The sequence below is a fragment of the Choloepus didactylus genome, chromosome 14 (genome assembly GCF_015220235.1).
Source record: "Choloepus didactylus isolate mChoDid1 chromosome 14, mChoDid1.pri, whole genome shotgun sequence".
NCBI lineage: Eukaryota > Metazoa > Chordata > Mammalia > Pilosa > Megalonychidae > Choloepus > Choloepus didactylus.
Window position 1 is genome coordinate 88,673,710 of NC_051320.1, and position 141,742 is coordinate 88,815,451.

The window sequence follows — 141,742 nt, forward strand, 5'->3', positions numbered from 1 at the left end:
GGCTCAGGTCCTTATCCCCTCTGCTACTCCAGCAAGAGGCACCTCAGCCCCTGTGGGCAGGTCGGAGGACAGGGCAGGGGTTAGAGAACCTCGGGCAGCATCACGTCACCATGGAGTTTTGGCTCTGAAAGGGGCACCATCCTGAGCCATCTCCATATACTTTGGCTAACGCTGCACCTGAAACACCTTCTCTGTCTCACTCCTCCTACAGTTATTAAATCCATTGGTTCTTTCCTTCCAACATTCAAAACTCACCTGTTGGCAGCCACGTGTGGAAGAAAACAGCCGAGGAATCAGGTGTCTGGATTAAATCCTGGTTCTGTTGCTTACTAGCTCTGTGACTTTGGGCACGTTACGAAAGCTCTGTGTGCCTGTCACTCCTCTTTTATAAAACAGGATGATGATGAAGATGATGAAGATGAGGATGACAATGACAACAACGATGACGATTCTACATTACAGGCAGGCCTGCCTCGTACCGCCGTGCCCGCTGCTCCCCGCTCACAGCTCTGGCAGAGCACAGTAATGGCCCAGGACGAGCCCTGCCCCTGGATGTGATGAACCGAATTCATCCCTGCGAGACAGTTGGTGTAGTGCCTGGCACACATTCAGAGCCTGCTAATGGTGGCTGTTATTATATTTATTACAGACTCTGCTAAGTGCTGGGCAATGTGCTAAGCACCGAGGACACAAAGCAGAAGGTCCCTGTGTGCCCTGTGAGCGGGAGGTAAGAGGGGGCAGGGAACCATGTCACTGCAGCCCCGTGTACCCCAGGCTTATTGGGGCACTGTCACTAGCCTCGGGGCACAGAGGACAGAGGGACGGGTTCTGGTTGGGGAGTGAACTGTCCTGCATATTAGCAGTGAGGAGGGGCTGGCCTTAGAATCCAGGGAAGGGCAGTAGAGGTGGGGAACAGCTGGGACACAGGCATAGAGGAGAGTGGGCACGTGAGTGGGGGGCAGTGAGATGGGGACAGTGAGGACCTGGTAGAGGGAGAGATGGAAGTAGGGGGTGATGCAGGATGCGGAAGGCTGGGGGAGTTGGCAGGAAGCCAGTGTTGTGGGTCTCACTAGGAACACTGACTCATCTTCAGTGGCAGGAAAGGATTTCTAGTCGGGAGGTGGCTTGGGCAGAGCTGATTTCAGAGTGCTCATGGGGGCCGGGAGGCAGGGAGGCAGGATGGAAGGAATGTCCCTTCTTCATGTAGCTCCCCTTTGCCCTGCCTTCCTCCCCCCACCCCTCCCTTGGCCATCACCTGCTTCTTCTCCAGCCCTCTGCCTGCAAACAGCACCCCAATATGCAGGAAGCTGCATTCTGGTGCTTCCCAGCCCAGCTTGACCCCCTCAAAATGGATCTGCTCTCAAAATGGGTTTGATCTCCACCTTCCTTGCCTTCTAGGGGAGGAGTGATTTACACGGAGCCCTCCTGGGCTCCTGCCAGGATCAGTTTTGCATTTGAAAGGAGCCCTTCAAAGCCTAAGGAGTGACATGACTGTGGGGCCTTGGATAAGTCACTTCCTGTCCTTCATGGTGGAGCTGGTGGCCTGTGCTCCTTGGCTCCATGTGAGGTTTGTAAGAAGCAAACATGGCTGTGGACTTGAAAGTAAGAGGGAAGAGTTAGAATGTGGACTATTCCTTGGGGACTCTCGAATCCTAGTGGAAGGGTTTCCCTGTTCCAGGTCAAGGCCCCCTCCCCACCCCAGGCCAGGGCACTGTGCGAGGTTCCACTGACCTGAGCCTTGGGCCTTGGGGGGACCCCTCCACCCCACTGTCAGCCATCAGCTCTGAGAATCGAGAGGATCAGAGCAGGACAGGCCGTCCCGGGTCATGTCACCCAAACCGCTTATTTTATACGGAGAATGGGGTCAGAGGCGGGACTGGCTGGTGTGTGACTTTCCCAAAAGTCATGAACGCTACAGGGTGAGCGCTCTGCTCGCCTCATCTCTAGTCTGCCCTTCACATCCAGCTGCGACTCTCCCCACCATCCACCCACCTCCCCATGCAATGGTTTTCTTTTTGTTGTTGTTCATTGTTTTTTCACTCAGCATTATGTATTTTTTTTAATTCAGTTTTATTGATATATAGTCACATACCAGACTATCATCCATGGTGTCCAATCAACTGTTCACGGTACCATCACATAGTTGTGCATTCGTCACCCCAATCTATTTTTGAATGTTTTCCTTCTACCAGAAAAAGTGAAAAAAAAGGATTAAAAAAAAAAGTAAAAAAGTACACCCAAATCATCCCCCCCACCCTATTTTTCATTTAGTTTTGGTTCCCATTTTTCTACTCATCCATCCATACACTTGATAAAGGGAGTGCGATCCACAGGGTTTTCACAGTCACACTGTCACCCCTTGTAAGCTACATTGTTGTACAATCATCTTCAAGAGTCAAGACTACTGGGTTTTAGTTTGATAGTTTCAGTATTTATTTCTAGCTATTTCACTGTACTAAAACCTAAAAAGTGCTATCTATATAGTGCATAAGAATGTCCACCAGAGTGACCCCTCGATTCCATTTGAAATCTCTCAGCCACTGAAACTTAATTTTGTTTCATTTCACATCCCCCTTTTGGTCAAGAAGATGTTCTCAATCCCACAATGCCAGGTCCAGATTCATCCCCGGGAGTCATATCCTGCGTTACCAGGGAGATTTACACCCCTGGAAGTCAGGTCCCACATAGGGGGGAGGGCAGCGAGATCACCCACCAAGGTGACTTAGCCAGAGAGAGAGAGAGAGGCCCACATCTGAGCAACAAAGAGGCACTCAGGGGGAGACTAAGGCACAATCATAAGCAGGTTTAACCTCTCCTTTGCAGTAATGAGCTTCATAAGGACAAGCCCCGAGATAAAGGGCTTGCCCATGCAATGTTTTAAAAGTGATTAGTAATTCCCTTTTCCATCAACCAATGTCTGTGGCGCACCCATGGCTGCAGGTGCTGAGGGAGTCACTGGGACACAAAGATGAGGCACACACATTTCTGAGAACATGTTCCCCATCGAACGAGGTAGACAGAAAGACAAAGACACAAGTCTGATCCCATGAGCAGGACTCTCTGAGGGTGGCTTGTGCTGGGGGAGGCCGGAAGCCTGGCAGACAATGGGAATGGGGTGCAAGGAAAGAATAGGTGGCCTGTCCTCCATCCCTGGCTGGAGAGGGCAGTGGTGACTGTCCATGGGCCAGAGGCTGCTCCCGTCCCGGGCGAGCTTGTGCCAAGGCAGGAGAGCAATGTGCTCAGCCCGGCTGGGGGCAGGTGCTTGGGGCCGGAGAGGCCTCTTCCACCACTCCTGGGACCTGATTTTGCAGGGGGTCTTCACCGTGGGGGGACCTTGAGCAGAGGCAGACCCTGATCTGCTTTGCTTCCTCTAACGCTGCTCCCGCCCTCCGCTTTGCCCACGTGCATCAGGACAAGACTTCCGCTGTGCACGCCATCAGGACCCCGAGGCTGCGGGTGCATTTTCCACCTTTATTCGGGAAGTTCAGCTGGCACAGGGAAGGCATATTTATGTACCAGGAAATCCAGTTTCCAGGACGTGCAATGTGACCACAGCTTTATTTTTGGAACAATTCTACAGGCTCCGATTTCCTCAGAAACACGAATGAAAGCCCTGCAGAAAATGGGGGGTGCAGCGCTTCTCTCTCGCTGTCCCTGCCTCCCAGAGGCTGGGCCCCTGCAGCGTGTCACTTCAGGAAGCATCCGGGCCTGGGGCTGGACGGCTGCCCCCAGGATCAGCCCGGGGACGTGGGACTCCCCAGGCTCTGGCCGTGGGGAATGAGAATGGGGACACTTGGCCCCTAGAGTCTCCCCCAGGGCAGGACAGTTAGGGGATCGGGGACTAATCTTTCTCCTGCTGCTAATACCCAGGGAAACCTTGAGCAAGTCTTTTAAGGGCCCTGGTCCTTGGTCTCCACACACATTCACTGCTCACTGCCCAGGGTTCACTGTCTCACATGAGCAAATGCACAAGAAAGGATTTACTTTTAATACTAGTTAGAAATAATTTCAGAGAATTATTTCATACTTTGCAAGATACTATTATTTTTTTGTTTGTAGGTTATATTTCCCAGTAAGGGAATGACTGAGAGTGTGAAACTGTGACCCATGATATTTGTTCTCTAACTACTTGTTGAACTGCACTTGGAAAGTTATCACTTCTCTGCATATATGTTATATTTTACAATTAAAGAAAGAAATAATTCAGGAGAAAAATGTTATGTGTTAGTAGCTTTAGTATTGACTCTTTTCTCTTATTTTTTTTTTTTTTTTTGGATACTAGCTATGTTCTAGAAACTACACTAAGAGCTTTATCTGTTTTCTTATTTATTCTCAAAGGATTTTAATTCTCACATTACAGATGAGGAAACAGAGGAGCAGAGAGGCTTTTGCATGTGTTTTCCTGCCTACCTGGGACATTTGTCTCTGACATCCTCATTTGGCCAACTCCGCCTGACCTTCTTACCACGCCAGAGACCCTCATTTCCCCCCATCTCCCCCCATTCCAACCCCCCCCCCCCAATGCCCCCACCTTGGCTTCTGGCTTGTAGAGCAGAAGGAGGCATCTTCCTCTGGGAACCCGGGGCGTCCCACCCCTCCCCTGCCAGGCCTGCCACCCTCCTCCCCACCAGCCCTCCCACTCGCTGACTGCCCCTCTATCCCTGGAATGGGGTTCTCACTCCAGTTCGTGAGCCCACAGCTGTCTCACGGGACACTCAATAAGGCACAACCCCTGAATCACAGTTCTTACTGCCAATAATTGGGACATTTTAATGTGGAAAATGATGGTTACAAAACAAGACAATGAAATAAAAATGGAAAAATAGATTCCCGTCTGTGGTTGCAACTCTGTAAAAATATACCCACGTACATGAGGAAGGGAAGGTGGGGGTGAACCACTTTTGTCTCCCTTGTCCCTCTCTCCTTCCCTCCCTCCCCCCTCCCCTCTCTCTCAATCTCTCTTAGCCTCCTCCCGAATGCCTCTTTGTTTCTCAGATGTGGCCCTCTCTCTCTAGCTAAGCCAAACCGAGAAAGTGAAACGACTTTATAGTTCAGTAAGACTCTAGTCAGAACTTCCGGAGAATTTAGACTCCTTTGGGGTGGCTGTGTGGTGAACAGTGGAGCACTCCGAGCTCGGATGATGGAGCTGATCGCCCTCAAAGCCATTCCATGCCCACTGCTGACGCTGAGGACCCTGAGCCGAGGATGCAGAAAAGATAAGACCAAACCAAGACTTTGTCCCGCGAAAGCACCAGAACCTGCCCTGGAGCTGAGGCCTGCCCATCATAAATCTATTCAGTCCAAAGCCATTCAAGCCAACTCCTCACACGTGGATCAGGCCCAGGCCAGACACCCCGCCAGTAGAGGAGTGCAGGGGTGGTCCCAGCGTGGGAGGAGCTCCCTGATCTAACTCACATCCGGATCAGCCCCTCCGGGAGCCAGACACTCCATCCCAATTTGTCTCACTCACTGGGTGGTCTGGAGCCAGGCAATTCACCTGCCAGAGCCCAAGCTTTCCCCAAGTTCCTTGCTGGGTGACGTGTAAATGAGATCCAGGATGTGAACGACTTGGTAAAATATGCATGCTGTTGCAGTATTCACTAAACTTCCAGAACAAGTTTTTCCTTAGTGATGGTACCTAAGGTTTCCCCCTCCTGCCCTAGTCTCCATCCTTCGGTGACTCCCCATTTTCTATGCAATAAGGCCCACTTTCCCTAAAACATCCTGAGAGACCTGGCTCCTGCACCCCTGTTCACCTGCCCCCAATCTCTTGCCTCCCAGACACCCGATTTCCAGGGGACTGAACCCCATCCCTCTCATACCTCTGGGACTTTGCATCTGCTCTTCCCCTGCCTGGCACTCTGTCCCCCTCTTCCTTGCAAGGCTTACCACCCTTATCCTCCCTGTATCAGATTAATTGCCTCTGTCTCCAAGAAGTCCTCTTTGACCTCCCTAGGCAGGCTCAGGCCCATTGTTCATGGAACTCTGCTCTTCCTCAGCCACAGTGCGCGTCCCGCTGTCTTCTGTTCTCTAGGAGAATGTGAGGTTACATCAGAGCACAGTGCAGTGTCCTTCCAGCTGCTGGCACAGCTCTTTGGCCTCCATAAACTGGAGCGTGATGAATAAATGGGGCTCTTAGGCTCGCTTGGGGCATCTGCACCCTCAAGTGAGGGCAAAATCAACAGTCATAAATTCCAGAAGTTGGCAGCCAAGACTGACATGTTAACACCCATGGAGGCAGCTGGTAGTTATGGGATCTGATTCCCCTTCCGGCTGACAGCCCTCTGAAACTCCTGGCCCCCTCCTCAGGCCGAGGAACACTGGTCTTGCCAGTCTGTTCATGAGAGGCCTGAGTGGCATGCCTGGAGCCGGCCTCCTCCTCCCCCACTGGAGCTCCTCTCCCAACAGCCCTTCAGACAACAGAAGGCCTGGGCTGAGATCCTCCTGGGAGCCCTCCCCAGGGTGTGCCCTGGTCTGGCTACATCCCACAGAGGTCCTACAACCAAGCTCTCTGCCTAAGTACATGCAGGACAGCAGGGCAGAGTGAGGGGCCTCTCACCAGCCAGCTCCAAGGCTGGGGCCTGCGGTCTTGGATATCAAGGAAAGACAGTGCTCCTCAGCTAGGCCAGATGCTCCCCTGCATTTCCCAGCCTCCCTTGCAGTGTGTTTGGTCAATGGGGCTAGTTCTGATCACTAGACTGAATGGAAGTGAAAGGTATCGATGTCAAGTGGATGCAGGTAAAAGCCCATGAGCCATCTCCATCCCTCCCTCCCCTACACAACCACCTTCAAGGCCACCTGTTGAAGTTGACCTTGACTGTGTTACAAGATGAAAGCAGCCAGGGAGCCTCAGCCAGCAAATGGAAGATGGCCCAAGAAGAGGAACTGCCAAACCCATCTGACTGACACAACAAGGAGTAAAACTTTGGTTGTTTTAAGCTGGTGGGATTTGGGGGTTTATTTGTTACTGAGCATTAGCCTCTCCCAACCTGACCAATACAGAGTCAGATCTGGTCTTGAGTCTGGGCTGATCACTTATTAACTGTATGACTGCAGGCCAGTAACTTATTGTCCCTGAGCCTCAGATCCTTCATGTGGACTGTAACATCTTCTTCAGGGGGCCATTGTGAGAAGTAATGAGAAAATGCTGGTTAAATGCCCGGCATGCAGAAAGGACTCAGAGAATGGTACCTGCCATCTTTGTTTGAAGGGGCTGTGTCATTTGAAACCCATTTTACGGATGAGAAACCAAGGTTCACAGAGGTCAGGATTTCCCACAGGTTACACAACTAACAAGTCACAGGTCAGCCAGATGGGAGTGGGGAAGCCGGCTCAATCTCCTGGGTCCAGGAGTGTGGTGTGAGCCAGGCCTCCATGCAAAGTTTTCAGCCAGTCCACACATGCTTGTCATTTTGACTTTTTCCCACTGGACCCAGACCTGTCCTCTGGGCTGAATGGCAGAAATAAGTCATTCTCCTGTTGCTGTAAAGGAGAGGCTAGGCCTGCCTATAATTGTGCCTAAGAGCCTCCCCCCAAATGCTTCTTTGTTGCTCAGATGTGGCCCTCTCTCTCTAGCTAAGCCAACTTGACAGGTGAAATCACTGCCCTCCCCTCTATGTGGGATCTGACACCCAGGGGAGTGCATCTCCCTGGCAATGTGGAATAAGACTCCCAGGGAGGAATCTACACCTGGCATTGTGGGATGGAGAACATCTTCTTGACCAAAAGGGGGATGTGAAAGGAAATGAAATAAGTTTCAGTGGCTGAGAGATTCCAAAAGGAGCCAAGAGGTCACTCTGGTGGGCACTCTTATGCACAATATAGATAACAACCCTTTTTAGGTTCTAATGAATTGGAATAGCTAGCAGTAAATACCTGAAACTATCAAACTACAACCCAGAACCCTTGAATTTTGAAGACGATTGTATGAAACTGTAGCTTTTGAGGGGTGACGATGTGGTTGGGAAAGCCATGTGGACCACACTCCCCTTTGTCCAGTGCATGGATGGGTGAGTAGAAAAACGGGGGCAAGAAAAAAAAAAAGCATCGTGTTCTCTTTTTTACTTTAATTGTTCTTTTTCACTTTAATTTTCATTATTATTTTTGTGCGTGTGGTAATGAAAATGTTCAAAAATTAATTTTGATGATGAATGCACAACTATATAATGGTACTATGAACAATGGAATGTATGCTTTGTATGTCTGCATGGTATGTGAATATATCTCAATAAAAATGAATTAAAAAAATCAATCTCCTTATCTGGAGGGGGTTGGACATGGTGACATAAAGGGCCAAGGTCCTTTAAGGTCTGACATTATACACAGGTGTGTGCCTTTACTCAGGTGCTTTCAACCCCCTGCTGGGTCTGCGTTGAAGGGGCTGATGGTGGACGGCGGCGCCCTCTGGTGGCCGAGCCTCGCAGTGCAGGCAGTCTTGTCCAGCCCTGGGCCAGGGGTCAGCATGGATGCAGCACCCCACATGGTCAACACAGGACAGAGAGCCTGGAGCAAAGCTGAAGGTCCCCGTCGCCTCTGGGGGGAATGGGCACGTATCGTCATTAGCCAGGGCTCACGGAGCCTGCCCCTAGCTTTCCACCTCCCGGCCACACCCCTTCTTCGTGGGCAAGTTACCCAACCTCTTCCCGTCTCCCCCAGAGGGAGAGGGAACGGCGTCTCTCGGTGGGTGCTGCAGGACCAGATGAGGGGAAGGAAGGGAGAGCACCGAGCCCACGAGAGTGGCCCGGGAAGGGAAGTGGGGTCATCATCAGTGAGCCCCACTTCCCATGGGGTGCTGCCACTGTCGGGCTGCCCGCCCCCCTGGATTGTGACCTGCTGATGGCAGAAAGCAGGGTTCCCTCCTCTCCGGCCCCCGGCCCCTGGAGGCCCTCTGTACTTTCAAAGCACACATACACCTAAGGGAGGCCCGTCGGAATTCCTTATTCCTTTTCAGTACAGGAGGCTCTGGGAGGCTTACGAAAAGGAAGAACTTGTCCAGCAGTCTACAAAGCCACACCAATGGCAGGCCACCGTCTGGAGCAAAGTGTCACGAAAGCCAGTCCAAATGTCCTAGAACGTCCAGGGAAGGAGCTCTCCGAAGTCTCAAGTCCCCAGGGGCAGTTGGACCTGCCTATCCAGGGGTCTGGACAGTCACGTTTCCACGGCAACAGGTCAAACACCAACACCCCTTTCAGAGGGCTCTAAACAGCACAATCAGAACTGGAAACACCACTACCCCTTATTTCCAGGGTCTTCTGTGGGCCAGGGGCCTGGAAAGAGGCGAGCTTGCTTACCTGGACGTGTGGACCATTCCCCGAGGAGCCTGGGACAAGCAGCTCTGTCCCCTGCCACCATCTCCCTCTGAGCCTGCTCTTGTCCAGCTCCAAGCTGCAGTGTCGGCCATGGGCACTTGGGTTCTCATTGCCCCACACCCATGTTTCTGGATTTTATGCCCCTAAAACACCCTTCTTTGCTGCTACTGCCATTTTCTGCCAGATCCTGGATCTAACTCACCTCCTACTGCTCTCCGTCACCTGGAATCCTGGAAACCACTCATTCAGATGCCACATGACCACAGCCTTCCAGCCTCTCAGCTCACAACCTCCCTCAGCTCCAGGAGAAAATGAAGCTAAAAGATGGCAACCCCCTCAATGTCGTGACACCAAAGCCACCAGCTGCTGGGTACCTGCCCTGGCCTCCCACCATCCTCCTGTAATGGAGACAGGGGTCTCTCCAGCCCCTTGCCTCTCTTGGGGACCCTGTCCATCTGTCACTACTTTTCTCTCCTGTATCCTCTCTCCTATCCTCTACTGCCTCCTTCTTTGCAACATTTAAGACTGCTCCAACCTCTTCCATTAAAAGGTTTCTCCTTTAAGCCCTGCCCCCTCCAGCTCTAGCCCTCTCTCTCCTTCTCCTGGGTGCCCTCCTGGAATACCCCCTCTCTCTTTACATTCTGGTTTCCGATGACTCCAATTCTGGTCCGGCCTAGTTCCCCAACATCCTATGCCACCCCCGCCCCAGCCTGCTCTTGCCACAGCCCTGAGTGACTGCCCTCCGCTCGGGGATGGTGACACCAAGAGGCCTCGTTTCCCCTTGAAATGGTCTCCCATGGCCTCAAAGTCCCCACCTGCCCCATGGACCCGCGAGCTCTCTGGCTGCTCGCTCACCATATCCTGGCCTGGTTCTCCTCCTTGTCACTCCCGTCCCCTCCCAGCAGCTCCCCATCCCCACCTAGGACTTCAGTTATCCCTGGCCCAGGAAGCCCAATCTCTGTCTCTGAGTGGCTCGTGTTTAGGAGCTCCATCCCCTTTCCCCTACGGGCTCTGAGCTGAGCGATGGATTCGGGAGCCAGGTCGTTGGAGTCGAAACGGTAACTGTTCTTTGGGTCAAGGTGGATTGGAAAGTGCTGCTCAGAAGAGCAGCAAAATCTCCACTGACCTCTTCCTCATCTCACCAAGCTGACCTCTTGTCCCCTATTACCAGCTAGAAAGGCGAGCCAGTGGCGGCACCCAGGAGAGGGATGGAAGGTTACCTTCCTCCACTCAGCCCCTCCACCACCGGGTCTGAGCTGCCCGCATAAGCTCACTAACTGGTCCCTTACATCCATCTATCGAGGTAGATATTAGAGTGACTTCCAGATTGCAGGGGAGGAAACCGAAGCCCCCAGGGGCCTGAGGTCACGTAGGTTCGATCGGTGGCAGAGGGATGGGGGTCCAGGGGTCAGTCAATCCTGGGACCATTTCAGGTGCCCACAAAATACTACAGTTGGGGAGGGGCTAAGATGTGAGGGGCAGTGACCCAGAGAAGCAGCTAGCCTGGGACTCGCAAGTTCTCTGAGGACCTGATATTTCAGCTGCAGACTACCAGGAGAGCTTCAGCTTCTGGAGCCGGAAGATGCTTCACCCGGGTCCTGGGGCTCCAGGTGTGGACAGGTCCAGGGATGGGTGTTAGAGAAGGGGAATGACAGGGACAGATAAGCAGACACTTGTCCTCATTCCCACAGCTGGACATGGAGGTAGGGGCGTTTGAACCCTACCCCCAGGGTGATGGTGAGACGGGTAGAGAGGAAGCAGATGGAGCAGACACAGCAGCCAGCCCTTCCCCGCTGGGCAGAGGAATCCACGCATCTGTTGGGGCCTTGCGTGCCCAAGTCCCCTACAGCCTAGGGGTCCTGGACCTCACACGGCCCCCTGCCACTTGGTAAGGGGCACACCTCTGAACAGGTGAACATAACCCTTGTCATTTTGTGATGTGACCATTAGTGATTCGTGGTGTCCACAAGTCAACTGCCAAAGGCATTCAGAGGAGAGCCGGGGAGGACCCCACCTGGACTGGTTCCAAGGGCTCGGGGACCCACCGCCATCTTTGTTAGGGGCAGCATAGCGGGGTAGGATGGACACCTCTCAGGGGTGTCCATTCACGCGCACTGGGCAATGGGAGGCTGGGCGTGCATCCGATCACTACAGAAAATCAACCACCACAGAAGACAAAGAAAGATGAGGAGGCATGTGAGGAAAACATGGCAACGACTGCTGCACCTGGGGATGGGCACGTGGGTCACTACACTCTCCTTTCATCCTTCTGCAGGTCTTAAAATCCTTATAGAGTAAAAAGTAGAACGCTCTTATTCATTGTTGAGAAATGACACACACTTTGGAGCAGGCTGGGGGGTAGAGAGGGTGGTATACCCAGGAGGACGCCCCCAAGGGTTCCTGGCTTTCTCAGGGTGCCCAAGACCAGATCCCAGGAGGGCCTGTTTAATGGGAGGGATGGGAGTTGGGTAGAAGCAGGGTGGGCTCTGCCTCCTGGCTCCCATCTCCGGGCAGGAGCCTGGAGCATCTTGAAGAAATGCCTTCAGGCCCTCAGGACTCCCCAGGGATGGCCCCGGCTGGTTTCTCTCTCTTCTGGGGCTCCGGGCTGCGACCGGGTGTGGACGCGCAGGGGCAGGTGGCAGCTCCTGGCACCTCCCAACCAAGTCCCCAGTGGCCTGTGCTGTGTCTCCCCTTTGTGGCCAACTGTCCACACGGCAGCTTTACCTTAAGTTCACCAGAGGCGAGTTTGAGCCTGGGGAGGAGGAGCCAGGTCCGATGGAGTGGAGGGGTGGGGGAGCGGGTTAACAGATGCTATAGAGCTCTGGGAGGGAGAGACCACAGAGATATGACGGGAGAAGGAGGAAAGGGGGTTTCACAGCCAAAGCAGCAGCTCGGACAAAATGCAGGGGCAAGAAGGCCCCGGAGCAATGGGGTCAGACAGAGGCAAGGAGAGATGCTGAGAGGGAGGGCGGGTGATGAGGCAGGTGGATGGGGCCTCGCTGAAGCAACTTGCTGGCTGCTCCTTCCCCCCTCATGTTCTGCATGTCCTACTAGCTGGCACTAGTTATGCTTTCTCTGTGCCAGGCTCTTTTCTAAGCCCTTTGCATGTGGACTTTCATCTCATCCTCAAGGGGTGTCTACAGACAGGTGACTGCATCATCCCAGCTTCATGCATAAGAGGGCTCAGAGAGGTTGAGTGACTTGCTCAAACTCACACAGCTTTATTAGGAGGAAACCAGCCAGCCTGGCTCCAGGGCATTTGTGCTGAGCTCTGCACCACCAACCCGCTTCTCATGTGAAATTGGGGGGTGTTGTCCTGGCTGAGGGCAAGCAGAAGCAGAGACAGGAAGCCCCAGAGCAGGAGGGGAAGGCCTGGGTGTGAATCTACCTCTGCCCTCACTGCCTTCAGGCTCTCTGCACTCATTTCTGCATTTGGAAGCCCAGAGACCAGACCATTCACTGGTCCTGCAGGGCTGTTGTGAGAATTCAAGATCATGGTCAGGAGGTGTTTTGCCAAATGTGAAGTGCTACCCAAATTGGAAGGTATTATTGTTATTCACACTCATTTTACATTACAGAGCCCCCAAACTGGGATTTCTGGATCTATTTTTTAAAATCCCAAATGGGAGCTTTGTGTCAACTTTGGACCCTATCCGAGTCCATCCATGGGTATGCCCACCTGTTGGGAGTGGGGGTACAGACGGGGTGGCTTTAGCCAGGACAGAGGCTATTTCATTCAATGAATGCCCCCATCAGCTGGCATGTATTCTGCCTCCTGAGATGCTTTCCATTCTCACGGCCCATTTGACAGGTGAGGTTCAGAGAGGTTGGGGGGCTTGCCGCCAGCACACAGCAGGGAGAGGCGGAGCTGTGTTGGAGAGTGCCAAGGCTAGCTGGGTCTCAGGAACGGAGCAGCTGGCAGGGGCGGGCAGCAACCCCAGGGGGCTGTCTGGAGGTGAAATACACACTGTTTTCGGGCTGACAACTCCTCAATGGAGGGGCAGAGCCAAGGAAAGCTCCCCAAAGTAGAATGCACAACGCCCTTGCAGAAAACCGACAAACACACCAAAACGATAAAATAGCTTTTTTTTTATTCACTTTGATCTCGATCATTGGAAATGTTTAACAATAAATAAAACAGATCAGGGGCCGAGGGTAGACTCTTGCTTACTCCATTCAAAATCCATCTAGAGTAAGGCTCAGCTGCAAAACACATAGGGAGCTGGGCAGGGGGCAGGGGCCAGAATGCATATCTTAAAACACCAACAAAACAAGACCACAAAAGAGAAAAAGTGCTCAAGAAACTTTGGCTTTGAGAGTGAATTCAGTGAAGTGCTAAAGTGACTGGGCAGGAAGGAGGGGAAGGACCCAGACTCATGCTCACAGGGCTGGGGGGTTCCTGACACAAGTTAAAGCCCACATCACAGCTCAGGACCTTCGCAAGTGGACAACCAGTGCAATTCTGCACCGTGGAAAGAGCTGAGCAAGGTGCTTGGTTTCAACACAACTATGAAACCGTCTGATTGGCTGGAGGGGAAAACAGGAGGCTTTAACACAAGCTGGGAAAGTCAGTGCTCTTTTAGTACAAAAAAAAGCTGGTAATGCCCTGATACTGATAAAACCGTGAGACGCTGCTCTGCCTCTCTCTGCTTTTTCCTCCTTACAGCCCCTCTTCTTGGCACAGAGGTGTCACGTCACACCCTAGGGACAGAAGAGCAGGTATTTTCAAGACAAACGAGGAAGGTTGACTCTCTCTCAAAACTTGTTAGCCCAGCCCACAAGGGAGGATTCTCGGGGGCAACCAGCCTATGGCCACATCTGCTGCAGACCAGACGGCCACAGCAGATGCTCTGCCCCTCTGAGAGCCTGAGGGGGACAAGGACAGTTGTGGTTCCTGATGGCAGCTGGCTGGAGTCCAGCTGTTGAGGGCTAGACAGTGGCCACTCAGAGGCTGGGCGTCCCCGAAGGGAGCGGTTTAGATCATAACTGAATGAGGGAGAGCACGTTATTTGCTGTTTCCCATTTTTCTTTGGGTCTGGGCTGCCTTGAAGAGAACTGTCAAGGCAAACACCGCACAGGCCGTGAAGCTCGGTCACACAGCAGAGATGGGGTTCCATCAGAGCCTCCGAGTCACAAACCATCCAGGGCTGAACTGCCCTCTCCACCTTCTTTCCTGGTGTCCATGTCTAACATCCTGATGCCTTCTACCCTGCCTCTCCTGCTAGGCCCAGCTGGGTAAGGTTTGCCAGACGATGCCCGACAAAGCCAGAGTCCAGAAGGCATCAATTTAAGAATGTGCTTCTCTGCCCCAGATCCCTTGGGGTGGTGGTGGGGGGGGGGGTGGGAAGGGGGAAGGCTATGACTCTGCTCTCCTTTCTCCCCTAACAAGTGGGTGAGGACAGAAGACGGGGAAGCAGAGGTTCCCAGGGGGCTGCAGGGTCTCCAGCTCTGGGAAGTCGGCCTCCTGGCCCACCAGGGGGACGCCGATGTCCGGGATGTTGCCGAGATCCCTCGGATCACCCTCGTCAGGACCTGCCTGGCTCCAGCCACTGTTTGCTGCAGGCCAGGACCCCTCTGTCCTTGCCCAGGGCCTGGGGCTGGTGTGCAGGGATCTCTCTGCCTGCAGAATGGACAGGGGGCCCCAGGTGAGCATCCTGCCCCTGCCCCCACTCTGAGTGTGTTGGACACGCAAGGGCCTCCATGGCAAGTGGGACTCATTTTCCTGCCAACAGTACCCCAACTCCCCTCTGGAAAGCAGTGCTGCCCAATCCTTAGCCACACTCACCCAGGGATGGGTCCCCTTTGGCTTAAGCCATAAAGGTTAGCTGTTATCTGGAAAAGTGTCCACTGATAAGCCGAGACACAAAGAGATGTTTGCTGGGGCTATGGGGAAGAGAAACTCATCTCCTAGGGATGGTGTGGTGTGGGAAGGTGGAAACAAGAGCTCCCTGAGGGCCACAGTGGGTGGTCTGAGGGTGAAGCTTGGTGGTGGACAGCAGGACCAGTCCAATATCTGGGTTCTGGTGACATTTTTGGCAATTTTGGAAGGAATCTTATTGGGAAAGCCCATCCCTGGGCACTTTGAACACAGGGCCAGTCGCATCCTATTCTTCCTCCAAATTGTTTGAATCTGGCACAACTGGCTCACTTCTGCAAGTCACTGCCTTTCTTTGGGTCTGGGTTTTCGCATCTGTGAAAGGGGAGAGCTTGTTTCAGTGGGCCGGGAGGTCCCGCAGCTTTAATATTCTAGCGGGGGGGGGGGGGCTGGCTGGAGCCCTGGCAGCCATCCCAGGTCACGTCAAGCTCAGACTGGGACATGTCTTCACTTTGGGGAACCTCTTCTCACTCAGTAAGACCCAAATAAGTAGATTGCTCACTCTGAACCCCTCATCCCTAAATAAACTCGGCTCTTGGGAGAAGAGGAAGCATTCAGGAATCAACACTTGCTCTCTGTATCAGCGTCCATTTATCTCAAGGCTCATCCTTTCCACCAACCACAAAAGGTCTGCCAGTACTTCACATCAAGAACTGCTCTGAGCGCTAGCCTTACCAGATATATTTGGAATAGTGACCTCACAGCCATTTAGGAGCCTTAATTATCAAGTCCTTAACTTTTAGAAGATTTTAAAGCTGGAAATTTTTTCTTTTTTTTTTTTTTTTTGGCTTGCTTTGCTTATAAAACACTCTCTGGATCCTGAAACTCTTTAAGAATAAAACCTATGGACCCACTCCCCAGAAAAATGCTCACATGCAGACTCAGAAACACACACACGTACACACCAGCTTGGCAGACAATTTCTGGGTCTCTTGTGAACGACCCAAAGCCATCAGAGGCCCCTGATAATGGCCCCCCAGTGCTCCTAACTCCTCCATCCCAGTTTGCAGAGGAAGACACGGAGATGGTGAGAGTGTACTTGCCTGAGAGCTCGGGTGACCCAGTGCCCGTGGGCTCCAGGCCAGGCCCTCGGTGTTCCACCGGGAGCCTGTGCAGCTCCCCAAGCAGCACCAGCCTCCTAGGAAGATGCTTCATGGGAAAAGTGGTTTCTCTGATTGAACTTCAATAACTAGAGTAGAAAATCACTGGCCTCCTAGCCCTGGGCTCTCCACCTCACCACCCAGCCCCAAGGGGGCTTTGCAGAGCTTTGGAGATTCCTAGCCTGAGACTGAATCCAAGCCCACGGTGAGAAAGACGGAAAGTGGGGCTGGAAGGGAGGGAGGTTGAGAGCATCCCACATACCTGCCCACCCAATGACACAGGATTCCTCCCACTAGGGAGCCCCCAAATTGTAGGGAGCCCCCAAATTGTAGGGAGCTCCCAAGCCCGGGGATTCATGGGAACCTTCCTTCAAGCTCCTCCAACCCCTAGCTGCCTGGTGAAAAAATAGCAAGCCTAATTACAACACCAGGGCAGGAACAGAGCCAGCATGCACAAAATGTCAGCTGAATTTAAAAAAAATCAATAAATAATCAGGAAGGCTGAGAAGGAAGGAAGAGAGCAGCGGGGCAATGAGAAGATGAGGTATGACATCCCCTGCTCTGCCTGTCACCTTCTCTTGGACCGCCTGCACTGGCCCCAGGACCCCTCCAGAGTGCAGGCTCGCGGGGAAAGTGCTGGACGCTGAGCCTTCCACGCGGTCGTGGAAGGTTACAGGCACCAAAGCCAATAGTCTTTAAAAGTAAGAGTGGGTTTTCCATGGCTGAAGCTCTCTGCATGGCATCGAGTGTCATCAGAGATTTGTCCCAACTCAGGCGCTGGCTCAGGAAACCTGGAAAGTTCTCCTCTCCCAAGTCAGTGTTCTGGGCTCCTTGCAGCCAAGGTGGGCGTTTCTTTCCCCGATACAAAGGCAAGGCACGTGGAAGTAGTCAGACCTGCTCTCAGCCATAATTATAATGACAAAGATTGATTAATCAAGGGGACCTCTGTTTGCAGAGAAGACATCTCCAGCAGTCGGAAACGCCTTGCAAAGCCTCTCCTGGCCATGATGAATGACAGCTGGGGAAGGAAGGGAAGGCAGGGCAGTAACAGCAAGGCAGAGGCCAGGCTATGCTTCTGGAAGGGAAGGCAACAGTTGGCCCTTCCTGCCCTGTGCCTACGTGGTCCCAACCTGGCTCTGTGCTTGAGGTAATCCTCACCCGGAAACATCCCAGCAAGAATCAGAGCTAGAGCCAGCCCCGGACCCCTCCGTGGGGGAAGGCCTCTCTTTCCGTCTTCACTGGAATAGCGTCCTTTGCTTCAGGAACATGGGAGTCTTCAGCGTTTGCCATCCCCACTCCCGGAAGCCAAAACAACTTGAGAGCTTTGAGACCGGGCCTCTCGCAGTGTCTCCCCATCTTCCCCAGATCTGGAACAGAAGGAGGGAGAAACTCCCCCGACCCAAGAGTGATTCGGAGGCTTGCTCTGCAGAGCTGGGTGACCTGGGGTGCAAGTGGCTGGGAGGGGCGCCAGGTACACCCCTGAGGCTGGCTCTCGGAGCTTCCGGGGCGGAAGGCTCTGGCGAGCTGCTGAGGCTGGAAACAGGGGAGCCGACGGAGGTGTGGGTCCTTGACCCCTGCCAGCGTCATCTCCCCTTGAAGATGCGGATCTTGTTGATGGAGGCCAAGGTGGCTGTCACGTTGGACTCAAAGTCTCCATCGTGCACCCCGGTCTTGCGAAAAGCCCCTGCCGATGGGTTGTTCTCCCAGTAGTGGTGCCAGTTCCCTTTGCTGTCTGCTCCAAACCCGTACAGGTCCACCTGGGGGGCAGAGCAAGGGTGAGAGCCAGGCAGAGGGGCTACAGGCAGAGCCACTAAGAAAGGGGACCCCAGGCACCCCACAATCTGAGGCTACTGTGAATACCATTCTCCAGGAACTACAGAAACACATCGTTAGATTCCTGGGCCTCCCAGGGGCTGGGGGAAGCCAAGAGAAGTTTAAGTGAAGCTCAAGTCCAAGCTCAGAGGACACAATGTGACACTACTGAGTGGGTGGTCCTGGGGGGTGGGTTTCAATTCCCGGGCAAGCACGGCCTCTTTCAAGGCTGGAGGAGGCAAGGGAGGGGGCAGAGGGGAGGGGAGTCGGGAGCAGGGCTTTGGAGCTAAGTTGGAGGCCTCAAGTCCCAGCTCTGCCGCTCACAGGTGAACCCTGGGCACATCAGATCACTTCTTGGAGCCTCACTTTTCTCATCTGGAAAATGGGCCAAGAATAAGGACCACCACCAGGGCTCAGAGTAGGTGCCGATTCTTTGCTTCCCTTGGGCTGATATACACCTGGAGCAGGGCATTCACTGGCCCCGTACACACGTGACACACATGGACACTTACTCTGTGTCAACACTTGTCTAAGATTCTAGCACAGAAGGTGGCCAGGCAGACCTGTCTCAGGACGCCCGGGTGGGTGGGTGTGAGGGAAACTGGGGACACAGGGGTCAGGTCTCAACCCCTGGAGCTCAGAATCTGACGTGTGCCCCAAGACGCTCCTGGTCTTAATCACACCCACTGAAAGCAGGACCTTTTGGGGATGTTACTTCCAGTTAATGTGGGGCCCAACTGAATCAGGGGCCTCACTCCCTAGCACTGAGGCCTTCTAAGAGGACCCGAAGTCACAAGGGCCAGACAGCAGAGGACCTCGCCGTGTGACGGGAGGCAGCGTTACGAGCAAGGGTGGCCGGCAGCCACACCCGCGGGCTCCAGACCCAGGAGAAAGCCACCCTGGCTGGTAGTTTGATTTGGGACTTCTTAGCCTCAAAACTGTGAGCCAGTAACTTCCTGTTGTTGAAGCCTCTGTGTGGAGTTGGTCCTAACAGTCTGGCAAACTAAGACAGTGGGACGGGGGCTCACTCCGGGGCCCCCACAGAGGAGGGAGGAACCACGACCTGGCAGCCGAGAGAAAGCTCCTCCGGGAGGTGACACCAAGCTGGGCCTTGGAAAACGAGTATTAGATGAGCAGGAAGGGGGCCCAGGGGCTTCCAGGCAGAGGCGATGCTCTCCAGGCTGCAGGTGGGGGGCACACTGGGGGCCGAGGAAGCTTCCGGGCAAGTGCGGTGATTTTGGGGAGTGCTGGCCTGGCCTTGGGCCCACCCCCAGGCAGGGACATTAGGGCTGGGCAGGCGGGAAGGGACAGGAGTCACATTTCTAACCCCACGGGCTGCGTGACTAGCAGTTCGAGTGGGGAGATGAGAGCACATGTGCAGCGTGGCCCAGATTTCCGGCTAGCTGGGGCGAGGGAGGTGGTGACAGGACAACTGAGGCAGAGGCTGCGGGGCCTGTCTTGCACCTGCCTCGACTCCTCTCTGGGTTTCCAACCCTGAGCCAGGTGGCTGGGATGAGGGTGAGCTGTATGTGATAAGAGGTGTTCTCCAAGTGCCCTGTCTGAACCCAGGGCCAGTGAGGAAGGCAGAGGCCTGTCCCTCATCTGCCACTCTGCCCAGGGTTACAGCCAGCTTCCCACATCACCTAGGGGAACTGGGCACAGAGCCGACACAAGGGGAAGCCATGTGGGAAACACACTTCCGCAAGGTCACTGGTTTCCAACCTTAGTGCAGAGCAGAACCCCCTGAGAACATTTAAAAGCCCTGATGCCCGATTCTCACCCCTGAAATGCTGGTGACATTGGGCTGGCATGTGGCTTGGGCACTGGGGTTTTGAAAAGCTCTGCAGATGATTCTAAGGTGCAACCAAGGCCGAGCACCGCTGCCCTGGACCCTCCCAGTTAGAATCAGCCTCTGTGCTGCCCCTCACGTGAGCTGCTGGCCGTCGGCCCAGCTCTGTCTTGGGAGGTCGAGTGCTGAGTGGGGACTCGTTGGCAGCTTGTCCCATTTCCTGTGGGGCATTTTGTTACTCCTTCCAACACCCTGAGGAGGAAGCACTGGAAACCCCACTGTAGAGCAATGGGAGCTGAGCTTCCTGAAGGGGAGTGCCTGCCCCAGACCCACCCCTGGAGCTGGCAGTGAGACCCAGAGGCTCTGTGCTGTTGGGAACGCGGCTGGCACGGGGGCTGGTGCATACCTCATCACAGATGTGCAGCGAGAAGATGACCGAGAGGATACCCGTGGATGGGTACCGCCCGTGGCCCTGCAGCCAGCTGTCAAAGACGTACTTGATGAATGCTGGGTGGTAGATCAGGATCTGCAGGTGGGGGGTGGGGGGTGGACACAGCCATTAGTGAGAGCTGGTCACCGATGACACTGAGCACGGGGCACAACAGTGTGCAAAACTGACAGACGCCCCTGTGCTCTTGGTGCTTCCATGCTCATGGGAAAAGATGGGCAATACCCTAAATCACTAAGCTACGGAAAATGCTAGAAGGCGAAACGAGCTACAGAGAGAAAAAAGCAGAGAAGGATTCTAAGCGCTGGGGGTGAGGGTTGCAGAGAAGCCTGGCCCAGAAGGTAGCAGCATTTGAATAAAACCCAGGAGGGCAGGGAAGCGGGCTCCAGGGAGCAGCAAGAGGCAGGGACGTGGGCCACCTGTCACACTCAGAACCTCCACTGGCTAAGTGGCCTGTATCACCTCCAACCTTTAAGACGACCCAAGATGCTACAGATGAGGAAACCAAGGCACAAAGAGGCCAAGTGACATGTTCAGTGTGGCTGAGCCAGGGGGTGCTTTTTGTCCCTCCCCTCCTCTCCTTTGCAATCACCACTCCTCCCATGGGTGCCCCTAGTTTCAGGTCCCCAAGGTTCTGTTCCTGCCCGCCTGACAGGAGCCCTCCAAGCCCTTCCTGCAAGTTCCCCGCAGCACCCAGAACTGGGGCCTGCCCCCAGAGCAGGAGAGAAGGAACAGATGCATAGAGACCCCTGCCCCCCGTCACCTCGGGCTATCTGTTCACACAGCCTCCCCCCATGGAAGACCCTGACTCCCTCATGGCCCCCCCAGCCCCCTTCACATCAGATGTGGCCCCCTCACTCCCCTCTGGGGCGGGGTGCATGGTGGTCCCCAAAAGACACCCCTAAGGCCTAACCCCCTGCACCTGAGAATGGCGCCTTATTGGGAAAAAGGGTCTCTGCAGACATAACTCAGGGAAGGGTCTCAGGATGGGCTTGTTCTGGGTAACAGGAGGGCCCTAAGCTAATGCTCAGTGTCCTTCTAAGAGGAAGACGTGGCGGCAGAGGAGCCACGTGAAGACGGAGGCAGGGACTGTGGCAAAGCTGCCACGAGCCACGAGCCACGAATACCGGGGCCCTCAGGGCGGGAAGGGCCGGGAGGGTCCCCCAGAGCCCAAGGAGGGAGGGTGGCCCTGTGACACCTTCATTCCAGCCTGCTGGCCTCCAGAACTGGGAGGGAACAGGTGTCTGCTGTTTGAAGCCCCCAGGTTTGGGGTAATAGGTCATGGCAGCCCTGGGAGACCAAGGCAGCCTGCGGTCCCGCCCAGGGCTCCTGGTTCAGCGTGAGGATCTGCACCTGGGACCAGCCCCCAGGTGCTGTCGCTGGTCATGGAGAACCTTCTCCCGGTGCCTGACGTCTGTCCAGCGGGGAAGCTAAGTAGGGCAGGGAGGGGCAGCTGCGGCCACCAGCCTGGGGGCCTGAGGGCTCCTCAGCCAGACACTGGTGGAGAGCGGAGGGGGCGGCCTCTGTCATCACAGGGACTTGAGCTCTGAGGAGGGGCCTGAGCCACGACTCACCTTATTCTTTTTCACTTTGATCCTCGCGGGGACGGGCACGTAGGTGCTGCAAGGAGGAAGAGCATGGGTTAGCGAGGGTTGGAGGCCGGGGCTGCCTGGGCATGCAGCTATGGCGGTGCAGCTCTGGGCTGGAGAGGGAGAACGGGTGACAGCCCCCCACCAGCCACAGTCCTCTCTCAGGAAGGCCACCCCCTGCCCCAGCCCACGCGGCCGCAGCACGGACACCAGAGGGCGACCTTGGCCAGCTCGAGAAGATTCTGCTGTCTCACCTGCTCTCCCCTTCCCGGAAAGGTGACTGAGGGCTTTGCTCCCTGCCCTTCCCAGGGGCTGCAGGAGCAGAGGGGAGACCCCTTTAAGGGGCCAGCGTGCCCATGGGGGCCTTGGCAGGGGACGGCCCCCAGCTGTCCTTTCTCATCTGTGAGGTTTTATGTCCCTGGTATAAAGGTGATAAAGGTGTAAACGCCGGGCCCCTGGCCTCAAGGTGGACCCGCCAGGAAACTCGCGCTCCAGAGCTGCCCGCGGGGTCCAGGGGAAGCCCGGCTCCCCCACCCTAGCCTGCCTCCCTCCTCCTCCCGAGAGCACAGGCCAGGACCGCCTGCACCGAATCCCTGTCTAGGACACCGGACCTCAGACGAGGAGGCTCAGAAACCTGGACACCAAAGCCACTTTTCCTCAGAAAGAGCAGAGAGAAGCAGGGCCTGGGGCACTGGACCCGGCTGGGGGCCCCAGCTCTGAGTGGGGTCTGGCCTGGGCAAGTCACTTGGCAAAACCTCCACCTCCTCCTCGGGATAAGGATGAGGACCCTGCAGGGCTGGGAGAGGATTAATGAGGCAACACGGAGCCTGGAACAAAAGGGAGGCTCTGAAAGTGCACGTGCCCTTCGCTTTCAAGGAAGCCAACCACGACGTCAGCCGCCCCCGATGGGCCCAGCACTGCCCAGCCTCTGGGGGGGAGCAGGGGCCCCTGCGCTCCCCTCTACCCAGGGCCGCTTTGCAGCTTGAAAAGCAGCCCCCAACCCCAGGAGGGCTTTAGAAATAAGGACAGGGCCTGAGTACTTTCCAGTGGGGTCCCCCTCCCAAAGAGTTTCCAGGATTTCAGGGAAAGCAGATCTTAGGGTCCATTCCCACTCAAACGAGGAGGGAGGCTAAAGCTTGCAACCCGTTAAAAGTGATGCATGCGTCTGTCCGCCAATGTTCCCAGCAGCCCAGGCGGCATCGTCCAGCCACATGATGGAACGTGGGTCAGCCACGGAAAGGGCTGCGGTTCTGACCCATGCTACACGTGGACAAACCTTCAAAACCTTATGCTGAGTGGAACCAGCCAGACACAAAAGGACACATCGCACGTGATTCCATTTGTATGAAAGAAGCCTGGGGCTGAGGGGCGGGGAAAGAGGGAGTCACTGTTTGATGGGTGAAGAGTTTCTTCTTTGGGTGGTGAGAGTAGTGGAAGGTGGTGATGGAAGGACTGAGTTGAAACCCCCAGGGAAGGCAGCCGGCAGGTGGGGCGCACGCCTGCTGGGAAGGAGGCTGGGGGAGCGGAGGCATCATTCAGGGCGATGGATCAGCATGAGCTGCTGGGAACGGCATGTTGAGGAGACAGGAGGCACCCCTCCCGTGGCGTGGGGAGCGCAGACGGCTGGGGGCCCTTACTGGGAGATGGTGCCCTTGGTGGTGGCGCTGATCACCCACTGCAGGTCGGTGGTCTTGAAGGGGACCAGAACCATGCTGACGTTCTCCCCGAGCTCCCTGAAGCTCTCGGGGTACACGAGGTGGTGGGTGGTCTTGCTTCCCACGTCGGCCTCAAACCCCGTGGTGGGGGCCCTGTTCATTCTGGGAGGAGAAGGGAGAGAGACACGTGTCACCTTGCATGGGCACTGCCCTTGGGGTCAGTCCCCAGCCCCGTGAGCCTGCAGTGTGACCTTGGGCAGGTCGTTCTCCTGTCCCAGCCTCGTTTTCCTCATCTATAAAATGGAGCCAATCAAGACACTTTTCCCACCTTCATAAAATGATCTCATGTGAGCCCCAACGGTGCCACCAGGTACTAATCACCTGCCATGTGCAAGTGACTGACATGGCCGGGTAAGCACACCGTTGAGGCTGGGTGGCAGCTGTAGCCAGAAGGTACTCATAATCCTATTTTATGATCGAGGGAACCGGGGCTCAAAGAGGCTGTCCAAGGCCACAGAGCTCCAAGTCTTGGACTCCGAACCTGACCCCTTTCCCCCTCACCATGGACAGGTCCCCTGGGCATCAGGTACACCCAGGCCCTAGGGGTCTAAGGACAAACAGAACAGAAAGAAGAGGCCATTCTAGAAAATCCCTGGAGGCTCACCAGCCCCAGCCCTGCTTGTACATGAGTCTGCAAGTCAATCTTGCCCTCTCCATGCTGTGCTCCTGGCTCCCTGAGCTGTGGCTTCTTTTCTTTGCCTCCAGAGAGGCCTTCCCAGTGCATCTCCACCCTGCAATGCACAGGTGGGGAAACTGAGGCTTGGAGGGTGCAGTGAGGGGCCTGGGGTTCCCCAGTGAGTTGGGACACACCGGGACTGGAAGCCTGACCTCCAGGCCCTGAGCTGAGTCACCTCCTACAGCTGGCGGGGGCCCCCTGGGCACAGCGTGGTGGACGTGGGGTAAGGGCCGGGCGCTCACCGCAGCACGAAGTCGTGGCCGTCTATCTGCGGCCCGTACTGGGACTCTTTCAGGTTCCCCGAGTTTCCCACGACGGCGCAGCGCCGGCAGCCCACCGACCCCTTCTTGAGCACGGGGTCCACATTCCCGGGCACCACCTGGAACAGCTCCTTGATGGTGTCGTTCAAGTTCTTGGGCTGCTTCTCCCGCTGGAGCCTCTGTGGGAGAGGAAGGAGGGAGACAGGTCGGCCTGGTCCTGTGGCCTCTGGCCGGGCTGGGCTCAGCTGCCGCTGCCCACTGGACACTCTCAAGACACTGCTGTCTCCTGGGTACCTCCTGTGGCCCCTACTCTCTGTTGGGCGCAGGGGCAGCTCAGACATAGGCAGCCTCTATCTGAGATGCCCCGTGGCTCCCCGGGGAGACAGAATGGGAAGAGATGGTTCATTCATTCTGCAAATGTTTTCCTGTTCCAGGCACTGGGGAAAGCGGGGCTGCTGGACATGGGCAGGTAAGAGGAGGGGCAGGGAGCCTCCCCCCGGCTGTAACTGCCCCTCAGCTGCTCACCTGGTCTCAAAAGACCCCAAACTCACACATCCCAAGTGAAATTCCTCATCTTCCCCCTACCTGCTCCTCCTTTGGGGTCCCTTTCTCTCTGAATGGCCCCTACATCGAGCTGAGGGTCACAGCCAGAAACCCAGGACTCAGCCTCAACCTCCCCCTTGCATTTGCCCGGACACCTCGTCCTGCCAACTCCAGGTTCCCATTCCAGCCTGTTAATAGCATGAGTGGGGAGCAGGCAGCTCTGCTAGTGTCAGGCTGGCCATCTGAGCCACCTCCCCAGCCCTGCTGCCCACCCCTCCCACCCCCAGCTTGCCCCAGCCCAGGACTGCCGGGCTAATCAAGCAGCTGACCCTTTGCTGGATACACAAAAGCCTCCCGTGCCTGCCTAGCAAATTCTTTTCATCTGCTAAGACCTAGCTCAAAGTTGGTTGCCCTAAGACACCTCCTGACAAATGGTCAAATACTGGTTTTATCTCAAGGGTGACGAAGGTCCTGGTTTGCCCAGGACTGAGGGGTTCCCCGGGACCCAGGCCTTTCGGTGCTAAAATGGAGAACGTCATAGGCAAACTGGGGCAAATCAGGCACCCTATTTATCCCCCCACCCCTGCACTTCCCATGTTGTCCATTATCTCGGCGGGTGCTCTGGCCACGCTGCATGGCCGCCTGTCAGTGCCTCTGCCTCCTCACTCAGAGCCAAACCCTGGAGAGATTTCCCGGGAAGCACTTAACTGCATTTGATCCTAGGAACGGGCCAAGGTGCTATGTCATGAGCAAGGACGCTCTGGAGCTCAGGTGGGTGGAGTGACTTGTCCCAAATTCATATGAGGACTGTAGAAACTCACCTGCCTCTGGCCCCTTGAAACCTGGGGCCATGTGGGGCATTGCTGGGAGAGAAGGGGATGGCTAGCAGGGGCTGGGGCCAGGCGTGTGTGTAGGTAGTTCCCCGGGCACCCAGTGCCCAAGCTCATACAGAGGAATCAGAATGCCCAAAGGGGAGGCCCTGGAGACCCTCAGCAAGAGCCCAGCACAGGTGCCACGGCACAGCCAGCGGCAGCAACATCCAGCAGGTGTTAACCTGCTTCTGACAGGCTCAGCCTGGGCAGCACTGCACTCCTGAACGTGCGCACAAATCACTGGGGGTCTTGCCAGTGTGCACCTCCTGACCCAGCAGGCCTGGCATGGGCCGAGGTCCTGTGTTTCTAACAGGCTCCAGGTGACGCTGCCACTGCCGGTCCCAGGCCACAGCCCGAGAACCAGCAGGGTAGGGGCGTGCAGCCGGTCCCCTGCAGGAACGTCAGCAGGGGGCCATAACCACTGGGAAGGCGGCTCACAGCCAAGGTGTCCCCTGGCCCTGTGTCATTACCTCTCCAGGCCAGGGGGCTCGACAGGTGCATGCTGAATTAGGAACAACATAGAGTTCTTTAACTCATCTTGCAACAGTATCTATTGAGCAACCGCTGAGTGCTTTGCCACGGAGGACATCTACTCAGCACCTGCTGTGTGCTTTGCTACAGAGGGCATCTACTCAGCACCTGCTGTGTGCTTTGCTACAGAGGGCATCTACTCAGCACCTGCTGTGTGCTTTGCTACAGAGGGCATCTACTCAGCACCTGCTGTGTGCTTTGCTACAGAGGGCATCTACTCAGCACCTGCTGAGTGCTTTGCCATGGAGGGTATCTATTCAGCACCTGCTGTGTGCTTTGCCAAGGAGGGCGTCTACTCAGCACCTGCTGTGTGCTTTGCCACGGAGGGCCCGGTTTGGAAAACTTAAAGTCAGGAATGAACTGTGTTGAGCGCAGGTTGTTGGCAGCATCGGTGGCACTGGTGACAAGCCTGCAACACCACATTGCCTCGCTGTAACATAACCAATTCACTTTTCTTTAATGATTGCTTAAGGCAAAGAAAAGGTAAATAAGTTTATTTTAGGAGGGAACCTCACGTCTCTAGCACAAAGGGAACACAAGGGTTCCTTGGCAGAAGTAAAGAAGTAAATGGTACGATTCAATGCAAACAAAAGCATGTTCTCCCAGTCCAGCTGGGTCCTGCGGCTTGCCCACACAGGCTGCCCCCTCTGCTAGAAAGAAGACTGGCAAGTGCTCCCGAGGCACATAATGAAATCTTGGGCCAAATTCAAGTCCTTGTGCTGAACGAGAATTAAAGCAGGAATTATTTTCCCACCCTGCCCTGGCACCCACAACTTCAGGAATCTGGGATGGCTCCAGTCCTTCATTGGCAAGAGGGGAGACTGAGGCCTGGGGCAGGAAGTGACTCCTCCGATGTCAGAGAGAGACAGTACCTCGAGGGCAGAGCCAGGTAGAGCCTGGGTGGAAACTCTGCGCTGCATCTGTCTGGATTAGAATCCAAAACCATCCACTTACCACTGTGTGAGACGGAGCTGCCATCCAATGCGACACCACTGTTTGCCTTGGAAAGGAATATTCTGTGTTTTTCTCTGACTTTGGTAAATGACAATAAAAGTACTACAGGCTACTGACATGAACATACAAGAAAATGTCCAGGTTAAGGCCAGAGACAGCCCCAAGCCCAGCTTTCTTCCTGACCAGTTTCCGAGAACCCTTGATTCTCATTATTCACGATAGCTATGTCCTGTAAAGTCCCCTGAGCACTGAACTGGCGAATATCGAACCATTGCTCCTGGGGAAATACAGGGTTAGGTTCCTACGGGCCTGTGGTGACAACATTCATCAATGGATCAATACGCAACCTTGTTTTACATGTGCTTCTCTTTAAAGGCTTTATTTAATAGATATTGTTGATCCGTGAGCCCTAAGCCATGTCCAATGGCACTATCACTTGTGTACCTGAACAAAGCTTATCCAACATATGCATGTTCTCCAAAAGACACATCATGGTCGTCTCGCACTTAGGGGCACTAGACAGCGGAATATTCCACAGTGCATGGGACGGCTCAACAATAAAGAGCCATCTGGTCCAAAATGCCAACAGTACTGAGGGGGAGGACCTGCCTGCCTTTATCATGCTTAGTTCACAGCCTCCTCCACCAGACATGCTCATCTTTGGGAGGGCAAACACCCCCCTGTCCTGTTCACTGTCACCTCCCCAGAGCCCACCCCAGGAGCTGCACACAGACATGCTCAACACAGGTTAGTGGCCCAGGGTGGAACCCAAATCTTCTGATACCCAGCATAGTGCTTTAGATGCTTCTAAATTTCACTCACAGTCTCTGTTCTTTTCGAGTAGACCACAAGCTCCTTGAGTGCAGGGTTTGCTTGAAGAAAATGCTGGGCAGGAAAGCCTGCCTCTTGCAGGAAGGCCTCCCTGATTTTTCTCAGCCTACGCTCAACTCTTTCTTCTTAGCATGATACATAAAGGACCTTGGGAAATATGCAGCAGCCCCTTTTGCCCCAGCACCCTATGCCCCATTTAGCCACTGGGTTCTATCTGCAGCTCCCCACACATGTTGTATTCAAGCCTCCAGGCCTTGCAGGAGCTGCTCCCCGGACCTGGAGTGCCCTTCCCCCACCTCCAGCTGGATAACCTACGGATCCCTCCCAAGGAGCTTGGGCATCATCTCCCCTGGGAAGCCTTCTCTGACACCCCAGCCCCCAAGGAGGGCTCAGACATCCCCACTCTGTGCTCACCCATCACACTGGCTTGGAGTTGTTCGCTTTTGCTTCTCTCCCCACCACCCCTGTAGCCCAAGAAGGGAGAAGACTATGTCCTTTTCATTTCAATATGCTCAGCGTTGGCTATCTGTCGTAGGTACTCAGCAAATAAAGAGTGAATGGCTAGCTCTTGCTCCCCTCTAATCCAAACCAGAATGACCTTCTTGACAACTACATCAGGTCCCAGAACTCCCCTGATGACACTCCTCCAGTGGCTTCCTGTGGCACAGGAGACATTGCAGACTCTGGCCCATGGTCCTACTCTCAGAGCCCCTCTTGTCGCCCCACACTCACTCACAGGGCCCCCGCCCCAGCTGCTCTAGTCCGCCCACATGGGAAGTGACCCCAGGCTCTTGCACCTGCTGTCCCCTGGGCCTGCAGCACCCTCCTCTGGGTCTTTCCAGGGCCGGGGCCTTCTCTGATCTTGATGCTGAGCTGCCACCTCGAGAGGTCTCTGCTGATAACCCAACTTACCAAGGTGTCCTCTTCCCTTGGTCCAAGTGCCCCTCCACGAAACCTCATTTCACCTTCCTTAGAGCACTTCTGCTCTAAGGATAAGCACATCTGCTTATCCGTTTCTTTTCCACGAGAAAAGGGACCTCTGTCTTGCGTCTCAGTACTTGCAGTGGGCTTAGCAGAGACACCCCCCCAAAGGCCCGTCCACACCCTAATCTCTGTACCTGTGAATATGTTATTTGGGAAAAGGGTCTTGGCCGCTGTCATTAAGTTAAGGAACTTGAGGTGGGATCACCCTGGATTTCGGGCCCTAAGACCAGTGACAGTTGTCCTTATAAGAGGGAGATCTGAGACCCGGACCCCCAGGGGAGAAGGCTGCGTGAAGACGGAGGCAGGGATGGAGGGATGCGCCCACAACCAGACAATGTCAAGGCCTGCTGGCAACCACCGGAGCCAGGAGACTCTCCCTCAGAGCCTCTAGAAGGAACCAGCCCTGCCCACACTTTCATTTTGGATTTCTGGCCCCTAGAACCATGAGAGAATACATTCCTGTAGTTTTAAGCCACTAATTGTGTGGTTGCCACAGCAGCCCCAGAAAATAAACACATTACCCCCAGCTCCGACTCACAGAGCAGATCCTCTACAAACACGTGTTGAGTGAGTGGATGTGCGCACATGTTCCGGAGGCTGCACGTGCCCACCAGGGCCCCAGACCCCAGCCCCAGCTCTCACCAGCCACCAGCTGTAGGTGTCCTCTTCAAAGAGTGCGTTCTGCGCGGTCAGCAGCGGCTGCATGGTCTGGTTGAACCTCTCGTCAAACCAGGGTGAGACCCCAGCCTCCCCCACACAGTGGGCGCAGGTGCATGGCCTCTGGGGGTAATTCATGAGCTTCTTGAGGCTCTCGGAGAGCTCGGAGACCATCTGCCTGGGGAACCAGGCGGTGGTCACCACGGTGTGGGTGTAGTTCAGGAAGAAGGAGGTGAGGAAGACGAGGAGGACGAGGAAGGTGAGCACCTTGAGGTTCCTCTTCCGCATGGCTACCATCTTCTGCTCTCCGGAAGGGGTCTCCCGGGGACGGGCTGCAGGAAGTCCCTCCTGATAGCGGAGGGATGGGGACGAACAATCCCAGGATGGAGCTCGATCGGAAGGGAAGGTGGGATTCCAACAGACGCCTCAAGGCCTGCAAGGGTTGACCTCCCTCCTGCTGGACGCCGGCTGCCCCTCCGTGCCGGACATGGCCCCGTGGTGGCACACAAAGACCCAGCGGGCTCTCATGCTGGGCTGGCTCCTCCTGCAAACGATTTGTCTTTTTGGGACATAAAGAAGCCTGCTTCTCTGGCAACACTTACACAGCGCTGATACTGTCTCTTGATGATGCTTTAATCAAACTTAATAACAGTGATTTCCTTTCCCATCCAAAGAGACGAAGGGGTGATTAACCTCTGTGTGGCAGCAGAGGGTCGCTCGGGGGCGAGGACCTCAGAAGAAGGGTGTTTGGTGCAGGGTGAAGCGAAGCTGTCTTCACCACCCTCCTCCAGAAAGTGCGGCTGACGATGCCCCTTAATTACCACTTTGTCTTTGCCAGGCTGCCGCCAGCAAGGTGGCGGTTAAGCAAATCACTCTGTGACGAAGACGCTGAGAGTTGTCCGCCATCTGCACAGAGAAGAAACAAGAGGACAGGATGAAATCCTATTACCTTGTTGTAAAAAATATTCCTCCCTTTCCCCTCTGCTGGGATGTCTTCCTTTGTCATCTCTCTGTTGCTTGGGTCCTCTGGTGACTTAGTGCATCTCTCTGAGCCTCAGGGTGTAAAATGGGATGTTCACGCCTATTTTGCAAGGTCCCAAGGGGCACAACAATGTCCCACTCACCTTTTCTGCAACCAGACTGTGGTATGTGCAAGCTTCCAGTGGAAGCTCATGAACTGGATCAACGATGTCTGTACACGGTAACCCAGTGATTCCTAATTACATGCCACTTTCCTTTCTCTCTCCTTCACTCTCTCCTTGATTCTGAATTTCAACAACAGATTTGCTTAGGAAGTGCCCAGGATTCTGCCCTCAGGCTCCCTACCCTGGCATTCAACTATCCTCAATTCAGTAGGGTGGGTTTCAGTTGGTCTGGGTTCAAATTCTGGTTTAATGGTTGAGTGGCCTTAGGAAAGTTACCCAACCCTCCCGACCTTTGGTTTCCCCTTCTGCAAAAGGGGATAATAAACCCTCTGTGATGGACTGAACCCTAGCTCCCACGGTGATGCATTTCTAAGTCCCAAGCCCCAGTCCTGTGGAGGTGACCCCATTTGTAAACAGGATCTTGGAAGATGTTACCAGTTCAGGTGAGGCCCAAATGAATCAGGGTGAGCCAAAGCCCAGCATGAACCCTTGTGAGCAGAGGAAATCGGACACAGGAGGAGAGAGCAGGTGACAGGAGGAGATGGACGGCCAGGGGACGGAGGGGGAGACCGAGTCATGGACAGCAGACGAGCAGGCCACCACCAGGATGCTCCAGACTTCAGAGACAGCCTGATCTGCCGACACCTCGATTTTGGCTCCCAAACCTGCGAGACAGTAGCTTCCTGATGTTTAAGCCAACCAGCCTGCAGTATTTGTCAGAGCAGCCCTGGCAGACTAAAAGACACCCTCTACTCCCAGAGGGGCTGGGAAGATAAAATAAAACGATGCACAGTAAGTGTCTAGCATCTGGTAGGTAGTTTCTACATTTAAGTTCCCTTTGTGATACAGGGATGAATGCATATTCTTCATCAACTAGCAGGCCCCTGACACGACGGTGCGTTCATGCACATCCGTTTCCTCAGATAAGCCTCAAAGTACTCAGTGAGCTAGATACCAGTTTCCCATCTTGGCTATGAAAGAAACTGAGACTCAAAAGAGATGAGACGACTTTTCCAAGACCACAGAGAAAGGAGGGAGCTGTTCTGAATCCAACCCACAGTTCTCTGCCTCCACTCACTGCGTCCCCACCCCACCCTCTCAAGAACCTGGGTGGGTTGGGGACCCAGGATCTGGAGTGGGGGGCATTAGTCTGTGGGCCACACCGAATGTTGGACTTGAGCCCCCCATAGTTGGAGGGACAGAGAGAAAGGGGAGTAACTTCAGTCAAAGAAAGCCAGTGGGGACCCTCCTTCTTAAATGCCAACAACACAATTCTCCAGACTTCACAGATCTCCTGGGGGTGCACAGCCAGTGACTGTCACTCCTCTGCACTCGAGCAGGGCCCCTTGGTCTTTGCTTGGAGTGTCTCCCCCATTCCTCTCTGCCTGCTCAGTTCCTCCCATCCTCACTGCCTAGAGCAGATTTCTTCAAGCAAAGTGAGGGTTGGCGGGAGACTGAGTACCTTTTGGTAGGAAGACGGGCAGTTCAAAAACCAGATGAAACCAACAGCAGTGCCTTCCTGGAAACATCCAGGGCTCAAGATGTGTTTGGTGCAGACCCTACAGCTCCCTTATCTCCAAGCCCAAGCTCCTCAGCTCAGCTGGCAAGATCATTTTGGTCTGGCCCTATCTGCTGCTCTGTCTTTCACTTCTCGTGGCAACTTGGCTTGACTTTGGGACTCAGCACTGTCATTTGAGTTAGCTTCACCTCCTCACTTTCAAGGGTGGGTTCTGATTAAACTATGCTAGTCAGAGGGTTCCCACCCCTCTTGCCACAATAACCAGTCTGGGGGTAGGCATGTGCCCTAACTGATCCACTCAGAGGGAAACCCTGGACTTTTGTGGGGAGGGAAGAAACTTTCTTTTGCTCTGTGTGGTTTGCAGAGCACAGGGTGGAGGTGGCCAGTTTGCTAGATTATATGGCAGAGGTTTAGAACTGAATGAGGCCAGATAAATGTTGCTAAAACCCTGATCTAGCCATGCCTGCAGGCCACCCTATATGTGGACTTTTCAATCATGGGACAGAATAAATCCCTATCATTATATAAGACAGACTATTAGTAACTTGAAGTGTTTTTTTCTCCTGCCTCTGGGCTCCTGCCTAGGCTGTCCCCATTGGAGAAAATCCACACCACTGTGTGTGGCCAGCTGGTTCTGGAGCAGTCCTCAGGGCTCAGCTGACAAAGGCTCCTGGAGGAGCCCTGCCCACATGTGGGAGCAGTTAGGGGCCACTCCTGGGCTTCCACAGTGCCCTGGCTCCCCACCCCCTGCCACTCTTCACTCATCTGTCTCCTCCCTGGACTGGGAGCTCTGTGACAACAGAAACTCATGCTCATCATGTGGTCCCATCACCTGACACACACTGGGTGCTCCATGGATGCTATGACATGAAGGAACACTGAAATGACATGAAGGAACACTGAAATAGATGCTGTTGGGTTGCATTGATCAGGTAAGATTCCAGATGAGACGTTAAGCTCCCTCCAAATTCCTGGCTCCGTGTGAGTGATATTAATCTTCTAAGTAGATGCCAGGGGTGGGGTGAGAGCTGGACAGAGGACAAGCTTGAGCTGCAGAAGCAGCAGGACCAAGACACCCTCTCTGGCATGTTCTAGTTGCTGCATTTGCGAGCCCAGGATGACGTTTGCATCCGACCTGCCAACAGAGGCTTCTGGGCTGGTATCAATTAGCGCTTTCACCAGCCCCATTAAACAAACCAAATAAACAAACAAAAAAACTGCAATGGAAAAGCAAGCACATCCCTCCACCCCTTCCTTGGCCCCGGGGAGGCACGAGGAATGCGTGCCTGCCCCGAGCTCTACTAAGCCTGATGCAGCCTGCAGCTCCTGGAGGAAGGCCAGAGCTGGCTCCCTGAGATGCAACCTGGGCCAAGAAGCCACGAGGCAAAGATCTCCAGTGCCAAGTGTGCCACGAGGCTGGCCACGTCTCCCAAAGTCACTGGGGAAGGGGAGAGGGAGGGGACAGACAGGCGGGATGGCAGCACTCACGGCCAGGGGAGGAGGTGAGGAGAAGGCGTGTGTGCAAGAGTCTAACGGGATCGCAGGCACAACAGAGGATGTTGAAAAATGTCAGGGCCCTATCGAGGACCTGAAAGGTAAGGGTTTCCCCAAAGAAGGTCCTAATGAAGATAATCTGTCCCGTGGTTATAGAAGAGGGACAATGACCAGCCAGAGAGAACAGTTTCAAACTCCACTTTTGTTTCAAAGTGGAAAACCAAATGTACAACATGGGTTTTGAATGTTTGGAAAATGCCTGCTGAGCTGTTGAGTAGTTACCACATCTCCGGGATGCCGTCTAGCTCTTTGCACAGTGGCTGGGACAATGGTTGTGGAAGAAATACCCCAGGGAACATGCAGGTTGCTTGGCAATAGTAGCCTCTTTAATAAGAAGCTGTCAAAACTGTCCTCTATGTGACCCTCACATCAACTGGGTGAGCTGGGCAACTGTCAGGCTTGTTTGCCTGAAATGAGCCACGAGGTCCAGAGAGGGTGAGAGCCTTGTCTAAAGTCACACAGCGAGATGGTGGCAAAGCCAGCACTACGTCCCAGGCTTCTGCCCCTTTCCAGGGTTTCTTATGCTGTCGTGGCTATTTTTTGTGCTATTTATTAATCTCTGCTCTTCTTTTCACTATGTCCTGTCTTACAATTTCCTTCAGTTGGATTTGCTGTTATTCTTCCAACTTCTTGAGATGACTACAATCATGATAAATCCCTTCTTCTGCTGTGTTTAATCTATATGAAACATGTATTAAATTCTTCATTTCAGTTATTGTATTTTTCAGTTTTAGAACTCCCATCTGGTTTTTTTTTAAATAAGGTTGTTTCCTGGTGAAATTCTCCATCTTGTCTTCAAACTTCTTAGACTGATTATTTAGTTATTTTAAAGTTCATTCAGGATGATTTGCAATTTTGGAAAAGATGTGGGTTTATTTCTGTCATTAGTTCCTGTCTCTCTCTCTCTCTCAGGTCATCTGCTCCTGTCCCTGGCAGGCCTGGTAGCTGTCAATGTGCAGAGGCCCTGGATGAGGCTCTCACGTACGAGGGATCTGCACTCTCCTGGTGGGCAGGTGGAGCTGGACACACCCTTGCTCCAACTGGTGATCTGGGTGATTGCTGGCTGCATGTTCATTTTGTGATGACTATTCTATTTCCGCTCACCCTGACTCCCAGTGCATAGCCCTTCTCAACGGCTGGCCCAGGATGCCCACCCAGCCCCTCTTCCTCCAATGTTTGTCTCCCCTGTCCTGTGAGACTGCCAAAAAGTCAGCTCCCTCAGTTGCTGTTTTCTGCTTGGTCTCTTAGGCTCTGTCCCTTGCATTGTAACTATTGGCAAATGCCTTTTAAGGAAAAGGGGGGCAGAGTGATGAGCTCCCTTCTCTGAGGTTCCCCTTGCTCTAGGGCCTTGGTCCCTAGGCTCTGGCTGAGTTGGTGGCTCTGGACTCCATTTAGAAAACTGTTTTACTCCCCAGCCTTGTGGGCTTTCCAAACCCTCTGAGCTGCAGCTCTCTGCTTGTCCTCTGAGCCCTTTTGCTCATACAAATCAGCCTATCCCTTGTACAAGCAAATTGCAGGGAAAATCAGGCTCATCGAGTGCATTTCCCATCTCTCAGGGATCTCAGACCCTCAAGTCCCAGCTGCCTTGGTTGTCCTCCAACGCCTTCAAGAGCTGGATTTTTATCTTATCCTGCTTTTATATTTCTCTCTAAGACAAATGGTCTGATGCAGCTTCTGTCACAGGTGGAAGGGGAAGTCACAGTGTCTTTCATTTGTTCCTCTGTGCTCCGGGTACCTGGTATGGTGTTTGGTCCACATTAGGGGTTTGGCATGCTCTGAGAAGAAGGTGGGGCCCAAAGAGGCCCTGGGACTGCCACGGCAGGGAGGGCAGAACACAAATCAACAGGCGGCAAGGGTGTAGCGTGGTCTCTCTCTGCACCACCTCCCAGCCCCTGGGGGGTGGGGGGTAGGGGTCCAGCTCCATCTGCTTCCAGTTCATGTCAGAACACCTGTGGTAGTTTGGAGCTGGTATGTACCCCAGAGAAAGGCATGCTCGTTTCATCCATTCTTGTGGGTGCAGACCTATTGTGGGTGGGACCTATTGGTTAGCTTATTTCTAATAGATGCGGCCCATCCCATTCCAGGTGGGTCTTAGTCCTTTTACTGGAGTTCTTTATGAGGATAAGAGAGAGAAAAACACCCAGAGAGGCAAGAAGGACCCACAGGAATTGAGGGAGAGAGCGTCATGGAAACCCGGGCCCGGGAGAGAAGGACCAGCAGACATCGCCATGTGCCTTCCCACGTACAGAGGGACCCCGGATGGCAGCAGCCTTTCTTCAGAGAAGGTATCCTCTTGTTGATGCCTTAATTTGGACATGTTTCATGGCCTTAGAATTGTAACTTGTAACCTAATAAATCCCCATAAAAGCCAGCCCAGTTCTGGTATATCACATTCTGGTAGCTTTAGGAAACCGAAACAACACCCTTCTCAACCACCAGCTTCAGACACACAGGGAGGGGACTCCCGGCCAAGCCGACCTGAGAACCTAACGAATGCTTCAGCACTGAGCTTCGGGATCCTTCTGAGCACTGTAAAATGCATCCTGCCATCTCTGGCCTTTGGGGTGAATGCTGGCTGGCTTCATACGGGGGCACAGTGGGGCACAGAGCAAGAACTAAAGGGCGAAGGCCCCCTCACAACTTAGAAGAAGGGCTCTTTCCTAAACTGTTCCCCAGACCTGGCTTGATCCCTAGACACTGAGGGTCCATCTTACTCTGGTTCAATAAAGAATTTGCTAGTGGATCAGAGCCAATAGTTGGGATTAAAAAATGGTGCCCCCAAGCCTGTTTTTAAATCTAGACTCTTCCCATTCCTGGCTGTTGTCACAGGCAAGGCACTTTGCCCTCTGATTCCTGGTTTCTGGGCCACCCTCACATTCACCTCCTGGCTTCGGGCATTGGCTTGGGGGCCACCTCATTCTTTGCATCGGCTTGGGGGCCACCTCATTCTTTGCATCATTCTTTGCACACTGTGACCTATCTGAGCCTTTGTGCAGCTCCGTGCACTGGCAAAGCTCCCAGAACATGGACTTCAGGGTCAGCCAGACCTAGTTTGTCTCCAACTCAGGCTCTGCACCAAGCAAGATGGGGCAATTGCCATCTCCCCAGTAGAGGCTGTGAGGGTTAAGTGCAGAACTGCTTGGCACTTAGCAGATGCTCAATAAATGTGACTGATTTTCATTGCCAATTTATAGATGCGGAAACTCAGGGAGGGGAAGTAACTGAGGTCACACAAACAGGAAATGGCAGAGCCGGTCTTCTGTCTCACATAGAATGTGTTCCCAGATTTGGGATCAATGTCCAAACTTTCCCTCTCTCCCTCCCTTCCTTCCTCTCTTTTTTTCTTCCTTCCTCTCATTCTTTGAACAGTTACATATTCGGCGTTATCTGCTCTGTGCTGAGCGTGGGTGTTCCAGAGGAGGGTATCCCTGGAGACGGGGTGTGTGGCCCCACCCTGCTCCCTGCGTGGAGGCCCTTGGGCCTCAGAGTTATTTCGTGGGGGTGTCTGGCCTGTTTCAACCCCTCTTTCGGAGAATCAGCCTAATGCGAGACCGCAGCCCGGTGAGTCAGAGCTGCAGGCCCTGCCGGAGCCAGGAAGCCTTGCTGGGGTGACAGAACCCAGGCCCTCGCCCCAGGATTCCTGTAACCCATCCACCACGTCCCTGCAGCCAAAGGGGACTCTGGGCCTCAGGGAGCTGACAGTGGGGGGCGAGGCCTCCTCTTCGCCAGGGTCTGGAATCCTCCCTGCTCGCTGGCTGTCACTCGCTGGGGACGGTTGCTCAGGAACCTCCAAGGAGAGGGGAGGGCCTGGGAGGCATCTGAGTTCACATGGCCCAATATCCCCAGTCGGAGGTTAACTCTCGGCAGGCCAACGCTGTCTGCTCAAGGGGCTTTTAGGGCAGCTTGTTTCTTGCATCTGGGCCTCTGCCCGAGTCCGCACAGCCAGATGACCTGGGGTCCTTTCTCTTGCCCAACTCCTGGGAACTGTGCAAGCACAGGGTTTGCTGAACCAAATCCTCTGCTTGACACTCTGCCTCGATCTCTCCATCTAGAAGGTGGGGCAGCAGGGGTGCCTGCCTGGTCAGCTCGTGCAGATAAAGTCCATTTAGGGAATGCACCAGAACAGGGCCCGACCCCCCAGTGAGCACCTTGTGCCCATTGCATTTTGTTTCCCTGTCTTTCCAGGGGTCTCTGTTTTCCTGCCTGGAGCCCAGAGCCCCAGCGAACATCTTCTCCCCTCATGGAACACTTCTGCCCTTCGCATGTAACGTGGCAGCCGAGGCTCAGAAAGGGGAAGGAACCTGCCCAATGACACACAGCGAGATGGTGGCAGAGCTGAGAGGAGAACCAGAATCCCAAACCCCAAACATGCTTAGCTCCTGGGACAGAACTGGCTCCAATCCACAGGCAGGCACCCTGGAGAAGCTTCTCAGAAGGTGCCAGAGGTTGAGGGAGGTCTGGGAGTTGGTTTGGCTGCAGTCAAGTTGGGAACCTGCTGGAAAAATCCAAAAGGCACTAAGCGCTTTGCTGTGTGACCCCAGGGCAGGTACATTGGCTGCCTGAGCTTCAAGTTCCTCATCTATAAAATGGAGCTGCAGGGAGCAGTAACACGAAGATCACTAAGAGGGAAGCCACCCACCACGTATCATGCGCTTTCTCTCCACCAGATCCTGCTCTAAGCATGATACTGGATCACGTGGCATGAGCCCAGGGCAGTCTCGCGAGGTCAGTCCTGTATTCCCCCCTCCCTGCCGAGGCAGAAACAGAGGCCCACGGCCCTCCAGCGACCTGTGCAGGGTCCCTCCACTGGTGATGCCCAGACTCCTGCCAACACAGCTCCAGGGCCGTGCAGTTGGTATTGAGGTTTGGGGTTCACCCACCTTCTGCCCCAAGTCTCGGCATCTGCAGCTGCAGAGGGGGGACGGAGACAACCCCAACTCTGCGGTGCTGTGGAAAGGCATGAGTGTTGAATGGGGCTTGCGTGTGACGTCCCACCCAGCTCAGGGCCTGGCACGGGGCGAGCGGGATTCCTCATTTCCCATTCGGGTTTCTCCTGGTCAGCTCGGCTCGCGCCAGCCCAGCTCTACCCTCTCTGAGTCACCCAAGAAGCTGGCAGCTGCACGCCCAGGGCCAAGCCCAGAGCCGGGCCTACTCCCCGCGCCCCTCCTCCCCTGGGCCGGCGGGTCCAGTCCTTCCCAGGAAGCATCACTAGGAGAAATCTGGCCAGGTGAGGCTCAGCCCGAGAAGTGGACGGCTCACAGTCTCCCTGTCACGGCAGGGACTGGGGGTGGCTGCCCCTCCTTCAATCGAGTAAAAACCAACCCCAAATGAGCCAGTCGCTCACCTGTGGTGTCTTGAGGCCCCCCCATTCCTGGGCCATCCATCCCTGCCCCGGGGCAGCAGCGGGGGGGGGGGGGGGGGGGGGTGTGTCACTGGGCCTCCTCGGGAGGTTCGGCCAGGGCCCGTCTCAGGGCCTGGAGTCCTCCGGAAAATGGGGACGGCCCTGCTCACCAAAGACATGAATGGACAGTGGGCCCTGGCTGTCACTTCCTGAAGAAATGGCCCTTATAAGTAAGACTGTTACTTTCTAATATTGAATATTTAATACACGTCAGAATCAGTGCTGAAGGTTGGCAGATAAGAGTATTTAGAACCAATCCTGGCCTCAGTAAACGATATTTAATATTAGCAGTGGTGTTTTGAAGATTTCACCCTGGCCTGCTACCATCATTCCTTTGAGAAATAAGAAGTGTGTGTTCACGCTGGGGTCTGGAATGGAGAAGAAACAACATTTGTTGAGCTGAACGTCTGCTACATGCCCGAGGCTTTCCACTTGACATCCCGATTTATCTCGGCAACACTCTCTGATTCCGATGCTTCTGTCCCCCACTACACATCTCCCTCCCCGTCCCCCTCTCTCCCCCCTCCCTTTCATTGAGCAGCTCCTTGCTGGGCACCTCTCTATGGCAGCCACTCTGATGAGTGTTGGGCAATGCAGCGTAGGGAAGGTAAATGACCCTCATCCCTGCCATCCGAAAACATAAAATCGCTGGGCGGTGGGGAGGGTGAGATTAAGAATCACACAAAAAAAACAGCTTTCAAAGCGATGGAGGAGGGGGCCTGGCCGGGGGCCTAGAGCAGCCTCCCTGCAGGGCCAGCGGTAGGTTCCGAGGCCTCTGGGAGGGGCTCTGAGGCACTGGAAGAAAGAGAGTGGATCAGAAGCCCAGAGAGGAGCAAGATGGAGCGGAGGGGGCTGGGCAGGCAAGGCCTGGCTGCCCCGGGAAGGACTGGGGCAGGGTTCGAGGCAGTGGGGGGTCCTGATCAGGCTCAGAGAGGTTGACGATTGCCCAGGGCACAGTTGGGAGGAGGCAACGTCGGGGCGGACAGCGCAGCAAGCCTGGCCACACCCCAGGGCCACCCCACGTCCCTGGAGTCACCTGCTAGGTGTCTGCGTGGTGTGGCCCCATGGCCGGGGCTCAGGCAGTGAGCTGAGCCCCTTCGTTTCCCCTCCTGGTCTCTCCACCTCCTCCACCCTCCCCAAGCCCAAGAGACTGACCTGGGGAACCATCGGGGCGCCCCCAGGCCTTCTGGCTTCTTGTTGGGTTTGACCAGTCTCCAGTGAAGACTGGGGGAAAGGGAGACTGGGGTAGTCACTGTCCCGGCTGCCTCCCCACGGGGGCTTCTTGCTCCTGTGAAACTGTCCTCTGCACACACTGGCTCTGTCGTGGGGTCCCACGGTCTCCCCTCCACCTGGCTCTTCAGCCCCAGGGCTGGAAACAGCCCCACGCTTCTGTCTCCAGGGACTGTTTCACCTTGGGGTTTCCCAGCACCCGACCATGCCTTCCTAAATAATCGGGTCATTAAACTCTCAAATGTCTTGCCAGGAGGGTGACGGGCAGGTAGGCCCCCAGAGCCACCTGTTACACTGTTCCAAAGGACATGGTGACATCGTGCTCTATGCGATTTGCCTCCCCTGGAGGGAAGCCCCCCGGCAGCCCTGCCCCCAACCCCAGCCAAAGAACCAAGCTGCTCACAAACAGCCCCGGGGTACCCTGCAGCCTGGGGCAGCTGCTCTTTCTGGAATGCTCTAATCTCGGCTCCAGCTGCTGTCCCAGGAACTCACCCAGCAGCAGGCTGATCCCTCCAGGCTCACGCCACTGATACACTCCGAAGCAGGGACAGAACCAGGGGCTCCCTCGGCCACTGCAGGGGTGCCAGCCTCCCCAAGGTCCAGGTCCCAGGAGAGGCGACCTAACAGTTCCCAGGCTCCCCTCCAACCACCAGCCACCTCCCAGCACCACCTCCCCAGAAACAGAGCCAGGCCAGCTGGAGCCAGGATGCAGGTCCCCGAAGCCGGGGCTGCTCCAGCTGGTGAGGAGCATGACTACTCACCCACACCGGAGCCCCTCTCTGCATCGGATGGGTCCTGCCCTCCCCAACTGGTTTGCACCCTGACTCCTGCTGGGGTTAAATATCAAGGTATCAGAAGGAATTCCCACGGCTTTTCCTGCAGACAAAAGTCCATGGGATATCTCTAGCACATATGGTGGCAGTGTCCCTCCTTCTCCTTCCTCCCTACCCCACCACCGTTTCTCTGTCCCAGGCAGTGTCATCACCGAACACATCGTTTCATGCCAGACACCTCGCGAAGGCAACCGGGGGCCCTGCAGGGCAGGTCCCATTAGCTCTGCTGTGCAGAGGACAAAACTGGGCTCTGAGCAGCTAAGCTTTGCCAAGGGACCAGCCAGGGTGTGAGACGGGCAGCTTCAGGTCCCATGAGGGAGGGAGTAGGACCAACCCTTTTTACAGATGAGGAGGCTGAGGCCCTTGGAGTCACAGCGAGGAGGTGCGAGGGCTGGTCGCTGAGCCTGCCCCTCACTGCTGCACAGCCCAGCCTCTCCCCGGGACATGCCAGGGCTCCCGCCACGCCTCTCCCCACAACCCTGTCAGTCCTCACCTCTGCAGACTCAGGCCACAGATGGGGCCCCATCCTTCCCAGTCCCCAGCACCTGGGACATGGAGTCATACAGCTGAGGAGGGGCCTGTGTCTCTAAGGGGGTGAGGCCAAGGGCCCTGGTGACTCAGAAGGGGCACACGGGGGAAACTGAGGAAGAGAGAGGGCTCTGCGAAAGAGTGGCCAATGAGATGGGCCTTAAAGACACGGGAGTCTGGGGGAGAGAAGAGAGGTGGGGAAACCGGGCAGAAGAACAGGTCCCCAAGAAGCATGTGGTGCATGGGGACATGGGATGTGGGACACGGTTACGGAAAGCAGAAGTCCCTCGGGGTGGCCGAGAGAGGCTGGGGCTAGATCGCAGAGCTCTTTAGGAATGTGGACCCTGGGATAAAGGCCATGGGCACTCCCCATCCCCCACTGGCACAGGAACAGGGGATCATGATGACAGAAACTGGCTTCATAACTCGGCAAGTCCACCTCCTTTGGGGCCTCAGTTTCTCCAAGAATCCCCCCTGCACTGACTCTACTGTTTGCCCACTTGACCATATCCAAGAAGTGCTGGCAGAGCTGGGAGCGCCCTCTCTCGTGCTTGCAAATCTTGCCCTTATGCCGATACGTCTTGCTGGGGAGTTGGGGAGAAAGTAAATATTCCCGTGAAGCACAAACAGCAGTTCTGAAACGGCAGTGGGGAGACGCTCCCCAGAGGACACGATATTTTCAGACTTTGAGCTGCATGAAAGGAATGAAATCCCCCAATCTTCTTCCGCATGTGGATCAAGGGGTGCTAAATGAGAGCCCCAAAGCCATCTGAGCAGCATGAAGAGCGTGGAGCCTGGGGAGCGATTCCAAGAGTGGCCCTACAGGCCCACCCACTCACCTGCCTGCTGAGTGGGGCTGGAATCACGAGAAGGAAAGATGACTTAAAACTATCCAACCCCTCCACGCCCGCCCCAGGGGTCTATCAGCAGCTTCTAAAGAGCTGAAGTATATGGGGTCTGGGGTCTGGAGCTGAGATTTAGATGGTCTGCCCTGGGGCTTAAAGAGGAGCCCTCTTCTCACCCCCACTGACTCACATGGGGGAATTTTGCCCCTGCAGGGGGTGGGGGACCATCTCTAGTGATGCCCTGAATGGGGGTTGAGACGACACTTGGCTGCTCAAATGTCTGGGAGCCTGACGCCAGCCAGTGGGCATCTGCCTCCAGCCATCCCCGAAACCAACACTTGGAGGCATGTCCAGGTTTCCAGTTGGGCTGCTGGGACTAAACTGTCCTGACCCGGTCCCATGGGAGCCCCTTTGGTGGGGCGGTGGGGTAGCTCTCATCCCGAAGACCCACGTGCTCAGCTCTGTGGCACTCGGGGCCCATGCCATCCTGATGGAGGGGCCCCTCCTGAGGCCAGAACTCTGGAGAGGAGCCAGAGCTTTCCCACCTGGCGTGGCGGTGGAGTGCAGGGGCAGGACTGGCCTCGGGGCAGGGGCCAGGCCCTTGCATATCAGCTGAGACCAGGCTCCGGGTGGAAAACCGAGAGCCGGCAGGGCAGGCTGGGCCAGCAGTGGCCCCCAGAACAAGTCCAGAGGGCAGAGGCCAGAGGTGGTCCAGAGCCCAGCAGAAGGGCACAGGAGTCCCCTGGGGCAGGGAGGCTTGGCGCCCAGGAGAGCTACATGCAGACGCTGGGAGGGAAGGAAGCTGGGGAGGGGTTTGGGGGCAGGTTGGGGGTGAAGACATGAGTGCTGTCCCTAACCCACCAACTGTGGATGAGGCACCGGGCTGGAGCTTTTCCCATGTCACCCCACTGGATTTTCTCAGCAGCTTTGTATGTGGGGTCATACTTCTATTTCATGATGAAGAAACAGAAACAGAGAGGTGAGGCAACTTGTTCCAGGTCACACAGCAAGAGATGGACCAAGATTCAAACCCAGATTTAAGCCAGGTTCTAAGTCTGTGTGGCAATGACTGCCACAGCCTGCCAACGTTTGTACTTTAAGTCAAGCAGGGGCATCCAAAGTTGAGAAAGACCCCTGTGCAGGGTCTTCATCGTTCCCACCTTGTACAAAGAAACCTCTTCCTGCAGCCCTGTTTTGGCCAAAGGGGCTCAGGGAGGTTAGGTGACTGGCTCGGGGTCACACAGCTGCTAAACCAGGGCTCCAGGGAAAGAGCTCAGGTGGAGTGGGCACCTCCCACGGGGTAAAGCAGAAAGGACGTGGGCACTGTGCTTCCACAGCCACTGACCCCATGGAGCCACACCTTGCCCTCAAATGCACACCAGAGGCCACCATAAAACCCGTCTTAGGAGTCGCAAAGCCCTCACAGATTCTTCCTCTTTCCTTCTCTGTATTAATCCTACTAAGAGCAGCATTTCCTGGGCATTGACTGTGCCAAGTGCAGTTCTAAGAGCAGTCTAAGAGCTTTACATCTCTTCACTTGCTGAGTCTACTAATATGCCCATTTCACAGATGAGGAAAACGAGACCCTGAGACGCTAAGTCACTTTGCCCAGGGTTGTCCATCTGGTAAGATGCAACTCACCTGGCCGTGCATCTTTGTGGCCGGGGAACCCTCCAATCCCCCAAATCCCCCAAAAGGCTTACAGCTGCTACTCACCCTCTGGCCAACTGAGGAAACAAGTCAGGCAAGGAAGGATGCAGGCAGCAGTGGCCAGGGGAGCTGCAGGGAAGGAGCCGTTTCACCCTAGCCCTGGCTGGGCCGGTCACAGGTTGCAGGGAGAGCATCCATCCCCGGGAGCTTCCCAACCATCCCACGCCAACGTCCCTCCTGAGTCTGGGGGTGTGCTGACTGCACGGCCTGTTCCCCAATGCCAATCAAAGGGCCTCCCACTTGGGGAGCGTGGCATTTTAAAGACATCGTGTTCTGCACAATTTACTTTAAAATACGCAGGTGTTGTTTTATCTCTTCCTGAAACACAGTGGTGAGAGGCAGGCTTTGAAAAGCCGGCGGCGTGGAGAGCTATCCCTGGGTCTCGGAGAGAAACCGAGGCTGGACAGGGTGGCAAGCTGCCTGATGTTTCTTGATGTGGTAGAGCAGACAAAACCCACAGCTAGAAAGCTCTATCTCATTGGTTCCAGCTCTAATGCTTTTGCCAGCCTGGAGACCTCACGAAACCTTCCTCTAGAACATGGGGCAATGCAAATCCTTGTCTTTGAGCCTCCTGGGATGATGCAGAGTCCCCAGGAGCTGACATCTGTGACCCTGCATAGTAAACTTACAGTTCTCTCCAGATGCATGACAGAGGGTTGCAGTGAGACACGATCTGAATAGCGGCCACTCCAGCATTTTTTCCCTTAGCTCTATTTTTTTGCTTTCTGATGTTCTGACCCATTTTCCCTTCTCCTTCCTTCTCCCAAGGAATGGCCAGCACCACCCTTTATTAGGGAAGGTTCATTTGTTTGTGTGCCTGTTTGTGCTGTGGACTAGCCCTAACTACAAAACAGTATCATTCTCAGTAAAGAAAACGAGAATCCATAAACCTAGAAGGCTCAATGATTTAGGATGAGTTTGCTTGTCTGCTCCCTCTTAAACGCACGTGCTTTTCAAATTCAGCTTCTATTTACCAGGCCCCTACAACCTACCACAACTCCTTCCTCTTTAACAGGTAAAATACGTAGGCTGACAAGCTGGGGCCTTGGATTCTATCCCAAGACCCTTCACTCCCTTTTGCTTACTGAGCTCAGCATCTGAACAGCAACTGAGCCTGAATCTTCACCCAAATTTAGAAGCGCTCACTTTCACGGAGTCTGGGTCTTTCTGCCGCCCCCACTCACACCCCTCTCCTGTGCGAAACTTTCTAGCAGTTTCCTCCACACCTAGAAGGAAATCCAAGATCCTTATCACAGCCTGCACCATCCTACATGAACTGGTCCCTGCCTACTTGCAGACTTCATTTTCTTCACCTTTTTCTCTGTTCACTCTTTTCTAGCTACACCGGCCTCCAGGCTATCGTGCAAACAGGTCAAGCACTATTTGCCCCTTGTAGAATGTTCTTCCCACATACATTAAGTTTACTGTTTTACTTAAGTCAGGATGTCAGGCCAAATGTCGACTCCTCAGAGTGACTTGCCCTGAACTTCGTGTGTCCTTGACTCTTACATGTGTATCAACTTCTGCATTTTCCCTGCCTTTGCTTTCTTTACTGTGCTGATCACTCACTGACATTATATTATGTATTTCTGTGGATTCTCCAGGCAATTTATGTCCCCCGAGCTCAGAAACTTTCTTTTGTCTCTAAAAGAGTGATCACCTATAATCTTTAACAATCCCCTGAAAGGTAGATATTATTTCTGTTTTGCAGATAAGGAAACCGAGACGGAGAAAAGTAGAGTGATTACAATTTGCCCAACACTTAGTGTCAGACTTAGCATTCCAATCCAATTTTTTTCCCCATGCCAACCTACTGCTAAGAGACACCCCTCCATGGATCTCTTGCACTTCTGTGTATCTTGCTAGGAGTACAAAGAATGCAAGGCCCTGACTTCTCGTTACCTGGATCATTTCTGAAGACATGATTGCAGAAACCAATTCTGAGACCTGGGGTTATATCTCCCTCTGGGACAAAAAATAGGCTCACTATTGTTTACTACAAAATAGCACATTCCCAGTTCAGAGTTTCTGTTCCGTTGTGCAACTCACTGCACATGCAGGCATCTAGGTGGGTCCTGCGGGACTTGGGGTGCAAAGGAGAACCCATGCAAACAGGAGCTCATGCTGCTTGCTGCGCTGTAATAAGTCCCTTGTCTCTGATCCAGGGGTCTCATGTCTTCTGCCACAATCCATGAATCATTAACAGGCTAACTCCTCATTAGCTTGTAAGTAGGATGAAAATCAAATCCCAGACCTTACACCTATGTTGTGCTACTTTCTACACTTTTAAGGTATTTTACAATCAATTAAATCGTCCTCATTGATGGGGTGACTTTCTGTGTCATGCACCATCCTAGCAGGTGAGCTTCAGTCTCAGATACCACCTTTCCCAGGAATACTTCCCAGGTCTCCCTTTCCTCCCCTCCTTCCCTGGATTCATGTAATACTTGGATGCACTGGATGGTGTGGACCAGAAGGAAAACAGATTTGATTTGAAAGTGCAAGACTTCAGGTTTAGTTAGTACCACAAAGCAGTTAAGCCAATGAATTTGGGGGCAGATACTGGAGAAAACGGACAGGACAGAGAGGTGAATGTTTCTGATCGTTCACATCTTCGTGCCCTTGAGGTTGAACCTGAGCTGCCACTGAGGGCACAGGCCCTGCCTTGCTTAGTTGTGTATTCCTGGTACGGTGCCCTGGCCTGACTCAGAGCAGAACCTCATGCGGCTCGCTTGATGGACAGTTGGGTGGAAAATCCCCAAATGTTGACTCCTGTTGGAGACAGACCTCCCTTCTGCTCTTTACCACAATGTGTGATTTTTCTTGTTACACAACCCCCACCCCCGCCCCACCCCTTGGAGGTGACGGATGATGAGAACAACAGTGCTCAGCAGCTGTGCTGGTGGGAGGACAGACAGGAAAACACTCAGAGAATCAAGGATGCGATGAAAAGCCAAGCACATTCCCTGCCTCCGGGCCTTTGCACATGCGGTTTCCTCTGCCTCAAAAGGTCTTACCCCAAAAGCCGTCATTGTTTCATGCTTCTGCCTAAATGCCCTCCTCGGAGAGGCCTTCCCTGACCACCCTAAAATAGCCCTGCAGTCAATCTCTGTCCCCTTTTCCTTTACGATCTTAATGACGACAGGTACTTGATTGTGTACTAAAGGACTTGTCCGTCTCCTCCAATCAGAATGAAAGTTCCAAGACAGCAGAGATGCATCTGTCTTGCTCACTGACTAGAATTTGTTGTTAGACCCTCAAATCCTTGTGGACAGAATGTAGCATGAACTATGACAAAACTAAGTGCGCAGGGCTCCAAGACGGAGGCTCATTCTGGTTTGCACAGTGAGAGTAGAGACTGCCCTAGTCCTCCCCGGGCTGCAATGTCCTTGTATGGAAAATGGGATGTTACAACTGCAACCTTGAAGCAGCCCTGCCCACGAACAGCCCAGCTCAGAGCAGGTGCCTCGGATTTTGGACCCTGGGTTTGAGGGTTCCCACTAACTGCGCACAAGCAGACCAGCTGGGCCAAGGGAGGGGAAGGAAGCGCTCAGGACTGCAGGCTTCCTTTGGCTTTTGCAAAAAAGCAACAAAACCAAAAATACAGCAAAACCACACCATGTGTCTGCACAGCAGCCCCAGAGGTGTGGCAAGCAGGGGGGCACCCTGCCTCTGGGCTTCTCTGCGGCTGGACAGGATGTGGGCAAAGGGCATGGGGCAGGCACTTGGCTCCTTGCAGGGCCCACGCAGTCTGGGTCCAGAAAGCCTGGCACCTCCAGGTTACTTCCCTGGGGCAGTAGGGGTAGCTCCTCAAACCCAGGCCTCATTTCCGAGCACAGGAGGGCGTGAGGCTCTGGGTTTGTCCTGACCAGACAGGGGATGGGATTGTTACATTCAAGCCCACCCCTCCCCGTCTTTTCCCTGCCCAGGTGACCACCATCGAGGCTGACTGCTGCCCCAGATGGAAACTCTCGGCAGATCAGGCGAGGGGCCCAATCAGACGAGGTGGGAGTCTGATCTTTGGTCCATACCCTACTGGATGGATGGGTAAACTGAGGTCCAGGAAGGGAAGGGGCTTGGCAGAGTTCACACAGTGTGACATGCCAGGGCCAGAGCTAGATAGAAACTGCTTTCTGGATTTCTGGACGAGGACACTTGCCATTAGAGAGTGGTTTCAAATTATCTTATGCTCTTGGCTTTCAAAAACAGCAACTGAAACAGGTATGTGCAGACCTTTTCTGGTGAGACACGCCCACCCCAGGCAGTTGGCCCAGAGTGTTGTACCTGCTCCCCACCCCCATGGTGGGTTTTCTCTGGCGACCTAGGAGACCATAGCGGGCAGCTCACTTGAAGTCATGTCACTAGGTGTGACTTGCCCATTCAGAAACAGCCCTGAGGAAGGCTTCTGAAAAGAAGACGATGGGGTTTCAAGGATGAAAAAGAGAAGGGTGAGCAGGTGAAGGTGGAGGGAGAGAGGAGAGCTGAGAAGGAGCAGGACAAGTTAGGAGGAGACTGATTGCTCAGAGAGCCGGTGAGGATGCAGGGAAGGAGCTGGTGGAGAAAAGTTAGCGTCAGGCAGGGACCTGATCAGATGAGGCGGGAGGGCACTGGGCTCCAGGTCGGGCCGGTCTGGGGCCATGGGAGCTGACCACTGCCACCACCACCACCCACCACCTGCCCTGTCCTCTGTCCCACCCAAACCTCAAGTACCCTACATTCTGAATCACCAAAGGAAGACATGTCCACCTGCAGAAGAGTCTACAGATGCCATCTAACCAGGGCTATGTCTTCGTTACAGCTGGGGGCAGGATGTAAGTGCTGGCAACTCGTCAATGCACTTGAATGTGGCAAAGAGAGGCAGCTCTTGGTTAACTGGAACCTTCCAACGAGTAGAGGACCCCATTCTCTGAACCTTCCCCAGCCGTGCCGGACTAGAAAGGACTGCCTGTTACACACCCTGTATTTCTAGAGCACCTGCTGCATTCTGGGCAGTGGGAGGCAGAAGGAGACAGACAACCATAACAAAGTCATGGTCACCCTTTTAGGGAGCCCATGCCGGGGAGCGGGAGACAGCCAATTCAACAAGGTGTAAGGCAAGAGAGCAAGGCAATTAAGAGCACAAGTTCTGGAGTCAAAGAGCTGGGTTCAAATCCCAGCTTCACCGCTGACCAGCTGTGTGACCCTGGGGGCGTTCCCTAACCTCTCTGAGCCTCAGTTTCTTCAGCTGGAAAATAGAAAAAAAAAAATAGACTTCGTGCCTGGAGAAGGTGTGAAGGTCCAGTGAGATGAGGCTCAGCTCAGGCCACCGTGACGGGATGCAGCCTTGTCAGGCAGCCTGTGTGTGGCTGGCACAGCACTGCGAAGAGTCAGGTACCTGAGTTCGGGGGGTCCTTGTCCCAGGCTGTGCAACGAAAGCTTTGGACTGCGGGATCTCCAAGACTACTTCCTAATCAAAAAAATTCTAAACTATGAGTGCTGCCCCTAAAGAGTCGCAGCTGATCATGAATGCACAAAAGGGAGAGAGGGAGACGTGGTCCAGGGACGAGCAGGGCTGGGGCACACAGGAAAGTCCCCTTCTGGGACCCACTGGGCCCCAGGCTGTGGGTTAAGCATGTTCACGTACCTCATTTAACCTCACCACAGGCCTGAGGTGGCAACCGGCCTCCCAACAGAGGAGGAATCTGGGGTTCAGCCAGGCTGAGTGACACCCCGGGCCCCCGGGGGGAGAGTGGCAGAAGGAGTCCCGGGAGCCAGGCCTGTGAGATCGCAGGCTGTCACTCCCCCACCCCCACCCCGTGCACAGGCAGACCCCCCCACAGGGTCACACAGTTGAGGGGTGGGGCTGACTGGAAGATTCTTCAGATTGGCAGGACACAAAGAGCAGGGCACTTCACAAGGGAGAGAGAAACTCGGCATTTGAGCATTTTTCCTGTACCTCACTGAACCAGCACCTCACAATCATAATTAGCCATCACAGAACACCCCGCCATGGGCTGTGGTTGCTTTTGTGCTTGTCACCTGTGAGGCTGTAAAATGCTTTCCTGCCAAGGGACAGGGATGGAAAGCACTTTCAGAATCTCTCGTGCCCTGTGGCTTCTTTTGTCTCCCCACGGTGGTCCCACAGTTACCCTCGTCGGCCCTGAGTGTGTGTGTACACGGGACTGGTGAGCCCAGCTTGCTGCCTCTGACACTCATAATGGATCGACGAGTGGCTGTGGATGTGGCCATCACACACCGGCCTGCCCGGGCCAGCAGGATGGAGGAGGTGCCCAGGAAGGCCCGGAGCGGGCCCCAGCCCGGGGGCTCTCCAGGGAAACCACAAGAAGGGAGGAAACGTTATAATAATAAAAGTTTTCACTGGAAGTAATTACTTTCTAGAACAAGTATCCTTTCTTCCGTGATGTGCAGAGTCTGGCCTCATTAATGCAAGGTGGGCTTGGACAGGCCGGACACGTGGGGCTCGGGGCCCAGGCCATGGAACCAGCCACCCAGGCTCAAAGCCCGGCTCTGCCACACATGCAGGGAGTCACTTTAGTCTGCTGTGCCTCAGTTTCCACATCTATAAAATGGGCATGAAAATAGTGCCTGCACCCTAGGGTGACTGAGAGGATTCGAAGGGTCAATGTATATGAAGCGCTTAAAGCTGTCCTAACACATAGTAAATTCTCTCTAAGGGCCAAGCTGTTATTACCGCCATCATCAACATTATCTACACTGAGCCAAACGCTGCCCACCTCCTGGAAAGTGCTCCCATTTGGCACAAGAGGACACTGAGGCTCGGAGAGTCGGAATGCACTGACTTCATCTGACTGATAACTAATTAGCAGTGGGTAGGAGGAGGCCATGAACTTTCCCTCCAAGCTCTCCTGTCCCTGCCGCTGCTGGGCCGAGCCATTTGTAGGTGGGAGGCCTTGGACGGCAGCCATCTCTCCTCCCACGGCCTCTGGTCTTTTCCTCCCCAGACCATGGAGCCTCTGCTAAAGAAATGGCCCTTCCTAAGCAAGGCCAGCTGGGGAAAGTGACATGAATTAGAAAGGAAAAGTAAATGCAGCGTGTAGGAATGCTGTCCTGGGACCCCACAGGTCACGGCGAGTCTGGTGGTTCCGGGCCTGTGAGTGGCTGCTCAAGGTCCAAACCCACCAGATCTCAGAAGTGAGAGCCACGGGCAGTGAGGGCAAGTTCTCCCAACGGCCGTCCACTGCTGCCCTGTCCTGCAGGGGTCATTTCAGTGCTTTGTTGGTGGGAAATGGGGTCTCTGGGAGAGGGTTTGGGAAGCCACAGCCATTCTGGAGTTTATAACATTTTAGCGAAAAGAGATTTCTCTGCGTCAACTTTGGGATCTGAACATTATCTCGCCGCATGGGTGTAGGCACAAAAGGCCAGGAAGAAATGGAATCTTCCTGATCCTCTGCTGGTGAAATGACCTCTGGGTTAAAGCGGGGGATCCCGGCTGGCCTAAGACAGTGACTTGCCCAAGGTCACACGGAGGTGAGCAGTCACTGGGAGCACAGCCCCGGCTCCCGAGCCCCACCCGGCTGGCTTCCGTCACCTGCCTCGTGCTTCACGGTACGATTCCAAAAACATAGCCTCTGAGCACCTAGATTGTGTCAGAATTGTGACTGGTGCCAAGGATACAAAAGCGAATGAAATGAGTCATCTTCATTACCCAATCGACGTACTGTGGGAGAAGCTACAAGAAAGGCAGTCCAGGCCATCTCGCACTTACCGAGTGCTTCCTTGTATGCCAGGCACTGCCCTGAGTGCTTTGCTCACTTAACTCATTTAAATCTTCACAACAGTCCTATGAAACAGGGCCTATAATTCTCATCCCTACTTAACAGATAAAGAAACTGTGGCACAGAGAGATGAGGTAACTTGCTGAAGGCCACACAGCTTCTAAGGGAGAGAGCCAGGAGCCAGACCCAGGCATTTGGCTCAGAGCCCAGTGGTTTGTGGTCAGTTGTATTATGCTCTGGAAGGACTGTGCCTCTCCAAGCCATTAATGTGTGGCTTGGACATGTGACTTGCTTTGGCCAAGAGAGTCTGAGAAGATCCCAGAGCAAAATCTGATTGCGGTTCAGCTCTGTCATGAGAAAAGCACATCCCAGATATGGATGACCTTCAGCCATGACATTACGGAATGAAGCTGAGCCTCAGCTGCTCTGCAGTTGACCCAGAGCCAACTTATAACGTGAACAAGAAATAAATATTGGTTATAAGTCACTGAGATTCGGGGGATTGTTTGTTACACAGCACGGCTGACAGACACAGGGTTCCTTCTTCAATCATTCTATTTTCTATCAACAAAGATCGTGGTTGGAAAATCTGGCTGCCTATCCAGGCTTCCCATTCATCAGCTCTGTGGCCATGGATAAGCCAGTCCACTTTCCCGTGCCTCAGTTTCCTCATTTGCAAAATAGAGACAACAATAGTACCGAGCTCTTGGGGTTGTCACAAGGATCCCATGTGAGAATTGATATAAAGTTCTCAGCACAGCGCCTGACACTTAGCAAATGCCTCATTTGATTGGCAATAAGGACGACAATAGTGCAATGCATTGAGATTGAAAATGGACGGGCTGTGTCTGTACTCCTTCAACACACACATACAGCAACTTGGTGTTGGCTGCTGGGGAAGAAGCAAGGGCTGCCTCAGCTAGACAGTGTGGGAGGTCTAAATTCTGCAGAAGGAGGGGTACGGGCTGGCCATAGGAAATAGATTTGGCAGGAGCAGAGGGGACTTGGTTCTTGGGAAAGGAACGCTGGGCTCTCCCAGTCCCAACACACACAAAAGCCCCATTTCACAGATGAGAAGCTGTGGCCCCAGAGGGAAGTGCCTTCCCCGAGTCACAGGGCTGGTCAGCATCAGGACTTGAACCAGCCCCTGGCCTCCCGGGTCCACCAGGCATTGGTTCCACGGCCTCGTGCTCTTTTCGGAGGAAATGAAATGCATTCCTTATGCTGGCCTGGAAAGCAAATGTCAAGTTCCTCTACCCTTTTGGGTGGAGTTCCCCTAACTCAACACAAGGCAACAAGCTCTTCTCTGAGTCACTTCAGAACATCACCCTTCCCTTTCTGGAAAAGAGTCAAGCCCATCCCCATGCTCGCTGGAACTAGACCGGGAAGGGGGGCTGTGAAGTGTCAAAACAAGTCACGGCATAAACTAGGAGCTGGTGGTATCTGGGTTTGGTTTTAGGTCCTTGTTTGTTCATGTCTTCCCCCAAGCCCTGGAATAGGCCAGGTGAGGGAGAGCAGGGGTAGGGAGATGCAGGCTCTGCCCCCAAGAGCTGCAAGTCAAGAGGAGGAGATAGGACGTTCCACGTTAGGAAAGGAGGTTCCACGTTAAGAAGGGGACAGGGAAGGTCACGGAGGAGGGCAGAGAAGCAACAGGCCTGGAAAGATGGTCAAGGCAGAGGGGAAAAGTAATTCAGAGCCTCGGAGGGTAAAGTTTTGAAAGGAAGCGAGGAGGATACACATCCTGTGGATTTCTGTTTGGAAAAGGAGTTGGTTATGGGCAGAAGAAGCCAAGATATGAAAGTTCAGGGAGTGGGACTGGAGTGGCCCTGAGTTCATTCCTCCACAAAGTGGAGAAGCGGATGCTTTCTCCACAAGCTCCTGGGGGTGTTGCCTGGTGGGATGCATGCGAACCACCCACGATTAGCACTGCAGACTGATCCACGGCTGCAGTCTCCAATGCGGCAGTCACCTGGAGAGACAGTACCCACAGGTCTCTCACATTTCTGAACACCTTGTGAGCACAGCTGAGGACAGCTTTCATTTCGGACTATCCTTCAAGGATGTACAGAATGGCTGTAGAAGATACAGTGTTTTCCTCCAGAGAAGAGGTCAGGTTTGCTTACTATCCGGAATAATAAGACAGCATCTCCCTCCAGGGAAGAGGTTAAGCAGGTTTGCTCGCAGCCCATTAGAAAAGATCAGAGTTCGCCAGCAGTGAAACAAGCCCAGGGGCCTTGCAGAGCAGGTGGAACTGAAGTAAACATGAAACTCAGGCCTCATGCCTTGCTGTGAGTAATAAAGTCCTTTGTCTCTGATCCGGGAAGCTCGTGTCTTCTGCCAGCATCTGTGAAACCGGCTGGGTAACTCGTCAAGCTCGCAAGGAGAGCCACTCAGGCTTTTCCCACTTACAGCCCTTGGCCACATGTGGTTACTTTTAATTAAGATCAAATAAATTTACAAGTACAGTTCCTCAGCTGCATTAGCCATATTTCAAGGGCTCAGTAGTTACACATGGGTAGTGGATACCAAATTGGGCAGTATAGATGTGGGATATTTTCATCATTGGGAAAGTTCTGTTGGGTAGTGCTGGCCTAGTGGATAGGGCACAGGGTAAGGGGAGAGAATGACTTTGATTCCATCTGGGTTCTACTATTTCTGACTATGAGGCTTTAAGTTATTTAACCTGTGTTCCTTTTCATCGGGACTGACCTTAGAGGGTTCTCTTGATGACTTCACTAGATAATACATTCAAAGTACTGGGTGTGCCCACGGGCATACAGTGAGGGCTCCCCAAATAGGAGCTAACACTTTAAGGTGTTAAGCAGTTGTCCTTCCCCTTTGCACTAAGGGGGAAGGTGGTGGTGGGCAACACGGAGAGATGGATAGGAAGGGAAGGAAAGAGGCAAAATACAGAGTGGCCTAGAAAGCCAGGCCTGAGGTTTGAGCCTTACCCCGAGGGCAACTGGGAGCCTCAGACAATTGTAGGAGGTGGGTGAGTAGAAAGATAGGAATAGTAATTCAATACAATAGAAGTGTCTGCATGCTGGGCTCTGTGCAGCCCAGGCAATCTGGTGTTTGAGTCAGAACCTGGGTTACAGAAGGAGGACAAATGCACTGTCTGGCGATGCCTCTTCTCTCCCCAGCCCAGCTCACAGAGGCGGTGGGGGTGGGGGGAGATTTCAGGCTTGGGCCCAGAGGACTCGGATGTGAATTCCGACACTCCTCCTTTCTAGCTTCAGGCCTTGGACAGGGAATTTTACCTCTGCGAGCTTCCGCCTTGCAGAGACGTGCTTTATGAGACCAACTCTCAGGGCTGGTGGGGGATTACAACGAGATAATAATTGCAAAGCTCCCAGAACCGTTCCTGGCACACAGCACATGCACTAGGAGAACCCGCTGCTGCTTTATTCTTCGGGCTGGCCCAGAAGACAAGCAGGAAACATGAGCTGCATGGAGGGGCAGGGGCTGGTAATCAGGAGACGCTGGATGTTCCTTAGAGGTAGCAAATTACCGTGTGTGACCCTCGGAGTTACTTCATCTGGAAAGGCAGGTTTCAGGTTTCCGTTTCCTCAGATGGGGTCAGGACACTGGGAAGGTGCCAGGGGCCCTGCAGGGTGGGTGCTGCTGGCCCCTGTCCCCCCCCCTTTGCCTTCTCTGGGCTGGAGCCCCCACCCACCCACCTCTCTGCGGCTGTGACTGTTGGCTGCTAACCACTCACAGCTGCCCATTTCTCCAGGAACTGCCCCGAGCCAAGCAGAAACTCCTTGTCTGGGAAGTTATCTGCCACCTGCCCCCATCGCCATCATGCTGGGCAGCCCACAGACAATGACTGACAGACATGGGGCTGACCCCCTGCCACAAGGGGGGACCAACCCCACGGTGCAGTTTGTGCTCCGGGATTCCCCTGGGATCACGCTGAGGCAGACTACAGCTGGGAGCACATCCTGCTCGGCTCCCATCCTGCTGCCCTCCCTGCCCTCCTCCTGGAGCACTCCCCCAACAAACCACGTGCACCTCAACCCCTGCTCGGGCACTGCTTGGAGGGAACCGGGGCCCCTGCGTGAGGCTGCTCTGAGCAGTGACTGCCAGGGACAGACCGCCTTGGAAACAGAATATTCCTCTAAGTCAGAGAACTTTCTCAAGATCAGGGAGAGTCCTCAAAAAACACCTGGTCCAAATGCTTGGTTTTATAATGAGGAACAAGCAGAAGCCACTGGTCACTGAGCAAAGGCTCATTGGGCCCCCAGGATGTGTGAGGCTCTCTTTTGGGTGCTAGTGATGCAACGATGATCAAGGCAAACAAAGGCCTTCTCCTCCTGAAGCTTATAATACACTGACAAAGCCTCAAATGAAAAAACACAGCAGGTAACCGTAAATACTTTTTTGCAGAACATATGATGGTGAATTACAGGGAAGGTGGGATTCCAAATGAGTTGGCCATGCAAAGTTGGGGTGAAGACAGCAGAATTCAAGCAGAGAAGACAGCAAGGCAACCCTAAAGCCAAAGTGAGCTTGTGTTCCCAGAACAGCTAGGAGGCCCGGGTGTGCAAACGTGCTGAGTGAAAGGGATAATTTTACAAGACGAGGAAGGAGAGGGAGGCAGGGCCTGATCATGTCACTCTGGAAGGGCAGTGTCTCATCACCCAGAAAATCAGTGCAGGTGAAAGGTTCTTCACCATTTCCCTTTCGAGTCACTTCTGCAGGTTGAGCACTGTCCTTGGGAAATCATACCGCATGCCTGTTCCCCAGAAGCTCCCGGGCCAAAAATGTCTTTCACATTAGATAGTTCAATGCTGAAGAACAAGCTTTGTGAATAAGCCAATTAGTGGCCTTTTGAAACCCCAGCTCCACTTTCCAAAGTGTTTCTCAGGGCTGTAATGCAAAGGTGCCGATCAGACACATGGCCAATGTTTCATCGCCCCTTCATTTCATCTCATTTCAAGTGAAACAAGGGCTGGAGAGGCTTTGGAATTCGTGATATGGACACAGAGATGAATTAAGGCATGGTGGGAGCTGTCGGAGATGGCTGGTTCCTACCCAAAAGCAGCTCCAGTTGTTGGGTCACTTGAAGCCACCTGGAACCTCGGTCTCCTCCTCTGTTAAGTGGGAAAGCTGGTAATCGTGAGAGAGTAGATTGAAGGTGATTGGCAAAGTCTGAGCACATGTCTGGTCTTCTTGTCATTACCGATAGTATCACAGTGCAATCCGACTTTGTGGGCCTACTTCCTTCAGCCTTTCTCTATGCCTCTGGGCAGCCACAGAATTTGGGGCAAAACCCATCATTGTGGAAGGATAGGGGATGAAGTCTGAGTCTGAGGAGGGCAATCTTCAGTTCTTTCTCCCTAAGTCCTCACACTGTATGAGCCACATAAATAACCACTGACCTTTTCAAATGGAATCTTAAGTGATAAACAGAAGTGTTCACAGCCACGGCAGATAGAGGGCAAAGAAAGGAAAAACCTCGTCATTTTCCCTCTTTACATCCCAGCATTATTATGTGGTGCCTGAATTAAATCCTTTTGACATATTTGCACATTTTAAAAAAGATCAACAAACACATTTTGAAAATTCTCATCAAGCCAAAGCTTGCTAAGGACAGAAAAGCAAGCTATCTGGACTTGGGGACTTCAATTAACACTGTTATGGGGAGGTAGATATGTGTTAAATCTACAAAGCTTGCAGCTTTATATAATGGAACTGCTCCAGCATATCTGAAAACACAGACAGGTTATCGTTTTATTAAACACCTACTATGTGCCAGGTACTCTGATACAACAATAACTGACATTTACTAGCTTCATATGAGTGTCTAATACTAAACACTGTATGTGGATTAAACCATTTGATCCCCCAAACAACCTATTATTAGGTGCTTCATTGCCACCCCATAATTCAGATGCAGAAACTGAAGCACAGAGAGGCGAAGTCACTCACCTGCTGTCACACAGCAAGATGACGGCTGAGTCAGTACTAGAGCCGGGTCGCCAGGCTCTGGAGCCAATGGCAACAGCAATGCACTGTGCTCCTAAATCATCCTACTCCACCTTGGCTACAAACTTGTAAAGTTACATATAATCTGGAGAAGAGTCCATCGAGACGCAAATGGTGAAGGGGTTTTCCCAGGTCACACGGCCACCTGCAAACACACACAGGGTCTGTCCAACCCCGAATCCTCCCTGAAGCCCCTTTTTTCCCAGTATGACATTAGGGCCAGGCAAACTAAATGTGGGGAGGTAAGGGTGGGCTGGGGGAGTAAAGGGAGAGGAAAGCCCTTCAACCTCTTCAAATGCAGAGGACCGAGAGCATCTCCTTGTTTGTCCTCTGCAAAACCTGTCTGGGTTTTCAGTTCATAATAAATATTTGTGACGGGAAAGTTGTCTCTTGAACACAGCACCAGGTATAAGCAGCACCTTCAAGATAGGATCAGAAGAAAAGCGTAAACAAGTCACTTTTTGTTTAGTGTAAAATTCATGTGTGATTCTTTAAGATCAAGCTGCCAGTCCAGCCCTCGGAAGGGCCAGAAGTGGAGGGAGGGGGACTGGAAGGGAACGGGACTGGGGGCTTCTGTGGGAAGGAATCCATGGGGTTTCACTTGGGGTCTCACTGGGTTCACCACCGGATGCTGCCCTGCCATCCTCTGGGGTGAGACAGTGGAGGGCAGACGGCTCAAGCCTGAGTCCGCCAGGCCATTTCCCGCCTCCCTCCCTGCTGCCTCTTCAGGATTCCAGTCCCCTGGCCAACGGAGAGATGACAGCCTCAAAAATGCACCAACTAGCCCTCAGGCCTCTGCTACAACCTCCTGCAGTTACCTGCACTGTATAACAGAGGCCCGCCCCACTTAAATCCTTAGAAAGGACCCCTCAAGGAGGACTTTTTCCCTGGGACTTTAAAAATGCATCCGGATCAACCCATCTGATGCTTAAATCTCCAGCAAGACTGACCTGATTTGTCCAAGCTCTTACTGTTTGCCCAGCACTGCTTGGGGGCCTGGGAACACAAAGATGCACCAAACACAGTCCATCCACAACTCCTCATGGGCTATGGAGGCAGATGCATAAAGAGATGATGGCAATGCAAGGGGTTTAAAGGGCTTTAAAACCCTAGAGAAACTATTTATTCAGCCACATGATGTGCTAAACACCTCACAGACATTATGTCTCCTAATTCTCAAGAACCTCTGCTGGGGGGGGGGGGGGTGCTATTTTTAACCCCCAGTTTGCAAGTGAGAGCTAAGGCTCAGAGAAGTTAAGGCCCTTGATCAAAGTTGCACAGCCTGTAGGTGCAGGAGCAGGCTTTGAGCCTAGCAACGTGCATCTCGGGGCTAGGTCTGTCAACACAACCTTAGCCTGCCATGCTAGAATGGTGGCCCTGCCTGGGAGCAGAGCAGAGAGGCCTGGGACAGAGCCTCCTGAAGGGGCAAATGCCCCTTACACTGAAGCAGGAAGCACAGGTAGAAGAAGGAGCAAGCCTGGAGTTAAGTAAGGGGAAGGAGGCCAGAGGGACCAGACTGAGGGAGGAAGACACACAGAGATTTCGAGCCCCATCAGCAGGCAGAGAAATGCAAACCAAAATGTGATGAGCCAGGGCTGGGAGTCTATGAGCCTGGCAAAAACCAAAAGGCACTGAGAGGGTAGACTGGTTAGCTACCCTGGGGAAGTATTGTAGTATTGGGACCAGTTACCTGGAGATGTACCCCATGCCCCAGTAATTGCACTCTTGGTGAATTCCAGAGCACTCCAAAATATTAATGTAAGTAACATGCAAAAGGAAGAAAAGTTCTGCATGATGGCTACTGCTCACAGAGCACGTAAAGTAACACGGGGAAATGCTTCTGTCACGTCCAGTGGGCACTCATGCCACAGATGGAACGAAAACAGAACCAGATCCCAGGGTCACCTGGGAGGTGTCCAAGAAATACCTGCCAGGCACACAATAAGCACTAAAGGAATAAATGAGGTCAAGCATTGTTACTTCTCAGGATCATGCTTTGAGACGAGCCTTTACGGTTTTCCTCATTCTTCAATCAATAAATATTTGCTAAACACCTGCCACTGGCCAGGTAAGGTTCCAAATGCTAGGGCAGCTGCAGGGAACAAATTAGACGAATGGAGCTGAAATTCTAGGGGAGAGAAGAGAGAATAAACAAAGAAGTGAATGCAAAATAGGCCGATGCTGCTAAGGCCAATGAGGAAGGCAGAAGGGTAGGGCAAGGGGACAGAGAATGCCCCGGTGTGTGCGCCATGCCTGCACGCACCCTGCTTTAGTACATTCCACAAGGAGGTGGTGTGTATTCCACAGCGAATTCTGTCCTGCTGGAGGCAGCCTCCGATTCCAGTGCCATGGAGAACTTCTGCATCATGACACCCCTACCTTCCAAGGGTTCCCAACTGTTCCGGCTCCACGGAAAATACCTTCCAAGCCTTCAAGAAAAGAGGGTGAGGCTGGCTCCATCAGGGGCACCTTCCCCTCAGGTGTTTCCATCCCCCCCAGAAGCATCAGCTCCCTGCAGAGCAGGCCCCATCCCTGCCAGCTCTGCTCCAGCCCAGCCTTCAGGCGTGACAAAAGGACACTAACAACGCGCATCGGAAGCCTCAGAAAGTGCCCGACAGTGATCCCCTTCTAGGAATGTTGTCTAAGGAAATAGGTCAACCTGCACGGTTTTGTGCCCAAGGATCTCTATCATCACTTTATTTTTAATGGCAAAATGGTCGAGTTCCAACCCGGTCTACCTTAAGGAAATCATTAAGGAAATTATGATACGTTCAAATATCTGCTATAGGATGGAAAATTCTGCGTCACAAATAATGCTCATGGGGAAATGTCTATTATATGGTTAAACTGGAAAACAAAAGAAAACAATTTCAGAATCATAATTTCAGTTCCTGTATGCTTTTAACCATAAAGGAACCAAACACAGTGAAGGAAAATATCCTAAAATGCTGAGTGTGGTACTCTCTGGGACAGGCGGTTGGTTGGTTGTTTTTTCTTTTTCTTTTTCTTTTTTCCTGGGTATTTACGCTTTTCTTGCTTTTCTTTCTTTTCCAGAGTTTCTTTAGTGATCATGGGCCACTTTTATGGAACAGAAAACAAAAACTACCATAAAAACAAAGCCAACAAATCAAGAAATGGTGCCATCTTTAAAATCTTCTCCAGCTAACCAATGCTGGGCCGGGAGTCTGCCCCAGTCTTAACTTGAGCAATCTCCCAAGAGCTATATTTAGTGGGAGACTCCCCCCTACTGTGTCAGCTCAGGATTTGGGATTTCATTTCCGGAGGCTGAGGTCCAAAGCAGAGAGGGGAAAATATGAAGCAATACAGGAGGTCAGCAAGAGCAAGGTGGGTTGGAAAGTGGGTAAGAATGAAGACCCAGCAAATTTTACAAAAAATAAAAAATAGAAACAGCTGGTCCATAACGGGGAGCTTAGGAACACTGTCTCCAGATTCTGAGGCTCCCCAGGGGCCCCAGCCCCACTCAGGCTCTAATCTCCCCTCTCATAACCCCCAAGCAAGATTGCTGTAAGGGGGATAAAACTTGAAACCTCCACACACACCCCAACCTCAATTCCCCCTCCCTCCCAGCAGACCGAAACAGGTTCTTTCTCTCCCTCATGGCTCAGAGCCTTACTTAGAAAACAGGGTCACAGACATAATGTGGTTTGTCTCCTTGCATTCCCTGTGGGAATGTTTCCAATTCCCATGTGCACAGCTGAGGCTCAGAGAAGTCAACCAACTTGCCTGGGACCACACAGCAGCTAAGTGACAGAGCAGCAACTGGCACCTCAGGCTGTCCGGCCTTCCCCTCTTCACCTCACACTACAACCGGCCCATGAGGTTGCAGCACCAGCGTCCCAAAGCCTTGGGTTCCAATCCCACCCAAGTCACTCAGTGGCCGTGGGCTCTTGTGGTTAGTTTAACCTCCAGGAGCCCTGGTTTCTCCTGTAAACCACGGACGAACCTCACACTGACCTAACAGACAAAACGTAAAGCAGTGGGCACCCGGTAAGCACAATGTGGCTATTATCTTGTTGATATCATCTTGTCACCATTGTCCACTCCAGGAGTAAAGTCTTTCTCTGGCTTCGTGGGGTGCCCCTAGCACATTACCCCCCTCTCCCCTCAATGTGCAGGGTCGAGCACAGAGAAGGTACTGGAAACGTGAGCATTGAAGAGATGAACTCTCAAGAGGAGATGGTGCCGCCGAGGAAACACTGGTCGAGTTTCCAAACTCGGCTTTCTGGCCTAAAGGAGGCAGTTTCCAGCCAACTGTGCTCAATGAGCATCTAACTTCAAACAGATGGGTCCTTGACCCTGTGTGGGCTTCACACCTTCTGACCAGCGGAGAGGGAGCTGCCCAAATTGGGGTGGGGTTCACAGCCTTTTGTGGGGGGTTTAGTCCTCCAAATACTAGAGCCCATGCGGGGAGCCTGGGAAGACGAGGCCTGCATTCACCAAAGGACAAACAGACCCTGCCCCACCCCAGCACCTCGGCAAAGCATCGTCGGCTGCGATGCGCAGCCCATCCTCCCACCGCAGGGGGCAGAAGAGCCTGCTGGGTAAGTGCACGACCCCGAAGCCAGGTTCCTGGGTCTGAATCCTGGCTCTGCTCAATTACTGCTGGACACCCTTGGCCAGGTCCCTTTACCTCTCTGTGCCTTCGTTCCCTTCTCTGTGAAGTCGGGGTGGCAATGATAAAACCTGCACAGTGAGCTGGACTGTGAGTTCACATAAGGCCCTTAGGAGGATCTCGGCTCCAGTTGGGGAGCCTGTGGGGATCACCAGGGAAGGACCAGCCTCCTCTCCTGCTCCGTGCCCCAAACAGCCAACTCCCAGGAACCCCAGGACACCACAGTGGCCTGCAGTGGGGTTTGCACCATCCCAGATAACAGATTTATAGCAGTTAAATCAAAATACAGCAGTTGAGCTGCTTGCCAGGTGGGGTTGGTGGTGGTAAAGTGTGTGTGTATGGGGGGAGGTGTTGGAAAATAATAGCACGTGCAGGAAGGAGCACGCATGGCCAACAAGGTAACAAGTACAAGCAAGCTGACGGGAGGCTGGGTATGGAAGCCAAAGGAGATGAGACTTAATCCCAGGTCAACAACATCACAAAGGTTTGCAGCAGGTGCATGACAGGACCAGCCTTGCAGTTTTTAAAGCTCACTCAGGCTCCCAAGGGGCTGGAAGGACTGCAGAGGAGAATGCCAGAGGCAGACGGATACAGCTGGAAGCTGGGCACGATCCAGGCTGGGGCACAGAGAATGCAGGAGGCAGACGGATGCAGTTGGAAGCTTGGCATGATCTAGGCTGAGGCAAAGAGGCTCTGCAGGCTCCCAGGGCCTGAGGGATGAGTCTGTGGAAAGGACTGGTGCTTTTCTGGCACCCAGCCTGGTGTCTTCACTCACTGCCCATTTCCATCCTTTCTCTAAGAATGGCTGACAAATGCTCTTATGTCACCGAAATGGTTGTGGTTGTTTGTTACACAGCAAAAACTGACTGATACACCTTCTCTTCTAAACTGCACCCATATATTTACTCTCACTAGTAGTCTTAGCTCAGGTAGAGAGCCTGGAGACAATAATAAAGTACCTATGCCTTAAGGTTTTAATGAGGGTTCAATGAATTATCACTATCCCAGTTTCTCAAATGATAATCTGAAATACAGGGAGGTTAAGAACTTGTCCAAGGTCACCCAGCTAAGAAGTAGTGGAAGCAGGATGCAAACCCAGGCACTCTTCTCCCTCAGAAGCAGAGCCCTGAACTGCCAGGCAACACTTCTGCTTCCAGGCTACCTCACCATTTTGCAGACAAGTGGATCCACTTCTTTCATTTCTCACTCGGGTACAGGAAGCCTGAGTTTTGTCAATCTCTGGAGCTGAGGATTCCCCCGATTGCAAACACTATGACAACTCTACCCAGCTGGCCCAGGGGCTCCTGGACTCTCTCAGGTCTGGGCTCCTGTGAAGTGCTTTTGATCAAGAAGGGACGAAATTTCTAGAAAGAGCTGATGAGGATGTTTAAAGCTCCCCAACCCTCCAGAGCCACCCCGTGCTGGTGGAAGCCTCATTAAAGCGTTCATTTAATCATAGTTTGCTTCAGCCAGCTTGTATCCTCCTTTTTATCCAGACATCCGGGCACCCACTGAGGGCCAGGGGTCTAATTGTCGTGGGTCCCTATGATACAATTACATACCAGAGAGGAAGAGCGAATACTGGGACTTGCAGGCAATAGAGAAACCACTGTCAAACCCTGCAATTACAGGGCATGAACCAAAAAATGAGCTGCCGTGGCTCCCGGGGAAGAAGGAGCCCAAAGTGGCTTCCTGCAGTTAGTATACTGCACAAGATGATGTCACAGTGGTCACTTCCAAGAGGGATAACTGGGAGAAGTTTTCCAGCTTAGCGTAGTGGGTGAGGTTGCATCTGCTCCCCAGTGGGGATCTGGCAAGGGGGCTGTGGGGAGTCTATGGGGAAGCAGGGGCAGGAACCCACATCTGCTGAGTGCCACAGGCTGTGTGATGGCTGCGTGCTAAAGACATATCAGCATCTAGTCAAAACAGATCAGCAGTCAGGCCCATTACCACCAGCCGCCAGATGAGAAAACAGAGGGTCAGAGAGGTGAGGCGACAGCCTGAGTCCGCACGGGTGCTGATTCCTGAACTCAGATCTGCTGACTCCAGCCAGGGGCAACTGACCTTGCGAACTGAGGGCACGCTTGAATCATCACCTCCTGGCGAAGGGGCCGCTTTCTCTTTTATTTTGTTTTAGATATATTATCCCATTAACCATTTTTTTTTAATGTTATTGTTAAAAGTGTGCCATTTTAATCCTTTTGAAGCATACAAGACAGTCTGGTTAACTACATTCCCTATTCGTGCTGCCATCAAAACCATCACCACCACCGAAACGTCTTCATCACCCCAACAGGAACTCTGTGTCCACTATGCAATAGCTCCAAAAGGGGCTGCTTTTCAACACAGACTAAGGTTGATTCACTTTGTCTGGGGGTTGGCGGAGAGGAAGGGGACTGAACCTTTGCTGCCACAGGTCTCAGGTCTATTGGGAATCGCATGGCCCAGTTTTGGATCCCACTTCTACCATGAATGCTCTGTGGGCAAATTACTTCGGGTCTCTGGGCAGTGACGTCGTTGTCTGGAAAAAGGGGGCTCGGTGGTGGGTGAGCTGGATTCCCTTCAGTCCTCTCCAGCTCTGAATTCTTTCTGTGGCAGGTTAACTTGGCATGGTGGTTGCAACCCAGGACCCGGAGGCAGATGGCAGTTTCAAATCCCAGATCTGTCCCCTGGGTCTCTGTGCGCTCTCGGGCAGGTAACTTTTCTGTGCCTCGGTTGCCCATGTGTAAAATGAGGACGTGACAACATCCACCGTGTGAGGTTGCCGTGAGAACTGAAGGCGGCGAGTGTGGCGGAGCTGTTAGAATAGCTTGCAGAGCACACGTATGAGGTATCAGCTCAGGGGCCACGTGGAGCTTGGTAAGCTCCGGATGCGAGGAGGAGGCAGCTGGCCTCCTGATGGGTCTCACGGCGGGCAGGAAGCTCCACCTACCCAAATCCCCAACATAGCTCCTGGGGGAAGGCAAATAAGATGGGCCGCGGGCAAGGCTAGCTGCTTGGAAATCTGGAGGCTGATGGCAGGAGGGAGACATCCCCAGGTGTCAGAGGCTGCAGGGTGAGCTGAACCCCTCCAGGGCACCCGAGGGGCCTGCACCAATTCCCCACCAGAGCATAACAGGATCACCCCAGAAATGGCAGGCCTAGAGGAGGGGGGATTTGGCTTAACTCCTGGGCCTGGAGACCCCAGCCAGCCCCTCCCCAGCATTTCGTGCTGGGCATGGAAAGGGGAGAGGTCTCCCCTAGACATCAAGCCCAGCACCTTCGGAATTGTCCTTCCCTCCTTCCTTCTGTGGCTCGTTCACACCTGCACTGGCCACCTACCCTGGCCAGGCACTGGGCAGGGCACAGGCTGCTCGGCTGCGTGAGACACCCCTGGCCCCTGGAGGGGTCCCCTGTCCAGTGAGGGAGACACTCAATTAGCAGAGTGCAGGTGCACTGCAGGGAGAGCTCCTCTTTACAGGATGTTTCCCTCTACATCCTCCATGGAGCCTAGACCAGGGTTGGCAAACTACACCTCTGACCCGTCACCTGTTGCTGTAAATGGAGTTTTATTGGAAAGCAACCTCGCCCACTGTTGACATATTGTTTGTGGCTGCTTTGGCCCCAGAAGAACAGAGCTGAGGAGTCGCAGCAGAGACCGTGTGGCCTGCAGAGCCTAAAGCATTTACTGTCTGGCTCTTAGCAGAGAGAGGTGCCTCCCCCCGCGCTGGACGGCAGGTGCTGGGAGGGCGGGGCCAGGCTGGTCCTGTCGTTCCTCCCCAGGGACCAGCCCGGCATCTGCACATCAGACACTCTCAGTCCACAGCAGACAGATGAGAAAATGCCACCGAGCCAGGGGCTGGGGCTGGAGCTGGAGGGGAGAGGAATGCCCGCCAGGGACAGCAGATGCTTTGCTACATGACAGCCTCAGAGGGTCTTCCTGGCAGAGGGGTCGGCTGTGACAAGGCAGGGAGCAGAAGCAGGTAGTGCAATCGAGGCAGAGGCAGCACGTGGTGAGGGTGTGGGAGTGGCAGGAGATGTGACAGTGGATGGGCAGTGCCAGGGCACTCCCAGCCTTCTGGATCCAGCTTTGCAGAGAGTGAGGGGCCCTCATCCTGGGACCCGAGCAGCAGGGAACCATTTCTAGGCTCACTTTGGCCGCCGTGCGGAAGGTGACACAGATGGCTTTCAGGAGACGGTTTCCAAGAAGCACCCAGTCCTCGCCCTTGTGGAATTTAGCATCTAGTGGAGATATCTGGCTGCTCACTGCCAGGCAGAGGGTGCCCAGTGCCTTTGGGGAGGGCCCCAGGGCATGTGTGTGAGGGGGACCCTGTGAAGGACGGTGAGGGGCCCGCTTGGGGGCAGGATGACACCCCCCCGATGACCCCTCAGTACTCGGCCACCGAGGACCTCTCTGCTTGGCACAGTCCCCACTGGGCACCCACCAGGGGAAGCTTCACCTCCTTCACGACTCTGCTCCTCTGACTTCCCGGCGTAATCACCCAATCACCCTCCACTGCTGACCCCCCAATCCTCTCCCATCTCCCTCCCTCATGGGCTCCCTCTTTCCATCCTGCTTCTTATCTTCCCACATCCCAGGGTGACCCTTCCAGAAGGCAGGGTGGGCAGGGGTCTCTGTGGCTGGTTTACTGAAGCACCTGGATCTCTGGACCTTGGGCCCAGAGGCATTCCTTAGAAAACAGTACTTGACTTAATGATTAAACCAGGGCGGGGAATGATGCAGTGAAGGTGACAATTCAGAATTTCCCCCAGTGAGTGTCACACCCGGAGCCTGGCTGGGCAAGGAGCAGTCAGAAGAAGAAGGGGGAAGTCCCCTTCTTAAGAGACTTTCCTGCTTCCTTAACTCAGGCCTTTGTGAAGGAAAGAAGATTTTTCAAGGGTGGAGAGTGCACGTGCCAGTGCCGTGTCTGCTAAAGCGCACGCTGAGAGCTGGCAGAACAAAGCGTTTCAGGCACCGCTCCCCCTGTGCCAGGAGACCGCTGACGAGGCAGTGGAGGCTCCAGGAGCCATGGGGGCTGCTCGGGAATCCCAGGGGCCTTCCGCCTTTGCATTCCTTCTTTGATTTCTGCTGTGCTCAGAGGCCAGATGTTCTCAATCAGGACTAAATGAGTCAGGGCTTCAGCAGCAAACGCAGGGAGAGAAAAGAGGAGTGGCAGCCACAGCTGACCCCGAGCCCCACCCTCAGGGGCTCCAGCAGTTCTGGGGCCCCCTGAGGCCTGACAGCTGATTTTCCCTGGGGACCTCCACTCAGTCACTGTCAAGCACAGGCGCTCCCTGGACAAAACAGGGGCCACCCCTTCGTTCCCCTCGCCCTTGGTGAGGGTCAGAAAGGCTGCCCCCAAAAAAGGCCCTTAGAAATTCTCAGATTCTTAGAAATAACGTGAAATAGGTGACTGTTTTGTTCTAGTAACAATCTGTTGAATTTAGTAGATGTATAGCTTCAACACTTATAGGGCATTTAATACATACTAGGCTGTCTAAAAGTGTCATGCATATTAACTTATTTAATCCTATTAATAATCCTACAAGGTAGATATCATCCCATTTTACAGAGAATAAAAGGGAGATGACGCAAGTGGTTGCAGGTGGAGACAGCTGTGACCGCAGGCAGCCTGGCCTGAAAAGCCACTCCACTGTGCTGTTCACCACCCTTCCGGGGAGTCTGTGATGCCAAAACAATTTTCGTAATACTACAGGACACCGTGTGCTTTTTCCCTCTCGTTCTCTCCCAAGCGTGCAGAGGAGTTTCCCTGAGACAGACGACCTGGGATTTCATAACAGACTGAATGCACAAGCCGTTCCAAGAGCCCAGGTGCTTTCCTTCAAGCCAGGGATGGAAGACATTAGTAGAAATATAAGACAATGCCACTCCTTTCACTAATTTTTTTTTTTTTTTTGGAAAATAGTTATTTTTCATAAAAACATTCATTATGTTAACATGTGATGGCTTGATGACTTTTTTTATTTAAAGAATTTTGCCAATTTTACTTTCTAAAATGGTACATAACAGTAGACACAAGCCACATAAACAAAAGGCCTTTAGGAACCACTATAAGGTTTAAGTATGTAAAGAGGTCCCAGGACCAGAGTCGGAGAACTGCTGCAGCATGTTGCCTGCCCCCCAGCCCCCCACTGCCACACATGCCTCGGGGTTTCTGAAGACGGCCCTCCTCGCCCTTTGGACAGGGTGACTCTTCTGCTCAGTGTGGGACTGTCCCACAAGGAGGGGGGTCTCTGACCCTGGCCCCTGCCCGCCAAATGCCAGGAGGCTCCCCAGCCCTGCGACAGCCGGTTTCCCAGCGGGCAGGGGCTGCACCGCTCCTGGCCGAGAAGCCCAGCTTGAAAAGGAGGTGTGTGCCTCACGCCTGGTCACTTGCTCACTCGCTCATTCATTCCGTATTAGTGCATTCTGGCAGCTATGTAACTGACCAAGTGCTAGGGGCCCGGAGCCTAGTGACGAGGGGCTTTGAAGAACCCCTGGGGTCCCGTGCTGGGGTCAGAGCTGATGGAGCTGGGGTAAATGAACGTGTCTTTCTCGACTATCTGTTTTCTTCTGAGGAATTACCTGATGTGTGATTAAGCTCATGCGTCACCAGGGCTGGGTTGTGGTGTCCAGTTGACTGGTCCAGCAAGCACCGGCCTGATTGTTACTGGGAGGGCACTTTGTGGATGTAAATCATCAGTCAGTTGATTTATCTATGGCTGATTACATCCCCAACCACCTAAGGAGACCACCTTCAGTAAAGAGAGGTCTCATCCAATCAGCTGAAGGCTTTAAAAGGAGAAGCAACAGTTCAGCAGTCAGAAGGGAGAACTTCCACTTCTTCAGCCAGCCAGCTTCTCCTGGGGAATTCATGGAAAACTTTCATCGGAGTTCCCAGCTCATGGCCTGCCCTACAGAATTTGGACTTGCCCAACCCCACAGTTGTATGAGCCAATGCCTATAATAAATCTTATAATATTTACACATATTATATATATATATTATATATATATTATATTATATATATAATTTTATGTTATATATATATTTTATATATATAATATAAAATTTTATATTATATATATATTTTACACAATATATATATAAATACTCTCCCGTCAGCTGTTTCCCTGGAGAACCCTAACTAATATGGTTCATTGGGAACCATGACTCTGGATTCCCACCGAATGCTGGGATTCTGGGGACCTCTGGATTTTGGTGAAATGTCGGATTTCTACTCCCCATCCCACACCCTAAGCACTCTGAACTCTGCAGAGACCTGCAGTCCCGTGGGACCCCATGGCCCTTCTAACCCTAGAGTTCTGCAAAACTCCTGAAGTCTGTGGAGCCCTGGCAACCAGGCAGCTGATCTGTAGAAGCTGCAGACACCCAGAATTCCATGACCTTTCTCTGTGCCAGTGGACATTTCCCCCCGTTACTTACCAGTGTCCCAGTTTTATAAATGGACTTGAGGTGAACCACGGGCTCCTGTGCACCCCCACACAGCAGTTGGGGTTCCTTATTTTATTTCCCCCATCACAGTACACCAGTTTCCCAGAAATGAGAGAAATGAGGATGGGCTCTCTGTCATGTCAGGAGCAAGTTCCTGTCTGAACCTCCTCGCCCTTCCTCAGGGTTCCGCCCCCGCCCTCACGCCTCCTGTCGCGCCTCTGACCTGGCCCCTGGCTCAGCTGAGAGCAGGTCCACCTGCCCGTCACGTGGGTGATGACCGCTGCTCCCAGCCTCGGCACTGGTGACCTCTCCCCATCCCAGCAGAGCTCACCTTCCCAACTTTTATCCCAGCTCTTATCCCCCAGCCTCCCTTCCTTCCTTCCTCTGCAGCCAACTCACAATAGGTAACAGGAGGCAGAACCCTGAAAGCATGTTCAGGTTCAGGTTTTGCTCTCTTGGAAGCTTATGCCAAGGACAGAGTTCAAATGAAGGAAAAAGCTAAGAGCATAAAGATGCTCACTGCCGTGCTGTTTATTATAATGATGGTGGTGATTACACGCATTGCTATTTATTATATATAAACGGGCAGCTGATTAGGATGGTTAAGTAACCTGGCATTGCCACTTGATGGAATATTACAAGCCATACAGCATGAAGATCATTTAGAGCAATTCCAGAAACGCTCCCGTGGTCCACGCACTGGGGACCCTCAGAGAGGTCCCAGGTAAGGGACTGTCCATCTCTTGTGGTTTTGAAGTGTGGGGAAGTGATTCCATTCTATGTAACCAATATTTACAGAACACATGCATCTCCCCAGCCCACAAGGCCTTTCCTTAATTCTCTTTCATGGAAGGCCAGTCCTCCAGCACAGAGATTCTTAGTGCCTGTGAGAAAGTGTTTACGTGAAGACCACTGAGCAACATGATGACGTGTCCGCTCCCCCCCCACGGCCCCCTGGACACGCAGCACATGGGACAATGCATGCCACGCGGCTTGCAGACAGGCTGGCTGTGGGTCCCTCCCATCTCTTCCTTCCTCCTCCCCATGCCAATCCAAATCAGGAAGGGCCGTAGGCTATTCCGGCAGGGTGTGTTCTGTTTAACTGAATTTGAGGTTTGCAGATCTATAAACAGGTTTTCTGGAGAGCACTTAGGCTGAGCTCTGAGCCACGGCAGCGAGGGACACCAGAGGCCCAAGGGCAAATGGCCACAAGCCTTCAGAAATGGGATCCTCTCATCTTCAGTTCTCCAGCAGCAGAAGCAGAGATCAGGGGAGTCATGGAAGATTAGTGGATGCCTTAGGAGGCCAAAGAAGAGAGTATAAAGTGACATTTTTGTCCCTTATAACAGTCGTTGACTTAAATTTTATTTTATCTGGTATTAGTTTAGCTAGCCCAGCTCTCTGCTGGCTACTCTTTGCACGGTACATTTTTCTTCCATCCTTTCACTTTTGACCTAATGGTGTCTTTGGATTTGAGGTAAGAATCTTGTAAAGAGCATATAGCTGGGTCATGCTTTTTTTTTCCATTCTGCAAATCTCTGCATTTTGACTGGAAAGTATAATCAATTTACATTTAAAATAACTACTGATAATGCAGGTTTTCTTCTGCCATTTTGCTATTTGGTTTTTGTTAGTCTCATACATTTTTTTTTTTTTTGTCCCTCTTCCATTAAGGCCTACTTTCTTACTTAACTGATTTTTTGTATTGTTCCATTTTGAGTCTCATCTCATTTCCTTCTGTATATATTTTTCAGGTATTTTCTTTGTGGTTACTATAGGGCTTAAATTTAACATCCCAAATCAATGCACTCTTAAACAACTAATGGGTCAATGAAGAACTAACAAGGGAAATTAGGAAGTATTTTGAAGCAAATGGAAATGAAAACACAACATACCAAAACTTATGGGATGTGGCAAAGGCAGTGCTGAGAGGGAAATGTATAGCTCTAAATGTTTATATTTAAAAAGAAGAAGGATCTCAAATCAGAGACCTAACCTCACAACTGGAGGATCTAGAAAAAAAAGAGCAAACTAAACTCAGCGAGCAGAAGGAAGAAAGTAACAAAGATTACAGCAGAGATAAAGGAAACAGAGAATAAAAAAACTACAGAGAATCAATGCAACCAAAAAATGGTTCTCTGTAAAGATCAATAAAATCAGCAAACCTCTATTTACACTAACTTAAAAAAAGAGAGAGGAGACAAATGATTAAATCAGAAATGAAAGGGGAGAAATTACTAGTGACCTCACAGAAATAAAAAAAGATTATATGAAGACACAATGAACAATTGTACACTAACAAATCAGATACCTAGATGAAAGGGACAAAATCCTAGAAACATTCAAACTACCTACACTGACTCAAGATAAATCAGAATATCACTACAGAACAATAATAAGAGAAGTGACTGAACTGGTAATCAAAATCTCCCAACAGAGAAAAGCCCATGACCAGATGGCTTCCCTGGTGAACTTTCCAAGAAGACTTAACACCAAACCTGCACAAACTCTTCCAAAACATTGAAAAGTAGGAAACACTCTCTAGCTCATTCTATGAGGCCAACATCACCCTCATACCCAAGCCAGATAAAGATACCACAAGAAGAGAAAATTATAGACCATATCCCTCATGAATATAGATATCCTCAACAAACAGAAACAAACATAATTCCATAGCACATTAAAAAAATTATACACCATGATCAAGTGGGATTTATTCCAGGTATGCAAGGGTGGTTCCACATAAGAAAATCAATTATTGTAATAAATCACACTACTAAAATGAAGGAAATCATCTCACTTAATGCAGAAAAGGCATCTAAATACTTAGAAAACTAGGAATAGCAGGAAACTTGCTCAACATGATAAAGAGCATATATGGAAAACACACAGCTAACATCCTACTCAATGTTGACAGACCGAGAAGGCTTCCCGTCTGTATTAGTTAGGGTTCTCCTTGGAAACAGAATCAATGAGAGATGTCTCTTATTATCAAATTGTAAGTGACTCACGCAACTGCGGGAGCGCACGAGTCCAAATTCTGCAGAGCCGTCAACAAGCTGTCAACTCCAAGGAAGACGTCCGACGAACTCCTTGGGAAACGAACCGACAACTTTGACGAACTCCTCAGGAAACGAACCGGCAACTTTGATGAACTCCTCAGGAAACGAACTGGCAACTTCGACAAGCTCCCCAGGAAAAGCTTCACTGAGCAGCTGAAGAAAAAGTGAAGGTTCTCTAACCGTCCGGCTTATAAGCCTCCAACTGATCACCCGGACCAAATCCAGCCAATTGCATTCTCTCACTGTGGAAGCACGCCCCTTGATGAGTCATCAGTCAGCTGCAGTCAATTGACTGATGATCCGACAAACCAACCAGCCTCAAATAGCCTCACAGGAATCGTCAGGCCAGTGCCCGCTTGACCAGACAGCTAGGCCACCTAGCCAAGTTGACACATGAACCCAACCATCACACCCTCTAAGATCAGGAACGAGGCAAGCATGCTGACTTGCGGGACACTGATTACGTGCTTCAACTTGGCAGGCCTGGGCTGGGGGACCTGATCAGCCCCTGGGGAGGGTGGTGGGCACAGGCGACAGCGCCCTCCGCAGCCCCCCGGGCCTGGGAAAGTGAGGCCGGAGGCAGGCCCCATTTCCTCACCCAAAATAACACTGTTAGGGGAGGCTTGCCGGAGGGAACTGCCTTTTCCCCACCCCCTTATCTTGCCCGGACACTCCCCGTTGCCAGTGCAACTCCCATTACCACCAGTGCGCATACATTGTTGCCAGACACCGTTACCGGAGCAACTCTCGCCCCTTTTCAATCAACCTCCGCGCCCTCTCAGAACCAATCCAAGCCTTTAACCTCTACAGCTACCCTGCCCTCTAGACCGCCCGTTATAAGCTTGTACTCTCCCCTAATAAACTCTCTCTCTCTTGGTTTCTTCACCCGAAAAGAACCGTGTCCCGCCTGTTCCTTTCTCGCCGCCCTCCATACTTTGCACGCCTCCCGCCGGGGACCTGGCCAAGTCCCCCGCCTCGCCCTCGCCTCCGGGAAAGAGCCCCCGCCGCCGGTACCCTCGGAGCAATCCTGAGAGCCTAGGATTTAGCAACCGGCCGCCACCCTCCCCCAGACGAGTCAACTGCGACCGCACTGACTGTCACTACTATTATTCAAAATTGTACTGGAAGGTCTAATCAGAGCAATTAGGCAAAAAAAAAGAAATAAAAGGCACCCAGGTTGGAAAGGAAGAAGTAAAATTCCCTATTTGCAGACGATGTGATCCTATTTATAGAAAATACCAAAAAATCCACAACAAAGCTGCTAGAGCTAATAAATGAATTCAGCAAAGTGTGGAGGGCATACAAGAGTAACATGCAAAATCAGTAGTATTTCTATCCAGTAGTAATGTACAATCTGAAGAGGAAAATCAAGAAAAAAATCCCATTTACAATAGCAACTAAAAGAATCAAGTTGCTAAGAATAAATTTAACCAAGGTGTAGACACAGAAAACTATAAAACATTACTAAAAAGAAAAAGAAGACCTAAATAAATAGGAGGACACTCCATGTTCATGGACTGAAAGACTAAATATTGTTAAGATGTCGATTGTAGTCAAAGCAATATACAGGTTCAACACGATTCCAATCAAAATTCCCACAGCATTCTTTGCAGAAGTGGAAGAGCCAATCATCAAATTTATATGGGTGGATTAGGGTCCCAAAAAGCCAAAACCATCTTGAAAAAGAAGAACAAAGTTGGAGGACTCACATTTCCTGGTTTCAAAATCTATTACAAAGCTACAGTAATCAAAACAGCGTGGAACTAGCACAAGGACAGATATATAGACCAATGGAATTGAACTGAGAGTTCAGAAATAGACCCTCACATCTATGGCCAGGAGATTTTTGACAAGGTTGGCAAGTCCACTTGATGGGAAAAGAATTAGGTTCTTCAACAAAGGGTGCTTGGAAAGAAAACTATCTATATGCAAATGAATAAAGTGGAGCCCTACTTCACTCCATATCCAAAAATTGACTCAAAAAATTAGATAACTGAGACTTCATCAAAATTAAAAACTTTTGTGCATCAAAGGATTTCATAAAAGTAAAAAGACATCTGACACAATGGGAGAAGATATTTGGAAACCACATATCCAATAAGGCTTTAATTTCCAGAATATACAAAGAAACCTACAACTCACCAACCAAAAGACAAAATACCTAAGTAAAAATAATGGACAAAAGTCTTAAATAGGGATTTCCCCAAAGAAGACACACAAACAGTAAAAAGCATAGATGCTCAATATCATTAACCAGTAGGAAAATGCAAATGACAAATACAATGAGGTACCATTTCACACACACCAGAATAGCTACCATTAAAATTACTGAAAATAACAAGTGTTGGAGAGGATGTAGAGAAATAGGAACACTCTCACATCGTTGGTGGGAAGGTAAAATCGTGCAGCCACTGTGTGGTTTGGCAGTTCCTCAGAAAATCAAGTATACAATTACCATGTGACCAAGAAATCCCTCTTCTAGGTATATCTCCAAAAGAATCGAAAGCAGGGACCCACAAAGATAATTACTCATTGAGGTTCCTAGTGGCATTATGCACAATTGCCAAATTATCAAAGCAAACCACGTGTCCGTGAGCAGATGAGTAAATAAACAAAATGTGGTAAATTCACACAATGGAATATTATTCAGCCACAAAGAGGAATGAAGTTCTGATACATGTGACAACATGGATGAACTTTAAAGACACCACGTTAAGTGAAATAAGCCAGACACAAAAGAACAAACACTGTATGATCTCAAGGATATGAAATAATTAGAATATGCAAATTCATAGTAAGAAATTAGAATACAGGCTATCAGGGGCCAGGATAGGGGCCAGGAATGGGGAGTTAGTTAAAGTTAATTGGTACATAATTTCTGGTTGAGGTAATAGAAAATCCAGGTAATGGATGGCAGTCATGGTAAGACAGCATTGTGAATGTTAATTAACATCATTTTACTATATACTTGAATGTGGTTAAGAGGGAAATTTGTGGCTATATATATTTTAACAGAATAAAAATTTTGATAAAAACAAGGCTGTACAACACAAACAGTGAACCCTAATGTAAACTATGGACCATGGTTAATAGCATAATTATAATAGTACTGTTTCATTTATTGCAACAAAGGTACTACACTAATGCAAAGTGTTAATGATAGGGAAACTGTGTGTGTGAGGAGGGGTCATAGGGGAACTCTACTTTCTGCATGATTTTTCTGTAAACCAACAACTTCTCTATTAAAAAAAAAGAGCTTTGCAAAAAGAAAGTTACCCTGCAATTAGCAGAAAGTGGGTGGGGGCTGGGAAGAGGCAGCTGAGCAGAGATAAGTTATGGTGGGAGTCTGGTCCTCCTGCTGTGGAATTCAGACTCTGTCCCAGGACCGTAAGGCACCTCAGGCATCAAAAGGAGGAAGGGTACAAATTGGATTGCACTTCACGAACACAGGTTATTTGCAGATGCTCAAACGCTTATCCGTCGGGCATGACTGTAGTGAAAATTAGTCTTTGGAAAGGAACTCGATCGGGGTTTGGTTTCTGGAAGCAGGTAGGAAATTTCCAAGCATGCAAGCATACAGTGACTCCCTTTCCTAGGACCCTCCAGTCCTCAAGGGGTCTCGGCCCCAGCTTTATGACTAGTCTCATTTAATCCTCTCAAAAACCCTGGTGGGAGAGTAGTCACTATCTCCTTTTTTACAGATAGGGAAACTGAGGGCCAGAGAAGCAGAACAGCTGCCGAGCTCCGGGAGCTGGAGGTGGCCGTGGAGCAGGAGCTGAAGTCTCGTCTCCTTCCAGGGCTGTGAGTCCCCGTGGGTCCAGCCACCCCTACGGCAGCATCGCCAGATTTTACAGATTTTATAAAGGGAAGGCGTCTCAGAGCTCGGGTGACATGGCCGGCAGCCCAGCCCAGAGCACAGCCCTTATCATCCCAGAGCCTGCCACCCATGCTGGCTGTCAAGGCGTCGGGCGTCGGCACCTGACCCTTCTAGAAGATGGCAATGCTGTGTCATGGCTGTGCTGTCTTCTGGCTGAAGGCTGGAAGGTGTGTGGGTCCCTGAGGCTGTTTTATAAATGAGACAACAGGTGCGGGCAGGTGCAGGGGAGCCCCTCAGGGCTTCTGGAAGCTACACATCCAGCGCACTATGGAGGGGGAGAGTGTCCACCGAGGAACCAGGCAGAGGGACACAGTGCACACCGCAGGACAGCGGAAACCTCGTCCGTGTGCACCAGCATCAGGCACCTAAGGAACACTCAGTGAAAACCTGATGGATGAATGAGCGAATGAATGAGCCTGTTCTGGCTGTCCCAGGAGAGGCTACGGAAGGCTGGGAGGCAATGCAAGCATAAGTAACACCTAGTTATGTTCTAGTCCCATTGTCTTATCTAAATAGGCATTGCACTTTCGCACCTGAGATAATAGCCAAAGCATTTGACCACGCTGCTAAGAACTCTCAGTATAGATCACACACATACTACTCCATCATATGGATATATTCTAACCATGCTCCTACCTGGCCATTCAGGTTGGCTCCAGCATTTTGCCACAAAAAACTCATCAATGATCACAACAGGCAGTACTGTAAGGGAACTGGACTATGGAGACGCGCTGCGTGCATCCGAAGCACAGCTCCTCCGTTTACCATCAGTTGCGTCACACTGGGTAAGTGATTTAACCGCTCTGTGCCTCAGTTTCCCTCATCTGTAAACACAGAGCATGGCAGCAGCTTGCTCCCAGGGTGGCGAAGGGAGACAAACCTGTCACTGTGTGCGGAGCCCTTGCAGGGGTGCAGTAAGGCAGGAAGCCCTGCACAAGGGTTTGCAAACACACAGCATATAAGGACTTTGTCTGGATTTCCCATTATGTCCTTAGAATGCAATCAGGAAGTAGGATCACCAGGGTCAGCCTGTAGATTTCTTAGGAAAGCACCTTTGAAAATCCCTGCAGTGGAGTTTCGTTCTAGACAGAGGTCTTTGGCTCTCTTTCATTAGCCCAGAGAACCCGAAGGGTAAGTTCCCCCTCCCCTAACCAGAATTCCCGGGCAGCCTCTTCTGCCAACCGTTCCTCCAGCCGCTGACAGGGGAACAACCCCCTAGTTCCAAGGCGGCCACTGCAGACGACAGGTACCTCAAAAGTTGGCTTCCTTAACCACCTTCCCTACCTCTTGCACCCTGGCACGCAAACCCAGGGGACGGACCCAGGTGGATGGGGTGTGCATTTTGTTTTTCCCACATTTTATAAACTTCCAACCCACACAACTGGAAACTGCATCTGCACAAACCCCTGGACTATCTGTTCTCCTGTTTGATTTTTAGCATCTTGAGGACAGAGCTCTTGCCTTATTCTCTGTGTCAGACCCGCGGCTCAGCAGTGCCAGGGACGCAGGGACACTCAGTGTCTGCTGAATGAATGAACGAATGAATGAGAAGGAAGGAAGAGCCGATGGAGCTGAATTGAAATCCCTCTCTCTGGTGCTCTCACTCCTTCCTCTTGGACCCCCTCCTTAAGATCTGAATTCTCCTCCACCTGACAGCCTTTCAGGTACTCAAAGACCCCTCCCCCAGGTCTCTCCCCTTCCAGGGAAACAGCCCGGTTCCTGCAACTGTTGCTCCGTCCTCAAAGGTTCCCAGCAAAGGAAATTCCACTAGCTCTCCACCAACGTCTAATGGCTGCCAGCAATCCTCTTATCTTATCTGAATTCCTTGGCCTTCCTTCCCTCTGTCTCTGGGCCAGCTGATAATATCTCTTTTTTTCTTTTTCTGGAGGAAATGCTTAAGTTCTGAGGGAAGGCTGCAGGCCTGAAACTCTGCAAGCCCGAAGGATGCAGGAGAGAAGCCCGGGCCTCAGAGGGGTGGCAGCCCTGCTCCCTCCACCCCTCGCTGTCCCCTCTCTCCCATCAGCAGTGCAATCTGGTGCCATAAACATCTCTCAGGAGAGACCCCTCTAGCCCCCCACCTCACGCCACGTCCTCCCTGCCTCCCTCTGCTCGACCGACCCTGCCACTCTTGGTTTTCTCCTACCGCCCTCTGCAGTGAGCACCTGTTATATGTTTATATTTTTTTTCCCTGTTTACTGTTGAAAGTCCCTAAGTCACTGATATTTCCCCCACTCTTTGAATGACACCTGGCACATAGACAAGAGCTCAGAAATATCTGGGGAGGCTTGATGAAACGAACATTTACCCAGGGCCCATTCTGCAGCTGCTCTGCTGGGAGCTGGGGATGCCAAGCCCTCTGGCAGCCTTCCCAGGAAACACCCACCACTGCAAGAGGGGAAATGCCACCTTCCCGAGGGGCCCAGTTCTGCAACCACATCCTCACCCTGACTGAGTCAGAGTCAGCACCAGGATGGCACCCATGGCCCCCCAAGATCAGAGACACACAGAAGCTCACAAGCGACACAACCGTGCACACACTCACCCCTGACACGACCATATCTGAGTTCTGCAGGGCAGACACGTGGCTTCTGGGAGCAAAGTGGGTGCCGTTGAGGTGTTTGGGCTTCTCCCTGGTCAGTGGGGACAAACCCACCCCCCAGCTTCGGCTCTAGTTTCTTCCGAGCCAGTGGTGTCTCCCTGGACCTTGTGATCAAACACCATGGCTGGATTTCAATAGGCAAGTGGGTACTTACGCAAGTCTGCCACTTCCACTAGCTGTGCAACTTTGCAGAGTTAGATTTTCAGAGGCTCATACTTGGGCCCCTCAACTGTTCTTGGGCTCCCAACTTCTCGTGGGCAGTGATGGCAAGTGAAAAGATCTGGCGATGGGCCTGATCCCCAGCTGGTGCTCACAAAATGCAGGGGCTGATGACATTTGTGAAGTAAAGTAAAATGCCCCCCTGCATTGGGCATTGCCCGGAGGGACTGCTTTCCAAGAAAGGATTTTCCAGAAATCAAAAATGGTTGACCTACAGGGGCTTTCTGAGAAAACTGAACAACACAACCTCCCAACAGAATTGCAGACAAGCAACACCTGGTGATAAGCCAACTCGGGTCCAGAAGACAGATTTTATCAGAATGAACAGGTACATCATACTAATCAGTGTGTATCTGCTTCCCACTCTGTAAGACCACCCCCCATGTAAAAGGAAAACTTATCATCAGCCGATCAGAACATTTCCTCAGTTGCTTCCGTATTTCCCCCATACAAGCTCTCTCTTTCCGCCCCCTCCGCAGAGCTCCCTTCTACTTCTGAATGGGATGCTGCCCAATTCGTGAATTGCTCGATAAAGGTGTGAGATCCTAAACTGCATGAAATTTTTTTTTAACACACTTTTGGTGGTGGAGGGGGTGGCTGTTCAGCATCGTTAAGACAGATGTGAATTTCAAGGATGTTTTCGCATCATGGGTGTGAACTTATGGTGGTTTTAAGCATGTAAATGGCTAGATTTCTAAGTGATCTAAATGAGTGAAGGTGCATGCATGTTGTCTATAAATATGGATGCATGCACACATTTTCCCCAGTTCTGTCTGCTGAGCCGACCTAGGGGCAATGCTACCCCCAGAGCAACGAGCACACCTAGCAACCAGAGCTGGGTTTCTAAATATCATCTCCAATGAAAGGAACCTCGACAATGTGCTGATTCCAGGGCTGGGTCAGGGAAAGTAGAAGATGAGCCTAGAATACATTTTTTTTTTTGCCCAGAATACCTATATGTGCCAATAGATAAGAAAGTGCTAAAAAAAAAAAAAAAGAGAGAGAAAAAGATGAGGAAGTGTTAAAAGAGCTGCAGGAGCCCCCACTGGACAAATTTGGGGCAACTTGAATATCAAAATAACTAATGATAACAAAGGATTCAAACCTACCAAATAAAGTCAAAATCTATGAGTCTGCACTAATATAAAAAAAGCAAGGCATGAAGGAAATAAGGAAGAATGAAAAACAGAAGGGGAAGGTCTTCTTTACAGTAGAAAGTCAGGTAACAAATGGAAAAGAAACAATGGCATTTGACAACCAGGAAAATAAATTAATTCAAGCAAGAATCATCAACAGATGCTAAAACTAGTGGATGAAAGACTGAGGAGTACCAGGCTATTCACACAAGCTTGGAGGATTTCCCCATAAGACAGTTTTTTAATTACAAAGGTACAATAGTTCCTTCCCAGTGGTCAACCCCAGTGAGCAAAGCTAACTTCACCAGGAATGGGAGAAATCAATGCCTGGTGCCTCCTGATGCGGGGCACTGAGGACACATCTCTCCTGTGTTCTGGACAAAAGTACAAAATCTAAACCTGGCCACGAGGGAACATCAGGCACACTCAGCCTGGGGGCCGTTCTGAAAAACTGCTGGCCTGAACGCTTCAAAAATAATAATGTCATGAAACATAAAGACCAAGGAAGTTTTCCAGTAAAGACACATGATAATGGGATTTCCTTTTCCTCTAAAGGATCTGATTAGGGCAGTTGGTGAGATTCAAAAGTCTAGTAAGGAATTCAGCCTCCAAAGAGAGGTAAGGCCTTGTCTCAGGTCCTGGGGCGAAGGGGAGTAACTCGGGCACCTCGGTTACCCCAGGCGGTCCCCCCACCCAGTAGCGACGACTCGGGGTGAGACCACACCAGGAGGGGCAACCTTGGGGGTGTGACTCAGGCACTCCCAGCCCTACCTCGGGGATGGCAGAGGGGCTGGACACCGGTTCAGCCAGGGGGCACAGATCCAACCAAGCATGACCACGTTCTGGAACCCCAAGAGGAACCACGGCCACTGAAGTGGGGGATCTCCTGGTTGATCACACATATCCCGTTTGAGGACCTCCTGGACCTCTCCCTGTGCATCTTCTTTTGGCTCCTTGTTTTTTTTTGCTATCATAAAACTGTAACCATAAGTATAAGGCTTTCCTGCCTTCCGTGAGTCATTCTAGCAAACTGTGTAGCCTGAGGGGCTGGTGGGAACCCCCGAACTTGTAGTCAGTTGGTCAGAAGTGAGGGTGGCCCTGGGAACTTCCAAACTTGTGGCTGGTGTCTGAAGTGAGGGCAGTTTGTGGCGGGCTGTGCCCTTAGGCCACGAGAGCTGACGCAGCCCGCAGGAGTCCCCGTCACGGCTGCGCTGCACGGAGTGAGGCCTGGAGGCTGGGGAACCACGTCACATCACTGTCAACTTCCTGGCTTTAGCAGTTGTACTATACTTATGTGACAGAATCTAGTAAAGCAAATATAGTAAAACATTAACATTTGAGGAATCTGCGTAAAGAATGCAGGAGATATATATATATATGTGTGTGTGTATATATACACACACACACTTTTTTACTATTCTTACAACTTTTCTGTAAATTTGTAAGTATGTCAAAATTTTACAAATGATTTTTTTTAATTAAAAAGAATGCTCTTGTTTCATACAACTGAGAAAAACTAAACAGTGCTTAACACAATGACTGGCATATTATATACATGCATAATAAATTAGAATTATTACTATTATTTTTATTAGCAGAATAGCCTGACACATAATACGCCTGACGTAGGTGGCAAATAGTATCACTTTTACCCTCTTATTGTCACCATCGTCATCATCATTCTTACTGTATACAGCACTAAGAACTAAAATTTGTTACTACTTCTATTTACTTAATGTCTAAATCAGACTCCGTTTTTGAAGGCTTGTTCTGGAAACACCTATTCAAATGCCTTCAGGACTCACTTGACTTCAAGGCCGTCCATGAGAAGCACGGCAGTGGCCACTTGCTTGTCTAGATGTCCTGGACACCCAGAGGCCTCATCAGTTGAATCTTGGTTCCTAATGGCTCCTGGGCAACCCAACGATGAGACAGCCCATCTCCTTAACATCTCACCCAGAGCCTTTTCTCAGACCTGTCGGCCACCTAGAGCCTCTTCTGTTCCCTCTGGGGACCTGTCCATAAACACCGTGTCTTGGGGACCGTGTTGCTCTCTCCTGCTCACTGGCTTGTTCACCAAGTGGAACCTGTTATGTCCCATCTGAGAGGGTGGCTCTATGGCCCAGTCTAAGGCTCTCCCCAAATGTCTACCGCATAGAACTGGCTGTGCTTAGTTCAGTTCCGAGATGTGGTTAGTTCCCAATCATCATTTCTTAGCTCAGTGTGTTCTTTGAAAGAACAGGCCCATGACCCCTTCCCTATTGGCTTCTGCCCCCCTCTTCCTCATTCCTCCCAGACCACACATGCCGTATCTTTAGCTCATTTTCTTCCCCTCCTTGTTGCTTATCTGCCTGGCCCACATCTTCAGCCGTGGGGGACACTGTGGCCCTTGCTTTTCGCCTACTGCAGATGCCCCCACACTGCACCTGTCCTGCCTGTGACTGCAGAAGGGCTCCAGCTCGTAAGCTGATCGATTATATTGATATCAACCTATGTGTATGCATACACAAAACTAATAAAGCCCAAAGCCCATGTAGTTCAGTTTCTACATGGAATCACATACAGAGACTATAGGCTGACAGTCAAAAGACATGTGTAAAAGTTTAAAAATAATTTTATCCTTACACACACATGTTCCCACTAACAATCATATAGAAACACAGCTACACGTGCGCGCACGCACGCACACACACACACACACACACCCCAATCTTCCTTCTTTCTCCACATGGTTGCAATTGTGCCCAAGCTGGGCTAGGAACAGGCAGAGCGAGGAGAGACATCCTAAGTGATCACAATTATCCAAAGCCAACTTTCTGCGAGTCTGTGCTGGCCAGAATGGGTGCTACCCGCCGTGTGTGGCGACTGCTCGCTTACAATGTGGCCGGTGCAATTGAAGAACTGAATTTCAAATCTTATTTAATTTTCGTTAATTTAAATTTAAATAGCTTCACGTGGAGTGGCTACATGTGGCCAGCCCAGCTCCAGAACAGGGGTTGGCAAATGTTTTCTGTAAAGAGCAAGAGAGTAAATATTTTAGGTTCTATGGGTCACAGGTCTCTGTCGAAACTGTTTAACTCTGCTGCTGTGGCCTGAAAGCAGCCAAAGACAATGTGTATGTAAACCAACAAGCCTGCCTGAGTTCCCAAAAAACCTTATTTACAATAACAGCCGGTGCTAAATTTGGCTCCTGGGCGACAGTTTGCTGACGAGCTAAGGGCACCCCAAGGCACCATTCCGAGCCTTCTGTGGGATGGCAGCCACTTGTCATAGAAGGTGTTTATTTACAATCCAGGTTTTATTTACCAGTTTTCAGGAGTGCGCAGAAGGCTTTCCCTTTAAGAAAAAGAGGTCACCTGAAGCTCTACCAGGCCTGTGTTTTTTTTTCCCTAAGGGAGAAACTATCTGCCTTCCAGGGCACTCCCTTCATGTGGAATATCTCTGGAGAGCAGGCCAAGTTACAGAGAGACGAAGAAACAGGAACACCTCCCTCCCTCCATAGAAGCATCCAGAAAAGGCGGCACATCCCTCGCCTCCTGCCGCTTGTGTGAGGCAGGTCCATTAGTCACTCACCTCAGCAGGCGGAGGGACGGTCCATCCCTGGTCCTCAGATGCAATAGTCCTGGCAGAAAAGCTCAAAGCCTTCACTCCGCAGAGCCCCTGCAGATGCTAAGTACTTCTCGTTGGCATTTCTAGTTCAGAACGGTTCAGTCTGCAAATGGTACCCACTGGAAGGAAAGAAGAGGACATTTAAGTTGGTTCTGAGACTTACTTAGTTCATCCACCGTCTTGTAAAGATGACATAAATTAATTAAAATGCATTGACTCACTGGTCCACCTTCTCACTCAATTATTCCTATGCACCAAATAACTAATTTAAGAGCCCCTGTTTCTGTTCTACCCATGGAGCCAAGTGCTAGACGCAGGAAGGCAAATCAGACATAGTTCCTTCCCTCAAGCTTGGACTGGTGGAGAAAGCTGACGAATCAACAAATACTTCGGGGCCAGCAGGATACAGGCATGTGAGAACAGAGGAAGAAATGACGAACTCAGTCTGCAAGAAGAATCTGAAGAGGAGAAGATATTTTTAGCTGCTCCTTGGTCAACGTACAAGTGAGATGCTGTTTGGCAAAAAGAATACAGTTGAGGAAGTGTCTCCAAGGAAGAGGAAAAAGAAGTCTGTAAGACTTGAAAGTGAAAATCCTGCTTGGAGGTAGAGGAGCAGCTCTAGCTGGGTGGCCAGTACGGGGTCAGGGTTAGGATGAGCCAATGGGGATGGCTCTGCACGACTTCATCTGAGAATGTGCATAAAAACAGAAATCATCAGTGGAGCAATAAATGCGTCCCCAAGAACAGAGATTTGCACATCGTGCATTTTCTCATCTGAGCCTCTCAAGAAATGGCTAAGGGTGATCCATTACTCATCCCCACACGATGGATGGGTGATGGTGGCTTAGAAAGCTGGAGTGGGTGAACTTGCCCAGGACGGCAAAGGCAATAAGTGGCAGAGAAGAGACATCAGCAGAACACTCCCATTCTGTCTATCTTCCCACGGGAGTGGATTATTGCAGAGCTCCCAGGCCTCCGTGCAAGGCCCCTCTTTGCAGTGTGGCTTTGTTTCCCTGCCCATCATGAGATGGAGTCTGTACTCCCACGTTTTGCATCTGAGCATGATCATGTGACTTTCTTTGGCCAATGAGGCAATAGCATGATGTTGACGATGAGCAGATTCCATTTGAGGCTCACTGATGGGGGCAGGATGTTTACATGGAAGATACACAAAAAAGGCCAGAGTCAAAGTAGTTAGGCCCCGCATCTCAGGGAACAGAAAGCCACAGGAATGCAACATCTTGCAGCAGACTCTTTCTTGACAGTCCCTGTTGTTGGAGAGTTAAGGCGGAGTGTGTACGGCCACAGCCTCCTGATCCATCTTGCCACCTCTCCGATCCTTGTGAACTGCAGCTTAGACTTTTTTCCTTCACATCGCTGGCCACACCACCCTCTTCCCCTCCAGACCTGAGTACTTGCTACTCATCCTTCAGATTTCAGTAGAAGCAGCACTTCTCAGAGTTATCTTTGCCAACTCCCCAGACAAGGTTAGGCACAGCCATTATACATTCCTAGAACTCCCCGCACTCCTCTCCAGCATCTTCTGCTAGACTGTTCACTCTGTGGGGGCAAGGGTGGGTCTCTCCTACCCACTGCTGCATTGTCTCCATGGGAGAAAGTCAACTGGTCGTTCTTCAATGAAAGAATGAAAAAGCAACTCATGTGTTGCTCCTCCAAGATGCTTGCTTCAGTTTACCACCCCCACATCTCCAGGATGTGCTAGATAAGCATGGCTTCCTTTGTGTATTTTCATTCATTTATTTATCCTTTATTTATATTGTTCTTTGATTCAGCAATAATTTACTAATTTACTGGGCATTACTCCCTTCCTATTATCAGTTGCTGTCAGTAGCCTGAGCCCACTGGAGCGGGTGGAGGGAGCAAGGGGCTGTGTTTTATTTATAGTTAGAGTCTTCCACCCTCACTCCCATTGGCTACTGTGGAATGAATGAATGAATGAATGAATGAATAGCTGAACAAGCAGAAGAATCTTGGAGTACTAGTTGAATGTGGGTGGTTTGTACCTTAGAATATAACTGGGTTTGGATATGATGCATGTTATGCAAACAAATGATAATCATCATAATTTAATAGCCTACATGTATATATGCCTTCACAGAGACCTATACTGCAATTGTTCTATACCATAAGACATAAGAAAGAAATCTGTGAATTCAATTAAACAAGGAGCCCGCTCCCCATGGAAGCTCAGGTCCCCGACTCCACAGCCTGGCACCACGCCTCCTGCTATCTCCTCCCACACCACCTTCAAACTGTACAGCCACCTGAGACCTTCAGTTAAAGCCTAAGGCTCTCCTTGGAGCAAAGCATAATTCTGAACCAGTTCTTGCATTTGTCTGGAATTGGCTTTTCAACAAATACCGTTGGCAACTGCATTGGATTCCAAACCCCAAACTGGCACGCGTGCAACCACAGGGCTTTTAAAACCTGTAACTGTGCTTTAGAGCTGCTCACCTGCCACAGCCTCACTTCCTCAGCTTCTCAAATACGGTGCTGGTGTGTCAGCTACACAGGACAGTAATTATCCACTGTCTTTACACTGCTCATCCCAGGGAATGGCCCAATTAGCTACTTAGACTTCCCTTGCCTTTTGTTTTAACAGGAGCCCTGAAAAGCTCTTCTAAAATGCCACAGCACATCTCTCTCCTCCCCAGAGCCCGGCCATCATGCCTTCTCCCATACTCTTTCCCCATTTCCCCCAACCCTTCCAAGCTGGCTTCCAACTGGGGACAATTAAACTGTGACCACTTAACCATTTTCGAAGTATGTTCATACACACGAGCCAAACAAGGAAGACAAATCAGATGTAATCTCCATTTTCTGGGAGGCCCAGAAAAATTCATGTGCTTCTCCAAGGTCACAAACAAGGAAGTTGAGGCCCAGAGAAGTTGGCTCGTCAGTGTCACACAGCTAGTGGGCTGTGTAGTTGGAACGTGGCCTGGGTCTTTTGACTCCTTCCACTCCCAAGCTGACTTACTTTCATCCTATCCCCTTTATTTTATTCACTCAACTCACAGCCACTAGGTATCAAGGCAGGCCCTAAGCTGAGTCTGCTAGGTTTAAACAAGGAGACCTGGAGGCAAGAAAAATGCCTACCAACTCCAGCTAGAGCACGGACGATTAGAGTAAACTCCAGACCAACAGGTCAAGATTCTGTTCTATAGGTCCTGTTCTGGATCCCTGTCGTTTCCTCTTTGCCTCTTAGTGGACACACTGTTCACAGCCCCAAAGCCCCCCAAAGTTCCTTTCTTCTGTGCAACATAATACAATAAATCTTAAAAGAGGTCTTGTCCTCCCGTTTTGTTTCTTCTCTGGGTGGGGCAGGGGATTGGAAGTATAATTCTGTATCATTCCTGGAGAAGCAGAACCAGTCTGCTTCATAAATCATAGCTCTTCCTCTCCAAGTGAAAAATCATAACCTGAAAAATTGTTAACACTGGGCCTAGCCGAATAAAGCTGGCACATTTTAAAATTACAGGAGTCTTCTCTCAGGGGGCCTGTGATCAAGACACATTCCAAGGCAGTGGGGGCTGCTGCTTGCTAAGCCAATTGGGGGAGGCAGGTCAAATCACGCTGTGGGATTTTAGAAAACCAGTCTAACACTCTCTGAGTCTCAGTTGACTCATTAGTAAAAAGGAAGATTCTGCCTGCTCCAACTACTTTGCAGGGTTGCAGTGAAAAGCAAACATATGAACAATGAGAAAGTACTTTCATAGTAAAAATAATAAAGTAAGAATAGTAGCAGTGACAGTAGCAGGTAACATTTTTAGACGCTGGCCTGCCCTTTGCACCCAAAGCTCAGCTGGTCCCCAGGGTGTCTTGGGTGCAGGGATATTACTTTCACCTTTGTGCAGATGAGGAGACGGAGGCTTGAGGCAATTAAGGAGCTTGCTCGAGGTCCTATTACCAGAAAAGACAGGAGCCTGGATGAGAACCTAATTCCTGGCTGGGCTCTGCTGCCTAGTCTAGGACTTGGGTAACTCACATTGCATCTGCATCCCTGGGCCCAGTACCATGCTCTGCCCTGACAGGGACCACAGTGCCCTCTTGGGCTCTGCTCTCGAGGAGCCACCTGCAGGGTGGGTGACAACATCCAACAAGGAGCCAGGTGCTGCCCCGTACCCACGGAAGCTCTTCAATGTGCAGGGGTGTGGTCCTTTGTCTGAATTCCTCTCCCGAGCAGGATGAAAATATTGGCGAGCAAGACCGGGACGGCCGGGTCAGTCTGCTCAGAAGACCAGAGACCCGGGGGTAGGAAGGAGCAATGAGGGATGGTGAAGGGCCTAGAAAAGTCTGGCATAATTGCTGGAATGCCCAAGCAGGGCTGCCAGTCGGGCTTTGTGTGGACAATGGGGTTGCGGGGCTGAGACCCTCGGTGGGGAGCACCCTGACGTGGCTGACGCTGTGGGTGCAGGGGAGCTGGGTGGAGAGACTCACACGGCCCCCTCCGGTGTGGTCCCTGCCTGCTGTGAGGTCCGGGGCTGAGGAGGCCGAAAATGAAAGAGCTCCAGGCAGGAAGCACGTGCACATGATGGCTGGGCAGATTGTTTTCTAACGGCGTCCTTGTCATCTCCCTCTGGAAGGGGTTCAACATGTTGGAGTCTTCGTAACAAAGTGGATTTTTTTAATTGAAAGGCTAAATTCTGATATCTGGCTGATTTACTAGGGAAACAGGGCTATTATTATTAACAGCTGCCATGGATGGGGTGTGGGCGAGGGGCTGGTGCTGCACCATGCATTTTAACCAAATGATTTCATTCCATCTTCTTGGCAATCCCCTGAGGTCGGCAGTCTTATCCCCACTCCACAGAAGTGGAAATCGAGGCTCCAAAGGAGTTAAGTAATTTGCCCAAGGGTGCACAGTTACAAATCAGCATGGGTGAGATGTAAAGCCAGGGCTATCTTAAACACAAAAGCCCCATGTTTGTGCTCAGAAGCTTTTACATCAAGCTGCATCCTGAGACTTAGCTGCAGGGTTGACAGGACCTTGGGGGACACTGCCCGATCTCCCAGGGCCCTAGGCCTGGACCTCTGCCTTGCGTGAGGAGCCCTCCTTGTCCTACCTGCCTTGTCTTCGCCACCTGGGCGATGCAGGACCGTCAACATGTGCAGTGTGGCCCAGGCACTGCTCGTAGAGGCAGAGGGGACGTAATCAAGTGCCCGCCTTTCCTGCCTTCGGCTCCAGCGTGGGATCCTGGATGCCCCAGAAGCAGAACCCCTAGATCCCAGCTCCTGCTCCAACAGGCCTTACCTTGTGCCTCCCAAGGCCCTGGTCTTCTCATCTGTAAAGTGAAGATGATGATGATGATGGTGATGATGATGACAATGAGGAGGAAAAAGTAGAGAAAGAAGCCACACTGCCTCCCTGTGCCTGGTCAGATGAACAGACACAATGACAGCACGACGAATGGCTGTGGACTGACCGACTTCGGGTCCTGAGCAAGCTGTCCAACCTCTCGACAGCCAAAGGTGCTCCCTTGGCGGTAGGGACGATAAAAGCCCCCGACCTCGCGGTGATGAGAATGAACGAGATGAGGGGCTCCCGGCCGGGCCTGGCACGTGCATCCATCAATGTTCCCTGAATCCTTTCTCCCATCAGGGTGTCTGGGAAAGTGTGGAGCCACAGAAAAGGCCAGCTCTGATTAGGGCCATGCAGTCAAGAGATACCTTTGTCCTCCTTCAAGCTCTCTCAGGGTCCACAGCCTGGATGCCAAGGCTTCTAGAACAAACTCTACGATATGAGTTTGGAGATGGCCCACTAAGAGAACATCTGCAGAGAAGCTTCCAGAAGGATCCAATGAGCAAGGCGGGGAGATTCCAGGAACAAGGGACACGGGGTCCAAGAGCATGGTGGGCACCAGGGCCTCGTTCCTTCTCCAGGCTCTACTCTTGAGCAAGTTGCCGGATGGTACTGTAACCTGCCCCCCAGGGGCCACTGGGTCTCCGCCGCCTCAAGGAATAGACTGCATCCCGGAGAGTCCTCCCACGTGCCAGGCAGCTTTGGAGAATTCAATTCCACCACCATGAAAGCGCGTTCAATCATGGCCCCTATGACTCTAACATCGCCTGTCCAAAGTCACCAGGGAAGACGCCTGGGCACACTGTGTCCGACCAGATGAACCACAACTGTTCTGTGGGGTGGGGGTGGGTGCACACCACTGTCCCTCCTGTTGCTGACTCTCCAAACTGCTGCACCTGACAAGACAGGTGGAGGTGGAGGCAGGTAGAGGGCTGAGGGCCAGACAGCGGGCGAGTGCAGATGAATCAAAGAAAAAAGGCCTTGGTGACATGACCGTGTTGGCCAACGAGAAAACCAGGGCCGCACCTCTGGCCTGCTCAGTACCGGCAAGGGGACTTTCTCCTCCTGTCCACACCTGCCACGTTGGTCAAATTCAGATTCAGAAAACCTGAACAGAGCTCCTCCCGAGTGCTGGTCCAAGCCCGGTCATTCGTGTCCCTGTAACCTGGACTGCAGAGCTGGGTGCAGAGTGCAGGGCATGGGGCCTCACACCTGAGGACGGCCCTGCCTGCGAGGAATCACGACGCTTTCTGCACGGAACCGCGCCAACTTTCCCAGAGTTCGAAATAAGCTTTGAGACTCTGCCATGGATTTATCTACACCAGTCTCAGCCTGGTGGCACTTTAGAACTCTCTCTCTTCCTCCACCTCGACTCCAATGGGTCCCTAATGGGATGTACAGCATGGTTCGCTGCTCTGAAGCCCTGATGTTATCTCTGTAGCCATCAGTGGCTCCCATCAGTAACCTAGAACAGTCCGTTCTCAAGCCCTGGAGAGATGAAGCCAGTCAGCAATTCTGCTCCCACCCTGCACTGCCCTGGCTCCCTCGAACTCCCACTGTCAGTGGGACTTTGGGTCCTCTCCCTCCAATCCACTGTAAACCTGCGCCAGGTCGCATTTCTTAAAATGTGGGTCTGATTAAATTCCTTTCTGCTTAAAGAAAAAGACATCTTATTGCACCTAACTACTGAAAGAAAATAGGTCATTTAAGGTCCACCAAGTTGAGGCCTCAACTTTTTCATCTGACACCTCCTTCCCCAAACCACCCAGTCCAGTCTGTGGGCTTCTGCCACTGGTTCTGCCCTTGTTTTCCTGCTTACTCGCTCTCTGCACCTTCCCCGCTGCTGTCAGAAGACTACCCCCCCTTTTCCAGCCCCACACTGGTGATCACCTCGTCTCTGGGGCTTTTCCCATCCTTCCCCATTTCATTTATCTGACTTAATTCCCACTCAGAAAGATGGGTGGTATTATCCCAAAGCACAAGGAGTGGAAACTGAGGCTCGACCTGAAAGTCACTTGCCCTGGTTTACAGAGTTAACACGTGGTGACCTGGCTATGCCAGAGCCAGTGTGTGCCCCTCTGGAGCTCCTCTCTGGCCCTCGCTGACCCCTTCTACCCCCTCTGCCCCACGGCCGCCAGCACGGGAGCCCTTGGCCTTCCTGTTGGGGAGACTCAGTTTGCCTTCTAAGGAGTGAGACGCTGGCACGCAGAGCAGATCTCCTTTGGAGGCCTGAGATGCGGTGTTCTCTGTGTCTGCCCTGATTATGAAATATGGACCCGTTTGCTTTCCCGTCAACTCAGCCTAGATAAGGAGGCACAACTATGTGCTTTTCAACAAGATTTTGTGGATGAGGGGAAAGAAGGAAAGAAGGAAGGAGGAAGGGGGGAATGAAGGCCAGGAGGCCTTTTCCTACTGACCGTGGAGACCTTGGGCTGCAGGCCAGGGCTGAGGTCACACAAAGCCCAGCCCTGGAGCACTCGACCCCGAGCGCCCTCAGGAACTGTCCTATTTACAGCCCTTTGAAATATGGCCTGGTGTGCTTTTGGCCTCTTATCTGATTCTCCGGAACAAAGTGAAGGGATGTGGGAGGGAGGTTGGCTTGGCAGCCCTGCTGATGCAATCAGTAAAACCAGCTACACTGGGCCCTGAATCTTCCGGATCCTCCTCGGAGTGTGTGTGTTAGCAGAAGACCTCAACTGGTAAAGTACAGGTAACAGTGACGACCTCAAAGCTGCACTGGAAGGCTGAGTGAGTGCAGAATGTCATGTCGAGGAGGCAGAAACTCAGGAGGGAAAAGTGGGCAGACAGAGGCCAGAATTCACAAAAACAGTACAGGCAGGCTCCGAGAGAGGTTAAAGTTCCCTGCCGGGAGCTCGTGTGGGGTGGGTGCCCTCCTGGTGACTTAGAAGTGCACAGGTGCTGGGAAGGGTCTAATGGCAGCAACGTGGCTTGGGGTGGCGGGGCCACGACGGGAGCCCAGGTAGCCCAGGCCGTGGCCACTTCCCTGGCTGTCCGTGTGTGCCAGGCAGCCTGGGAGTTGGGAGGAAAACCCAGGGTGAAAGCCGGCCTTGGCAGTTGTCAGCGGTAGGACTGGCTCCTAGCCTGTTCCGCTCACTAACGGGTGGAGGACTCGGCACCAGTCCAGCCCCCATGGCTGAGCTGATTTTCTTAGCTGTAAAATAAGAGGCTGAGTTCTGAGGCTGAGCTCTCTGATGTCTAAAACCTCACCTGTGTCTCACCTGTTGTCCAGCAGCCACCCCTGGCTTCATACGTCCAGGCACCTTTCCCAGACTTATGCCTCTTTTCTTACATTCAATAGCTTTGGAGAGCCACCCTACCACCTCCTCCAGGAAGCCTTCCCAGGTTAGGAACCTGGTGTGAGGAAGAAAAGTGTTCGAAACCATAGAGTTGTCCAGAAGTCAAAGGGCCACTATGTGGGGCCCAGAGCAACCCATCACTGGGGGCATTCAAGCAGACTGGCATCACCACTGGAGGCAGCCCCAGCCGAGGGAAGTGCTGCTTTGTGGGACGTTGAGAAAGAGGGTTTCTACTGCCAAAGATGACGGTGATGATGACGATGGTGAAGACGACAGTGCCTCACCCACAGCATTTACTTAACAAACATTTACAGAATGCATAACCTATGCCACGCACCTTCTAAGCGCTTTCCAAGCATTAACTCACTAAGCACCAGGTAGGTACTATTATTGTCCACATTTTATATATGAGAAACCTGAGGTACAAAGAGGTTAAGCGACTTGCTCAAGGTCACACAGCTAGGAAGCAGCAGGGTGAGGATGTTTATTGAATGAATCAGTGAATGACTCAATGGATGAGGAATTGAAGACTGGGGGCTGGGAGAAGTTTGAACAAAAGCACCACTGAGGTGTTCTGCAAACACTAAGATTTTACAATTCCTTCTCATCTCACACTATCTAAACATGCAACCACTATAACTTATCATTTAAAACTCCCAGTTCCCCAGTCCACCCAAAACTGCCACAGCATATAAAACCAAGGATCATGTTCAGAGAAAAAGAGAAAACTTCCTTCACTCCATCCAAGAGGCAGGGTCTGATATTCAAAACCATCTCCATGGCCACTAAATGTTTTTCTCCTTGTTTGCAGATGTGCTATTGTATAGACATCAGTTTAATTTACAAATTCCTATAGTTTGCTCAGCGCAGTTTGTTCCGGGTCCTAGCTAGAGACAGAAAAATAGTATCAGGCCTTATGCTGGAACCTGTTTCTCATTTAAAGTTTCTATTAGGCGAAGGGAGAGAGCACAGGCTTGCTGTCTGCCTCATCTCCCCCTTTCGTTTTAATTTCCTTTTTGCCAAAAGACTGAATTTTAAAATTTAAGATTATGCTTTAGAAACAACCAGAAATATACCCCACAAAAACCTTCTGGTTTGTGGCAGCTAACATGTTTCCCCAGCAACCATCTTTATTCATCAAACTCTCCACCAGGTGGTAGGATTAAAAGTGTTTTCAAGTAATAAGAACAACAAACCTTTCTTTCCATTGTGAAGATGTTATTAAAAAGGGACTCTTCCAATTTTGCACCCGGGACTTTTACTCCTCGTTGTACTTCAAGTAGGTTGTCCCCAGGAGACCCCTGTCCAGGGATTTTGTTACAGGGACACACCTGATCCAGGAACTTTGCACCAAGCCTTCCTGCCCTCTTCCCGTCTCCAAACCCCTGCCAGGTGCATCTCCCTGCCTCAATCCCCTGGCACCACCACGGGGCCCTCTGAATTCCGGTATTTATGCAGGTGGTCCAAGGGATGCAGGGCTCACCGTGGGGATCTAAGTATCAAGCCAGACCACAAGAGAGCAGGGCCCAGAGGGTGAAGCAGGGAGGAAGTTTCCAGCCCTAGCCCTGGGGAAGGTGAAGCTGCTGGTTTAAGAGTTGGGAAACAAGTCCTCAAAAAAGGATGTTATAGAACTTGGGTCCATCCCCACAAGAGGACATAGATGGATGGGCCACACCCTCCTTCCCTGCCCACCCCAAGGGCTGTGATGTGTTTCCCATCGGAACCTCTTAGGAAAGGGAAGGCTCCCCACTGATCTAGAGGCATACAGGAACGCCCTGGGAACATCATAGCACAGCGCCTGATCTCTTGGGCTTTGTATAGAACAGAGGGTTATGAAATCCAACTCTGCCACTTTCTAGCTGTGTGACCCTGGGTAAGTGATTTAACCTCTCTGAGCCCCATATTCCACAACTGTAAAAATGAGATTAGGAAATAGGTCAAAACACTGACTTCGCAGAGCTGCAGTAAAGACAAGGGATCTAATATTGAAGGAATGTGAAATTCTAATGAGGGAAAGGGTGCACACCTGCCTGGCTAAGGTGGCGCTTACAAGTGTGGGACCCAGGTGAGACAGGTTATCTGTAGACTCCATGCAGTCTCCACAGTTAAACTCTCAAGGTTTCCGGGAAAATCCATAAACTGAAATTATTATTTTCTTTGGAACCCTACTAAGAATAGAATGCTCAGAGAGGCCTAACCTTTGCTGGCTGCTGGTTACCCGCAAAAAATGTACAAGCAAGATTCAGTGTTTCCGGACCGCCTGCAGTTGTTTTCTGCCCCTCTCTGGTATACATCTGGTTACGCCTTTGTTTCTTGACTCCGACTCCATCTACTAGTTGACTTCTTCCCATCAGAGGAAACAGCCTCCATGCAAATTAACTGAACAGTGGGCAGATTATCTAACCAAACATCTCTTAGCTATTTGTTGACAGCTCACTGGTTTCTGGAGGTTCCCCCTGGGTCTCGCCCTCAGAACCGGGGTCCTTGGGATCTTGGTGACCCTGGCCTGGCTCTCCCACTAAGTCTCACCTGTGGGCACCAAGCTCTCCGGCTCCCTAACACTAAAGCTTGTTCTTGACCAAGTCTGTTCCTGGATCTGGTTCGTCTGTATCTTTCTTTCATGAACTGTAAATGTTCCTGTAAATTTATGGAGCTGTTATTCTGGCTCCATAAATTGACTCGAGGATCTAATTAGGATGCTGAGACTTGGATTTACGTTTCTTGTGACTGTTCTCAGGCCTGGCCAGGCAGATGGAGGGAGCAGGGGGGTCAGGTGGAGACAGCAAGGCTCTGGGGGTCAGGGATGGAGGGAGGGAGGGAGGTGGTTCCACTGGAGTTGGAGGCTGCATGACGTGCTGGTGACAGGCCCCCTCTGTGAACCCGTTTCCTCATCTGTACAGTTCAGGGCGGGGAAGCATGAGCTGGAGAGGGGTGTAACGGGAAGGCTAGGTAGTCAAAAGTTCAGGCCTATTCTTTCCCCAGGACTCACCCACTTTGTACTTAGGTAGTTCTGGGGTCACGGAGAGGCCCTGTGAGCTTGGGTGAGTCACTGTCTCCTCTGAATGTGCACCTGAATCCATCTGCAAAATGGGGAGACCCTAGGCCCAATCCAGCAGGCAGAAGAACTGAACTGCGGGCCGGGGGGGTCATGCTGCAGCGGTTGGGGGATGGCTGTGGGTGCCAGGGTCTGGTGTTTCAAGGGAGTTTTGGCTCCGGGACCCCAGGGAGCTGGCTGAGGTTCCCACAGCCACAGCACACTGCAGGGAGGTAGGGAGAACCAGCCTCTCATTACTCGGCCAGATGAGTTCCAGGGATTTATTTTGCTCTCCAGTCTAGTCTTCTATGGAAGGAGTTTTGCTTTGTTTTGTTTTCCACTGTGCCTTTTATTTCTGAAAAGGTAAATGCCCAATTAGATGGATTTTAGTCTTTCATGTGGAGTTGTTTTAGGCTTTCCGAGCATGAAACAGTATTTTGGAATCATCCCACCCTCTCAGTCGGAGAGGCAGTTCTGACTTTGCTTTGCTCGTGTTTTTCTGGTTGGGTTTTTCTCAAGAGCTCTCTGCTATGTAAATATGCAGGAAGGGAATTTTTATCCACTCTGCTCTACTGGTTCAATGTGGGTTCAAAGGGATTTTTGTTAATGTAGCAAAATCTATTAAAACCACGATCCATTCTGATTTAAGATTTTCTTTTTTAAAGTGTCTGGCAAAATTCAGAGAGAAGACTTCCTTTGCACACCCAAATGTGGACTTCCCAAAAATCATTTGCAACCCCCTTTTTAATTCTGCCAAATAATTTGGAGCTAATGCTCTCTTAACTTTTCTGAATTCCCGCTGGTGATTTTTAACTCGTGTTTTATATTCCTTTATTAAAGGCTTCAGGATCCTACCTGGTTAGACAATTTTTATGAATTTTAGAGGGGGAATCAGTCAATGCATTTGGTGGAAAAAAAAAAAAAAAATATATATATATATATATATATATATATATATATAAACCCAGAGAGTCAGGAAAAAAAGGGTCCCAACATCCCAGACTAATTGGAAGAAAGGCCTTTTAACCTAAGAACAACTCAAAGAACAGCATCACACTAAAAGCTCCCCGGGTGGCACAGCTCCGCTTCACCCCAACATGTCTGAACTTGCCCTTCTCAGGAACAGCCACTAATGTTCTTTTAGTGATTCTCATGTGCCAGGATCTATACTAAACTCCTTTGGGAATAAACTTGTTTATTTTTCACATCAACCATACAAAGTCCGCAGTATCATCCCCATGACAAATGAAGAAACTGGGACATGGGAAAAATAAATAACTTGATCAGGGTCTAGAAGGAGTAAGTGATAAGCCTGGGAGGGAAACCCAAACAACCCTTAACATTCAGGCTACTGTGCTTCTCATCGAGAAACTTCCCCTTTATCATACCAAGGGCAGGCAGCACAATGGGTTAAAACTGGGCTCTGGGCCAGGGTCTCCCACTGGGTGCTTCCGCCAGCTGTGGGGCTGAGACAGGGGAGGTGCCCAGCCATCGGGCTCTCCTGCCCATAGGGGATCAGGACAGGATTCACCCCTGCTCTTGCAGATTTAAAGGAACTAAGAGTGAGCAGCTCTGCTCAGGATGGCCCCGCCCTGGCCTGTCCCAGCCTCTCCCTGGCTGGGTGGCACCGGGGGCGTGGGGGGCGGCAAGGAGAGAGCGCAATGGTGTAGTTTATCCTCTCAGCTCTCCGGTGCAGGCTGAGGGGCTGGCTGGCCCTCCCTCGGCCTCTCCCCGCTGGGGGTGTAACTGGGCCCAGCATAACCCTTCCTGGTTTCCCCCAGCACCGCTCAGTCTGTGCACACACTCACTTCCCTTAGTAAACTTTCCACTCAATTTGAGAGTCTTGTGTCCTGCTGGGACCCAGAAAGATCCGATGCTTAAAATGCCTGGCTCTGGGCTTGGGAAACACAAAACACTTTATGAAATGTCGACATTATTAAAATTATTCTAAGTCATTTTCATTCACCTCCTCCTGTGGGCTCCTCAGAAATCCCCGTGAAGCAGGTGGAGCGGGGCTACCATCTCCCAGCTGAGGAAACGGAGGCTCAAAGAGGTGATTCTCTCCAGGTCCCTGGGCAGCGCCGGGTGGAACGGGGCCAAGATCAGAGCCCTGGGGCTCGGAGTCCAGGAAATACCCTGATGTCAGGGCCCTCTCTCTGGGGCAGCCTTTCTGGGGGGTTAACCACGACAGGCAGAGTCAGCTCAACTCTGACACAGGTCACACGCCCTGCACACCCACCAGGCCACACACGTGGCTCCATCGAGCAGGTCAGCGCACCTGCCACAGGCTCCGCCCCCCAGATTCCCTGCTCCAGGCAACAGTGTAGGCTAATTGGTAGCTCTCTGTGCCATGCCCTGGGGAAAAAGAAACTTTGCAAATTTTATATGACCCGTAGGAATAAGGCCAGCCTGCTCCTCTTCCTCCATTGACACCAGCCTTGTATTTCGAATGTTTATCCATGAGCTTTCTAGAACATTCCGCCTTCGGTCAACACCTCCATTTCCCACAGACTCTGTTCCAATGTTGTGCCCCCATGCAAGTGTCTCGTGGCGTAGCTTCTCTTGCACTCAGACTCGGCTGGACTGGACACTATGAGGCTCTAGGACCGGGGCTGTGGGAGCTGCTCTCCCAAGCACCCCCCGATTTATTCTCACAGGGACCTGCATCGCAGGGGGGCCCGGCCCCATGCACACCTCAAATCCGGCTGGCCAGGTGAAGGCACTTGTCACACTCACTCATAACCCTCGGTCACAGGACTGTCCTCCTGGGTAAGGTCTCCACAGCCACTGCCTGCCTTGCCTTATAAACGCCCCTCCCTAATCGGCTATTTAAATCTGAGACACACGGTGAGGACAGGGTGTTAAAGATAAAGCATTCAGTTTTACTTTGCAAAGCAAAAGCAAAGAAGCCAGGTCTCTCTTACTCGTAGTCATCCTGAAACCCTTAACCCTTGAGGGTCTCCCAGGTCAGAGACCTGACCTGCAAACCGGCAGAGCAGCCACAGTTATTCCAGGCAGAGACCAGGACACTCTGGGGGGAGGATGGGCAAAGCACTTAACCCCTAAAATTCCCAGTTCCCTTACCTCTTCAGAACCACACACACCAGACTTATGACCAGCCAGCTGCTTTATGGTACTTTTCTTGCACACATGGGTGACAAGCCACTTTGATGAGACACCAGTCCTACACATTCAAGAAAACTCTCCTGCAGTCTGACTGGGCTTTAGGAGAACACCCAAGGGTGCACAGGCTTTGTCTCGTCAATGAATCTTTCCCCGGGGAGTCCCTTCTCAGTTCCAATCCTATTTCTATTATATGCATATGTCACCACTGCAGGGTGACACCTTCTGTCCCCAAGTCCCCCACCCCACACACAGCTTCATGACCTCTGGACCCCTTTCCCCCCATCTCTACATCCCAAGCACCTTGCATGGTGCTTAGCACGACACAAGAACCTAATAAATGTTGGCTCCAGTGAAATCAAAACAATCCAACCACACAAACAAAACACAAGGACAATTAACCCCCAGGCCTCCCCAGGCAACGCTGGTTTCCAGTAAGGGATAGAGAGTTAGGCCTAGGGAGGAGCACGTAGGTTTGGGGAAGGGCCCGTGGTGGAGGCTGGAGCTATTCTGGAGCTCATGAGGCCAGGGCCTTGGGCCAGCTCTGCCATCAACAGTCCCGGGGCTCCCCCTCTGAGCCTCCGTGTTTTTATCTTAAAATGAAAGGTCAAACAAAATGATTTCTGAGGTCGTTTCCTGCCCTTCGAAGGGGAACACACTACCCTGGGTAGTTCCTGTTTGCAATGTATACCATTTGGGGGTCCCCACGGATGCAACCTCGGCTCTTCCATTTCGGACCCCACAGTCTGAAACTTTAGCGCCATCTCTAAATATCAGTGCCGAGAGCTGCCAGAGAATGACTCAGCCATGAGAAGGCAGGTTCCGGGAGGCCTGGTGGGTCCTGGGCTCGGGGTGGGGGTGGTCCAGCCCTCCCAGGCAAGGGCAGGGGGCGGTAACCCCAGAGAGTTCTGAGAAAAGTGAAAGTAAATGAGGTGGAGGCTTTCTTCACAATGAAAATGCTTTAATGGAACCAGGGGACCGTCAGCAGATGCCAAGCCTCCCATTTTGCAGAGAGTGAAGCTGAGACCTGAGCTGGGAATAGTTTTAGAGCCCCGAGGCAAAACCACTGAGTGTGGCCACGGAGACTGGAATGTAGGCTTTCTTGTCTGGACTCCTGCGGCCAAATTAAAGCAAGAGAGAGCTCGCAGCCCCTCAGGCCTGCGCAGGGGGAACCTGAAGCTTCCACAACGGGGGCACATAATTAAGCAAAGCTGTCTGTAAGCCTTATTCTAGAATTCTCTGTGACCAGGATGGCTCTCCCACTGGCCTGTGGAGTACATGCCTTTAGAGCCCAATGGAAGGCACCGGAAAGACAAGATGATGGTCAGAGTTTATTTTTCTACTTCTTGGTTGCTTTTGGTGGTGTGGGAGGCGGCCTGAGGTGAGAGCTAAGGTTTGGATCCCATCGGGCAAAGCCCTGTGCAAATTTAAATCTTCTGAGTCAGCAGCTCTCTCCACCGGAACTGACTCAAGCAAGGGTAACTGACCAGGAGGGCTGTAGAGTCATATGTCTGAGAGGCCCCTGTCTGGGGGCTGTCGATAGCAGCCAGGGGTGGTGTCCTGGCTCCGGGCCCACCTCTAGAAGAGGGGGAGAGAGAGACTTACCTGGCACAGAGGCCCACAGCAACCCCAACAATCCAGGGTTCCAGGGACCCCTCCCTGCCCTCCACACCTGGGGACCAAGGGCGCCCGGCATGGGTGATGGCTGATTCTGTGCAGCCCCCACCCAGACTTCAGGAGCAGGGCTGGGGAGCCCGGCCGGAGTCTGCAAGTCCAAACTCAGTCTGGCCTGCAGAAGAAGGCTGTTGCTTCCGCTTGCTGGGGCAGAGCTGCACGGAGCAGAATCCACACCCCCTGAAGAAACCGTCTGCCATCATTTCTGGCTACACTTCCTGTTTTCCTCTCACCCTAGTGCTGGGGTGGGGCACTCCGGCCCGCCGGCCAAGTGAGGTGAGGCGAACGCCCTGCTCAGGCTCACACCCTGGCCTGGTCCCAACGCCACAACCTGGACAGCAAATGTGGGTCCAGAGAATGTCAGGGCTCGTGAGATAGGGAAAGGCAGGAGAAGGAGCCCTCTATTCATTTTCATTTATGTATTCAGCAAGATCTATATGATTTTGAAGTCAGGGCATGCATGTACACATGTGATTGGTAGTATTTATTCTGTACAATGTATTTGTGAAGTAGTAGTCTTAGTCCCAATTTACAGATAAGGAAACTGAGACTAGGAGAGGTTGTCTCAAGCCTAAAGACAGAGGATGGGAGCCTAGGAAGAGCCCCCTGCACCCCCCATACCCCCAGATCTAGGCAGAGGTAGGGGACGGGACATGGATAGAATAATGAACTCCCGGTCGGTCTTTTCAGTCAACCTCCGGGTTTCAGGAAATGTCTGGGCCGGGGCGTTTGTCTGGGCAACAGGGAAGGGGAGGTACGGGGAGGGGCAGTGAGTGGCCCCAAGCCCCCTGTCATTGGCGACCCCTACCCACCGCAGAGCAGTTCCCAAAGCAGCCAGTAGGGGGCAGTGCATCTTGTCTTTTTGGAGGCGCCGGGGCGTTCTCAGGCGGCTCGCCCGCAGCTTCCAGGAATAAACCTGGTGCAGAGTCCCGCACGTAGTGGGTGCTCAACGCACTCTGGAAACCCAAAAGGCTTCACTCGGCACATGAATTTGAGTTAAATTGTAGAACTGGGGAAGCGGAGGGGAGGCGTGCGCGTCCTGGCCCTTGCCGGCCGCCTTCCATCCTAAAAGCATTTTCAAAAGCCGCGTTTGCACCTACGACGTCTGCGGCGCGGCGGCAACCACTGGATATCGCTCATCTCATTTTTCCCGCTGGCGAGTACGCACACAACACACAGACACACACACACAGCCGCAAAACCGGGAAGGGCGCTCGCTGTCTCCCTGGATAACCATCTAGGCACAAATAAGCGGGGGAACCCACGAGACGAATGAGCCAGGAAAAACGGGGAGGTCCCCGGAGGCTCACACGTGAAACCCAGGAGAATGCCTGATGCGGCGACAAGGCGATTAAGTCACTGCCTTCTGGGTCACTGCTGCCTCCCTCTGTGGGACGCCGGGAGCCCGCGAGACGCAGTGATCGCCCCAGCCCCTACCCACGCGTGCGCTTCTGGGCGCACACGTGCACCTTTGCCCAGCGCCCCCAGCCCGCCCCGCGCGTCACAGGCGCGGAGAGGGACCCTCGGGTAGGAGGAAGGAGAGACTCGGCGCTCCGACCGGCGAAGGGATCCCGAGCGACCAGGACACCCTTCACTTAAAACCGGAGGCGCAGGGCAGGGCGAAGGCGCGCTGGGCCAGGGCGCAGCCTCATGCCCCATCTCAAGTTCAGCCGCGCCTCCTCCCGCAAGGTCACGCTGAGACACACTCCGCCTAGAGAAAGCAGGCGCTCGAAGTTGCGCCACGGTCCAGGTCAGCATCTGGCTATCTCCCCACCCGAGCGCACTGCCCCAGTGCCAGAGGTCCCTGCCCGCGTGAGCCTCCATAAGGGGAGGCCTCTGCCCCTCATAGGTCACGCACCGAGAGACGCAGGCAAGTTCCTAACTTTTGTCACATTATTTCGCGGCAGCTGGGGCGCCTAACGGGGCTGGGGCGGACTCAGAGTTTCGAGTAGCCACTGGCTCCACTCCCGTCGTGCTCCCTTTCGCCCACTCGGGAGCCCCACACTGTCCAACACGCCGCGTCCAGCTGCCCTGTCCCGGTCACCAACTTCTCCGACCCCGGAGCTGCGCAGACCGGGGGCGTCCCCGGGGCCAATGGCCACCTCCCTGGTCTGCGCCTGCTCGCCGCGGATTTGGAGCCTCGATTCCGGTTGCGTCCCACGGCCACTGCTCCCGCTCACCGGCGTCCTCCTCGCGCCTCCGCGGCGTCCCGGCCCACGACTGCGGCTCCGCTGGAGTGCGCCCGAACCCCGCCGCCCCGCGGGCTCTCCTTCCCCCGGCGGCCCCGTTGGCCGCTCCGCCGGGATCTCCCAGCCCGGCGCCGGGTGCAGTGTCACTGGGGCCGCCCGGGGGCCGTTGTCCCGACCCCGGCGCAGACTCCCCGCCGAGCTACCCCGGCAGCTTCTCCAGCAAAGGTTCAAGACCCCTGAGCCGTAACCTCCTCCCCAGCCACCTTCCTTTCCCAAAAGACCCCGGTGGTCGGGGTCTCCCTACGTAGGTCCTCCTCCCAGCGTCCGGAGTCGAGGTCCTCAGTCCCACCTCTGTGTCACACCCTCCCAATCTCCTCTCCACCACTTCTGTTCCCGGGGCCGGGCAATCACCCTCCACTCCGAAAACACGCACGAAACTGCCCGAGCCCCAACTCTGGCGGACGCAGCTCTCGGCGCACCCCCGCGTACCCCGGGTCCGGGTTCGGTTCCGAGGGCTCACTCACCGCGGCTGGAGACACGCTGGAGTTTGCTGGGTTTGGGGGAGGAGGAGGTTGGGAGGAGAATAAAAGGGGCGGGGGGTGTCCTAACACTCGCCCCCTTCTCAGCTCACAGCGCCTCTTCTTTCAGTCTCTCCTTCTCTTCCTCCTCCTCCTCTTCCTCCTCCCTCTGGTCTGGGGCTCTTTGTCTTTGCAAAGTGTCGAAACTGTCTGGCATAGTGGGGCTCCGCCGGCGGGGGCAGGGGCCGGGGCAGCGGGGAGGCGGGGTGAGGATGGGAGCGGTCTCCCGAGCACCTTCCCCCGGCTGTAACGGGCAGGGGAAGGCGGGGCGCCCGGGGAGGGGCTGCCTTCCCTGGCCGGCCGGGGCCGGGAGCCGGGGCGCGCCGGCGCCTCCCCTGCGCGGCGCCCTCCTCTCCTTCCGCCAAGCCCGCCCCTCGGGGGCCCGCGCCCCCCCAGCCCCGGCCGGCCCGCCCTCCCGCCGCAACTGGGCTCGGCTTTCCCCTGGCTCCGGGCTTCCTGCGAACCCAAGATAGCGCTCCGGGCCACGTGGGCCGCCGCGGGCCCGGCGCAGGCCGGCCGGGAGACGCCGGAGGCGGCGCGGGGACCCGATCGCCGCTCGGTGAGGGAGTCTGCGGAGACAGCTCCGCGGCTGCCCGCGCGGATGCCGCCGCCCGCCGGATGGTGGGGCTCGGGCGGAGCGGCCAGATGGCCGGGCACCCGGGGTGTCAGGCCCAGGGAGGAGGCGACGGCAGCGCGCGGAGAAGACGCGCGGGTGCCCAGAAGAGCCCGCGCCGCCTTCACGGTGGCGAGATGGGGCCGATCCCCCGGTCGGCGACCGGGCAGAGCCACCGACTTCCTCTAAGGGCGAGGATTTCGAGGTGGGATTTGGGGGGTGGGGGGCGCGGCGGGGTTGGGGGACTGAGGAGGCCGAAGATCCGGAGCCGCAGAGCTGGGCACCGCGGCCCGGCCCCCTCCCTGGCTCACCAGCCTGCCGCTGTTTTTTTCCTCCCAGATGGGGAGGCTGCAGCGCTTTCCAGAAACAGGGCTAGGGCCTAGCAGGGGGAACCCGGGTAGAGGCCAGCCTGAATCGACCTGGGGCTGGAGCTTCAGCGTTTGGGGGTCAGGTTTGAGGTTATCGGCACTCTTGTCTTTTATGGTAAGATGTATGGGCGGCCCGAGAGCAAAGTGCCGGTCGATTAGAGGCCGAATGCTGTGCACAAGATTGAAAAGGGAGTTTTTAAAAATCTGCTTTTACAACTCCTATCCCCTGGCTGGAACTTGACCTCTTTCCCAACTTTTCTGAGGAATGTTGATAGTGTAAGAGGCAAGGCCTGGCCCAGGGGTCAGTTAATTCTTGCAGCATCCTTTTTGCTCCAGTAGGAGAGCTCTGCCTTTTGCAATGGAAGGAGAGAGAAAGAGAAAGCCTTCATTCATCAGAGATGCTTGCAGTAAGCCCTCAGATCAGGCTGCCTGGGGCAGACTTCCGGGTTCAGGTCCTGCACTGCTACTCAATTGATGTGTGATCTTGCTAGTTACTGCACCTCTCAGTTGACTTAACTCTGTGCCTTGGTTTCCTCATCTGTGAAAATGGGACTAATAATAGTGTCTCTATCATAAGGTTGCTGTGATGACTAAATGAATTCATGCATGTCAAACCCTGAGACCCCTACTTAGCACATAGTAAGTGCTCAAGAAAAGTAGGCTGTATGGCCCATGTACTTCTCCAGATCTGTCTCTGTACATAGCGAGGATATGGCCTACCCTAGAAGTACTGGGGAAGACCCTGGAGACTCAGGAGAGAAAAGGGGAGATGTTAAGAGAAGAGAAGGAAGAGAGAAGTACAAGGGAAACTGATTTAAAAAGGAGGGGGGGATAAGAAAAGCTGTTACTAGAAGGAGAGATATGGTAGTTAATTCTGTGTGTCAAGTTGCCTAGGTTTTGGTGTCCATTTGTTTGGTCAGGCAAGCACTAGCATGATTGTAACTGTGAGGGTATTCCATAGATAGCTTTGTATCTGTAATCAGTTGATTGCATCTACTGCAGTTTGCATTTACAATCATCAAAGGAGCTTGCCCTCAGCAATGTGAGACATTTCCTCAGTTGGAGGTCTTAGAAGCCAAAACTGAGGATTTCAGTTGTCAGAAAGAATTATTTCTGCCTCAACTTCAGTCCACCATCTTCTCCTGAACAATTCAACCTCACCTTCATTGGAGTTTTCTCCTACTGCTCTATGACCTCTTGCCTGTCCCCATCAGGACTCACTGGATCTTATTTCAATTCCAGAAAGGGGGTGATGCTGCCTGGAAGCATTTTTCTGAGATAGGGGTCAGGGTGTGCACCCCACCTACCCCACCCCACCAAATGCTTTTACATATATGTGGGCAAGGGAGGGGAGAGGAGAGGTTTCCTAGCAGTATAAGTTACTCTTCTCTCCAGTAGCAATGTTTTCCAGCAGGGAACCTTCTAGCAAGGATCACTCGTACTCTTAGTCTTTGGAAGTGGGGCTCAGCACATCTTCCAAGTGAAATACCAGAGAGGAATGAAATACAGGAGCGGTCATCCTGCTTACCTCACAGGAACCCCTGACCACGGCGTTTGCTACATTGATTTGCGTGATTATATGTATCACCATATTTGGTGGGTGCTTGCCTTCTGACTTGACTCTAAGTTCTGTGGCCAGTGATGTGTTTGTTTTTGCTCCCTGCTGTCTGCAACACCCATTTCGCTGCTTACTATTTGGTAGCTGCTCAATAAAGAGGTGCTGAATCAATTAATAAAAGAAGTGTTATTTAATATAAGGATCAAATAAGATCAACTATGGGAAAGCACTTTAATACGGAAAATGCTCTGCTAATATATGACCTACCTCCTAGTAGATTCTATGGAAAGAGGATGAGATAAGGCAAATAAGTGGCCCCAGGTCACCCAGCTCTTAAGCCTTGTAGCCAGGAATCCAAACCTGCTCCCAGTTTCAGCCCTGGATTCTTGGCAGTTCCCCTGGATGACTCTACGGTGAGATGGAAATTCATTATTGAGTGGCTCTGGTGAAACACACATCAGTCGTCACCTTATCCATATAGAAAGATGTACGTCAGATGCATCTTTCCCATCTGTTGGGTTAGCCCAGCCAAGGCTTTTTCCCATTCCACTTCCTTTCTGTTATATTTCTTCCCAGGTAGTGGGGAGGCCCTCTCTCCCTCTCCCCCTTTTCTGGAGGAATTGTGACATTCCATGCAAGCAGCACTCCTGAACCCACTGGACAATTTCCAGGAGCCCAGATCCGGGCGGTGTCAGGGTTGTGTGTGTGTGCACTCTTCTTTGTCACCCCGAGTGTGTCTCCCAACGGGCCTGCCAGAGAACAGCTGGTGACAGCCATTGCTGGGAGTGTCTGGGCAGTGTGTCCCCCAGGGGCCGTGACTTTGATTTAATGTTCATGGCCACCCTCCATGTTTTCAGAGCAGCAGCAGCAAAGCTCTCAGGAATCATGGCTAAGGAACTTGCTTTCATCTTTTCCCTGCCCCCATCTTGGCACATCAGAATGGAAAGATCCTAATGGGCTCTGACCCCATCTCAGTGACTGTGCAGGAAAGCAAAGGGCTCGTTGGTGAGAGGTGAGTGCAGAGCTTCTGGGCATGTGTGTTTTGGACGAGGTTCTACTCGGTGCTTTTAGGGCTATGAGGAGCTCTCAGACTTCCTTAAAGAGAAAAAAAGAGATTTTATACAGGGATATAAGACTGAATTTGGAAGTAAGAAGCCAAAAGGAGAGAAGCAGCTCAGGTCTCTCTGTCTCAGTCTGTCTGTCTTTCTCAGCTCTCTTGAACCTTGGGGTCTGCTCTTCAAGTCGGCTGCAGATCTGCAGTCCCAGACCCTCTATATCATGGCCACTGTTGCAACAGTCCTCTCAGCTTCGCCTCCCACCGTCCATTGGCTCAGTGTTTCCATTTTTCCTGGAGGGGACTCAGATTGGCAGGCCCCACTGCGTCACAGGTCATCTTCCAACTCTGAGCGGCTGCCCAGGCAGTGCGTGCCCACCTCTCAGGTGAACATGCGGGAGGAGAGCCATTTGGGGATTTTGTATTGGAGGGAGTGTAGAAGCATGGCCCTGAAGCCCCCTTCCAACTCTGAGTATCTCAGAGGCCGTCGGGGTCAGCAGAACTATTAATCAGGAGCCATGCAGTCTATACTACCCACATACATTAAACCCAACATCCATGCCAAGCCAGATGATTAGTCTAGGTCAGCCATGACCACCCTTTTCTTGCCAGAAATTGGTTTGGAAATAGTAGATTTAACCCATTTGCACCAAAAAGATAAAGAAAGAAACTTATTTGAGTCTTCTAAGAAAGAAGCTCTTAAGAGTAAGCTGTGGGAAGCCCATTTTTCTCTCCAACTGGATATGCTGCAATGTCTATTCAGGGGCATCCATGGCTATGGAGGAAGTAAAATTGAGGACAGGTGGATCTGGAGCCCTGATCATGCCATACCTGAAGCTTATCCATGCACTTCCTGTTCTACGAGCCAATAAAATTCTTTCTTTTATTTAAACCCCTTTAGGTCATGTTTCCATTATTTGCAGCCAAACACTTGATAACTGGTACACAGCTACAGCCAGATTCATTTTCCTGAAGCTCAAAACCCTTAAAAACTAAAACTTCAATGGCTTCCCTTTATCAAGGGAGCTAAGTCCTAAATTCTGAGCCTACCGGTAACGTCCTTCTTTGTGAGGTCCCAGTGTATGTCTCTCACTTGTTTTCTTCCATCGCTCCTCTTTACAAGCCCTGTATATCATGTATGACTCAGCCCTGAAACTTGGGTTACATTACATGTTTTGTTCTCAAAACCAACACAGATCCCCCTCTTGCTAGGCTGGTGAGGATTCAATATCAGCCATCATGGGGCTCCCTTTCCCCTGAGGTATACAAAATTCCAGGGGTCTAATCAGGCCCTGGTACTTAGCAGTCCTCCAAACTTCAGCAGAGTTTCCCACTGTCCTAAGCTGCAGAACCCAGGAGGACGAGTGCTCCAAAGCATCCTTGCCAAGGGGCCCGCCTCCCAGGTACACCAGACCCCCCTCCTGACCTCTCCTTAGGGTGCTCCTTGAGTGGTGGCTTCCATTCTCCACAGCTTGCAGAAGCATCCCCTTCTCCTGTGTCAGGGGATTGAAGCTTGATTTCAAAGAAGCTTATCTACAATCAACTTCTCATTTTCCCACACGCCAGAGTTCTTGAGGCAAGAAAATATCAGTGTCTGACTTCCGTCTTGAAACGGGGGAAATGGGAAGATATAGGGGACAAAAAGCACAAATTAATATTTCAATAAATGTCCTACCGCACCTGTGTTCTACACACATCAGCCAATTGAACCCCCACCATTCCTTCTAGAAAATCCACTCTGAGGCTTAGCTTACAGCCTACTCATTCCCTGGAAATCCCAGATACTATGCTAAGTGCTGGAGGCAAAGAGGTGGACAGCTCCCATGTCCAGAGAGTCCACCTGATTCGGGACTGACAGTTGCTGGTTATTTCAGCACCTTTGGCCTATGCTGTGATAGGGTAAAAACCGCTTAGTGAGGTCACTGAGAGGGCCAGTTTTAGGAGGTCGGGTCTCCAGGGGTCTCATGGTGAATGAGGTGTTAGAGCAAGGTGATTTGGTATGTATGGTGCATGAGTTCGTCGAGTCACACAAAACCCCACAAGCCACGTGGAGGGGTTTGGGCTTTGTTTTGAGAGCATGTGGAGAATTTTATGTGTTGGGGCTGGCAGTGAATGCATCATCAGGTTTGCATGCTGGCCAGACCCCTCAGGCAGCAACGTGGAGGGAGGAGTTCAGACTGGAAGCAACAGACCTACTACGTTGGTGACCTAAGTGATATTAGGGGTCTGCTACTAAGGAAGTAGCAGAAACCTCAGAAAGTGTAAATGAGTTTGAGAGTAGGTAAAGTGGATAGAGCACATCCACGATTGGTCAGGGGCAATGAGGAAGAGGGAAAAGAGATATTGCTGGTTACACTGTCCCCAATATCCACCTCCTATGTCTTTCTTGCAACAGAATCCTTTTTTTTCCCCCCACACGCATGAGATGTCTGGAGCAGCAGCAACCATCTTGGGGTCATGAGACCTGCCTGAGAATGATGGGGTTAAAAGAGAAAGATCTTTGATCTCCAACAGCATCAATGAGCAGTGGAATCAATGCTGGTAACACCTTATCTCGGGATCTCTTGTTTTGTGAAAGAAAACAAGCATCAATACTCAGACTTATTTATTTAAGCTACCATAGTTAGTTTCATTGTTGTTGTTACTTGCAGCCCAAGTGCAACCCTAGCTGATAATGGGTGGGTGATGGCAATCTCCAAAATATGGAGTCTCCTAGGAAGGAGGAGAGATGAGTACCATTTTTACATGTCACTTTTCCCTTTCTTGTGGGACATCCAGTTACAGCTTGTCCTGGTTACCTATTGTTGCATAACGAAACACCCCGAAACTTAGAGACATAAAACAATAGATATTTTGTTATGCTCATGGATTCTGGGTGGTCAGGAATTTAGCCAGAACCCAGAAGGGATGACTCTTCTCTGCCCCCACTATGTCTGGGGAGACTTGAAACTGGGGTACTCAAACGGCTGAGGCTGGAGTCCTCTGGCGGCTTCTTCACTCTATGTCTGGGACCAGGACTGGGCCGACTTGAAGGCTGGACTCCGCTGGGCATGTCCACCAGAGCACATCCGCGTGGCCTCTCCACGCCTGGGGCTAAGGTCTGAGAGCGAGCATCCAGGAGTGAGCCTTCCAGGAGAACAGGGTTGGAGCCACAGGCCTTTTATGACCTAACTTCAGAGGGAAAACAGCATCACTTCACTGTACTCTTATTATTCGAGCAGTCACAAGCCAATGGGGAAGGGATCTAGACTCCACCTTTCTATGGGAGAATGTGCAGAATTTGGAGCCATGTTTTAAAAAGCCACACAGCCACAGACAGCTGCATTTCCAGGATTGGGGAGCTGGGCTGGATTCACAGAGGAGCAATCAGGTGGTGGTGGAAGCCAGGTGCGAATGAGATCACCTGAAGAGAGTGTGGAAAATGGAAAGAGGGCCAAGGACAGAGCCCTGAGGACATGGTGGTTCTCGGTAAATGTTTGTGGAATAAATGATTCATCGAGCACTTGATTCTGTATCGATAACCACCCCCTTCTCCATCAGAGGTCTCTGATCTGGCCCCCAGCAGGAGAATTATTACAGATGACTGAGCCACCCGGAGGAAGGAGACAATCACCAGAGTCCAGACAAGGAACACTTAGAGCCCCCCTTCTCAAACTTTAATGTGCATAAGAGGGTTTGGGGAGACTTATTCAAAATATAAGGCCCTTGGCCTCTGTCCCAGAGATTCTGAATTCAGTAGACTTGCAGTGAGATCAAGCAAACTGCCTTTCTGAACAAGTTCCTTCTGTTGTACGGCGGCAGGGGCTGGGTGGGCTGCAGTTAGAGACAGAACAGTGCTCAGCGCTCAGCCACAGATCCCGGTGGGGCCCGGGGCCCAGGTCTTTTGCTAAGATGCCCTGGCTTCCATTCCTGGCTTTGCTCCTTTGTAGCCACCTGACTGTTGACAGTTTACCTCTTCTGACATCAGTCTTCTTGACTGTATAATTAGGAGGTTAAGGTAGAGCTTTGTTTTCAAACTATGTTCTGTGGGACCTGAGGGCTTTCACAGTGGGCACCCATATGCATGAATAAATTTAGCAAATGCTCATTGAGCGTTGGCTGTATGCCAGGCCCTGGGCTGGATACGGGGATACGGCGTGGGCACTGCACCTGCCCTCAGGGAGCTGGCGTTCTAGCAGAGGAGGGCAGGAGTTACGAATGAATGATTGATAGTCATCATGCAAAGTGCTTCAGAGGAGAAGCACAAGGTGCCGTGAGAAGGGAGATGAGAAGGAGCAGACAAAGATGCCTTAAATTACGTGTATCAGCTTCCATGTGGGTTGCCGTTTGGACAAAACTTTCCAATATTTGAAGCCACCATCTCAGATGACCTCTGCGGGGCCTTGTGACTGGAAACCTTTTGTGCCTTTATGTTTGTCTATGATTACCCCACTGTGTAAAGCCAAAACAGGCAGAATGCAATTGCTGGATTTGAAATCTGTGCAATACCCCTAGGTTAGCATCTTCATTCTTGAAAATAAATTGAGCGGCTCTTCAGAGATTCAAAGTGTTCTATGCTATGGCCTTGTGACATTTAAAAATCAGCACCTTAACCTGGGAGACTGAGGGAGAGGACAGACAGAGCGGACTGATGTGCAGCCCTGCTCGATGGGGGAAGCAGCAAGGCCTCGAGACCAGAGTGGAGTCTGGAGCGTGTGTTCTTGGCATTGGGCAGGCCACTTAGACTTCTAAGTCTTCCCTTTCTCATCTGCAGAAAAGAGACTCACAGTATCTGCCTGTCCTTTAAGGAGAGGGATTGTAGACATGAAATACTAGCTCAGTGCCAGGTACTTAGTAAGCATTCAGTAAATGGTGGCCATTACTAATTCAAGTATCTTTCTTCTGCATTATTGTACTTGTCAACATTCCTGCAAATGTATTTTATAAATGAGAATGGAAAGTTACATGGTTTGGTAGTTGCCAGATCTCAGGCCTCTGCCTCCCCAAGGAAGAAAGCTCTGTCATTCTCTCCTTTAAAAGCCATCCTGTGATGGGGGCCTTAATTTTGAATTTGCATTTTTTTTTTTGTTTGTTTGCAAAGAAGAACATGTTTTTCTCCCAGTTAAAACCAAGTCTGTATATCCCATTTAGAAAATAAGGTGTCTATATTTGAAAGGAATGAAGATAAAATCCATATAGGTTGTTGAAAATAAAAAGGATGCCCTGAAATAGTTTCTCTATTTTCATTTGTAACTTAAGAGGTTAACTTTCGTGGCTGTCTTTTTTCTTTTGTTTTTAATAGTTAAGACAATACAGAGAGCACACAGCACGCAGGGAGGGAGGCCCTCTCTCACTTAGTGGTTTGGGGAATGGAGCTACTGTGTGAATGAGGGCAAGACATCTAGCCTCAGCTTGATTATCCCTAAAATGGGGATGATGATGTATCAGCCTTCAAGGATGATTGGGAAGGTTAAATGAGGTTATGCATTAAATGGGCCATGCATATAGGAAGTGCTTAGTATGTCAGCTGTTGCTATTTTTATGTGCATCAATTTACCAAATGTTTTGGTGGTGCCTTTAATGATCTGCATTTAATAATCCTGGAAGCAGCTAAACCTATCTGGAGGTTATGTCAGGAGCTCTGGCCTCAATTTTAGGAGATAGATGTGGTTTGAATCTTGGACCTGCCACTAATCTTGGGTGTGAATATGGCAAAATCATTTGAGTTGTTAGGGTGACCTCAGGACTATGGTCTAAAGCCAGACATGGGGAGAAAGCTGAATTCAACTGGGCAGGAAAACAGCTGGACAGTGAAGAATCTTGTGCAGTGTTCAGAATTTCATCCAAGCAAATCAGGTCATAGTGTTTTAGCAGTTAGGATTAGGCTTGGCTGCCGAAAACTCAACAAAACAGTGGCTAAGACAAGATAGGAGTTAATTTCTCTCCCTTTAAAGCACAGGTGAACAAGGCTAGTATGCTTTCCTACAGTATCAGGAACCAGGAGTCATCCACCTTTTTGTTTTACCAAGTGCATGCCATACAGCCCCAAATTTACCTCGTGGTCCAGGTTGGTTGCTCCAGTTCCAGCCATCACATCTTTGTTGCAGGCATTCTAGGAGGTTAAAGTATAGCCTTTACCTTTAAGGACATTTCCTGAAGATTCCCCTCACCATTTCTGCTCAAACTTATTTCCCAGGTAACCCCTAGCTGTCTACCTGAAAGGGATGCTGGTAAAAACATTCCCTATCCTAGGGACACATGTGTTGAGTCAGAGATTCTATTGCTACAAAGAGGGGGGATGCATATTTGGGATAAAGTAGCAGTTTGTGTGTAGGTTTAAAAGAGTTTAGATCACTGAACTTAGATCAGGGACAAAGGTGCAGAAACTGGATCCATCTGTAAAGTGTGGACTTGGAGTTGCTTGTTGCCATAGCAACTAGAAAAAAGATTTAGGATGCCCAACTTTGATGGAGAAAAAACCGCTTATGCCCTTCACATGCTGTGTTCTGGCCAAAAATCTATGGCTGATAAGCTCAGAAGGTCAGAATGGTACTTGCTTGTGCTATTAACACAACTGTTTAGTCTCCTAGTGCTAAGCGCCTTTCCACCCTGGGAAAGTTTAGAATCTATATAGAGATGGGAAAATGAATCACAGAAATAATACTTGTGGGGAAATAGTATATGTTAGGTATTTGAAGTATGTATAATAAAAAATATTTTGTTTTTTGGTTTTTTTTTTTACAAATTAGTTTTATAATCCCAGTTTAAAATATAACTAAACAGTAGTTTAATTTAGAATTGTATTTTTTCATTGAAAATTTTGAAGAAAATACTGGGAAAATATGCTATGTTTGATTGTTTAAAAGAACCTGAAAGCCACACTATTTATAAGTTTAACTCATTAGATTTAATAGACGTTTGAGTACTTGAGAAGGCTTTTGCTTGTCCTATCAGTTTAAACATTGGAGGGGATTTAAGGAATTGAGTTGTTTTCTGGACTCATTGTTTAAGGTTAATTGTTAACATATAGTCTATGTTTATGTAGATTTGTATGGTGAATTCAAAGGCCTAAGGAACACCGGCTTTTTTTATTTCCAAAAATAAAATGTATCATAATACTTTCTAAAAACACATATTAAATGATTTTTTCCTATGCACAAAGGCTGCCCTCATAGATAACAAATAATTTTTAAAAACCTCACAGTGACAACTTCACATTTTTGTATTTATTTATTCACGTACCAAATAAGAGGGGATAATTTCTTTTTTCTTTCGGGAGTAGAACTCTGTTTTAGTTTGTGGAACCCCGTGCTGGCCTTTGTTTTCAGAAACAACCCTTCCCCTTTCCAAGTAGGGGAAACTGTCAGTCAAGGATCCTCCCCCTCCTTGGCTGCAGGGTGGCAAGTTTCCCTCGCTAGCCTGTCATCCGCGCCACTTCCCAGAAGAGACTGTTCTTCAATTCCTTCTACTTAGATCACTGGCCTTTACCTTCCTGCTTCCTATTTTTTGGCATAATAATTAAGAGCACTGGTTCTGAAAACAGATTTTTGCATTTAAATCACAGTTCCAGTGCTTCCTAGCTGTGTGACCTTGGGTTGGTTCCTTACCCTGAGTCTTAGTTTCATCATCCATAAAGTCAAGATGATAATAATAGTATACCCAGTTCATAGTACTGTTGTTAAGGCTAAAGTGAATTAATATATGCAAAGCTGTTAAAATAGCACATAAAAGGTGCTCAATGTATGTTAACCATTATAATTATGATTAAGACATAATTGCTGAGCTTTCCTTTTGATTATGTGAATGAACCATGAACCCACATCTTTCCATTGACTTCCTGTCCCGCCCCTTCCCTTTTTTTTTAATGTGGTAGCATAGATATTATAAAATTTCCCATTTCAAATCTATTCGTAACTAAAGGGTCTGTTTCTGTTACTTGCAACCAAATTTCATGGCTGAAACAACCCAGTATACAAAAAGACATCTTCAGTGCAGGGAAGGGACCCAGGCCTTGCCTTCTCGGCCTTCCTCTGCCCGCTACAGCAGTGTTAAGATGACTCCCAAGGATCAGGGGCCACCAAGAGACACAGCTGGAACCCACTGGCCTCTTCAATGGCAAAGCCTCCTGTTGGATGATGTGCTGTGATTTCCTTCTCCACCTGCACCTGTGGTCCTGGGTCACGAAGATTCGTGTGTCCTCTCACCTGTGGGATAAGGTGACAGGCCCTTCACCATGGCACCCACGGACCTTCGTGGGCTACCCTGGGTTTCCTCTCCACCCCAAATCCTGTTTCTCTTCTCCCTTCCCATTACATTGTGTGCTCCAGCAGCACCCGACTCCAGCTCTATCTTCTATTTTCCGTGCTTTCTTCAGCCTCCATGCCTTTGTTGTCGCCAAAAGTGGGCTCGTCTGCACGGTGCACACAGAAGTCAATGCCGCAACACCAGGATTTTGAGAAGAGAGTTTATTGCATAATCAACCAGCAATGAGATTGGATGAAGAACCTCAGACAATCTCTCTGAACAAAATGGAGTCTGGGGTTTTACACTGTCTGGGGAAAGTGGACTTAAAGGGCTGGGTTTAGCAGAGCATTCTCTCTTGCAAATCATGCCTGGTCTGAAAATGGAGGCTTAGCTCACTCAGTGGCTAGAACCCATCAGAATTGGCCTTAGCAGGTGCTGTGAAGGGAAAGGAGACAGTAACTCTACTTGCAGTGAAGCCAGCTTCTTTTGAAGAGACTTGAGGAGGTGGGAGCTCAGAGGAAGGAACTGGAAATTTTTTCAAGCCAATAGGGAGGGGCTACTTCTGTGGAAATGGGGTTGGTAAGTGGCAGTTTCAGCACCCCCACCCCCACCCCACACTTTTTGTTGTAAGATTCCTCAGTCCTGAGGGATGAGAGGCAATGACTGCTCTAACTACTTCATGCTGGGAGGGGTTGAGGGATGGAAATGTTTTCCTCGCATATGTAGATACTGTCGGGTCTCTTCCGTGGTGAAGTGCCAGCGTACACCGACTGGTGAAATGGGAAGAGTCTTGCAGCTTGAAGCCTTTGGGAAACAAATTGTGTGATGAGTTTTATTATGAGTGGCCCAAAGAGGAGAATATCCAGGATGAGGATTTATGGAGCAATTAGAGAATACCAGCAGGAAGGCTTTCAGGGAGTTGTGATTTTATATTTTCCCACATAGTTTTGGGGGAGGGCTTTCTTACCTCCTGCGGCCATTTAGGGTGGCAGCGTCCAGGCTTTATTCTCCAGTTATCCAAATACAGAAAAACACGTACCCCAGTGGGGCACAGCTGGGCCCATTGTTGATTCCTTGCAGCCATGTAGCTGGTTTTGGGATCACACTGTGGGAGCCTGTGACATGTAGTCGAGACCTGCATAAAAGCCACCTCCATTATCGCCTCCCGACTCCATTTGAAATCTCTTAGCCATAGAAACTATTTTATTTTACTGTTTCCCCCTCTGATCAAGATCCTTTTCCCAAAGCCTCGCTGATCAACATTGGGTATTAATTCCTCAGTGCCAGGGATGTTCACCCCCGGGAGTCAGGTCCCACACTGGGGAGAAGGAAAGTAGTGAGTTTATTTGCAGAGTTTGTCTTGGAGAGAGAGAGCACACACCCACATTTGAGCAACGAGGAACTTTTCCAGGGGGTGACTCTTAGCCATCAACCACAATTAAGCTCAGTTTCATCATCACAGAAAAAAGTTTCATAAGTGCAAGCTTCAGGATCAAGGGCTTGGCTTATTAGCATAGTTCCTTTTATGAGGCAAGGCTCATATATTCCAGCATTTATTTTCATAGGCTCCCTGTTATAAATTCGAATGGGGATAATTTATGATTTCCAAAAGCAGCAGATCTTAGACTTAGACCTTGCAAAGTTCCTTTTCTGCAGTTTTAGTAAGTCGGGAGCCCCTATTGCTTGAGAGAAGAGCAGGAATTCCCCAGCTGGGGAAGTTTCATAGTTCCGTGCTTTCCTTCCCCAGTCCTGACTTTGCAAGTACTTTTTCATTTTATACCCAAAACACTCTGAAATGCATCAGGGTATTACATCCACCTGTACAGAATACCCAGCTCTTATTCCCTGTTCTAAGTTCCATATCAAATAAAGCTGTTAGGTTGTCCAAGTAAACTTGACCAGACAGGTTAAATCAGGTAGTATGCCACAGAAAATTCAAATTTTGGACAAAATAAATCTCTCCTCCTTTGGTCTGACACAGACATTAAAGTCCTAAAATACAGACAATATCATCCTTGACCCTATATTATGGTTCACATTAGTCCTTACCAGATCAGCCCAACTCACAGCTCCAACTGGAGTCCGACCCCATGTTTCACCTTCTTCAACAATTGCTGTATGGAGTCATCTTTTAGAATCAGTGCTGCTTCTGCAGTACTTTAGGAGTTCGAGAACTCCAACTCTGAGCCTCAAGTTTTGCACAGACCCGAGAGTTCAGGGGAGCTCCCAGGTCACACAAACATGGAACAAAACACAAAAATGTAGAACAACCAAGGCCCAGGAACAAACGTGACTGCTGCAAGAGTTTACAATCTAGGCCCTAATTCCCTCATTCACATTTTCCAAATGAAGCTACTTCCAGAAATAAAAACATTTAAAAATTAACTTGTATTGAGGCCATCAACCATAGACCAAAGCAGAAGCTGTGTCCTGTCTCAGCTTTACACTTGGCAAGGTTGTTAATGAATAGGTAGCACATAATTCATGTATTTGCCTTGCTTCTCTTTTCAAGTCCCTCCTTGTTGAAGATGAAGCTGTGGCCTGTAGCTGACTGCATGCACTTTTAGAGAAGGACCAGAGCAAAAACAGTATCACTGACAAGGAAATTTGGTGGTTCTTCTGACATGTAGCATTTTCTAAGAATAAATAAAATACTGGTGTTTAATATCATGCAGATTAGGATCAGGGCATATCATACACAGTGAGAACATTGCCAAATATCTAGGAATGCTATTTGATTTCTAAATATTCACATGAATAACATTTTACCAATACAAATTCAACCTACAGAGGTTAGAAAATCCCTTTTGATTTGGCAATGCTTCCGTGCCACCTGCAACAAATCAAATGAATTTAATTGTTTCTAGCAGCTCTTTTTTACAAGGCTAAAAAACAAATCCCCTGTGATTTTCCCGCTGGAAAATTGCAAAGACAGTTTGAATATATAAAAAAGCATTCTTTAGGATTTGGTCTTGAGAAGACAGAATATCAAAAGTCACCAGGTTTTGATTGGTTTCTGGAACATTGGATATCCCTGTGACAACTGAAACTCAGAGCTAAAGCTCGGCAGATGTGAATGTCAGTATTAACACATACAGCAACTTTAAAAAAAAAAAAAAAAAGCTGAAAAAGAGCCCAGACTTCAATTAGAGAAGTGAATGAAGCAGATCTGGTTAAGACTAGGGCAAATCGGGCCAAAGGGTAAAGATTGAAACTGACTGTGTGTTAACTTTAACTTCCATGTGAGGCCAAGGGAAGAAATGTTTATTTGCTATAGGATCTGTATTTTCTAAACAATATAACTTCTACAGTCAGTTTGTTCAAACACCACAGTTACATGGAACTTTGAATAGGAAGTGAGCTATGGTAGGTCTGTATAGGTTAGAGTGAAATAGCAATATATTCCAAAGTAATTTCGGCAGAGAATAAAAATATATATTTGCCCCCCCCCCCCAGGAGCTGGGGGAGGATGCGGAGGTGTTGGACTTCCTCACCTGGATTGCTGCTGATGTTCTCGCAAACACTGGGGACTGACAGCTTGATGTGTTGAGCTCTGTGTCTTGGGCCTGGCCGCATGAAGCTTGTTACTGCAAAGGAGAGGCTAAACCTGCTTATAATTGTGCCTAAGAGTTTCCCCCTGAGTGCCTCTTTTTTGCTCAGATGTGGCCTCTCTCTCTAACTAAGCCACCTTGGCGGGTGATCTCGCTGCCCTCCCCAGTATGTGGGAACTTACTCCCAGGGGTATAAATCTCCCTGGCAACGCAGGATCTGACTCCTGGGGATGAATCTGGACCCACATCATGGAATTGAGAACATCTTCTTGACCAAAAGGGGGATGCGAAATGAAACGATATAAAGCATCAGTGGCTGAGAGATTTCAAATGGAGTCAAGAGGTCACTCTGGTGGACATTCTTATGCACTATATAGACAACACTTTTTAGGTTTTAATGTACTGGAATAGCTAGAAGTAAATACCTGAAACTACCAAACTCCAACCTGGTAGCCTTGACTCTTGAAGATGATTGTATAACAATGTAGATTACAAGGGGTGACAGTGTGATTGTGAAAACCTTGTGGCTCACACTCTCTTTACCCAGTGTATTGATGGATGAATACATAAATGGGGACAAAATCTAAATGAAAAATAGGGTGGGGTGGGGAGGCATGATTTGGGTGTTCTTTTTTATTTTTATTTCTTGTTCTTATTCTCATTCTTTCTGGTATAAGGAAAATGTTCAAAAATAGATTGGGGTGATGAATGCACAACTATATGATGGTACTATGAACAGCTGATTGTACATGATGGATGATTGTATGGTATGTGAATATATCTCAATAAAACTGAATTTTAAAAAAAGTCATCAGGTTTAAGCATTATGTTTAACAGGGAAGTGGGTCACTGTGAAACAACATTTGATTCCTCATTTAACCAAAGTTAGGGAAGAGACTTAGTTCTTTTAAAAGTGAGCAAACTTGTCTTCTAAAATCATGAAGAATGATAAGGTCAATATAAACATCAGCAATAATGTTATTCTGATATAACATAGAATTTTTGTCTTCTAGGCAGAATACCAGATTGGGGGGATAAAAAACCCTTTTACTTTCTCATCAAGAGCAGACTAGTAATCTAAGGAAATCTTATGATTTTAACAGAGAGAAAACCAAACTCTAGTTTTTACACTAATTTACTATTTGATATGAAAGCTCTTAAAAATTATGTATATAAATATGTGTATATTTATGTCTGTCAAATCTTAGTCAGCTTTGACTATGACAAGTAAAATTCACTTCCACAAATTTTCTGTAACTTTCTATATCCATTTAGGTTTGTCCTACACACTACTGTTTCTCATTTTGGCAGAACCAGTCATTTTACTTTAGGACTAAACTACATCCCTTTTCCTTAAAGCACACCTCACATACTTTATATCCTTAAACATGCATATCCTAAGTTACCAAAAAGATCTTTGAATTGTCTTCAAACATTCTACATAACACAATTATTCTAATGAAGTTTGTCAAAGTTAAAACTCAATTTTGTTAAGCACATATTTATACTTTATATCATTTTAAAAGGTCTAATAAGTACAATGTTAGCTTAAAACCTATATAAATTTAGGGAGAACATACCCAAATAGAATTGTATTGTAGGTTTTTATTGTACTTAACTCAAAAGACATGGCTGTTTTAGGGAATGGTTTTCAGAAATACTGTTTTCCTCAGTTTACCATTTTATCAGTATTTTAGTGAGATACATTATGAATAATTTCCAAAACAGGTTTCTGGAGACAAGTAGAGAGGTCTGGTTTATTATTAGGGCTAAGCTATGATTTAATTACAGGCTTATAAAAGTGGCCATGTTTTTTCTACTTTTCCTCCATTGCAGGTTAAAAATCTCTTTGTTTTCATAATATTTCAAAATTGCAAACAACCAACCTCAAAAGCATAACAACTATCAGGCTATGGGAAATATATTACAATTGTTTAATTTGCCTGAAGCATTATCTAGGAAAACTCTTCTATAGCTCTCAAGGATATTTTTCTTTGCTTACTGGACCTTTTGAAATTCGGCAATGTATTCAATTGCCCCCATCCCAAGGCTATAAATATGCTTTAATAATGATTTGTCTACTGCAGCTACCTTTGCAAAAGAACTATTGAGGAAAAACAACTCCAAATTGGGGAATTCCCTTGGAGCTCCACAGTAAGTGAGGAACCCATTTTACAGGACAAATTATGCAAAATATGGCTCATTTTGCAACATTTTCATTATGCTTATCACCTTCAATCCTCAAGACTGGTAGAAAGAGCTCCAAACCAAACCCATACCTCCCCCCATCCTCCTGCACCCAGCCTTCCCCCACAGCTGCCCTAACTGGCTTGGTTCATACACCCACCTTTTGAATTGTTTCTGAACTCCAGAGAGGAAGGTTAATGAGGGTGGGTGGGGTGGGGGGATTTAAGACATATATGGTGGCCCTAGTCTCCATTAGAGCGTGGATGCCCCCAGTTCTAATTGTTTGCAATGATCAGATCTCTTTCTCCTGAAGGTGTGATGTGGACAATGGGAAAAGCCTCTGTGGTTTCCCGGGACGGCCTTAGCAGTCACCTTGAAAGGCACCGTGCTTTCCTTAGAGGGCAAAGAGCATTGGGGGCGAGGGGGCTGCTGCTGTTTGGGGAAGCTCTGTGCAGCTGCCCCTCCAATGCCCAGGCTGTCCACAGCAGCTACAAGCACCAGCACCCCAAACCCCGGCGCCCAGAGGGCCAGGAACTCCGGTCAGTCCCTCAAACTTAAAGACACCCCTAAATTTTTAAAACATTTGGATTTAAGTCTATGAAAACTCTTTCTAAACAAATAGACAGACACAAGTAAAAAGCTTATAGCTTCAATTAAAAATATTTAGCCATGAGTCAGACACGAAACCACAGAAACACAAATAAAAAAACGCACTAGTTTGAACCATAATTTTGCACCTTTTCTGTAAATTCTTATTCTGATACAAAGACATAAACAATTGAACATATGGGATTCCATCTCATTTTTCTTCTCTTTTACAATATAGTCCAGTTGTAATATGGTGGTATATATAAAAGACCCATTCTCCAGCCACTGTTCCCCAGATTCTAATTTACACTGGGACCATACTGTGTTACAAAAGATTATCATCTTTTCCCTTTTTCTTTGATTGGTAGCTAAACATAGACCAATTACCTAAAACACATTTCAAAGGGCTGCAGCCATTTATACTGTCAATATTTACCATGGTTAAAACTTTTGGCACTGAGTACCAGATGTTTTCAAAGTGAACCAGCAATTTGGAAAGACCAAAATGGGAAATAGGTAAGATACTGTGTGGCAGTACCAGCTTGACTCTAAGTTATGGCATGGACATGCACTGGCAAAGGGGAGCTGGAATGCAGGGTGCTAACAAAGGATCGTACTACTGGTAAACCAATAACAAAGTTGGACTCGAACCCGTGGCCAGACACTAAAGTGGGACTCGAACCCGTGACTGGAGACCAAAGTAGGACTCAAACCCACAATCCTAATCCAGTAACCAAAAAATTAAAAAAAGAACAAACAGGTTCACATAGGAGTAGGCAGTTTAATGAAGTTACTCACCCAGAAGATGTCTTTGCCTAGAACTGTTTCTTTGCTCAAAATTAAACTACGCCAAAGGGCCAACATCACCAGCAAGAATGGGAGGAAGTTGCAGTCATTGAGCCTCTAGAGTAACTGGTCCAGGCAACTGCTCAAGGTCGATGACTGACAATTCCATCCCGCAGGGGCCGCGGAGCCTGGGTCTACCACAGTTCCGTTGTGGTTGCCAAATTGTTGCCAGCAAGAGTGGGTTTGTCTGCCTGATGCACACAGAAGTCAAGCTGTGACACTGGGATTTCGAGAAGAGAAAAAGTTTATTGCATAGTCGACTAGCAAGGGCACCAGAGGAAAAACCTCAGATCAATCTCTCTGAGCAAAACAGAGTCTGGGGTTTTATACTGTGCGGGAATGTGGGCTTAAGGAGCGGGAGTTAGTGGAGCACACTCTCTTGCAAATCATGCTTGGTCTGAAAATGGAGGCTTAGCGAGCTCAGCTGCTAGAATCAGTCTCAGCCGGCCTTAGCAGGTGCTGCAAAAGGAAATGGGAAAGTAACTCTTCTTGCAGTGCAGCCAGCTTCTTCTGAAGAGACTTGAGGAGGTGGGAGCTCAGAGGAAAGAAAGGAAGCGGAATTTTTTTCTAACCAGGAAGGCAGGGGCTTGTTCAGGGGAAAGGGTAAGTGGCGATTTCACCTTGTCGTGTTTCCTCCCCTCAGCCCCTCTCCACCAGCTTGTCCGACTGGAAAGGCCACTCGTCCTCAAGCCGCAGAAGCCTCTTGCTTTCCCTCTGGCCCTCTGCACCTTAGATGTAACCTGTGTGATCATCATCAGGTGTGACCTCCTTGAGGGCAGGGCCCATGTCCAGCTGGGTCCCTGACATGGAACAGAGGCATCTGTGTGTGTACTGAACGCGGGCTCCCCGGACCATGTGTCCCTCTCAGGTGCACTTTATACCTGGTTGGGAGAGCACCATCTCACCTGTAAATTGGTTCAGATACCTGCATCTCCTCGTAAACAGATACCCCATGAGGGCAGAGGCTGTCTTCTTTTTTCACTATCATGAGTGATTTAAAAAGGCGTTCAAATGAACATGGATTAAATAGAATAATAAATCCATCCATTCATCTGCATGTATCTCTGAGACCAAGTGTGCTGGTTTGAATGTATTGTGTCCCCCAGAAAAAGCCATATTCTTTGATGCAATATTGTGGGGCAGACATATTAGTGGGGATTAAGTTGGAATGTTTGGATTAGGTTGTTTGCATGGAAATAAGCCCCACCCAAATGTAGGTGATAACTCTGATGAGATATTTTCATAGAGGCATGGCCCTACCCATTCAGGGTGGGCCTTGATCAGTGGAACCATATAAATGAGCTGACAAACAGAAGGAACTCAGTGCAGCTGTGAGTGACATTTTGAAGAGGAGCTACAGCCAAGAGGGATACTTTGAAGAAAGCACAGGAGCTGCAGATGAGAGACAGTTTGAAGATGGCTGTTGAAAGCAGACTCTTGTTCCGGAGAAGCTAAGAAAGGACAAATACCCCAACTGCAATTAAGAGTGACATTTTTGAGGAACTGCAGCCTAGAGAGGAATGTCCTGGGAGAAAGCCATTTTGAAACCAGAACTTTGGAGCAGACACCAGCCATGTGCCTTCCCAGCTAACTGACACCCTTGGCCATCCTCCAGTGAAGGTACTCGATTGCTGATGTGTTACCTTGGACACTTTATGGCCTTAAGACTGTAACTGTGTAACCAAATAAACCCCCTTTTATAAAAGCCAATCCATTTCTGGTGTTTTGCATTCTGGCAGCATTAGCAAACTAGAACACCAAGCCCACCATAACCTGCAATATAAAGTGATCTTAGCCAAACAGGTGGACTGTCATCATCTCACCGCAACACGAGGGGCTGAAGCAGAAGCAGTCTCCTCGGAATCTGAAGATGCCAGAACTCGGTGCCAAGATGAAAGGATTCTGATACCTGTGAGCCATGAGTCTGGTCTTGTGATATCAAGGCGAAAAGAAAACATGTCAGTGCCACTCTCTGGGGACAGTGTGACAATGTCAAGATAAAATCATAGTTGATGCCATTTACTCGGACTAAAGGGAAATGTCGAGGCTCTTGCACTTATGAGATGGTAGTGAGGGTGCGTGTTTCTCTGCCTTAACTGCCCCCCATGGCCTCTCAGCCTCTCCCCCACCCCTCCAAACCTACAGAGAGAGGGGCTCAAAGGTGCTGAATTTCTCCCATTGTCTTTCTTCTATGAAGGCAACGAAAGAGACCAGAGCTTGTTTATTTTATGCAATCATTTCTTTAATTAAGAATGATGTGTGTTGTGGGTAACACAGCAGCATATTGCAAAAACCAACCAACCAAGCAAAACATTCATCAATCCAAAACTTGGGGGGAGGTTTCAGTACCCACATGGAAACCTGAGCTGGGCACCAACCCGTGTGCCACATTTTACATTCCGTCTGGCAGACCTAGAGACATAAATGACAATGACAACAAGTGGCTTCTAATCCAAATGGTATTTCCCCTCCACGTTTGTGGTTCGCTCCTTATCCAGACCCTTTTATCACGGTACAAATACTGATCCACCGTCGTATCTCCTGCTTCTGCCCCAGGCCACTTGGCAGTTGTTGCCCTTACGTTATGACCCATCCAGTGCCAAGATGACGACCAACCCTGCTATTCACATCTTCAGCACCAAAGCTTAGAAATCCGGGGTCATCCTGGTCAGCAGGCGCTGCGTGGTGGGGCTCTTGAGTGAATTGGACCCGAGTTTGTATTCCCCACCTCCAACTCCCTCCGGAGCCAGGGGCAATTCCTTGTCCTCTCTGAGCCTTCTTTTCCTCATCTATAAAATACAGGGAACTTTCAGCGACCTCACAGAGGTCTTGGGAGGATGAGATGGCATCATTTATATAAAGATCTTAAGACCGTTCCTGACCCACAAACGTGCAGGATTCACGCTAGTGCCTGAACATTATTAATTCAAACATTTCATTTTATTGCTAACGAAACTGCAGTCCAGGGAAGCTCACTGCACGCAAACTCAGGGGAGAGGCATTTGCTGGTTTGTTGGATTAACAAACACATAAATAGTGCTTACAATGTATCAGGCACTGTCCTCCCCACTTCACAAATTTAGCTCAATTAATACTCGCAGCACCCTGGGGCACAGGGATTATTATTACCCACACTTTACAGATGAGGAAACTGAAGGTCAGAGGGCTCAGGCAACTTGTCCAAGGTCACCGACTTGCAACTGTTGGAAGCAGAGCTCAAACCCTGGCATCTGGGTCCACAATCTGTGCAACAAAGCCCTGAACTGCTCTAGACTCCTACCATACTGACCTTGCTTCTTTAATACCCACCCGCGTGCGGTGCCTCCTTTCTCTTTATCTGCCCCTTTCCCTCCCTCTCCCATCCTCCCTTTCACTCTCACTTTTGCCATCCCAATTAATAACAATGAGAATACAAATTACTTTCTCTTGGAATCTGGCTGTCCCAGCCTGGGTTTCCCAGAAAGTAGAGACTGAGGAAAAGCTTATGAGCTTCTACTTTGCTAGGGAGAACAATTCCAGGGAAGCTGGAGAGAAAAGGGGAGGGAGGCAGGGCAGGAGGCTGTGTCCTTGGGCTGGCCACCACTTGCTATCAAGGGTGACAGGTGGTTCTGTCTCATGGGACTGCCTTCCAAGATGCTTATGAGCCTTTGCACCTTAGAACAGACTGGGGTGGGGTGGGGGTGGAGAAGAAGGTACTCACAGGCTTCTATTTTTCATTCATCGATCATAGGTTTGCCCCTGTGAGTGTTAACTCTCCTGCACCTCCTGGGGCTACTGATGTGTCATCACCTCACTCCTAAGCATCAACAGACACCCCTCAGAAAGGTGGCATGGGGGCCAAAGCCAGGCAGAGCTGGGGTGGAAAAGTGTTCAGGTGCAGAGCCGGGGAGGCAGGAGGTGCTGCGGCTCACCTGGCAGGTGTTGGATACAGACCCGGCCATGGGTTTCCGGTCTTCTGAATTTTCCCCAATTCCCATTTTATCCTAGGCCAGCTGTCTCTCTGATTTGGAATGGGTCTCTTAATTTCTTTGGACCTCACTCCTCCGTTTATTAAATGGGATATTATGAAGGTCAAATAAGAAAATGAGCAGAAATACATGAAGACACAATAAGTTCATGGTAGAGACAAAAGAAATGTCTAGTTTTCCCAGTGACATTGGATAATTTTCAAACAGCACTCTAGAGCAAGAAAATTTTAACTGTCTCGAAGCCAGATACTGACAGAAGCCCCCACTCCACACTTGACGAGAGTCTTTGGTGGCTGCACAGCCCCACCACGTCACGGCACACACCTGGAAACAGAAACTCTCAGCGAGTCAAGAGAGTAAGGATGGGGGTGAACTTTGTCCCCTAAAGCCCGAGTTGTCAGAAAAAGGTGTTCACTCAATTTACAAACAGATGCCCCTGCCTCAGGATGGCACCAGTAGATGACAAATACTCCCTTCTTGGCCTTCTTGTGAAATAGATTAATTGGGTATTTAGGATATTTGACACTTTTTCATGAAGTAGGAGAATTTGGGGATAATTAGCATTGATTAAGCACCTGTTGTGTACCTGTTGTGTGTGGAGCTGTGCATCCGGTGGAATGGTTGGCATGTATTAAACACTTACCACTTAGCGGGTCCTGTTCAGTGCAGATAACACACATGCTTTACTTATTCTCACTACAGCCCCGTGAGAGAGGTACACATATGAACATCTCACTTTCACAGATGAGGAAGATGGGGTTCAGAGAAATTAAGTAATTTACCCCATGGCATAGCTGGTCTAAGGTGGATTTGGATCAGGTGGTTGGCTCTGGAGTTTGTGTTATAACTTCTACTTTCTGCTCTTGAGGACTCAATGTGGTACTAAAGCTTTGATATTTCACTCCCCGTTTTCTAGACAAGGAAGCAGAGGCTCTGAGAGTAATTCCCCTTGACTCATAGGATCACTGTACTCCATAAACTGTGATCTGAAAGCCTTGTTTCAGGCTTTCCTGTTCTGTCAAAGTAGGATGTTTTGCAGCCACCTTTTGTCCCTGATGTTTTGACCCTGCTGTTTGTGCTTATGGTGCTATTTGCTGCGTCGGTGATGTGGCTACTTAGAACAGAGCTTTCAAGTGATGAAAGCAGGAGAGAAGAACTACATTTATAATTTGAGAGGCCAGTCTTAACAGCGGGGCAAAGGCTGGCATATCCAAAGGTAATTGCTCATGGTTTTCTTGGGTATTAACTTAAATGATAAATAAAAACAATTAGCATTTGTCCAGTTTATGGTGATAATTTCCAGAAAAAGTAATTTTAAAAATATTTCTGATAATAGTTAAATCGATCATGGCAAAATTTAGATTTGCAAAATTCGAGGAGGAAAAACTGGGCTTGGTTGGAATGAGGGCCACAAAAATATCCAAATGGGGATCTGATATAAAAATTCAAAAAAGATTGATGAACCAATTCTTTACTATGAACTTTAAAAGGAAAGAATGATCCTGATTAAAAAATAATTTTTAGCATGTTTCGAATGAAGTTGAAAATAAAACTGGCAAAAGTTTGCACTCAATAGAAAATTAATCAAGGAATTAAACTGACTTACAGGGAAAGCTCTGGAAAATACATTTCAAATGCCCATCAGGGTTGGTGTCATTGTGATTAAAATGTAGTTTTTACTATCATGGAGTCAGTAGTTCTTTAGGAATGAAACTACAGAGTAAAACCATTTACAGGGTTAAAATGATGAAGTCAAAACACTAAGGTACAGACGTGTTCACTGACGTGTACTGTGGGCAGGTATCACTCATTCCCCATCTCCTCTTGCCCCTGCGCTCGACAAGCTCATCCTTCTACTTGCATCTGTGCCAACGATCACAACAGCTAAACATTTTCTGGGCAGACAGCGATCCGCTCCCCTTCCTCCTCACACAGCTGGCATCCTGTCAGTTCCCAGTCCCTGCTACCCCCCCACACACACACACGTGCCCACCCTGTGCTCTCCTTTCCATCTCTCCGACACATCCTCAGGCCCCGGTGACACAATCCTGTTCTCTGAGCAATTGCAGCCAACTCCTGGATTGTGGCTTTGCCTCCAGGATCTCCCTCTCCAACATGCCATCAGGAGTTACTAGGGTGAATCATATGAAATTGCCAATATTTTCCTGTTTCTGAAAATAAAACAAGAATTCCATGTGGTTCAACCTAATAGATGGCATGTCTTGATTTAAAAATGTTAGTAACAAGTTAAAATCAGTTCTACACCATGTAGGCAAATAAAGCACACCTGCAGGCAGAATTTGGTTCAAGGGCTGCCACGTTGCAATCTTGCTTGCAGGGAAAAGTGCAAACTCTTTGCAGATGTATGACCCAGCCAGGATCCCCAACCCCACCAATCCCCACTTCTACCTTCTGCTCCTTCTGCTGGTGCCAGGAAAATTACAATTCAAATCCTGAATCTACCACATTCCAATTCCATTACCTTGAACATCTTATCTTCACCTCCCTGAGCCTCAGTGTCACCTGCCAAAAGAGGGAGAGATTCTTTGTTTACAGAGTTCTTGTGAAGAGTTAACTAGACCAAGTTTCAGAAAATCCATAATTCAGTGCCAGGAACTTAGAGGAACTTAGTCAATGTCCATTTCTCTCCCTTTCCTCTTCTGAACTTCTGAACTTCCACAGAGATTAGTTTGCAACTTATCTGTGTGCCTCCCAAATGCCCCCAGCCAAAAGGCTCCTTTGGCACTTTGCACATGCCTGGGAGGTTAGCACACTGTGTATATTTATCACATGATGCATCCAACCTCTTCCTGAGTTATTTGAGGACGAGGCTTCTGGTTTTACATCTCTGTAATGGCCCCAGGGCTTAGCACAGCTTCTGATGTACATAGGGGCTTAAAAGATAAACGCCTGTTGAGTACATGGGTGAACTGATGAATGCAACATTTCCTTGTACATAATAGGAGCCCAATAATTCCTTGGTGACTCGGGATCTGACTTGGTTACATCTGTTGGTGCCTGAATTGATTTCCAGGAAAACATGGGGGGAGGGATTGTTTTCAGCCTTTCCTGTTCAGTTCAGTTCAACAAGCATTTAGTAAATATCCGCCATGAGCCTGAGGTGGGGAAAGGCCAGCGGTTAATATTGATGAACAGCACATGCCTTGCCCTCATTTCTGGGTTCATCGTGCCAGTTCCCCCGACCCGTTCACAGAGTAGCCATGGAAGACCCCTCTTAGTGAGGACATGTTTGTCCCTGTCCTTTGGCCAGACTAATAAGCAGGCAGGCGCAGAGATAAAGAAGGTGCAGTGTCTGCCTTCCACACTCATGCTCTCGGGCTCACTCTCGCTCTCACACGTGCACATACACACACACACGCACACGCACAATCGCCTCCCAGGTTTAAGAGGGAGCAATCTCATTTCAAGTGTCATAGCAACAGCGGGCCTGCCCCCTCCTTCCAGCTGGGGTTTTAAAATAGTCTTGTGACTACTTCGTTGTAGGTTTGCAACAGGTGTCACACCGACCAGGGGGGACGTGCCAGGGGGCATCCTTCCATTGTGTCCCCCGGATTTGGGGTGGGGCGGGACCTGGGTGCCAGCTCTCCAGGTGGTGCCCACCCCGATGCTCCACAGGGCAGTCCGTCCTTGAGCTCATAAGCGAGACGATGGTGCCCCGTCAATCACCTTGGAGAGCAAACACAGCAGGGACAGATGATCCTGTGTAATCTGCTTTAATGCGAACCACTTTCAGGGAAAGAAGTGGCATTTCTGAGAGATTGTCTGAGTGGCGGAGCTGGGAGCTGGGATCCTGGGTCTGTAAACCCACTAATCTTTCCACTCAGAAGTGCAATGAGGATTAAATCAGACAATGCATATGAATGCCCCGCGGTGTGAAGGCACATGCAGTGACGCCCTGCCTTATCTGGTATAACTCATCCAAAGTGCCCAAATCCTGAGTGTAGAGCTCAATGACGTTTCACGTGTGTAGGCATTTGTGTAAAGAATCACAGCCTTACCCGATATGACATCTCCAGTAGCCAGCAGGCTCCATTCTAAGGACTCTTAATGCATGCCCCCCCTCTCCACGTACCCCCTCTCCCTTCTGGTCTCTCTTCTAGCTCCTGAGTTACAGGGGGTAAAGATCTCTGAAGTATAGCACTGCACTGGAGTATTGACGTTGACGAGAAAATTGCACCCGATTACTGTTGTTAGGAATATTTTTACTGGGCTTGTTAAGTGGTCGTAAATAAGATGATGGCCAGTTATAAAGAACTTGAGAAACTCCCTATTGCAGGGAATTTGTGTTTCCAAGAAGTCATTGATACATGGCACCTTCCTGCCACCCAGGCCACTGTCTGTGAAGCTGGGAAAAGAGTCCCGGCTCCCCCTGTCCTGTTCCCCACATTTCTAGAGGCACCCTCAGAAGTCACGGGGCTTGGAAGGGAGATTGCCAGGTGTGACGGTCAGTTCTACTCCCAGTTGGGCGACTAGCAGGTCACGGGGACTTGAGCCCAGCTGGGCAGCCTCCTGGAGCCTTGGATTCCCCATCTATAAAATGGGGAAGTAAGACTTGCTTTGTCTTTCTCTGGCCTTTAAAGGTGAAAATGTCCAGATCCCCAAGACCTCTCTGGCCTGGCTTCCTCCAAATCCTCAGACAGAGAGTGGGGCACGGCTGGCTCATGGGGGGTCTCCATGGAATTAGAACAAAGTGCACCTGCTGAGTGGGTGCAGCCCCACAGGTACCCAGCTTGGGGAGCACATGGCCCCTCTGTGAGAAGAAGAGTCCTGCGTCCTTTAGACAGGTGTAGTACTGCATCAGGGCATGCAACGTGGCCAGCAGCGGGTGTGCTGGTTTTCGACCATTACTTGCCACCTTTGTGCAGTGCACAACCTGCAGAACTGTACATGGTGTATTTGGTTATAGAGTAAGTCGTTGAGGGAAAGCGCTCCTAAAGGCCATGAATCTCCAGTTTTTAGGAAAAAGAAATGGACTATTATTCGGCCATAAGAAGGAATGACGTCCTGATATGTGCTGCAAAGTGGATGAACCTTGAGGACATTATGCTGAGTGAAATACAGCTTGGCATATAAGGACAAAGACTGTATGATCTCACATATGTGAAATATCTAGAAATAGCAAATTCAGAGACAGAAAGTAGTTGAGAGGTTACCAGGGGATGGGGAGAGGTGGGAAGAAGAGGTTGTTGCTTTGCAGATTGGAAATTTTGGGAATCATTAAAGAAATTTTTTTCCTGCAAAAAAAAAAAAATTCAGTAACGGATAACTGAAATAAATAAATAAATAAACACACACACAGGGCAAATGACTCCTTTAGATATTTAATGCCATTTCTGAGGAGGTCAGTAAGCTGCAGTCCATGGAGCAAATCTACCCATGATCTATTATTTTTTTATGGGCCATGAACTAAGAACAATTATCACATTTTTAACGCATTGTAAAACAAAAAGGAAAAAAAGAATACTGTGAGACAGAGAAATCTATATGGTGCACAAAGCCTAAAGTATGACAGTCTGGTCCTTTGCAGAAGTTTGCTGGCCCTGGATTCGAGAATGATCTACAGTACAGCCCACACGTGCTGAGTGCACACAGTCTCTTGGGTAGCCTTTGCAGATAGCCTTCTTTAGTTTTCACATCAGCCCAGTAAAATGCGTATCGTTGTCCCTATTTTACAGATGAGGAAACTGAGGTTTAGAAAGCATAAATAATCTGACCAGGTCACAGAGCTCATGACTAGCTGTGCCTGGATTCCCTGCCACTTTTCTAAATAAATCACTTTATTGTAGACCTTTTGAATTCATTGGACAGGGTCAAATGCGACAGGGCTGATGTCTTGTATTTTATGTGTGTTGTCTAATTTGATCCTCAAGAACCCCCAGAGGTCATCACCATTGTCCCCTTTTCCTAGATGAGGCCAGGGAGGCCCAGAGAGGGTGAGCAATTTCCCTGGGGCTGCCCAGCTTATAAGAGGCAGAGGTAGGATTCAAGCCCAGTCTGTCCCATCCAAGAGTCCCGACCTCTGCCTTCCCTAGCTGACCCCTTGAGCCCCATTCTTGAGCCCGATCTGCCAGCTTGGCCCACTCCGTTCCTCTTTGTGGAGAGAGGAGGAGGATTCTGTTCACTGTGGCCTGTGAACCGAGGGCCTCTCCTAGCCCAGGGAAGTTGGGAAAGAGGGGCTGAAAAGGACCCTAGTCAAGTCCCCAAGGTCCTCAAGCAACAGAAGGCAGCAAAGACTAAGCAATAACTAGAGTGGGAGGCAGGCCCCGGCTGTCTTATCTGGGGGCTGTGGGCAGGAAGCCAAGGCCACTGTGGGGGCAGAGGACTTGGAAGGAGAGGACATTTGGACTGTTGCATGAGCTTCAGTGTGCTCCAGGGTCAAGGTCAGCCTGCAATCCAAATGAGGGCCCGAAGAGCTGTGGGCACACAGCGTGTGTCAGAAATAACAATTAAATAGACACACCACCAGAAACGTGGAGTGCAGGACATTTCGTCCTGCAAAGGGTCTGAGGTCAGCTGCTGGCTGATAAGCAAAGCAGTTTAGAAGTGTTTCCCTTTAAATGATATTATTAAACATTTGGAGCAGTCTGCAGTCGGGCTCAGGATGCTGAGCACAATTGTGATTATGACCATTATTATTATTTTTATTTCTAATGGTAAAAATTCTTCTGGAAAGTCTGAAATGACACACACCACAGACCAAGGTTTTCCAAACAGATGTGTGCATACGGATCACTCAGGGGTCTTGTTGAAGTGCAGACTCTGATTCCACAGGTCTGGGGTGGGGCCTGAGATTCTGCATTTGTAACAGACACCCTGGGGTCCTGGACCACACTTTCAGGAGCAAGGCTCTCCAGACCCCTCCTCCCTGCACACACACCCTTCCTGTCGGACACACAGGGGCTCACTTTGTGTTGTAGCAGAAGGGGCCCAAGGTTCGCAGTCGGGACCCACGGGTCTAGGCCTCAGTCTGCCCCTTGACGCAGTCGGGCCATTGGCAAATTATTTTAGTTCTCAGTATATGTTTCCTTGCTGGTGAAGTAAAAACAGTGGACACGTAATCCACAGAGCTGCTGGGAGGATTAAGTGCTAAATGAGATAACGTGCATAACGATGATCAAGATGTGGCCTCTGTACATTTATCTGAGTCTGAAATTGCTCTCAAGGGCAAGTCCTCACTCCCAATACGCTCGGGGCACCCTGAAGGCCACAGGCTGGAGCCCCAGGTTTTGCAGTTTCTCCCAGGTGGAGCTTCACTTGATGCTTGAGAGTTAGAAAAGCAGATTCCTTCCCAACATCTATTCTTGTCACCTCCGCAGCCCCGGACGCTCCTCTCCTGCTTCCCCCCTTTTGTCCCTCCCCTCCTCCCCTCTGCTGTCACTGTGCTCCCATGGGTGCCCCTAGTTCCCTGTCCCCGAGGTTCTGTTCCTGCCCTCCTGACAGGAGCCCTCCAAGCCCTTCCTGCACAGCCCCCGCAGATCCAGCACTGGGACCCACCCCCAGAGCAGGAGGGAGGAGGCAGCTGCAGGGAGACCCCTGCTCCCCCTCACCTCGGGCTGTCTGTTCGCACAGCCTTCCCCCATGGAAGACCCCGACTCCCTCATGGCCCCCCCAGCCCCCTTCACATCAGATGCAGCACCCTCTCATTCCCCTCTGGGGCGGGGTGCATGGTGGTCCCCAAAAGACACACCCAAGGCCTAACCCCTGGTGCCTGAGAATGGGGCCTTAGTGGGACAAAGGGTCTCTGCAGCTGTAACTCAGGGAAGGGTCCAGATGGGCTCATCCTGGGTAACTTGGGGCGGGGTGGGGCCTGAAGCCTACACCCAGTGTCCTTCTAAGAGGAGGACACGGCAGCGGAGGAGCCCCAGGAAGGCAGAGGGAGCGACTGTGGTGAAGCTGCCACGAGCCACGAGCCACAAATGCTGGGCCCCCCACGCGGGAAGGGCCAGGAGGGTCCCCCAGAGCCCTCGGAGGGAGCGTGTTCCTAATGACACGGATTTCAGACTTCTGGCCTCCAAAACTGGGAGAAAACAAATACCTAAGCCATGAAGTCTGTGGTTATTTGTTTCAGTTTCCTGTTGCAGTGGCCACAGGGAACCGGTACGTCCCCCGGAGACTGCTGTGTCCTGCAGGAGCCGCCTGGGGGTGCTGCTGGGGGACCAGGTGACCTGGGTCCTCGGAGCCGCGGCCCCTTTCTGTAAAAGGGCTATGCCCGCTCCCCACCTCTCCAAACAGCTTTGACAGTTAGATGAGAAAGCATCGAATATGGACTCTAACAGGCCCTCAAGAGACATTTTTAGTAAGAAAATAAAAAGGTGGCAAATGCCAACTTTATGCCAGTCTGAAGCCAACCCCATACGTTCTCCCTGATTATAAATCCTAGCTCTTTATTATAAATACCGTGAATGGAGAGACACTCTCCACATCTCCCCAAATTTGCCCCCCTCCAAGCTTCTTGGTGCCCGCCCCCCCCCCCAGTACCAACCATGTAGTAACAATGGTAGCTGCCATTTTGGGGTGCTACTTGTGTGCTGGCACCCCATGTTTCATTTTATTAAGTCCTCCCAACAATCCTAGGAGGCAGGTACCACTGTCCCCAGTTCACAGAGGAGAAGACGGGGGGCAGAAGGTGAAGGGCTTCCCCAAGGTCACACAGCTGGCGGGTCACAGCACCAGTGTCGGCACAAAGGACTGTCGGAATCCAAAGCCGGGGAGCTCCCTCCCTGGGCAGAGCCCCAGGACTTTCAGAAGACCTGCTGGAGTGCATTTAATCTCTTCCCACGATAGGGTATCAGCTTCCAGAGAGCCATGGCAGGAAGAGAAGGCAGTGGGAGGATATGAAGATGCTGGCCTGGCAGCGGGCAATCCAGATTCTTGGCGAGCTGTGCCACTTCTCTCCGGGGCCTCCGTCTCCCTATCCGTTCCCGGGGGGGCTGGCCGGGACTTCAGTTGCTGAACTGCAGTGAGTGCCTCTAAGAGTGAGAGCGTCACGCTTCCCTGGATTTTCTCAGGGATCCTCAATTCCTTCTCAAGGGGAAACCAGGACAAGCACCCCCACTCCATGTAGCCACCTAACTGGTTGCCAGGTAGGAATCAGGACAAGATCCCCCGACTCACAGAGGTGGGGTCTTCTCAGTGTCCACCTCTGTGCTCCCCCAAATGCCCCTGAGGGTGATGGGTGTTGACACCCTCACCCCTCAGTCCTAGGGCTGCTGGCAGCTATGAGCCCAGTCCCTCCCCAGGACTTGCCCTCGGCCCAAAGGAGCTGCCTCCCCCAAGGCCATGCTCGCTTCCCCAGGCTGCCTGCATCCAGCAGCTGGTATATGTTGGGGTGCCAGGCCAGACCCCTTGCCCCAACCCGGCATGAGCTTGCAGGGCATTCCCGCCCCGGAGCTCCAGGTCTTTACTGTGACAGCATCACCGTCCCGCTCCTCTCTCCTGCCCAATCCTCCTTCTTCACTCCCCAAGAGGGTTGATGGGGGCATCCCCCAGGGCACCTTCTGCACCAAATCCCACCCTCAGGGGATTCCTACAAACCCAAGCCAAGACAATAGTGTTGTGGTTGTTTCTGTTTTTCAGATGAAGAAACAGAGGGCCCAAGTGGTGATGTCACTTTCCTCAAGCCACACAACTGGATGGCACTCTGTTCCAAGCTGCAAGGGCTGCTTCCCAAGTGTGGGGGCAAAATGGGTGCTGAGGTCAACCACCATGGCTACGTACCCCTCCCCACATCATATCATAGCCCTCTTCATCGTGTCATAGCCCCCTACACTTAGTGCCTGGATGCTTCCCTCAAACCCATTAAATTTGTCAGTTATGGGGCTGTCTCCCTCAGCTGTCTTTGAACTCCTCCTTCCCTGAGACTGTGATTCCTTAATCCAGCCTGAGTCCCCTACATCCACATCAACCTCCCACCCTCTCCCCATGCCCTGCAGGGCCGCCTGACCTCTGGCTCCTGACTCCTCTCCTGCCTCGTCACCTGCCTCTCCCCCTGCCCCATCCCCGCACGCTACCTTCCCACTGTACTGAGTGACTTTCACCGATTCATCCGAAGACTCATGCCTATTGAGCCTCCATCACCAATCCAGGGACAGGGGAAGCACACACGTTTAACCAGGACCCATGGTCCAGAAGCAGACGCACAGACGCACAAACAGTTCCCCCCAACAGGGTGAGCACTGCCACAGTTGGAGCAGACATGGGCTGCTAGGAAATCGAAAAGTGGGGGCACCTCACCCTGCACCATGGGCCATTTCTGCCGTCACGGAGTTTGCATTCCGGTGATGCAGCCTATGTGTAAACAAGTCGGTCAAATAAAATAATTACAGACGACATCAAAAGGTAGGTAGGGGAGCAACAGAGCACTCGAATGGTGACCCTCGGGCTTGGGTCTGAAGGAGCACAGCCAGCCTCTGTGCATCACATGTGCTGTTCCTTCCACCCATGACACTCCGGTGAACACCCACTTACCTCCCGAGACCCAGTTTAAAGTCCTCTCCGACGGGCCTTCTCCGAGTCTTTCAGGAAGACTTCCACCCTGCATATCTCATCTGACCCCGATCCCAGGTCCTTGCGTTGATTTGTTTCATTCTCTGTGAACTTCTCCAGGGGAAACCAATCTCCTCTGTTTTTTCAGCATCCAAAGTAGGTCCTAGTCCATACTTAGCAAACTGTGACCTCTGGCACATATCTGACCCATCAAATGTTTTGTAAATAAAGTTTAATTGGAACTTAGGGGCACCCATTTGTCTACATAGTATTTATGGCTGTATTCATAGTATTCATGCTACACCAGTGAATTTCGGTAATTGCAGATCACATTGCCCACAAAGCCTAAAATATTTGCTGTCTGGCCCTCTACAGAAATAGTTTGCCACCCCCTACCCTGGTTCATTGTATTTGTTTAGTCAGTACTCACTCAAATAAACAAATAAATTTAATAGGTGGATGACAAATTGTTTCCCAGAAATAGGCCAGTGCTTGGAACTGCAGAAGTGGGGTCAGTTACATACAATGGTTGGAGATGAGTTTTCAGGCACAATCCTACCAAATCAAGAAAAATGAAAGACCTAATATCCTTCACCATCTTTTTTCTGATTTTCTCCATCTTCTTTTCTCCTTTGTTGGAGCACTATCAAATTCCATTACACAGGGGGCAATTTTAATCCATAAATTGATCTAGCTTGGTTTCAAATTTCTCCAAAGCTCCTCTCCCTCCCTGGGCATCAGGCCAGGAGGCCCAGGACAGGGCTCGGCGTTGGTTGCTGTTTTAAGGGCACTGAATACTGAGCATGGACAAGGGAAGGCACTGGCATTAACTGAGTGCCTGACACCCATTGGGCACCTTATCAATGTCATAGCAGATGATATTCACAATAATGCAGATGGTGGCAATTGTATCCTCACGTGACAGAGGAGGCAACCGAGGCTCAGAGACGGGAGGTGACTTTCCAAACACAACAGTGCTAAAAATCCCAGATTTTCCTGAATTCAAATCCCTGCTTTTTGCATTGTAGTACTTTTCAATGGAGCAGGCACAGCTCTGTGTGGGTGTTGGGGGACAGGAGGCGGGGGATGGACAAGGCGTGGGGCTGTTAACAAGTGGGGAGTGGGGATATGAAGGGGGGCTTGCCTTGCTCCCCTCCTTTCTGCTGCTCAGCTGAATCCAAGTCCTGCTTTCTTGACTCCTCAGAGGCTGTTTTCTGTTCCAGCCGAGGGAGGAGTGTCAGGGGCTGGGGCAAGGAGACAAGTGCAGCCCCTGACCGATCACTGACATTTTGGCTGTGATGCTGGCCCCGTGGTTGGGAACGTTCAGTGAACATGGGCGATGCAGAGCGATTTGGACAGAAGAAGTGGTGTGGCACGAGGGCTGTCAGAGGACGAGGGGCGGGAGGAGAGCTGGAAGTTGACGGGGGGAGCTTGCCACAGGGAAGGCCTCTGACTCCCCCATTGTAAAGAACTCCGGGCCAGTGTCCTGTTGTCCTTCCCAGGCCAGGGGAAGAATGGCGCACGAAGCAGGATGGGTGGGAACTCGGCCGTGCACCCTTCCACACCACCGATGGCTCTACCTGGGATTCTATTTGTCCAGCAACAGTGAAAAACTAGCAAATCATTTTTATCAAAAGTGACAAAAACAGGACAAATGAATATCAACTTGCAGAGCTACAATGCTGTGATTGTGCCTTCTGCTGCCATTTTAGTCCCCTCTGACTCGGTGTCGCTGGGTGCTGGGACGGGCCTGGGGATCACCCTTTCGCACATGCTGTAGTCACTGGCTCTCAGACTTGGCTATACATTAAAATGATCTGCGGCGCTTTCAAAAGATGTGGATGCCAAGAGCCCACCTGGCCTCCCGCCACCTGCGGGCTGGTGATATTTGGTTTGAGCGCCGTGTGTGAATCCACCACGCAGCTGGAATTTGAGAACTGCTGGTCTCTCACCAGTTCGACTTTATAATAAATCCTCCAAGGACAGCCTTGATTCTCCTCATTTTGATATGTCTGCCTGGCTCCGGCACTCATATTCTTGTTGCACTATTGCCTCTGGAGACGGGTTTAGGATGAGCTGGAGGAGACACGGAGCCGGTGGGTCTGGCTGGCCGGGGGATGGTGTTGTAGCAAGCAGGCAGCGGGCAGGCTCCTCTCCACATGCAACCATCCTCCTGCTTTGAGGGGGCAGGCACCCTGCTAGCTGCAGGGGGATCCCAAGAGGAAGAGAGGCCCAGCTTCTGTCCTGAGAAGGTCCTGGTTTACTTGATTCAAATCCTGGCTCCTTTGACTCACCACTGCAGCATTTCCAGGTGACTGGTTAGAAAGGCAGATCTTTGGGCCCTGCCCCAGAGCTGCTGGAGCAGTAATCCAGGCAGTGGGGTGGAGCAGTGTGTGTTTCACCAGCCCTTTGGGTGATTCTGATGCTCGCTATGGTTTGAGGACCAGGGTCATGTTAGATGACCTTTCAGAGCCTCCTTGCCCTTTATTGTAAGATGGAGATGATAATTTGATTTCATAGGGTGACATGAGCTCACGCATCTAAAGGGCCTGGGATATTTATCTGGCAAGTAGAAGCAACACCTAGTATTTCCTGAGTATTTCTCTCGGCCAGGAACCTGGCTCCCTGTTTTACCTAATTAGCATTTAATCCTTGCCCTAACCCTACGAGGCAGGCACTATAAGCCTCATTGTACAGATGAGGAAATGGGGATACAGAGGCCCAGGTTTGCGGTGCCCCAATGCCCTTCCTCCTGATGTAGCTGCAAACCTGAGTCCAAAGGAGGAAGTCAAGGCTGAGTAACAAGCAGGGCCCCCAAGGGAGCTAGGCTAGCAAATCCTCGAGAGCAACCACCCCTTTTTCTAGGAAGACTGCAAAAGTGGGAACAGGATTCTCTGTATCTGCCGTTTTGAAGAAAACTCTCAGGTGATTGCTACCCAGTAAGGCACATTTTCTTATGGAGGAGCAAACAGAGCCTTGACGTGAAACCAAATGACTGAAGAAAATGAGAAATGTAGGTTTAAAGAGAGAGCTGAAGGCCTGGCACGCCTGTAGCTGAGAATGATTTATCAAAAATACATAACAACCTTCTTCCCTAACAGGTATCAGAATGAAAAAACCGATGAAAGCCTCATCAGAGGAAGAGGGCAGGAGCAAGCAGAGCGGCTGGGTGGGCAGCCGGGCCCGGCGACGGGCAGCCCTGGGTGGGGACCTCTACTTGGCCCCTGCCCCCCTCGCACCACTGTTGTTCATTTGTTTAGTTTTGGTGTTTTGCATTTCAGTTCTCCCTATATTTTTAAATCCATAAAACATTACAGGTATGGCCTTCTGCAGCTGACGTTCATTTATGTTTACCATCTCCAGTGTTCTTTCCCTCCCACATTTCCACATTTCTCCTTGGGATTGTTTCCCTCTTGTCCAAAGAACTCTTTTTATTCAGTATTTCTTTCAGTTTTAGTTTGCCTGGAAATATCTTTTCATCTTCATTTTTGAAGGATATTTTTACTGCTTATGTAGAATTCTAGTTGGCAGTTATTTTCTTTTTGCAACATTCCATTGTCTTCTGGTTGCATTGTTTCTGTTGAAAGGTTGGGGATTGTTCTTGTTCTTTTGATGGAAATCTGTCTTTTCTTCCTCCTTCCCTCCCTCCTTCCCTCCCTCCCTCTTTCTTTCTTTCTCTCCTTCCTTCCTTCCTTCTTACCTTCTTTCCTTCCTTCTTTTATTCTTTCCTTCTTTCAATAATGAAGTGTATTAAACCTGCAGAAAAGTGCACAAGTCTTTAGTGTACACACGGCCAGACATCCCCAAACTGAACACACCCATGAACACACACATGAGCAAACAGATAAAGAAACAGCTGGAGAGCAGTCTCTCCAAACCCTCCCTCTCACACTGCTTCCAGTAACTACCCCCCAGGCAGGTCCCAATACCCAACTCCCATTACCATCCCCATGGATTAGTATTTCCTGCTTTTGTACTTCATATAAATGGAGCCCTGCGGTAGGTTCTCTTGTGTCTGGCTTCTCTTGCTCACCGTGAT

The 141,742-nt window shown here is 50.9% G+C and overlaps 2 protein-coding genes and 2 long non-coding RNA genes across 6 annotated transcripts in view; 1 reads left to right on the forward strand and 3 right to left on the reverse strand.

The window, feature by feature from the left end:
- Window positions 1-13,377: 13,377 nt before the first annotated feature.
- ST3GAL1 (ST3 beta-galactoside alpha-2,3-sialyltransferase 1) lies at window positions 13,378-104,550 on the reverse strand. 3 transcript variants are annotated; one of them, XM_037803221.1, is made up of 8 exons: window positions 104,188-104,550; window positions 84,971-85,125; window positions 29,930-30,850; window positions 24,555-24,751; window positions 23,559-23,738; window positions 21,907-21,952; window positions 20,291-20,410; window positions 13,378-18,040 (listed from the first exon to the last, which is right to left on the reverse strand). In XM_037803221.1, the coding sequence occupies exons 3-8, from the start codon at window positions 30,239-30,241 to the stop codon at window positions 17,867-17,869; spliced, it is 1,029 nt and encodes a 342-aa protein (XP_037659149.1). In that variant the 5' UTR covers window positions 30,242-30,850; window positions 84,971-85,125; window positions 104,188-104,550; the 3' UTR covers window positions 13,378-17,866. The 3 variants fall into 3 exon arrangements, with proteins under 3 accessions (XP_037659149.1, XP_037659151.1, XP_037659150.1); XM_037803223.1 differs by having other exon boundaries at window positions 104,153-104,550; XM_037803222.1 differs by lacking the exon at window positions 104,188-104,550 and adding an exon at window positions 101,406-103,926.
- On the forward strand, window positions 103,569-114,477 carry LOC119508908 (translation initiation factor IF-2-like). The gene is made up of 4 exons (XM_037802619.1): window positions 103,569-103,906; window positions 104,131-104,234; window positions 104,453-105,059; window positions 110,230-114,477. Exons 1-4 carry the CDS (start codon window positions 103,569-103,571, stop codon window positions 110,336-110,338), a joined length of 1,158 nt encoding a protein of 385 aa, XP_037658547.1. The 3' UTR covers window positions 110,339-114,477.
- Window positions 114,478-116,804: 2,327 nt separating this feature from the next.
- On the reverse strand, window positions 116,805-118,308 carry LOC119509283. The gene is made up of 3 exons (XR_005211665.1): window positions 118,107-118,308; window positions 117,025-117,192; window positions 116,805-116,861 (listed from the first exon to the last, which is right to left on the reverse strand). It is a non-coding gene; the product is annotated as an uncharacterized LOC119509283 (long non-coding RNA).
- An 11,151-nt stretch (window positions 118,309-129,459) lies between these two features.
- Window positions 129,460-141,742, reverse strand: part of LOC119509282 — a 12,789-nt gene continuing 506 nt past the window's right edge. The window contains exons 1-3 of the long non-coding RNA XR_005211664.1: window positions 141,737-141,742; window positions 141,404-141,459; window positions 129,460-129,720 (exon numbers count right to left, since the gene is read on the reverse strand). The exon at window positions 141,737-141,742 is cut by the window's right edge and continues 506 nt beyond it. This is a non-coding gene — a long non-coding RNA (uncharacterized LOC119509282). The remainder of the gene's footprint in view (window positions 129,721-141,403; window positions 141,460-141,736) is intronic.

Bases quoted from the DNA above. Each gene is read 5' to 3' on its own strand.
- ST3GAL1 (XM_037803221.1), bottom strand. From the start codon at position 30,241: ATGGTAGCCATGCGGAAGAGGAACCTCAAGGTGCTCACCTTCCTCGTC. The intron at 23,739-24,554 runs GTGAGCGCCCGG...TTCTCCTCCCAG, and splicing joins GGCCACGACTTCGTGCTGCG to AATGAACAGGGCCCCCACCA. The intron at 21,953-23,558 runs GTAAGGGCCCCC...TCCTCCTTGCAG, and splicing joins ACCAAGGGCACCATCTCCCA to CACCTACGTGCCCGTCCCCG.
- LOC119508908 (XM_037802619.1), top strand. From the start codon at position 103,569: ATGGCCACCTCCCTGGTCTGCGCCTGCTCGCCGCGGATTTGGAGCCTC. The intron at 103,907-104,130 runs GTAACCTCCTCC...TGGCGGACGCAG, and splicing joins AGGTTCAAGACCCCTGAGCC to CTCTCGGCGCACCCCCGCGT. The intron at 105,060-110,229 runs GTGGGATTTGGG...TTCTTGCAACAG, and splicing joins CTAAGGGCGAGGATTTCGAG to AATCCTTTTTTTTCCCCCCA.